Source organism: Sarcophilus harrisii, chromosome 5 (assembly GCF_902635505.1).
Source record: "Sarcophilus harrisii chromosome 5, mSarHar1.11, whole genome shotgun sequence".
Lineage (NCBI taxonomy): Eukaryota > Metazoa > Chordata > Mammalia > Dasyuromorphia > Dasyuridae > Sarcophilus > Sarcophilus harrisii.
The window spans coordinates 30,237,479-30,381,657 of record NC_045430.1 but is presented as its reverse complement, the minus strand read 5'-3'; the positions used below and the strand labels follow the sequence as shown (position 1 = coordinate 30,381,657).

The following is a 144,179-nucleotide window of genomic DNA, read 5'->3' as shown; positions in this document are numbered from 1 at the left end:
TTCACATTATCTTTTTCTCTATATTTTTCTTTTGGTCTGTTTTTTCTCTCTCACAACATGACAAATATGGAAATATGTTTGCATGATTGTATCTATGTAACCTATATCAAGTTACTCAGTTTTAGGAAAGGGACAGGGGAGGGAGGAAATTTGGAACACAATTTTTTTTTATTAAAGCTTTTTATTTTCAAAACATATTCATGGACAATTTTCCAACAATGACCGTTGCAGGGGCAGCTAGGTGGTGCAATAGATAGAGCACCAACCCTGAAGTCAGGAGGACCTGAGTTCAAATCTGGTCTCAGACACTTAACACTTCCTGGCTGTGTGACCCTGGGCAAGTCACTTTACCCAGTTGCCTCAGGAAAAAAAAAACAATGACCCCTGCAAAACAGTGTGTTCTAATTTTGGCCCCTTTTTCCCCACCCTTCACCCAAATGGCAAGCAATCCAATATATATTAAACATGGTAAAAATATGTTCATTCCAATAAATGCATATATATTTATACAATTATCTTGCTGCACAAGGGAAATCAGATCAAAAAGGAAAAAAATGAGAAAAATAAAATGCAATCAAACAACAAAAAGAGTGAAAGTGCTATGCTGTGATCCGCACTCAGTTCCAGAACCACAGTCTTTCTCTGGGTGTATGCGGCTCTCTTCATCACAAAGTAATTGGAACTGGCCCGAATCATCTCATTGTGGAAAAGAGTCACATCTATGAGAACTGATCATCATATAATCTTCTTGTTGCCATGTACAATAATCTCCTGGTTCTGCTCATTTCACTTAGCAACAGTTCATGTAAGTCTCTCCAGGCCTCTCTAAAGTCATCCTCCTGATGATTTCTTATAGAACAATAATATTCCATAACATTCATATGCCATAACTTACTCAACCATTCTCCACCTGATGGGCATCTGCTCAGTTTCCAGTTTCTTGCCACTACAAAAAGGGCTGCCACAAACATTCTTGCACATGTGGGTCCCTTTCCCTCCTTTAAAATCTTTTGGGGATATAAGCCCAGTAGAAACACTGCTGGATCAAAGGGTATGCAGAGTTTGATAACCCTTTGCATATAGTAAAACTCAATTTTTTAGTGAATGTTCAAAATTGTCTTTACATGTAAATGGAAAAAATGAAATACTATTTGATTTTTAAAGTGTCATATAGAACTATGATTTTTAGAGAGAGGGAACCCAGATTCAAATACTGGATCTATAAGTTTCCACCTGTGTGAATGTGGGCAAGTCACTTAACTTATCTTTACCTTAGTATCTTCATCTGACAAATGAAGGAAATGAACTCTCAGGTCCCTTCAATCTTAAAAACCCATTATTCTTATTTGTCAAATGGAATGGCTTTCTACAAGGAGGAAAACTTATGGTATAAAAAGGCATCAATTAAAACTAATTTTTAAGAACATTTATTATTCCAAGAAGATAGAAAGGAAGATAGCTGCTAGGTGATATAACAGATGAAGGGCTAGACCTGGAGTCAGGAAAACCTCAGTTCAAATCCTGCTTTGGATGCCTATTAGCTATATGATCCTAGCCAAGTCACTTAAATACTGTCTGCCTCAGTTTCCCCCATCTGAAAAATGAGAATAATCCTGACATCTAGCTCCCAAAGTTATTATGAGGATGAAATAATATAAAATGCTTTGAAAACCTTAAAGAGTTATATAAATGCTAGCTATAAATAGATTTAAGCTTTTATTATCAGATTTCCAAAGAGGAGAGCAGGGTTCTAAGTTAAGAACTTCTGCTCCAGAACTACAAATTGCAGAAATATTACTGTTCTGCTTTGGTGGGAGCAGTTTCCTCACTGGGAGCTCCAATGAAACAACAGATGGGAACTCCCTCCTTTCCTCTTCCCTTTCTCCCAAAAGAAATCATAAACATTACCATACTAAATTCAAGTATCTGATTACTTTATCATTAGGCATAAAAATCATCCATATTATTTGATCTTTGGTTATAAAGACACAATATATCATAGGGAGGGAAAGAACTGGTCTCTCTAAAATTCATGTGAACACCTGGATCAATGTTAAAATTAAGATGAATGGTAACATTCTCACTTTTTTTGTTGTTGTTCATTTGCATTTTGTTTTCTTTCTCAGTTTTTTTCCTTCTTTTTCTGATTTTTCTTGTGCAACAAGATAATTGTACAAATATGTTTACATATATTGGATTTAACATATATTGGACTGTTTGTCATCTAGGAGAGGGGGTGGGGGGAAAGAGGGGAAAATTTGGTACACAAGGCTAACCTCACCTTACTGTCTCCAATCAGAAAGCCAAGTTATGTCAATTTCCCCCTATAAATTTAAATTTCCCCTATAAATGAGTCCCCGGCTCATGCCATCTTAGGTGAATCCCGTTGGGTTAGCCTGCCATGGCATTCTGCCTTGTCATGTCTCCTCCCATCCCTTTCCCCATGCCTCCCATTGTCTTTCTCCTTGTTACAGTTAACTAATTCTTTTAGGGTGTTAAATCCCTTTTAGGTTTTAGCTTGCTAGTCAATAAAGTATTCCTATTGGAGTACTCATGGAGTATTTATTCCCTATCTCCTGGTTAGTTGTGAGTTCCACTGGGGAACTTATCATTCCTATTATTAATTGTATAAATGCTTTCCTTGCTAACTCTATGTTCTCCCAAGATTATTTCTATATTTACTACTCCTGGTATCTATTTTACCCCTTTGTTTTGTCTATAACTTTTTCTCATAAATAAGCCTATGTTTTGCCAAAGAGAAAGGCCATTATGAATTCATCAAGTGATCGAACCCCAACATTTGGTGCCTACATCAGTCTCATCATTCAGTGCTGGATGTCAGAGGAATTCTGAAAAGGAAATTAAATATGTTTCCAAAGCTTTTAAGGAGAAAAAATGTCAAAATTACAAGTTTCCTTTTCGGGGGTAAAGAGAGGAAGTAGAATTTTGAATTCATCAAGGGAGGAAGTTCCCTTCACCTACATCATCAGCAACCATTCTGAAATTTATAGTTTTGGAGAATTGCATCTAGCCAGTGACATGTCCAAAATCATTCAACCAATGAGTGTCCCAACCAAGACTTTCCACTAACTAACAAGCTACTTCCCATGTTAGAACCTGAAATATTTCCTACTTTTACTAACTGTACCCCAAATCAATAAGTCAAAACTCCAGAGATCCTGGAAATTCCAAAGCGAGATCTCCTCCTGAAGAAACATGGTGGATCAGTATTCAGGTTAGCACTGAAAGTCAGGGTCAGTAAAAGAACACCTAATTATTGTTTAAGGAAAGTTTCCTTTAATAAGAATAACCTTCACATGGTAATTAAAAGCAAAGCATTTTACATGTAATATCATAACTAAACCTTAAAATAATCATATGAGACTAATTACAGAGTGTATTACCATCCCCTGTTTACTGAGGAGAAAACTGAGATGCAGAGGGAGTCACAGGATCATAATCAGTGAATCAATAAGCATTTATTAAGTACCAACTATATGCTAGGTACTGTGCTGAGAACTAGGGATACATGGAAAAGCAAAAACAATTCTTGTCCTCGTGAATCTTAAAGTTTAATGAGGGAAACAACATGCAGACAAATCAAAGAAGGAATGTTACTTTTATTTAGTTGTTTTTCAGTCATGTCCAACTCTGCATAACCCTATCTGGGATTTTCTTGGCAAAGATACCAAAGTGGTTTGCCATATCCTTCTCCAGATCATTTTATAATGAGAAAACTGAGGCAAGCAAGATGAGTGACTTGTCCAGAATCAATCACCCAGCTATTAAACGGCTGAGGCTGGATTTCAATCCAGGTTTTCCCTGATTGTAAGCACAACAAAGCTTTGCTAACAGTCTTAAATATTCTAAAAAAGAAGGTTTTAGCTATTTGAAAAGGGGGGGAAAAGTCCCCCTAAAGTCCTTGGAAAGCAATTGTTACCTTTGTGTGCAGTGGCCAAAGCCTAAAGGAAGGCAGTCCAATGCCAATTTCCAGATTTTGAAGTAGGTGATAAGTATCTCAAAGGATTCTTAAGTCCAAAATTGATTATTTATATAATGGGGACTTTTAGCAGTTGAACAGAGGTTTCCAGGGAGTTTGTAAATGCCAGAAAAATTTTCAGAACCATGTGGTTACAGTGAATTGAACCCAAGTAGGAGAGCTGGCCACAAAAGGCCTCCAAGCGTCTTCCTGAAACAAAATCCCAAGATAATTGCAAATTATAGAACTGGGAAGTATAGAACATCAAAATCTCCAGAATTAAAGGGGCAAATTACCCAAAGGAAGAAGTTGACCTTGCCCCAACCCAACAAGAATATGCATCAAGGACACAGTAGCAGTTATCTTCCTTCAAACTAGGACCAACTATTTATTATATGCTCAGACAAAGAGTTTAATATTGCCACCTCCCAAACAAGGGGAATGAGCCAGGTTGCCCATCTTTGTGGGCAACTGTGACACATTCACATGTGCCCACCAGAACATCAAGGATGATTCTCAAAATATATAACAATAAATTTCCATTTCAAAAAAGCATATATAATAATAGAAGAGATTTTTTTAATGACTATCTTTTCTTTGCTAACTTGTAGGTTATCCTGGAAAGGAACCCACCTTTGTGCCTTAAAAACTCAGTGTCCTGTCCCTGCATTGGTCGATGACTTGAAAGGCTACTGAGTTTCCATGTAAGGATAACAGCCTCCTAATCTTGACCCCCTGGCTCTCCCTCTTCTCCCATTCCCATCCCCTACTCTCAACAGAGTCTTCTAACAGCTGGTGAAGAGGCCATCAGGACACACTAGCTTTCTCTATTCTCCCACTAATAGACTTTGTGTTAAAAAAGCTCAGACTAAAACAGGCACCCTCGTGAATTTCTAAAGTGGAATAAATTCACACCTGCTGAGAAAGCTACTTCCCATGCTGATGACAGAGAAGTTGGGGGAAGATTCTAAAAAAGAAAAACAAAACACAGAAGAGCTCATATTCGCCAACATTTTGAGGAGTTTGGTCAGCTCTCTGGGGATAAATATATCCAAAGACCATCACCTTTTTCTCCAGGTGCCCTGAGAAGGGTGCTGGCTCTGAAAAATAAATCCTATCAGACAAGTGACTGTTTTTTGGCCCTGAGTTTCCCATCTGCAAAATGAAAGGGTTGACTAGTTCCTTTCAGCTTTAAGTCCCAATCTTTCTTAGTTAACTGTTCGTCGAAACAGTCCTAAATCTGTCCTCTAGTCTCTATGGGCCACAGTTTCCTCATCTGTAAAAGTAATTATTTGGAATTATGAACTCTTAGGTTCCTTTATGCTCTTACTTGAGCTCTGGACTTGAAAGAAATTGGTCTGGGTAGAAAATAAAAAAAGTTACAAGGAAGAATTTTGGAACTATTGATGATCTGTATTCTAATAGGGTGGAGAGACTAGACTGCTGATGCACTTCTCTGCTGGTGCTCTTTAGAAAGTAGAGGGGGTGGAGAATGAAGGGGAAAAAAAGAATAAAATAAAATGCACCAAAGAGAGAAAAAAGATTAACCTATCAAATAAAAAAAGATGGACAGTCAAATATAATCTCTTTAATGACTACATATGCTTTATTAAAATGGAAATTTATTGTAATATATTTTGAATTCTCCCTGATATTCTGCTGGGCAAAGGACAATGTTTTGTTTTGTTTTGTCTTTCTGTTTTTCTTTGTCTATTTGTTTTATTATTTTGTATTTAGTTTAATAAAAAAGAAAGGAAGGAAGGAAGGAGTGAAGGAAGAGGGGGGGAGGGAGGAAAGAAGGAAGGAAAGAAAGAAGAAAGGAAGGAAGGGAAGGAGGGAGGGAGGGAGGGAGAGAAGGAGGAAGGAAGGAAGGAGGGAGGGAGGGAGGGAGGGAGAGAGGGAGGAAGGAAGGAAGGAAGGAAGAAAGGAAGGAAGAAGAGCTGCTAGTATCTTCTATGGGCTGTTGGATTTCTCTGGATCCTTGTGAAAAGTCAAGTGAAGCTCTGTAAAGTTTCATAACACAACTGCCATCTCCGAAGTCTCACCCACATAAAGCCAATGTGCATAAATGAACACAAATGTTTCTTTCCCTTGAGCTGGGCCCACCACCAAATGTAATAGAAAAATGAGTCAGTATATATAGGAATCCTCATGATTAGAAATAAGAAAGAAAAAAAAGGAGGTGGAGAAAAAACAGTTCCTGGCGCTCTGTAGTTCTTATGTGTGGCTCTTGTGAAATCACAGGCACCAAAATAAGTTTTTGATGTCCTTGGCCCATTTGTCCTGTGATTTCTTGGCAGGAGGCAGAACAAGCTGCCTGGAAACCCAATCCTGGGGGTGTGATTACCACTTCAGGGGTCTAGTTGGTTCTTTTTGTACTGGGTGTTCTTCTTGGTGTATCCCTGTTATAGGAACTTAAATCCTATTAAGTTATTCTACCAATTGAATTTAAAGTTCCATAACCAAATTGACAATTGCTGTTTATTCTTAGATCCATTCCTATAGGAATGCTAATCCTGTAACAGATTTAATGAAGTATGTATACATCCTTTTCCTAAGGATAGAATTCTAAACTTTGGTATGAAAAACTGGGTTTAATTCCTGCCTTCAGACACTCTAGGAGCTGTGTGATCATAGAAAGAGTCGATTAACTTGTCTGTAAAATGGACATCCCTTTTTCACAGCATTGTGAGAGTGGAATGAAATGATAAATGGGAAGTGCTTCTCACACCTTAAACTATTAGTAGTTACTATTAGAAGTGGTTATTAGGGAGAAGTATGATTATTTAAAAAGCACTAGCCCTAGAGACTTTTTTTTTGTCTTGTTGTGGCTGACTCTTTCTGATCCCCTTTGGGATTTTCTTGGCAAAGATACTGACATGGTTTGCCAGTTTCTTGTCCAGCTCATTTTACAGATGAGTAAACTGAGGCAAACAAGGTGAAGTGACTCGCCTAGGGTCCCACAGCTAGGAAGCATCTACTCAGGTAGGTGATTCTTCCTAGCTTCAGACCAGCATTCTATAGCCTGAGCCACCTGTCTGTCCTAGAGCCAGAGAACAAATCATCAAAGCTTGCTTTTGACTCCATCGACAGTTACTCACTTATCTAAGCTATTCTCTGAGACTATAATTTGCAGATGAGTTTCCAATCTACATTAGTGAGACATATTTCCATATTAGGAGTTTCAGATGCTGATAAAATCAGAGATCTAATCTTCTCTGCAATTTTTAAAATTACCTTAATATCTCAGTTCATTTAGCTACTCCCCAATTATGAGACACAGAGGTTATTTTCAGGTTTTTGCTACTACTAATAAATAAGACTGTAAAGATTTTATTATAGCTAGCTCTTTTTTCCTTTGAAAAAACATCCTTATGATGTACTTCTAATAATGAAGTTATAGGATATGATCAGTTTTATCTCTTTTATTAAATTTTGCCAAATTTCTACCCCCACACACCAAAAAACTACAAGTTACAGTTTTACTATGGCCTTGAAAACATTTTTCATTTTAAAGTATTTCTGCTAATTTGATGTTGGATGGTGTAGAGGAAAGAGCACTGGTTTGGGGGGCAAAGGTTCTGAGTTCAAATTTATGTTCTTCTATATATATGACCTTTTCAATTTCCTCATATGTAGAATGAGAGATTTCTGTTAGAACATCTCTGAGGTCCTTTTTAGCCCTGGAGCCTGTGATTCTTATTTGAAGTTATTTGAATGATCATTTTTTTGAGTCATTAGATGTAACAGATCTATTGTGGCTTCTTGACCAAGGTTGATATTTGGACGTAACTGAGCAGTAGAATCTGTCGGATATCTTGTCATTGAGCCTTGGCAAGTAGGTTGGGATGTCCCTCTGATTGCAAGACTAGGAGAAATTTCATGATGGAAAAACAGGATAAAAAATACTTCTAAATTGGGCAAAAAAATTTCAAACGTAATGGGGAATGGATAGAAATAGAGAAATGTTGTTACTACTTTGTCAAATTGTATGTATATATGTAGTTATATATCTACATCTATACTATATATCACAGAACTTCACATTATACATTTTTTTACTTTGAAAATTGAAATGTTTATTCATTAATTATTAAATCCATAAAAAAATTTTAAACAGGAGGAAAAAAAAGAGTAGGAGAAATTTTCAAGTGATAGTAATAATACGTATTTTCTCTTTTCTGAAATCATCTGTTCCTATCTGTGGGCATAGGTCACTGCTGAAATATGTTAAAGCCTACCTGCCCTTCAAAAAGTCCTATCTCTTTTCTCACTTCTCCTTGAGCACTTCCAGTCCTTAGTGACCTCTCTAAAAATAAATTAAAATTAAAATTATTTTTTAAAATGTATTTAAAATGGGGCAGTCAAATGGTGCAGTGGTTAGAGCACTGGTCCTAGAGTCAGGAGGACCTGAGTTCAAATATGACCACAGACACTAAACACTCACTAGCTGTCAGTCTGAAGCAATATACCCAGTCCATGATTAAGGTTATATGACCCTGGGCAAGTGATATAACTCATATTTTCTTTAAAAAAAAATCAGACCACTACACACTTGTCAGACTGGCTAGAATGACAGGGAAAGATAATGTGGAATGTTGGAGGGGATGCGGGAAAAGAGAGACACTAATACATTGTTGGTGGAACTCTGAATACATCCAACCATTCTGGAGAGCGATTTGGAACTATGCTCAAAAAGTTATCAAACTGTGCATACCCTTTGATCCAGCAGTGTTTCTACTGGGCTTATATCCCAAAGAGATACTAAAGAAGGGAAAGGGACCTGTATGTGCATGAATGTTTGTGGCAGGTCTCTTTATAGTGGCCAGAAACTGGAAACTGAATGGATGCCCATCAATTGGATAATGGCTCAATAAATTGTGGTATATGAATATTATGGAATATTACTGTTCTGTAAGAAATGACCAACAGGATGATTCAGAAAGGCCTGGAGAGACTTACACGAACTGATGCTGAGTGAAACAAGCAGAAGTAGGAGATCATTATGTACTTCAACAACGATACTGTATGATGAACAATTCTGATGGACCTGGCCATCCTCAGCAATGAGATCAACCAAATCATTTCCAATGGAGCAGTAATGAACTGAACCAGTTACGCCCAGTGAAAGAACTCTGGGAGATGACTAAAAACCATTACATTGAATTCCCAATCCCTATATTTTTGCCCATCTGCATTTTTGATTTCCTTCACAGGCTAATTGTACAATATTTCAGAGTGCAATTCTTTTTATACAGCAAAATAACGGTTTGGTCATGTATACTTATTGTGTATCTAATTTATATTTTAATATATTTAACATCTACTGGTCATCCTGCCTTCTGGGGGAAGGGGTGGGAGGAAAGAGGGGAAAAATTGGAACAAGAGGTTTGGCAATTGTCAGTGCTGTAAAGTTACCCATACATATAACCTGCAAATAAAAGGCTATTAAATTAAAAAATAATATAAATAAATAAATTTTTTTTTAAAAAATCAGGCTCTTTTCAGACACAAAAGAACATAGAAAGAAAAGGGAGGGATGAGAAAAGGGATGAGCAAGAAGCCAAAATTTATGCAATGAAGCTCAAAAAGGAAGGTGGATGGACTACAGCCAGAGTGTAGAGGGCCTTCAATATAGTCTTAAGAGTTTGTATTTAAAGCCAACATGGTGTCACCAAGAACAGATAAGATAGGCTAATTAGTTTTTTGCTAAATGCAACTTGCCATCGTCACCTGTCTCTGTGCAACTGTCCAGGCTATTTATTCTCAAATGTTTAGAATGCATTTGGTCTCATATCTACCTTTCATAATTTTCTTCCTTCATTGTCTAGGGGGTAACATCATTCTCAAATCCTTCCATGATTTTCTCCCAGTGAGTGAATCGAGTTATCATATACACTATATTCCATTGTCATCCCTCTTCAAGTTTTCTTAGAACACTATGTCCATATTTGCTACCATTATTCCTTACCTTGAATTATATTAATATGGGCATATATTAACAATATATTAATTATATTGATATAAAACATATCAATTGATATATTAATATATATTATATGATTTATGTATATAAAACTATTATGTAATAATAGTTAACATTTATATAGTGTTTACTGAATGTGGTGCTAAATGCTTTTCAATTATCTTATTCAAATACTAAAAAAAAAAAAAACCCAAAAAAAAAACCACACACCTGAAAAGTAGGTGCTATTATTATCCCCATTTTACAAATGAGGATATTTTGGCAAAGATAAGATAAATGACTTATCCAGGATCACACAACTAGTAAGCAACTGGGGCTGAATTTGAACTCATGTTTTCCTAATTCAGGGCCTCGAGGCAGTGTGATGTAATAGATAAAAAGCTAGCCTAATAAATATGGAAATATGCTTAAAGTGAATGTACATGAATAACCCTATATCAGATTGTTTGCTGTCTTGGGGAGGATACCTACAGGGAAAGGAGGAAAAGAGAAAAAACTTGGAAATCAAAATCTTACAAAAATCAATGTTGAAAATTAGCTTTACACAACAGTGGAAAAATAAAATACTATTTAGAAAAATAAATAAATAGGAGAAGGTTTTTAAAAAAAAATGATTTGATGATTTGATTCCATCTGTGATCAACATTTAACTTCTCAGTGCTCTAAGCCAAAGCTGCTGCTTCTTTTTTAAATAATAGCTTTTTATTTATTTTTTCCCCCCTGAGGTAATTGGAGTTAAGTGACTTGCCCAGGGTCACACAGTTAAGAAGTCTTAAGTGTCTGAGACCAGATTTGAACTCAGGTTCTCCTGATTATAGGGCTGGTGCTCTATCCACTGCACCACCTAGCTTCCCCAACAGCTTTTTATTTTCAAAATACATACAAAGATCGTTTTCAATATTCACCTTTGTAAAACCAGTGTTCCAAATTTTTCTTCCTCCATTCTCCTCACCCCCTACCCTAGAGAGCAAATAATCCAATATATGTTAAACACATGCAATTTTTCTATACATATTTCCACATTTTTCATGCTGCACAAGAGAAATCAGATCAAAAAGGGAAAAAATGAAGGAAAAAAAGCAAGCAAACAACAACAAAAATGAAAATACTATGTTGTGTTCCATATTCAGTCCCCAGTCTTCTTTCTGGATGCAGATGGCTCTTTCCATCACAAATTTATTAGAATTGTAGGCCAAAGTTTCTTAAAGTGTAAATTGGAGGCTTGTGTGTTATGACTGAATGTGGAAGCTGCAAAATTATGATATATTATCCACAAATGTTTGATTAATATATCTATTTTATATAAATACCTATATATCTGATGTTGCATAAAAATTTCTTGGTGGGGAAAAGGGATCACAAGTGCAAAAAATTTAAGTAGCCCTGATCTAGGTCAAAAGTTGTCAAACACTACTGAACCAGATTAAAATATAATTGGGAAAAATTCGACAAAATAAATACAAATACAATAGAACATCTATCATGTTAATATTAGTTTGCCATCTGCAAGGATCCTTATGTAGGTTTAGTGACCTATTTCTGCTTGAGTTTGGCATCAGAGTTCTAGGCTATTATTTAAAAATATCATTTACACAGAAGATGGCAAACTTTAACAGTGGAAGTAATTCCTTTATTTGAGAGTTATTTATACTAATGAATATTAGACCAGATCTAGTCACTATCCATAAGTGTGTGTGTTGCACCCACCATTGTAGAGTGTAAGCTTCTTGAGGCAAGAGATGGAATCACTTTTAGAGTCTTTTTTATCCCCAGTTTAGCACAGAACCTGCAACATGTAAGTGTTTAATAAGTGTTTGAGAAGTTGAATGGCATTGAACCAGTGAGTTTATATTCCTCTAAAGGGCCCATCTGCAAGTCTTCCATTTTTAGGGAAAAGGGAACAATTTTGGAAAACCTTATTGCCTTTCCAAGTAGAAGATAGATTGGGCTATTTTTTTTTCCTATTCAGGGAAAATCTTTTAAAATGATACCTCTTCCCTTTGTTCTCTGGGGTTTTCTATTTGTTGTAAGAGTAATGTGCCCCTAAAGTCAATGCACATGTCTCCTTATGTTACTTCCCATTACTTACCCACCAGCCTTATCACATTCTTCTAGGACTATAAGACTGGAAATACAGAACAGTGATTTAACTATCATTTCAGAAGGATTTCTAATCCTATCCTATATTTGTATGTAGGGCCATAGTGGATAGAGCTCTGGGCTTGGAATCAGGAAGATTAATCTTCCTGAGTTCAAATTTGGCTTTTTATTTTTCAAAACATATGTATGCATGGATAATTCTGTGACATTAACCCTTGAAAAACCTTGTGTTCCAATTTTCCCCCCTTTCTCCCACCCCTTCCTCTAGATGGCAAATACTCCAATATTTGTTAAACACAGTAGAAATATGTGTTAAATCCAATATATGCATACATATTTGTACAATTATTTTGCTGCACAATAAAAATCAAATCAGACTGGAAAAAATAAGAAAGAAAATAAAATGTAAGCAAACAGCATCAAAAAGAATGAAAATGCTATGTTGCGATATACACTCAGTTCCCACAGTCCTCTCTCTGGATGTAAATGGCTCTCTTCATCACAAGATCATTGGAACTGGTCTAAATCAAAATCAATTCTTTTTTTTTTTTTTTTTTTTTTTTGCTGAGGGAATTAGGGTTAAGTGACTTGCCCAACATCACACAGCTAGGAAGTATTAAGGGTCTGAGGTCCAATTTGAACTCAGGTCCTCCTGACTCCAGGGCCAGTGCTCTATTCACTTCTGTTCACTCCTCTATTCGCTATCTAGCTGCCCCTCAGATACTTATTAACTCTGTGACTCTGGACAAATTACTTGACCTTGTTTGTCTCAGTTTCCTCATCTGTAAAATGAACTGGAAAAGTAAATGGCAAACTACTCCAGGATCTTTGCTAGGAATATTTTTCAAATGGGATTATGGAGAATCAGACATTATAGTGTCTGAAAATGACTATACAGGTTTGTGTTCAGCTAGATTCTCCCCCTTCTGGTTCCAGAGGCTATTTTAATATAGTCTCAGGATATTATAAAAATCAGGTCTCTGTAGCTACAAAGGAAAGAAAGCTCTAAGTCATAATAGATTTAAAGTTGGAGAAAACCTTAGAGATTATCGCATCCAATCCAATCATTATTATAGATGAAAACAGTAAGAACATATGACTAAAGCAGGTCCTGGCTGTATCAAGTTACAACAGCATATCTGGTCAGTGCTCAAGGAAACACCTATGACAAATATTAAGTAACTTGCCCAAAGAAATACTGTAAATAGAAGAACTGGATTTGAACCCAGGTGTTTTGACTTCCTTGAGAAGAAGAAAGGAATGAATTTTCTTAGCCATTATTCCTTGGTGGAGTTCTGTATTTGATAGACTGAAAAATCAAGAAAAACCAGATAAAAAATGTATCCCTCATAAGTAACTGACAAAAATTATGACTCTTCCAGGTTGGTCTGACATTGGGATTTATTGAGCTGAGATAGGCTTTTTTTCTGATTTGCCTTGGATTACACACAGTTTCTTTTGGAAACATTTTCAAAGTAAAAAGCACAGCAGTATATTTAGTTTGATATATTGCAATAGAGAAAGTAGCCATACTTCTTACTCACATGAGATTAACAGACCAGCCATAAAATATCATCCCTCAATTTATCTTGGCTTTTCTTCAGAGTACTAGAGAGTGGCAAAACCAGCATCTCTTGTTCTGGACCACTAAGCTTTGCCACAAAAATTAACTCACCATATTTTTAATTTATTATTCATTTATATTATTCATTCAAATATATTTCATATATTCATTATTCATGATGCCATTACCATCAACCATTTGCTCTTAATTGGAAAGATTCAAATAGAGAGAGCAAAGAAATTTGGTAAAAAAAATTATTTTCAAATTCTGTATTCTTTGACTTACTGAAGCAGGTATCTAATTGTCTTACTTCTGCACATAGAATATCTGTGTTTCCAAATGTTATTTACATTCTTGAATCCATAATATATGAATAGAAAAAATGTCAAATATTCTATAAAATCAATGTTATTCTATATCTTGATTTTTGATTGGGCTAATTTGGAATGGTATTGAAATCATGACAATTAGGAGAGCAGTTGTTTCTGCTATCCACTTTTCAAGGACTTATGAATATTTAGTTGAGAAAATAAAGGTCTAAATATAGTAGATAAAGAAGATAGAACTCAGGTCTCCTCAAATCCTGTCTCTGAAACAAATTAGTTGTGTAATGTTGGACAAGTGATTTAAACTTCTTGGGCCTCAGTTTCCTCATCTGCAAAATGGAGATAATAATAACCCCTACTTCCAGAAGTTGTGAGGAACACAAGTTACTTTGTGTAAAGAATTATATAAATGTTTTTATTATTAATATTCTTATGTGTATGTGCATGAGCCCATATCTGGTATCTTGATTCTAAGAGCAGAATCAGAGTATTAGAACTGGAAGAGACTTTAGAAATAATTTCGTTCAACACCTTCATTTTATATGAACAACTAGATCATGTTTGGTTTTTATTCTTCAGTCATATGAACAGCTGGGTCAAAGAGTACATAAAGAGAAGTGAAGTGTAAGAAGATTGGAAAAATGGGAACGGCTCTGAATAACAATCTAAAGATTTTATTTTTGATCCTGGTGGCAATAGGGAGCTGCTGGAAATTCATTGATAAGAGGAGAGTTATAAAATAATCAGGCCTGCACTTTAAGGAGATCAATTTGATAGTTAATTGGAGAATAGACTGCAGTGGGGAGAGACTTGAGACATAAAGATCCACAAGCAAGTTATTACAATAGTCCAGTTCTGAAATTATCCCATCCAAGGTGGTGGTAGAGAGACTGTACAAAAACAAAACATATGCATGGATAATTTTTCAACATTGACCCTTGCAAAACCTTCTGTTCCAAATTTTCCTTCCTTCCCCCTCCAACCCCTTCCCTAGATGGGAGGTAGTCCAACTGGACAATTGGGGTGTTTTGTAAATAAAAAGCTTTAATTTAAAAAAAAAAGAATCCTTGGCATAGAGGGAGAAGAGAAGAAGACTCAAGACAAACCCCTGGGGGACAATCATGGTTATTGGAAATGACCTGGTGGAGGGAGTTGTCACACTGGGAGTTCTCCACATGGATGAAATCACAGATCCACACTAAAGAAATATCATATTTGCGACAAATATATAAATAGAATCATAGCCTAAGGCAAAAAAATTTAGCTCGACTTTGAGAAATACACTACCAATTAAACACATTTGATCTTTTAAAATTGTCACCTCATAAGTTGGAAAGGAAGGGTTATTTTTCAAAATATTAGTAGAGTGAGTATTTCAATCCAGAATACAGTTGGGTCTTGGACCTCCAAAGATACCAATTGTAGCTTTACAAAAACCTCATTAAACAGAGTTTTACTGGGTATTGATCTGTTCTGTGATGTTATCCTTATGAGGGAAAATACTTTGAAATGATCATTATAAATTATTGCTTCAATTCAATATTTATAAGAGAAATAGATTTGAGAAGAAGGTTATTGAAAAGAGATTCACAGAACTGGGGTTGGAAGGGACCTAAAAGACCATTTATTCTAACCACATCCTTTTTTTTTTTTTTAACAGATTGGGAAACTGAGGCCAAAAGAGGTTAATTAGCTTTTCCAAGATCATGCTGTAATTTTCAGAAGCAGGATTTAAACTCAGATCTTCTGAACCAAGAAGCAAGGATCTTTTCATTGACTACAGAAAATTCCAAGTGTGCATGAGATAAAACAGGTCCAGAAATAATGGCAATAAAATCTCTTGTCACCCAATTGTTATTCCGCTCTATGATGATCATTGGAGGGCAGGTGGGAAGAGCATAATAAGAACTCATATGACCTAAGTCACTTTATAGATATTTATCTCATCTGAGCCTCACAACAACCTTGTGAGGTAGGCATTTTGTGTATGATTATTCCCATTTTACAGATGAGCTAACTGAGCAAATATTAAGTGACCCTAGGGTCACATAGATAAGAAGTAGAAGCTTCATTCAGACCCAAATCTCACTTGATTTTTTCCTGCTTCTAGATTTTCTTGACTAAGTGGGATGAACGTGAGGCTTTCTCAGAGAATTGACTCCTGCCATAGTTTGGAGCTACAGTTCCAGGAAAACTCCCCTTGCTTGGACCCTTACTAAATCTCACACAAACCGTTTTGTAATATATATAGTTCCCCTATTCTTGTACCCTGAGGTTCGAGTGGATTCCTGTGATAGAACTTGAACCTTGTAACTAAGTCAGGTTCAGCTGGAGCCCAAGATGATGTAAAAATTGTTTTAGGATATAAAAACCCTGTTCTGTTGCCTGTACTTTGCCTCACTTCACTAGAATACCCTGATGAAGGCGATCCCAATTCCTGCAGGAATTGAATAAATTGCTTTCTGCTCTGGCTCTGAGAAAAGCATATTTGAATTATTTTGGGGTTAGTGGTACTGTCCCACACATTGACCCAACTGTTTCCTGGTTCTCTTCCTGCCCACTTTATTTTACAGATAAGGAACTGAGACCTAGAGAGGCTATGATATATCCAATTTCACAAAGGTAATTAATAGTAAAGTTTAGATTTGAATCCAGGTCCTCTTACTAGAGACACAAGATCTTTCTACTTTACCACACTGCTTCCTTACCACAGCTAGTACTATGTATGAAAGGTAAATCTTGAATCCATTTTTTCTTGACTCCAGGATCAGTCCTGTATCTATCAGTCTACCCAGTCCACCTCTCTCTCTGTGACTTTTTATAAATCAATTCATTTACTAGGAGCTATTCTTTTTTCTTTAAAGTTTTTTTAAAGTTGCCTTTTAAAAATTTTATTTTTTATTCTGAATTTAAGCATCCCCCCTTCTACAAGAAGTCTTCCCCAACCCCTCTTAATTCTAGTGCCTTCCCTCTGTAAAATTTTTTGTTTTATTCGTATATAACTATCTTATTTTACAAATATATGTGTATATTTGTGTATGTACATGCACACGTGCACACATACACACAGATATATACATATATATTTCTTTGTTTGATTGTCTCCCCTATTAGATTGTAATTTTCTTGAGGACAGAAACCATTTTTTTGTCTGTGTGTGTGTGTGTGTCTCCAGTTCTTAGCACAATGGCTAGCACACTGTCTTCATTTAATGATGTTTATTGATTAATTGATCTTAAAAAGGAGTATTTTAACAAAAAAACCCACAAAAAATGATTCTGTATGAAATTGTGAATCTGCATTTCTCTGTCCTTGGGTGTTTTTTAAAGTATGTAATAAATTCTACACATTGATTTCAAGACCATCCTATTTATCTGCACAGAAATCACTTCCAAAGTCTTCCAGACTATGACTAAATATCTCTGGTGTACATTCAAAGATATCAAAGTTATCTTTTATTTGAATAATAACTGTTCTCCGGATGTGGTTGTTTTATTTTCTCTGCCTAGGACGCCTTCTCTGAGCTCATCAGAGTGCCTTTCCTGGCAACTCATCACCCCAATCTAAAAGGATTCAATCAGTGCACAGTCTTGTCCCTGAACTCTGAAGGAAAGCAAGACTTTGGCTGGCGCCAGTCTGCCCACATCATGGCTTGCCCCCAAGCCACTCCCTGGGGCAGGGCAACTGCTGAGCATTTACATACAACAGTAGGATGTCTAAGCAGCTGGTGAAGGGAAGAAGAGTAATGACTGGCCAGGTGCCCACTGAAGGCATCCCTTCAAAGGATCTGGCAATATTATTCAGGGCCTAGAATCCACAAGGACAGAGAGGTGGGCCTGCTCTTTCTATAAGAGATGAAAAAGACAAAGGCCTGCAATAAAACACCAAAAGGATTCACTAAATAAGTCCTCCATCCTGTGTTCCAGACACTGTAAGATTGAGACTCAAAGGTAGACAAGAATGCCCAGAGGTATAGACGAGGAAGGACAGTTCCAGGGATGGAGGATAACTGGTGAGGGAACGGCAGGTAATCTCATCAGCTCCCACAGATTTAATTATCATCTCTATGCTGATGATTCTCAAATCTGCCCATCCTGTCCCAAACTCTCTGTTGACTTCCACTCTCACATCTCCAACACCTTTCAGTTATTCACCTTAATCTGAATGGCCAATAATCCTCTTAAACTCTACATATCCCAAATAGAACTCATTGTCTTTTCCCCTGAGCTCTCTCTCACTCCTATCTTCCTGACTATAATGGAGGGCTCAAAATCCAGGGGTTCTCCTTGACTCATTATTGTATCTCATCTCCCATATCCAATCTGCCATGAAGGTCCGCCAATTTTATTTGTGCAACATCTTTTGAATTTATCCCTTTCTCTCTTCTGATGCTATTGCCATTTTGGAGGAGACCTTCATCAGCTAATGCAGGGATCAATGCAATACTAGATGTTATTCTACCTGCCGCAAGTCTTTTCTATTTCCAACCCATCCTTCATTAACACTATAGTGATTTTTTTAAAGCACAGGTCCAATCATATCACCAATGTATAAACATGGCACAAGCAACATGCATAATTCACATGTACACACACAAAAAAAACTACAGGGCTACCAATCATATACTTCAGGCTTAAATGCAAAAGTCTCTGGTTTGCCTTCAAATCCCTTCAGTAGTCCCTCTTACTTTTCCATTTTTCTTATATCTTATTTCCTATCATATACTCTTCAATACAATACTATTGGACTTCTGGCTGCTCTAAGAACAAGACACTCCATCTTTCAGCTCCAGACATTTTCTCTGGCTGAATCTTAACTTTGAAATTTTCTCCCTTCCCATCTCTACATCCTGCCTTCCTTGGCTTCTGAGTCCCAAAAAAAATCCCACCTTCTACAGGAAGCCTTTTTCACTCTCTCAATTATTCTAGCGCTTTCCGATTTTTAATTATCTTCTAGTTATCCTGTATGAAGCTTCTTTGCCTGTTGTCTCCCCCATTTAGATTGTGAGGTCAGGAACAAACTTTTGCCTAGCACTCAGCACAGAAAATGAGTCAACCATAAAATGCTTTTGGAACAATCATTTCAAAATATTTAATAGAGATAAAAGACTGGACGTCAGGAAAGTGGTGAGAGCTGGACAGATGGGAATATCATAGAGATGAAAACAATCCATGGGAGATGAGTAGAAGGGAAAGAAGTTTCAATACCAGTTCCCCAAATGTGTAAAACAAAACAAAACTCTGTAATATGAGGCCTCAGTGAGAAAATGTCTGTAAAGTACTTTGCAAACTTTAAAGTATTATATAATGCTCCTTCTCTTCCCCTAAATAAATAAAAAAATAAAATAAGAAAACTCTTATTAAAACAATGACCAATCAGGATTCCAAAGACTGATGAGAGATGATGGACTTGGGGTACAGTGTTTTCTCTCTTTCTTTGTGTGTGTATTATATATATATATATATGTATATGTATATAAAATAGGAATATATGTAATATATACATATATGCACAGATATACATATATAATACATGTGTTGTAGTATATGTATCATATTATAGATACAATATCATGTATAATATATGTTATGTTATATATATTATGTGATATACATTATATATTATGTATATAATATATATTCTATATGTTTTATTATATATAATTTATATGTAATATTGTAAATGTTCTATATTATATAGAATGTGTGTGTTATATAACATTTTATATATAGAGTATGTGTGTTTATATATATATATATACACACACACAGATGGATAGATGGATAGATAAATATAGAAATATATATAGAGAGAGATCTCTATCTCTATATTTGAAAGTAAAGTAAGTAAAACTGTTTTGCTTGATTGTATATTTTTGTTAAATGAATAAATGAAATTTAATTGAAATTTTTTTTTGTTGTTATTTTTTATTTTTAGCTCAGGCAATTGGAGTTAAGTGACTTGCCCAGGGTCATACAGTTAAGAAGTATTCAGTGTCTGAGGTCACATTTGAACTCAGGTCCTCCTGACTTCAGGGCTGGTGCTCTATCTACTGCATCACCTATCTTCCCCCTTAACTGAAAAATTTTAAGAGCAATTTGTAAAGGCCAGTTATTAATTGAATCCCCCTAACCCCATGCGTAGTCTTCAAAGTAGAACAACATAAAAGAGTTCTTGGGTTTGCTGGCATTTGATACTAGACATATCTGTAGTTTTCTGTAAGCTAAAAGGATTGGTTTATTCCAGTTTTCCCCACTGCTGTTTCCATTTACAAAAGTTTACAGCTATTGGGTGACTTTTCAGTTTAAATATCTTCAGGTTAGCTCTTTGGCTTTTTCTCTCTGTAAAGTGACTACTAAAAGGCCATAAACACACTAGTGACCTCACCTTTGATGGAACTACCTCCAGTGACCAGGAGCCCATGGTCTCTGCTAGTCCACTTTCCCCTGCTGAGTTCAAGAAGGCCCAGAAGAGAAAAGATTTTCTAAATTGCCTCTTTTCCCAAAGGAGCTCCCTGACATAGCAGCCCCACAGTGACTCAAACTGCCTGAACTTGCCCAGCAGGCTCTTGGATTTTTTTATGTGTACTTCTCTGTACTCACTGTCAGCATCATGATAAATGCTCATTACTAATTATGGGCTTCTGGGTCATTATTTTTAAGTAGATATTTATTGACATCTTTTGTTTTTACATCATCTAGATTTTCTCTTGTATGCTTCCTATTTCTTCCTTTCAAAGAGTCATTCCTATTATATATATATATATATATGCATATATATATATATATATATATATATATATATATATATATATAAGATTTTTTAAAAGAAAAAGCAAGAAGGGGTGATTGAGCAAATCTATTGATAAATTTTTAAAATGTGAAAAGATATGTGTTGTTTTATACTGGGTTATTACTTAATATACTTTCAAGAAGCAAAAAAAAAGTGCTTGTGATTAGGAAAAGTTTTATAGGACGGAGATGGTGAATAATCTGAAATAGTGTGCTAGTGTTCTGCTTCATAGAAAAATATTGGATGGACAGGCAGGTGATAGAGAGATAAGTAGGTATTTAGATAGATAAATATAGATGATAGCTAGCTAACTAAATATCTAACTAGGTAGCTAACTAGATAGATAAATAATGAATGAATAAACACATTTTAGAGATAACTAGATATTTAGATAAATATAAATAGATAAATACATAGGCAAATGATAGAAATCTATTTGAAAAGCTACATAATTAGCTGATGCATGAAAAATCAATTTGCCCAAAGGGAGTTGATCTTTAGTGAATTAAGATGAAGCTTAATTTCCAAGTTGTTCATGGAAATACTTGGTTATACACAGAGCAGAAGCTATTTTTATTTTAAAGATCATACCTAATTTGGTGATTAGAAGAGGACACTGGTAGATTCCAGTTCAAATTATTCCTCCCTTTTGTTACAAATGTTTTACAATTTTATAAAATACTGTGGTCACAACTTCTTTCTAGGAAACTAGTTAGAATATTACTTTCTTATTTTTTTGCCTTTTAATGTGTGCAAATTCAATCATTATCTTGATATTTAAATATAATGAAAACTATGCAATTTATTTCCATCTTCTGTTCTATTCACTATGGATCCTCTATTTATACTGAAGATTTGTATGGTAATAAACAAATGTATCTGTAAAAAAAAAAAAAAAAAAAAAAAAAAAGAAATCTATTTGAATAGAGATTGAAAATGCTATTTTCCCTCCTTTCCTCTCTTCTTTCCTTCCCTCCTTCCCTTCTTCCTTTTTCCTTCTTTCCTTCCTTCCTTCCTTGCTTCCTTTTATTTGAAACTTGTACTAAATGACTAATATGGAAATGTTTTACAGAATTACATATGTCTAACATATCTGATTACTTACCATCTCAGAGAGGTGGAGAAGAAGAAAAGAAGGAGGGATAAAATTTGGAACTCGACATTTAAAAGAAAAGTTTAAAAATTGTTTTAACATGTAATGGGGAAAATAAATGCAAAAAAGGCAGGTGGTTGATGTGGGCTTGAAATTCAGGGAAATTCTGGGGCTGAATATATAATTATAGGTACCATCTATAAAGAGATAATAATTAAAAGTAAGGAAGTTGATAAGAATAAAAAGATAGAGTGTATGAAGTGAGAAGAGAAGAAGACCCAAGATAGAACTTTGGAAAATACCTACAGTAAAACAAAAAAACAAAAACAAAAACAAAAAAATAACCAATAGTCCATGTAGTAAAGTAAATAAAAGAGCTGATCTTAGTCAAAAAAAACCTGGATTCAAGGACTCATTCTGAATACATAGTTGCTAGGGCACTCTGAGCAAGTTATTTAATATTTCAAGATGCTTTGTAAAACCATACTTTCAAAGCAGATAAATATATATATATATATATATATATACCTACATATGCATAAATATACACACATATATATCTGTGGGTATATGTGTACATATACATATAAACTATATATAAACATACAATATAAATAATAATTTATAAAATATATAAATATACATACATATAAATAAAATTAGCAATGAAATCATAGATTGTGTTCCTTTCTACTTCATTCTCCCCAAAAAAGAAGGAAAAAAAAGGAAATATCTCAGCCAAAAATAACCTGCCAAAAATTATTCTGAATTCAAGAGCTAAAAGAAATAAACAACTTATATTTTAATTTTACAAAGTAATTGCATTCACTTTCCAGTTTATATTCCCTGCTAAAATATAAATTCCTTGAGGTTAGGGATTGTTTTTGAGAACAGCAGGGGGCCTTGTACATAAATAGCTTTTGATAAATTCTTGTCGATTGATAGACTCGGCTTGCAAATGAAAGATTTTTTTAAACTGCAAAATTCAGCTTGAGGCTTTAGCAAATGAATCTCTTTCTGAACCCCATCTCAGTTTCTGCCAAAGTTAAAAAGCTATTTCTAGTCTTAGACCAGGTTCCCCATCTTGCAGTATTTCAAATAAGAGTATTTTAGCATCTGACATTTCTTGAGGCTCAGGGCTTGAAGGAGTGGCCCAACCTTTACATTCTTAAATGATTTTCTTCTCCTTAAACTCACTCTTATTCAGAATCTTCTGTATCTTCCCTACACAGTCATGCAAAAAATTTCAAAGCTGCTGCTGTTATTCATCTCTAGCTTTTAAAACTATTAGATCAGAATGGGGTTGCTAGCCAGGAGGAGAAATTAGACTCTCCAGAGAGAAGAACCAGGATATCTTTGCATTGAAAGATATTGTTAAGTTATTCAGCCGTCATTTCACCAGACCCCACTTGGGATTTTCTTGGCAGAGATACTGAAGTGTTTTGACATTTCGTTTTGCAGTTTATTTTACAGACGAGGAAACTGAGGCAAACAGGGGTAAGTGACTAGCTCAGTATCACACAGCTAAGTGTGGTCTGAAGCTGGAAACAGTCATAAAATCAGTGCTGTTATTCCTAGCAAAGAAATCTCAATAAAGTTCCTTAATTACTTTCAATCGCCATTTTCTCTGATTTCTCCAAGCCGTCCTCCATGGGTAACACTAACTTATATGTGTTATCTTGTTAATTGGCATGTAAATTCCATGAAATCAAAGATTTTTTTACTTGTTGCATTTATATCTCTAGCATTTATCACAAAGCCTGACAATAAAATCGTGCTTAATTAGTGAGTATACATTCATTCTTTTCAAATAATTCTCCTTTTCAGAATTATTAACCACTCTTTGCATATATAGCTTTTAACCACACATAGAACTTAATGATATGCTGGGGTATCAGAACCCATGACTCACCTTATGGGATTTGAAATCTAGGAAGGAAGACAGGATACTGACATAGAAAAAGAAATCATTAATTAGGGAAGGATATGCATATTGATCCCACAATTAACAAGTGAAACAAAAGTTCAGAGAATGGAGTAATTACTGAGAATTAGGGTGGTCCAGGTAGCCCCTCACCAAGGAAGACAGAGCTGTTTTTATGGAAGGATTTATGTAAAAGTAGCTCTTCTCATAACAATCAATGACAGGTACATTGTATAAGCATAATTATTCCCATCAACTGGGGAGCTGAAAGGTTAAGGTTAATGTCCCCACCATGACGAGAATAAATGCTAGAAGTAGGATTCAAGATCATTCCAGATGCAGCAATAGATCTACAAAGCCACATGTCCCTCTTGAAACAAAAGCTTCTTTCTCCCCTTTTCTATACATTGTCCTGCTATCTTCTCTCTTATCAGCCCAGGAAGAATTCTTACCATGGGGGAAGGACAAGATAAAGAAAAGAAGTCTTTTATCCATCCTAAAGGAATAATCTAACCTAACAGAACGAAGAAGTTTCTTTTATTGTTGTTTGGTAATGATTCTTTGTGACCTCATTTGGGGTTTTCTTGGGAAAGGTACTGGAACGGTTTGCCATTTTCTTCTCATGAGATGACTGAGGCAAACAGGATTAAGTAACTTGCTCAGGGTCACTCAGCTAGCAAGTGTCTGAAATTAACTCAGGAATTTGAGGATTTTTTTGACTCCAGTCCCCATATTCTACTTTCCACCCTACCCAGATGCCCTTGATTGATCTACCCAAGAGCTGTAACCTTTTTCTGGGTGCCCTGAAGGGTTTAGGGTAAGAATCTACCTAAAAGAAGTTTTTTCTTTCTTTTTTAACTTTAGGCAATATGACCACCTGATATGATATGATCACCTGATAATAAATGAACAGATTAAGGGAGGACCTTTTGGGGAAGGGATCCCAGAGAGATTGAATAGTTTTAGGAAAATGATTTTCTAAGGGTTTTCTTGAAAGATTAACTATTTCTCAGCAATGAAGCAAAATGTTAATTTTTTCCTTACCTTGAACTTTACATATATTATCATATTGTGAAATCTTCTTGCTCAAGAATCCTTTAAAATTTGAACGACAAAATGATTTGTGGGGGAAAATGTTCAAGGGCATGAAAGAAACCCTGTCAGTTTGAAATTTCTCTAAGCTAGGAAAATTCTTGAATTTGGAAGAATGATAAATTAATAAAACTAAGTACAGTATTGATATTTTGTCTTCAACACTCTACATTTTATAAAGGAGAAAACTGAGTCAAAAAATATTAAGTGATGCCCCCTGTCATATAAAGTGTCAATAAACAATAACAATGTCCCTGTTTTAAGTCTAGTAATCTATCCACTATGCTATAATGCTTCTAACCTATTTTTCGGGGGCAAAGTAAATGGAGGTAAGTGACCTTCCTAGCATCATGCTTTAAGTGTTTGAGGCTGGATTTGAACTGAGGTGCTCTCTGCACTTGATCATCTAGCTGCTCCTCCTCCAGTGTTTCTTTACAATTAAATCTATACCTGCATACACACACACACACACACACACACACACACACACACACAAGCTCTTTTTTGCCAGTTCCCAGCCTTTTCTTTTCTAACTTGGCTTTCTTGAGGGTAGTTATAATCACTACTTCAATACCCAACCCAGATACCATTGAGAAAATTCTCTGTTCCCAAGCACACCTACTTCTTCAGATGACATTAGTACTTTAGCAGGTGCTCCTGGAGGGCAGGCTCTGTGTTCCCAGAAAACTTAATCACTGACTAAAAGCTTCAGCTTGGCAGTTTTCATTTTGGGGTGGGACAAAATGACACACACAGGATGAGCAAGAATGCTGGATGGGTTGTGACCTGCATTGCAGGATCTCATTATCTTTCTCTCCAACTCCTCTCCCCACTCTTTCTGATCTTTACTATTGCTATGCTAATAGCAATCTGGGTTTCCAATCCAATCCATCCATCTTTCTCTGAACCTCAATATTCAGTTACTACACCTTGTCCCTTCTTCTACATCTCTTGAAAATGTCTCCTTTTCTCAATTTTTTTCACCACCCAATCTCAGGTCCTCCTCACCTTTAGGACTAATGGAACAACTGTAATACTATCATGGGTGTCTCAGCTTCAAATGGCTCTCCACTCAGTCCAGCCTCTAATTAACTGCCAAAGTGATACTCTTAGAGTTCAGATCTGACCACATTACTTCTCCCACCCTATCTCCCTGTGTGGAGTAGAGATAAAGTGAAGAACTTCCAAGAATGTTTACATTCCTCTTCTGTATTTTAGTTTCTCTAGGTCTCTGTGACCTGCATAAGTATGTTGAACATTAGCCAATATGTACTTAGATTTTAGATATATGTATTTAACCTAAAATGATGACATTTATTGCTGTTCAAGTTATCAATGTTTAGACAACTAGTTGCCTGATATATGGTTCCTTCAGGAACCAGGGAATCTGCTGTTTTTGGCATGAATAACATCCAATTAAAGGGGGAGGGGGCACCTGTCTCTCAATGTTCCCCAACCTATGATGTAATCCTTTGTAACCAAAACCTATAAAAACTGTGTATCTTCTCCTAGTTCTTTAGCCCTTCTACCGTGAGCTTTCTCTCTTTCCCTCCTCATGGTGGAATTGCTCATTCTCATGAGAATTTATTAAATAAACAACTTTTGTGCTTTTTACTTCGAGAAGTCTCTGAGTAGTCATTTTTGGATAGGATTTTCCATCTCTCACGTCCCCTACAATCTTCTTATTAAAATTCAGTGCTTCCCAATTTATTTTAGGATCAACTGCCATTTCATTTTTTCTTCTTCTTTTAAAATGTCAATTTCTTGTGTTTTATGCTGCAAATAATGATTAGTGTACATAATGTATGCATATAAGTAAATAGATTAGGGGTTGTTGTTGTTTAGTTAATCCTGACTCATCATAACCCCATTAAGGGTTTTCTTGGCAAAAATACTGGAGTGGTTTGCTATGTTCTTCTCCAGATCATTTTACAAATGAAGAAATTGAGGTAAATAGGGTTGTGACTTGCCCAGGATCACATAGTCACGAAGCTTCTTAGTCTGTATTTGAACTCAGGACGAATGTTCCTGACTTCAGGTCTTCTATTTACTACACAACCAAGCTGTTCCAAATTGCAGGTGGGGAAGATGCACAAACATGTTTTATTAATGGGGGTGCAATCAAAAAATTTGGATATTCCAGTGTCAAACTCAGTTGGGAGGATGGTCACTAATTCATATGTACAGATCCCTACTGGTAACATATTGACTTAGTTTTAAAATGTAATGCTATCTATATTTTGTTGAAGTTTTACTTATTTTGCTAAATATTTACCAATTATATTTCATTTTTAAATAGTATTTTATTTTTTCCAAATGCATGCAAATATAGTTTTCAACATTCACCCTTGCAAAATCTTGTGTTCCAAAGTTTTCTTTCTCTCTCTCCTCTCCTCTTCTAGATAGCAAACAACCTAAAATCAGATCCAAAGGGGGAAAAACCATGAGAAAGAAAAATACACAAGCAAACAAAAACAATGAAAAGGTGAAAATACTATGCCAATTATATTTTAATCAAGTTCCACCATACTCTGAAATGTGAGAACCCACTAGAGTTCCTCATTTCTAGTCTAGATAACTTCATTGGGATGTGTGGAGTGCTCAGGGAGTACTAGCACTCTGGTGGGAGGGATACTGATTCCTTTTCAGGGATGCTCATCCACCTTTGGGATCTACTTGGCACTTATCTCTCACCTGTGGCTCCTAGAAGTTATAATATGCACAATGGCTACAACCTGGCAAATCTTTAGACAGATGAGTTAAACCTTGTTAAGGGTAACCAACAGGCCTCAAACCCATTGGTGAGTCAGAAATGTCTACCTTAAACATAGGAACACGTTCTTTCTTGCTTTATTTTTCCTTAAAAAACAAACAAATGAAATAGCCTTGTCTGGGCTCATTGACCCAATTCAAACTGCCAATGGCAGTTTGGGTTCCCAGAGAAGTGGCTGTTATTACTCCCAGGGTTCTGGGGTTAACCCTGTGGCTGGCCATTCACCTAAACATTAGTTCACAAGCCTCCACTTCTGACTTCTCCTTAACAATGAACCCGGGCATCTAGTTAATTCTTTACCAAAGGCATTTATTTTCTCAAATAACGTGGCAGGGAATATAATTACAAAGCCTTTTCCCAAATAGCATCTGTGTAATCTTCCAGAAATATAGAAGATGAGTCTGTATGACATGATAGTAGTAAGGAACATATGTAAGGAATACAGATAGATAAGTTAATTCAAAATCTTGAAACTGCAGATTTATCTCTCTGGAAGGTCTGCACTGGTATCGGTTTCTGATAGTCTCTCTGGGGGACTGGTGGCTCAGCTGGGCTTGCTCTTCTAAGGTGACAGTATTTCAACTGCATGAGACGTACACTATCATAACTGATCATTTAGGGACTGTGTTGGTTCCTTTTTTAATATAGTATTTTATTTTTCTAAATACATTGTAAAGATAGTTTTTAATATCCATTTTTGGAGAACTTTATATTCCAAGTTTTTCTCCCTTCCTCTCTTACCCAAGACAGCAAGCAATATGATTTAGGTTAAATGTGCAATTCTTTTAAACATATTTCAATATTTGTCATGTTGTGCAAGAAAAATCAAATCAAAGTGTGTGGGGGGAAGCCACAAGAAAGAAAAAATAAAAACAAGCAAACAAGAAAAAGAAAAAGGTAAAAATACTAAGCTTCAATCCACATTCAGTCTCCATAGTTCTCTTTAGATGTAAATGGCTCTCTCTCCATTCCAAGTCAATTGGAATTGCCTTGAATCACCACATCGTTGAAAAGAGCTAAATCCATCACAGCCAATTATCCCATCATTTTGTTGTTGCTGTGTACAATGTTCTCTCAGTTCTGGCACATCACTTAGCATCAGTTCATCCAAGTCTTTCCAGCCTTTTCTGAAATCGACCTGCTCATTATTTCTCACAGAACAATGATATTCCATTATAGTCACTTACCATAACTTATTCAATCATTGCCCAACTGATGGGCATCCACTCAGTTTCCCATTCCTTTCTACTACAAAAAGAACTGCTGGAAACATTTTTTGAACATGTGAGTCCTTTTCCTCTTTTATGATATCTTTGAGATACAGGCAGTAAAGGCTGGATCAAAGAGTATGCTGTGCTAGCTCCTTATCAGGGATTTTGCTGTTGTATTGGGACAGGTTACTCTGCTGCTAGGCTCTCCTCAGGTCATAGATGGTATCTCCCACTGGATGAGCCTATCCACTGGTCTTCTGAAATTGCTCTGTTTATAGAATGATCTTTCAGATCTCTTGGTTTAGTAAGGGTAGAAGCTTCTTTTCTTTGATTCCCTCAAAAACTCCACTCTTGAGATGGTTTGTCCCCTCCCGACAAGAGAACATTTGACAAATATTTGACAAGTTTTTTCTGACTCAAAACTCCTTTTTTCCGTTCTGCAACTCCATGTTGCCTTAGAGTGATTGGTTTAAATTGTCATTTTTATCTCCCATATTCTTCTGGGAATCTTATATAGATGAATGGCTAGGGACAAAGATATATTTATATTCTAGCAATCTATGCTCTGGAGACAAGTTTGCTATTTTGTTGGCTTCTTTATATGTAGTTAGGGTATTTAAGCCTCACATCCTTTCTAATAAGTAATAAAAAATAATTGTAAGCATATAGTAACTATTATATAGTACCACTTATTATTTAACCAATCAATAAACATTTACTAAACACCTACTATATTCTAGGGACTATACTAAGCTCTATGGGGAAGAAAAGAGGCAAAAGTCAGTCTTTGCTCTCAACGAGTTTATCTTGTAATGGGGGAAACAGCATACAAATAAATATCTACAAAGGCAGGCAGACCACCAGCAGGCTATTGTAATAATCTAGGCATGAGATGATAAGGGTTTATACCAGCATTCTGGAAGTGTCAGAGGGAAGAAGGGGGAGTTTTTAAGAAATGCAAAGGTAAAATCAACAGAACTTTGCAACATTTTGTATCTGTATATTTGTATGTGTGTACACACATACATATGTGTATTATATATGTGTATGTATTATGCATGTGTATGTGTATATATGCACTCCAACATACAGTCCCATAGAGGATTAGGGAGATGGGACTGAGAGATAGTGAGGAGGAATCCAGGATAACTGCTAGGGTGTAAGTCTTAAGACTTGAGAGAATAGTGTTGCCTCTACAGTAATACAGAAGATAGAAGGGGGCAGAATACCATCTATTCAGACCAGTTACCATCTATTATATAGTATCTACTATTGGCTAGGCACAATACTAACCACTGTGAAAATATTTTCTCATGATTCTCACCTGGGAATCAGGTAATTTCATTTTCTCTATTTTGCACTTGAATGCCCAAGGTTATAGAGCTAGTAATAAATGTCTGGAGCTGGACTTGAACTCAGTTTCTCCAGTATACAGGCCCAGAACTCTCTCCACTGCATAGTCTTTCTACAGTAGGGAAAATATCTATTTTGCATCTAAGGGCTTTCCCTTGAAGTTTCATTATCTCTGTGGTTCAGCCTCTTGATCTTCCAGCTTGGGTGGGGTATATGAAATGCCCCTTCTTAAAGGAACAAAAAAGGAAATGCTCCCCTCTGTTATCAGGGGAAAATATAATTGTGGTTGGTTCCATGTTTTTTTTTTTTTTTTAATATTGATAGCACTCTAACATGCAAAATAAAAGAGTTTTGAAATTGGTCCTCTTCCCTTGCTGTACTAATGGTAGTAATAAATAAATAGCCACAGAGAAGATAATGGTACAATTAAGATAATGTAACAATGAGGATGAAGGAGAAAAACTATCATTGTCCATGATGTTCTCATACACTGAAGGCCCAAGTATTCTGACTGCAGCTGCAGCTGCTGCTCATATCTGCCACAAGTGTTGTTCTTTTGTGAAGAGCACCAGGGGATGTAAAGGGACTGGAAGACCCCATCTCATTCTCAATCAATCATTTAACAAGGGAAGGGATGCTCCTTAAGAGTCAATAAATCATTCTAACCCATCTTAGAGCAACTAAGGAGCTACTGATCCCCGAGACCTTTGCCAAGGGAGAATAGAGATGGATTGACTCCATCAATCATACTTCATATGAAGTAGGTGAGCACAAGGTCTAGATCTCTCCATTAAATCAGTCATTTAATCAATCAGTCAATCAGGATGCAATGGAAATCTGTAGACATTGGTTGGGAGATTTGGTCATGTCCTTGGGCGGCTTATATAAAACTAGCAGGTTAGTTGGAATCAGGGATTTATTTGAGTGTCTGACAGTGAAGAGGAATAAGACAACTCAGCTAAGCCCCTGAGAGGAAATTGCTTCAGGGGGAGGAGGGGAATAGGGGTAGCTGGAGGATTTGGGCTTTTTCATCTGTGTCCTGGCAACATTCTTGCAACTGTCACAATTAATGATAGTTCCTGCTTTGAGAGCCAAGGACAGACCTTGTGGAAATGCAGCTTCCAAGGAATTCAGCAGAAAAGTTACATTGTCACAAAGAAACTCCATGAATACTCAATGAAAAGGACTTCCTGCAATGCAGTTATATATACTACTTAGTCTTTTGCCACATTTGAGCTGGTGATGTAAACCTGAAGGAGGCAGCTAGATTGTGGAGAGTTTATAGAGAGCACTGCTCAGTGAGGAAGATCAAATTCAAATTTGGCTTCAGAAACTTCCTAGCTGTGTGATCCTGAGTAAGTCACTTCACTTAGACACCTCAGTTTCTTCAGTTAAATGGGGATAATAATAGCCTACTTCCCAGCGTTATTGTGAGGATCAAATGAGATTTGTAAAGCCTCATGCCAACTGTCAAACACACTAGTTGGGCAACATGTCAAATGTTGCAAAATGGAGAAAGATGGAAAGTTAAGAACTAGATGATTATCTCCAGAATCAGTAAGCTTTCTCTCAGGAAGAGCTGGGGTTCTTGTTTGTTTTTGTTTTTTCATTTGTGTGTGTGTGTACCCTAACACAATTCCTTATAGAAGCAGATGATTTTAAAAATGTTTTCAATTAAATTACAGAAAGTGAGGCAACATGTTAAAAAAAAAAAACCCACTATTCGTCTGCAGAGAGAGAGAACTGATGAAATTTGAAGGCAGATTGAAGTGCTAATTTTATTTTCTTGTCTTTCCCCCTCAACATGGAAAAATGTTTTGAATGGCTTCATGTGTATATCATATTGCTTACCTTCCAGAGAGATGGAGGAAGGGTTTGAGGGAGGGAAGGAATTTGGAATAAAAATTTTTTAAAATGAATGTTAAAAAAAATTTAAGAAAACTGAGGCAAAAAAAGGAAAAAGGGAACATACATCGTACAAAGTAGTCATTTAAAATGCTTATTGAATTGAAACTGCTATATGTGTTCAGATTAAAACGGTACAATAGTTATAGCTGCAATAATAACTCATTACTATAGGCTTTAATGTTTCCACTCTATCAGGTGGATAGTGAAAATACTATTGGACATAAATTTTTTTTTCAGGTTTTCTCTGAATTTCACTAGAACAAGCCCTTGAAATGGGATATAGAGAAGGAAAGCATGTACATAAGAGATTTTTAGCCTTCATCTCCACTCAGGAGGAAGAGAGGTAGAATGGGGGTCAACAGAAAAGCAGGAGTATATGGACCAAGCCATGGCCTCCTACTCCAGGGAGGAGTAGGTAATGGAATGACTTTGTGAGGCTGTTTCTTGGGATCCCTATCGTGTTTGGATATAATTGTGGGGAAGGACATTGGACATAATTTTAGGAAGGAAAGAAACGAGCATTTATCAACGCTCCTACTATGCCAAGTTCTTTACAAATATTTCATTTCATCCTCACAACCACTCCGGGAAGGTAGGTGATATTTTGGTCCTCAATTTTAACAGTTGAGAAAACTGAGGTAAGACAGATGTGAAGTGACTTTCAGGGAGTCACTCAAGGCATCTTGGAATCGAGGTTCGTTACCCGCTTGGAGAGGGAGCAGCTTCCTCTTCTGGGAGTTCTCTGCGATCCCTCTGCAGGCAGCCCTCCCGGCTCGGGAGACTCTCTCTCTCTCCCAAGCCGGGAGGAACCTCTTCTGGGCGGACGTTCCCTCCAGCCCTTGCGTTCTCCCACTGAAGTACTCCCTGCCCTTGGTATTCTTCTCCTCTTGCAGTCGCTCCCTTTTAAGAAGGACTTGAGAGCGAGCGATGTTTTAAATCCCTTCCAGGGGACTCGGTACGGGACATAAGGATGACCCCCTTTCCTCCTTTACAATGTCAGTTTTGAGGACAGGAATGGTCTTTCCTCCTGGCTGTGCAGGGCACACAGCAACCATTTAATAAAAGTTTCCCAATTTGACTTCCCTATTGCAAAGATGATCTTCATTAATGACTATTATTTTATTTATTTATTTATTTATCGCAATTAAGTAGTTACAGATTCTGTATCAAGGCAGTAACAGACCACATTCGGCAGATGCAGCCCGCAGCGGTCCTGGACTTTCTTCTTCTTCTTTTCTTTTTTTTGCACCAGAAAAGCCTTCGTGCCTGATTGGGGGACTTCATCGGGCCGAACGGAATTTAGCGTCGGGGTGTCCGCGCTGAGAGCCGACTCGTTGCCGTGTGGCTTACTTGCCCCATCGAGAGAAAACGCAACTGGGGGAGTTTTCCGAAAAACGGGAATCGTTTGCGCGAGACGCAAACTTTTTGTGCAAGCGCGGCAAATTCTAAAGGAAAAGTTAGTTTTCCATAAAACAAAATCTTTTCCCTTCTGCTCCTCCCCACCCCCCCCCGCTGCACAATCAGTCCCTACAGGCCCAACTTTTTCAGGGGGCGCCGTGATTACCTCATTGCCAATTAAAAAAATGAATATTAATGGTTTTTTTTTCTCTCATCCCTTCGGGCAAAATAAAAGCGAGATGTATGGTCCCCCTTAGCGAGATAAACACCGCGGGGCAGGAGGGACTTTTAAGCCGAATTAGAATTTCAGGGCAAGGATGCACTTTGCTTCCCGACGGCTCCACAGCCCTAGCAGCAAAGGCGCCGGGGGCCTCCGGCCCGGGAAGGGGAGGCGGTTGCCCTGGGGAGCGTGCGTGCTTGTGCACGTGGGAGGGGGGTTCTTCCTCCTCCGGGCGCACGTGGGACGTGCGGAAGCCCGAGCCAAGCAAACTTTTCTTTTCCTGCCTGGGACGGAAAGGAGGCCCCGGCGCGCGGCAGGCTCGGGGCGCGGCCGGGGAGGGTGATGTCACGCGAGCCCCCGGCCCCGCCTCTGCCTCGGCGGCTCCCCCTCCCCCGCCCGCCACGAGGCCGGCTGCTCCGGGCCGGCCCCGCCCCTCCAGCGGGGGCGGGCGGACCGCGGCCGGGTCCTCCAACCGTCCCGGCATGCCCCTCGCTTCGTGGCACCATCGAGAGCGGCTGGGCCGGGCGCCGGGGGCGAACGCGGGCGGCTGCTCGGGGAGCGGGCCCCTCTAGCTCGCCCTCTCGTTCTCTCTTTAGCAACATGGCGGGCGTGGAGGCGGCGCAGGCGGCGGCCTCTGAGAGGCACCTGAACGGCGAGCTGGAGCCGGACGACAAGGACGACGGCGCGGCCGCCACGGCCGAGGAGACGGCCAAGAAGAAGCGCCGCAAGAAGAAGAAGGGCAAGGCCGGGGCTGCAGGTAAGGGGGCGGGCGAGAGGTGGGAGGCCTCTCGGACCCGGTCCAGGCCGCCGCCGGCTCAGCCCTGAGGAAGCCCCTTGGCCGGGGGGGGGGATCCGTCCTCCGAGCGCCTCGGAGCCGGAGGGCTCGGGACCGCCGTGTCCCCTTGTCCTTGGCCGCTTCTCCCTGAACTCTCATCGGCTGCCGCCGGATTCCGGGACCCCCGGCGCCCTCTGGGACCGGCTGCCGAGACGCCCCCCTCCCCCAAGCTGCTGGGGAGTGGGAGGTTCGCCGCTGCCGGCGGTCTCCGGGTCCTTCGGGAAGTGCTTGGCTGAGCTCAGCATCGCCCCGAAGCCGGCCCGGCTCCGCTTGTGGGAGAAGGGGGCTTTGAGGGAGCCAGCCTCGGAGCAGCGCCCTGGGCCGTCCTGGCCGCGGTCCGCTCCGCGCCGCCCTCCCTGTGCCCCATGCGCGGGCTGCAGCCGTGCCCGGCTCTTGGCGAGCGCGGGGTGTCCGAGACCGCCCTGTCCTCTGCGCCTTCCCGGCCGCGCTTGCTAAGCGACTCGGTGCGAGTACTCTGCGCAGCCAGGGAAAGTCTGTGGGACCGACTGAAAGAGGATGATCTCATTGTTCTTTATCTCTGTCAGGCAGCGGGCGCTTATTAGATCCCGACTGGATGTAGGCTGAGAGCCGCAAAAGTCAGATGAAAGTTTACAAAAATTGAGGATTTTCTTCCCTTTAATCTTTTATCAGATCAGTTTGTTAGAACTCCTACTAAGGACGGCAAACAAAGTTGAGAGACAACTCAAAAATTGACAAGAATGACCGGCATAAATGGCATTTTTTCTTTCTTACTCTTTTATCGGTTCACGAGGATTTTATTACTGGGTTTATTATAAACCAGGTACTGTGCTTGAAGTTGGAAAGATAGTCACAATTTAAAAATTACAAAAATCATCTCAGGTTTTTTTTCTTTTTTCATTCAACAATCATTTCTTCGGGATCTACGTATGTGCAGCTCAAGTCCCAACTTCTATGGGAAGCCTTTGCAAGGTGTATCGTCTTCCCTTCCAAGCTTTTCTCTAGCCATTTATATCCCATCGTGTCTTGTTTTTATTCATCTTGTCTATACCTCATTACTCGCCTATCTCCTTATGGAATGTGAGCTGAGGGCAGAAGCTGCTTTTGGTTTCCTTCCTACCTCCGGTGCTTTTTGGAATGCGCCCCTTCTGCCTTCCATCTCCTAATAGATTTAGTCTCCTTATGTGAAAGGGATTATTTCATTTTTGTTTTGAAGGGTTCTAGCACTTAGCATAGTGCCTGGCAAACTGTAGGCTCTTACTGAATGCTTGTTGACTGTTGGACTGTCAGATTCTCTGAAGGATGATGCTACAGTCTTTCAGGATTAGGCAGAAGTGGGTGATGTATTTGGAAATGAGTATTTATGAGAGGGATAGCTAGAAAAGTTATCTAGGGTAGTCCTTGACTATAGGTGAGCAACCTGGCCCAGAGAAGGAATAGTGACCCATTTGGTATCCAAGCCTAGCTTTGCTCTGTACTTTTTTTTTTTTTTTTTTTAAACATGAAAAGCCTGAGAGCAGTTGTGGAGTAATAAGAGATGTATGTAAAAATACTTAAAAACTACCAGCTCGCGGGGCAGTTAGGTGGCACAGTGGATAGAGTACCAGCCCTGAAGTCGGGAGGACCTGAATTCAAATGTGGTCTCATTCACTTAACAGTTCCTGGCTGTGTGACCCTGGGCAAGTCACTTAACCCCAATTGCCTCAGCAAAAAAAAACTACTAGCTCATCCCATTCTCTTATTTACTATGGAAGACCAGGACATTCAGTGACATGTCCAGTGTTACACCATGGAATTCAAGGAGAGATGGCCACCAAAATCTTGAAGGTGGCACAGTCTAGAATAAGGCACCACTGCATGGTAGCCTTAATCTTTTTGGATTTAGTGTGCTCTGCCATGGGTTAGTCACTTCATCTCCTCAGGCCTGGGTTTGCTTGTCTGTGAAATGGATAGAATACCACCAGCCTCACTGATTTTGTGGAAAACTCTTGAGGTTGTGCTTTAATACATAATTAAAGCACTAAAGGTAAATGTTGGTCCTTATTTTAGTAATTTATAAAAGTTATTTCAGTGATTAACAAGATAGGATTAAGAGGTTGTTTGCTTCATGCTGTTTCGGGCAGAGATAAACAGTTGTTCCACCAAAAATAGCTTCCTTGCCTGACTTCCTTTTTTTCTCAGTCTAAACTGGTCTTCTTTTACCTGAAAACTTTGGAATAAACTTGAATTCCTGTTCGTTCCTTACTTCCAATAACTGCAAATTAGTTATCAAGTTTTATTTGGAAATGTCTCCTTTAGTCTCTATTCCCATTGTGACACTCTGTTTAATCTAAACTGGCATTACCTTGTGTGGGATTATTATGAGACTGACTCTTGGTCAGCATTTTTCTCTCACTTTCCATTTATCCACACACTACCCTTTTATCTCTCTTCTGAAGTCCTTCTTGACCCTCTCCATTAATTGTTCATTTTTTTTCCTAAATAAGGTCATGTATCCAAAGAAAAACCACTTTATTTAGGTATGGGTTTTTTTTTTTTTATATAAAAGAAAAATAGAAAATATTTAATCTGATTTTAAATTAAGAATATAAGTTCCACAAATACTCTTGTCAGTTCCAGCCATGTTAAGTAATTCAATTGAATGGTTTGTTGAATAAAAGGAAAAAAGGGGTCTGGTGAGAGAAACGGATGGGGAAGGAAGAAAAGCTTGGAATGGAAGTTCCTTAAAGCCAAGAATAGTTATCTTCCTTCTCAGGACTGTGCTTGTCCCTGATGTTTAGGCACTAGATGCTTGTTGATTGATTGGCTGATTTTTTTTGTGAGAAAGGAAAAAAAAGGATATTCAAGTGCTTTCCAAGTGAGATAGCATTCCTGTGGGTAGAAAGGTAGTATATCAGTTAGAGGCCATTTTGTACAGTGTCCTTCTTTTGGATAGCCTTCTGGGTCTTTAAAATTGAGTAGCCAATTAAGCAGTGGCGGCTCCTCTTTAGAAGGCACCTGCCCAACCAGAGAGAAAAATACCTAGGGCAGTTAAAGCACAGCCAAACTAGAGATGGGAATCTGGTCTTTTGGTTTAAAGGTAAAATCCATAAGCTTCAGTCTAAATTTAAGTCCTCTATAATATAACTCCAAACTTTTTTCCCCAGCTTATGGCTTGGCATGCCTGGTTAGGAATATACCTTCCTTATTTGCTTCTTCTTCTCTCTCTGAACAATTAAAATGTATGTATGTTAATGTATTTTGTCCTGAATCTACAGATAAATTTACAGTCTGTCAAACTATATTGCATGCTTCTTTATATTAGTTTCTTCAACTATAAAATGAGGAAATTGGATTAAGGATTTCTGAGGTTCCTTCCAGCTCTAATTGATTGCAGACACTGCATGTACTCACTGAGTGTTATAATTTCCTAGAACGGGGTAGTTCTCCCCTTTGCCCTTAACATTTTAATACATATTAGCTGTTATTGTTACTGTAATTAGTTGGGAGTGTATAGTGTCTCCCTGAGTAGGCAATAAGCCCTTTAAGGGCAAGGAAGTTAAAAAAAAAAAAAATTTGCATCTGGAGTGTCTTGTCTGTAGTAGGTCCTTAGTAAATTTCTGATGAATGAATTGATGATATACTATCCTCTCATTTCTACTGTGTGGTTAATGGGAAGTGCGTTGGATTTGGAGTTCTGGCTCTATCACTTTTTAAATCCAGTTACTTAACAGTTTATTATTATTATTTATTTGTAAAGCTTTTTATTTTCAAAATATATGCGCAGATAATTTTTCAACATTGCTCTTGCATAGCTTAGTGTTTCATATTTTCCCCTTCTTCCCCCCACCCCCTTCCCTAGATGGCAAATAATCCAATATATATTAAACATGTTAAAATCTATTAAAACACTCTTAAGAGAGACTTAATTTCCTCATCAGTTTTACATATGTTTATATATATATATATATATATACTCATCAGTCTCACAAAATTGTAAGGTAAGCATTCATAGGAAAATTTATGAAAGGCGCTGTATTTTTGTGGCCCTTCCTCCTGAAATCCTTTTTGATCTCTTCCTATTTTCCAGGTTAGTAATGACTTATCTTCCTTCACATTGTATAGCACTTTGCATTGATAATAACATACTCTGACTTTCTCTTATAGTTATTTGGTTCTTTCTCCAAATTACTATACCATTACCCCTCAAGACATAAAAGATGACCTGGCAAATTCCATCATCCTGTTTTGAGTATGATTTGGTATTGCATTGAATATTATCTCAGGAACAGTTTAGTTAAGAAAATCTCAGAGGTACCTCACTAGATAGTTTAGGTGTTTTTTCTGTTTTTATTTTTATTTCTATATATATATGTCTGAAATGTTAAGGCCCAATGGGTTTGTAGTCTGGGTTATTGGGAGGATATGAAATCACAGATCCTCGAAGTGTTAAAGGCCAGCTCTTTGTTCTCTAGCTTTTCTTTTGCACAGATTTTCTTTCTTTGGAAGGGACCTTAGGTCATCAGTCTCAAAACAGTATTCTTCTTGAATTGAATCCTGGCATTACAAATAAATCCATCAACAAACATTTCTGTGTACTAGCTCCTGTGCTTGGTTCTGGAGATACAGACAAAGTATGAAGTAATGCCTGCTTTCAAGGAATTCATAAAGATATGGAGAAACATGTGTGTTCATACTTTTATGTATATATGACTCAAACAAGTATACAATAGGGAGTTTAATTGGGGAGGGGGCAGGGATTGGAAAAGGCTTTGGGTTGAAGATGGGAAATGTCACTCTTATTTTACAATGACATCATCTTGGAATGAGGTCTTAGAGTGGAGTGCCTCACAAAAAGTGCTTGAGCTAGGCTTGAAGTAGGACATTTATTTGATGAGTTGGTAATGAAGAAGGAAAGAAAGCTAATTTGACTAGATTGTAGAGTGCTGGAAGGGGAGTAATTAATGTGTATAACAAGGCTGGAGTCGGTTGGGAAGGTGTTTACTAAAAACTGGGGCAAGAGGTAGCACCTGGAGAAGGAAGTATCAATGTTAAATTGGCTGCTCTGTGGAGGAGGATCTGAAATGGGGAGAAGTGAGGAAGGAAAAAAATTAAGTTGTGTAGTCCAGGGGAGAGGCAGTAAGGGTCTGCACTAGAATGTTGGCTAAATGATTGGACAGACGGGGACATATACAGAAGATGTTGTGAAGGGAGAGACCAAAAGATTGGACAGCTAATTGAATATGTGAGATAAGGGGAAAATGAGGACTTGAGGATAGAAATGGCAGAAGTGGTAAATCTGGAGACTGGAAGTTCAATGATGTCTTTAATTAACAGGCATAATTAAATCAGGTAGTGGAGAGAGTTTGGGGGAGGGAAGCAGAACTAGTTTTGTTTTGGACATGTCATATTTGTGAAGTTTGTGGGACATCCAGTAAGCAGTTGGTGATGTGAGATGAGGAGAGAAGAGGGGTTCCCTTGAGTTTGTGTATAGAATTGAGAAGAGAGTGTAGAGAGAGAAAAGGGACCAGGACACTACCTTGGTGTTTCAGAGGCCATTTTATTCAATCCCTCCATTTTATGATGTGGGAACTTGAGTGACTTGCCTAGTGGCACAGAAATAATGTGACTGAGATGGGATTTGAATTCAGACCCTCTGGCTCCACTGTGCCAAGCACATCTACAACCTAATTCCCACCAGTCTGTTATTTATGCAGACTTGTAAGCTTAGTTTGAAGATCTTTTCTTTGGCGATGGGAACTTCTTAACATTGGAGACAACCTATTCTATTTTTGCATAGCTATAATTATGGAGAAATTTTCTTTTAGTTGAAATCTGACTGTTTGCAACTTTTACTCACTATTCCTAGTTGTTATTTCTGAAGTTAAAATTTCTCTCCTACTTAATAGCACTTCAACATACTTGAAAATACTGTATTCTTCTCTACTTTTCAGCTAACTGTTCTTATTTACTTCAGCTGTAAGTATTGTATGACTTAAATTTAAGATTATCTGACCATCCAAAGGATATGAACAGACAATTCTCAGATGAAGAAATTGAAACTATTTCTAGTCATATGAAAAGATGCTCCAAGTCATTATTAATCAGAGAAATACAAATTAAGACAACTCTAAGATACCACTACACACCTGTCAGATTGGCTAAGATGACAGGAAAAAATAATGATGATTGTTGGAGGGGATGCGGGAAAACTGGGACATTGATGCATTGTCGGTGGAGTTGTGAACGAATCCAACCTTTTTGGAGAGTAGTTTGGAACTATGCTCAAAAAGTTATCAAACTGTGCATACCCTTTGATCCAGCAGTGTTACTACTGGGATTATATCCCAAAGAGATTATAAAGAAGGGAAAGGGACCTGTATGTCACGAATGTTTGTGGCAGCCCTTTTCAGTAGTGGCTAAAAACTGGAAACTGAATGGATGTCCATCAGTTGGAGAATGGCTGAATAAATTGTGGTATATGAATATTATGGAATATTACTGTTCTGTAAGAAATGACCAACAGGATAATTTCAGAAAGGCCTGGAGAGACTTACAGAACTGATGCTGAGTGAAATAGAGCAGGACCAGGAGATCATTATATACTTCAACAACAATATTATATGATGACCAGTTCTGATGGACCAGGCCATCCTCAGCAACGAGATCAACCAAATCATTTCTAATGGAGCAGTAATGAACTGAACTAGCTATGCCCAGAAAAAGAACTCTGGGAGATGACTAAAAACCATTACATTGAATTCCCAATCCCTATATTTATGCCCACCTGCATTTTGATTTCCTTCACAAGCTAATTGTACAATATTTCAGAGTCTGATTCTTTTTGTACAGCAAAATAACGTTTTGGTCATGTATACTTATTGTGTATCTAATTTATATTTTAATATATTTAACATCTACTGGTCATCCTGCCATCTAGGGAGGGGTGGGGGTAAGAGGTGAAAAATTGGAACAAGAGGTTTGGCAATTGTTAATGCTGTAAAGTTACCCATGTATATATCCTGTAAATAAAAGGCTATTAAATTTAAAAAAAAAAAAAGATTATCTGACCATCCTCCAATATCGATGTTCCAGTTTGCTATTTATCCTTAAAACAGGATGCTCAAAATAGACCATAATACGCCTGATGCAGTTTGATTAAGGTAGAGGATAGCAGGGGTGTCATCCCATTTACTGGGATTCATGCTGCCTAACATCGCATTTGTTCTTTTGGTTGCCCCTGTCACACTGTTCATTCTTATCAAGCTTTGGGCATTCCTATATGTGATATAGCCATACCTTGACTTGATTCCTCATTCCTTCTTAAGGCTGGGCACCTTAAGGATGGTTTTTGTTATCCCAAATTTTGTCTAAGCCTCTCAATTTTTTGTCACTTGCAGATTGGGTGGTCAGTTAGATGAGGAAAAAGATTACTAACCACCAGCCACTGCTGGGCAGAAGGAACCCAATATAAGCAAAATGTAAGACAGTCCTTGCCCTCAAGGAATTTATCTTCTGTGGGGGGAAAAATACTTAAGAGGAGTTCAAGAGGTGAAGAGTAATGAAAATACCTATAAGGAATAGTGGTAGAGAGATGGGGAATATGTAGTCTGGAATTGTGGGGAAAACTTTCCTCAGATGAAAGCTGGAGAGTTGGGAACCAAGCCAATTTAGAAATATGTAGCTAACATTAGTATTTTCCCTAATGGAGGTTCCAGGAAGGAATTCAACAACAGGAGGAGACTTGCAGTGAAGAGAGATGGATAAATCATATCATTTATCTCCTAATTGAAATCATTAATAATAATGTTGAACAAAACAAGGCCAAAGGTTAACTTAATGTTAACATTGTTAACATTATTCCAATAATAGTGTCATTCCCTTTTTTCTATGTCAAATTTTGTGAGGGCAGGAAATCTGCCTCTGTGAACGTAGCATGATCTACATACAATTTAAAAAAATTTTTTTCAATTAGCAAAAATCTACTGTTCTGTCATCTCTCTGCCAGTTTAGAACAAAAGAAAAAGCAATTGCTTTACAAAATGCATACTCAAGCAAAACAAATTTTTACATTGATTTTGTTTAGGGGCCTCCCCCCATTTCTCCTGCCTCCTCCTCCCCACCTCCAGTATTTCTCTTTGGGTATATTGAGGGTATTTTTCTCATTGGCAATACAATCATTCTCTTTTAGGAGGTAAATAGCATATTTTATCATTAGTCTCTCAGGAATTATGGTTGGTCATTATATTGATAAGAATTCCTAATTCTTTCCAAGTTGTTAGTCTACCAAATTTTTGTCATTGTACACATTGTTCTCCTGGACCTCTTCACTTCACTGCATCAGTTTATACAAGTCATCCCATGTTTTTCTAAAACCATCTTTCATTTCTTTTAGCAAAGTAATACTGTATCATATTCATATTCTATAACTTAGAGGTATTCCTTCAAAGTCCTATTGTTTGCAGCCTCAAAAAGACGTACAAATATCTGCATATTTAGTTTGTTTTGCTTAGTATTAAGTCTACCCTGGACTCTATCCTCCTTTTCCCCACCTAATTTCTCTATTCTGTGTTCAAACACAGACAAGTATCCTTCCTTTGACCATTTCAGATGAGAGAAGTTGAAATACCATCTGTTTTCCTCTTCATATAAGTTTACTTGTGAGCTCATTATGTGAAATAATTTTTTTCCTAATCATCCTTTCTTTCTTCCCCTTCTCCTCAAGGTATACCTTTCCCCCTTTTTTCTGTTTTTTAAATCATCGACAAATACCAGATCCATTCCCAGACATTGTCTAATTAGACTCCTTCGGCTTCTGATCCTAATAAGGTTCATAGGGTGACCATATGTATTATCTCACGTTTAAATGCAGGCAGTTTGTTTCTCTATTATGTGTTCTTTGTTTAGTCATTTATCATACTTTTCATTCATGTTTATCTTTTCGTTTATCAACTCCTGTGTTTAAAAATCAAGATTTAACTATAGCTCTGGGCTTAATGTTCCAATTTCCCACCTTGTAACATTATATTCACTTTTGCTGATTAAATTATCTTTTGTTTTAAACTTATATTCTTTGCTTTCTGGAAGACTATTCCAATTAAACTCTATATTCCTTAATCATGGTGGTTGCCAAGTTTTTTGTGAATCGGACTGTAGCTCCTTGGTACTTTAATTCTTTCTTTCTGGTTGCTTACAGTGTTTTTTCTTTGACCAGGAAGCCCTGAATTTTGGCTATGATATTAGAGTTTTTATTTTCTTTCAGAAGATAACTGGTTGATTGTTTCCACTTTGCCTTCTGGTTCTAAGCTATCTGACCAGTGTTCTTTTAAAAGATTACTTGAAATCTGATGTTTAGGCCCTTTTGAGATCAATTCTTAAATGTTTTGTTTTGTTTTCCAGTTCAATTCTTTTTCCTCTGAAATAGCTCATAAATTACCCCCCCCCCCCCAGTCTTTTGACTTTATTTTAATATTCCTTGTTTCATGGAGTCATTCATTAGCTTTGGTTTGATCTGTTCTAATTTGCAGGGAATTTGTTGCTTGGACAAGGTTCCTATGCCTTTTGTGCCAAGCTGTCAAATCCCTTTCCAATATTTCCCAAAGCTTTCATTTCTTTTTCCAATATTTTCTTCAAGTGCTCATTTTGTTTATAAAAAAATTTTTTTTTAGCTCTTAACACCCTTTCACCCTCCCCTCCCCACCCCACCCCCAACACCATTTCTTGCTTCATCTCTTCTAGGAATTCCAGTTGAGCAGACACCTAAAGTGTTTTTCTCTGAGGTTTTGCTTGTAAATCTTTTGGAGTCATTCTTTTCTTCTGGGTTTGTGGACAGAGCTTCCCTTGCCACCATAATAGATCTTTATAGTAGAATTCTTTTTTGTTTGTTTAGTTGGTTTTTTGTTTTGTTTTTCCAGATTTGGGGCTTGGTGTTAAGTTTGGGCTCTGCCATGCCGGTTTCATTGCTTCTTTCTTGGGATATTGGGTGGTGGTGTTCTAGGAATTCTAGTATCTCAGGCACAGAAGAGACTCACAAGCTCCTTGTACTCTCAAAATAATCTGATCCTGGACAAAATCTGTTTGCTGTTTCCTTGACCTGAGTTTGGGTTTGACTAACAGTGAAGTGCTGCTGGATTTAGTCCCTGTTAGCTGGCTGGAAAACTTGTTGGGATTGTAAGCTCCCTTTTGGTTTGGAATTCCTGCCTTGGTTATTCTCAATAGGCTGAGCTAGATGCTTGGAACTGAGACCCTATTGTGTTTCTCCTTCTGAAGACCTCGAGCCTCTCTCCCTGGAACATTACTCCGGCATCTGTGACCTAGAAATGCATATGTAGCAGCTGACAAAGTTGCCAGATGGTACCTATCCCTGTCCCTCTTGTGGTGCTTTGGTATGGGTCTGACAGTGTCCAGGTACAGATCATCTTTCAACCACTCATTTGGGCTCTAACCATATACTACTTTATATGGTTATTTAAATAGTTTCTATTTATCCTTTTCTTCCTAACTAGATTGTAAATCTCTGGAGGGAAAAAGAATGTCCTTGTGCTCTGCATTTTGTTGAATTGATGAATAATATCTAATAATTTGTTAAATAGTCCCCCAGCTAGGCATTCAATCCAACAGGGATTCTCCCTTTCTATCCCACTCACTACAACAGCTTATGTAAATAAACATCCAACTCATTCCTACTGACTATGTCCTGGGAGACTGTCCTGGTCACTTTCCTTTCAAAACTTTTCTGGGTTCAGTTATCATCTTTATGCAGATGATTCCTGGATCTAACTATATTTTAGCCTATCTCCTGAGCTACAGTCCCCTATCATAACTGCTTTTTGGACATCTCACACCAGATGTATCTATGAGACAAACTCAATCTGGTGAAACAACACACTCATTCTTTTCTTCTCGGGCTCATTCTTTTGAACTTTCCTGTTACTGTTGAGAGTACCTTTTTTTTTTTTTTTTTTTTTTTTTTTTTTTGGTAAGTTTCTCAGGTTCACTAACCTTGGGATATCACTTTTGACTTCTTTCTTCCTCACCTATATAGCCAAATTTTCCAAATCTTAATGGTGTTTATTACAGAATTTCTGTCATAGGTTTTCTTTTTCTATAAACGGCTGCCACCTTTGTTCACCTGGATTTTTACAATAGTTTTCATTTCTTTGTCTTATGTCTGTCATATTCCAGTCTGTCCCCTCCTTACAGCTCCTAGAATAGTTTTCCTGAAGCATAAGTTCATACTATTTAATTTACTCAATACATTTTATTGACTCACTACTCTGGGGTAAAATACAAGCTCTTCTAGCTCATAGACTTCTTCATAATCCACCTTCCTTCCCCCTTTGTCTCTCCAGCTCTGGGATCATGTTGCTCTGTCTACTCTAAGGTACAGCCATGGTACTTAATGTGTAGTGTGGGGTGGTTTGTGATACTCTATTTTTCATTGCCATGTCTGTGCACTGTCATTGTCTTTTTTATCTCCACCTTTTGGAATTCTTACGTGGTCTATCCCCTCTTCCTATATTCCCAGCTGCTAGTGCCTTCCCTACAAAGAACTGGTTTATACTGAAATGTAAATGTATATATAGAAAGCAGGAATTGTTTTGACTTTTGTCTTTGTATCCCAGCCCTTAACTTAGTGCTTGGTGTGTAGTAACCACTCAGTAAATGCTTACTGATTTTATTTTATTTTATTTTTTATTTAATAGCCTTTTATTTACAGGTTATATGTATGGGTAACTTTATAGCATTGACAATTGCCAAACCTCTTGTTCCAATTTTTCCCCTCCTTCCCCCCACCCTCTCCCCCAGATGGCAGGATGACCAGTAGATGTTAAATATATTAAAATATAAATTAGATACGCAATAAGTATACATGACCAAACCGTTATTTTGCTGTACAAAAAGAATCGGACTCTGAAATATTGTACAATTAGCCTGTGAAGGAAATCCAAAATGCAGGTGGGCAAAAATATAGGGATTGGGAATTCAATGTAATAATTTTTAGTCATCTCCCAGAGTTCTTTCACTGGGTGTAGCTGGTTCAGTTCATTACTGCTCCATTGGAACTGATTTGGTTGATCTCATTGCTGAGGATAGCCAGTTACTGATTTTATTTTAAGTATAATGTTATTAATGTTCATTTCTGACACTACAGAAGTCCCACCAATTGCACCATATTTCTGATGTTTTGTTTTTCTGAACTTAAAAGTGGAATCCTTTTGTAAATTCATTTTCTAGAGGGCCTAGTATTTGCTTTTAAGTCATTGTCATTGAGCCTTGATTTAAACAAGCATTATTTAACCTGCAGGACAACAGGAAATGGAGGGAGAATCGGGGACTTCAGTGGATGAGGTAGCCAAACAGCTGGAAAAACAGGCCTTGGAGGACAAAGAAAAAGAGGATGATGATGAAGGTAGGTGTGTGTGAGGCATGGGGGAGGTGAGTGGGTATCTAAGATTTATTTTATCCAGTGTTTAAGTTCAGTGACAAGAAGAGGAAAGTGACAAGAGGCTGATTCATAGTGAGCTGGTGTGAGTGTTTTGCAAATTTGAGAACTCTATAAATATCAGATAATAATCTAATTTAAAGTAAATCTTTCCATCATACAACCTTTCATGGTCCCAGCAAAAAAACCCTTTGTAGAATCTTGTTAACCTGTGCAAGAAATCTCAGTGCTATCAGGGCTTTATAACAGTGAAAAGAACCTTCAGCCCAGGATCAATAGGGTTTGAATCCCAATTCTTCCTATTTACTATCCATGTGACAGTGGACCTTCTGACCTTTGGGCCTTGGTTTTATCAGTAATTTGTACAATTCACCAAATAAATGGTGATATTTGCCACTTAGAATCATAGATTTAGAATTGAATGGGATCCAAGAGGTCACCCTAGTTCAATCAACTCTTTCATTCTGTAGATAAGGAAAGTGGGAATCGGGAAAGCAAAGTGATTTGGCCAGAGGTGGGCACAAGGAGTGAGTAGCAGAGATAAGGTTTAAACTGGGGTCCTTGTGATTATGGCTCCAGAACTTGGAAGTGTGGTGTAATGGGTAAAGAAACCAAGCAGGAAGACCTGGGTTCAGGTCCTGCCTCTGACTCTCTGGACCTGCACCATGGATTTAACCTTTCAGTGATCTAAGCAATTTTCTGAGATTCTTGTGTTGAAAGGAAGTCTCCATGTCTACCGTTCACCCAATGCCAGAGAAATCACTGATCCAACTCCTGTTCCTTATGTGTGTAAAGCTATATTTATATCTTACACAACAATAAAATTAACTAAAAAAATCAGCCTGTGACTGGAATGTTTTAGGATTTGGAGAGTCTAGTATTCATGTTATCTTGGAAAAAAGAATTGGGCAGCTCTCTGCAACCTCCACTTGGGGGGTGGGGGGAGGCAGAGATTATCACCAGTCCTTTCTCATCTTTTCAAACCTTATACCGTGTTGGATTGATGCTGCCTGCCTGACCCCTATCCTTTGTTACTGCAGGACTTTATGGCCTATTGTTCAGGAAACATGAGGGCACCTGTTTTGTTTGAGGGGCTGTGGGGGAATGCACAGAATGGCCAGGAACCCATTCTTGACTGAAAGAGAAAACCAGGCTGATTAGATTTAAAGGTCATTTAATCACTCTTTGCCTACTTTAGACTTCATTGGGGATGTTTTGAGAACAATGTATAAAACCATTTTAAGTTATTTGAAAGACAAATTCCTTATTAATTGAAGGAAATTGATTGCTTCTGTGTATACAGTAGTTCCTTGTTCTGCAAAATGATGTGATAAAACCAGTCTGCCAGGCATCCCTTCTCAAAATATACACAGACAAACATATTAAGTTCTGCCTATCCTTGTTGAATTAGCTATATATTTTTTGTATTAGAACTGTGTAAAGATTTTACTAGCAAGTCACTGACTTAGATGTACCTTTTTATCTCAGGGTGTCAGGCAGAGTTAGGCACACCCGTAACTAAGGCTTATTTTGCCTATCTCATTGGCTTATCTTGAAGAAAGGACTTTTTAAAGTACTATGTAAAATATGATATTAGTTCATATTACTACATTTGAATTCTTGTAACATCAGTTGTATGACTCTGGAGGGATTACTTAATTTTTATGATCAACCTCTCTAACCAGTGGGGACAATAATAATTGTATCTCCTACCTTTTGGGATTGTTGTGATGGAAGTGCTTTATTATAAGCTTTAAAATTCTATATAAATAAGAGCTCTTTTACCATGATTAAATGAGGGATTTAAACTAATTAACTCTTAAGATTCCTTCTAGCTTAATCTGTCAATTTACAAACCCTTTTTGATCATTAATATTCAGAGCTGTAGCCACTTGGTTGAGAGGCCATAATCAACCAACAAATCTTAAGAGTGCCTATCATTGGCTGAGAGTTACACACTATGGAGACTGGTGACTTGGAGTCAGTCAGGAAGTTTGGGTATAAATTCCATCTTTGCCACTTGCTGTGTAATTTCATATATATCTTGGAGCCTGGGTTTCCTTTTCTGAAAAATGACCCCATTTTACGTAGTCTCTTATTTAATTATTCAATAATTATTCTGTTATTTATCTCACAGGATGTTGTGAGAATCAAATGAGATAATGAATGTGAAAGGGTTAGAAATGAGCAAACTCTTACAACTATTATCATTCATTTTCTGCCGTCAGTTTATAGTCTCTTTATTTATCAGGGAACCTGTTATACATGAAAAGGATATATGCAATATTCCACAACCATATTATAATCATTTTTTTAAAAAAATATCTATCTTTTTTAACAAAAAAAAAAAAATCACTGGCTTTTCTTAATAAGTCTAGTCTCTCCCATCCTAATTCACTTTTTTTCCAGTGTAATCCTGTGAATTACCATTGGAAAATCAATCATTAAGCATAGGCATTGTGCTAAGCGCTAGGAATACAAAGAAAGTAAATGAAACCCTTTGTCCTCAGAGAGCTTGCTTGTTCCTAATAGGACTTAATCATATACTTAAATGAGCATTTGCAGGATACATCAAAACAGATAAAGTGACTTTCAGTGAGAGGTACCAGCATCCCGAGGAGTAGCAAAGCCCTCCTGTAGAAACTGACACCTAATTTTGATTCTAAGCCTTGGAAGTAGGGGAACTGCAGCCAGAACTAAGGAAATGTGTGGGAGGGGAGAAGAAAAAGAGCTCACAATAGCAAGAAGGATTCGATGGCTAAACCATACAGAGAGATAAAAGGGTACCCTGTGTAAACATCTCAAGTGCCAAACCAAGGAGTTTATATTTGATCTTAGAAGTAAAAGCCAATCAAGTAAAATTCCCATATCTGATCAAAATGAAAGGGCAGTAACATTTATCATCTCCAGGATGAAATGGGAAATCCTGTTTGGTTTTTAAGGGCCATTTTCATCTTCCCACCCCTTTTTTCCTTTTCCTTTCTTCTTAGGCCTTAAACTCCCATATGGACTCTGCAGGCCAATGACACTGGCTTTCTTACTGTTCTTTAGACCAGAGTCTCCATCTCCTGATTTCTTGCATTTTCTCTGGCTGTCTTCCATGCCTGGAACTCTTTCCTTCATTTCTACATTCTGGCTTCCTTGAAAATTTTCACCTTCTGCAAGGTCTTTGATTTGTCTTCATGCTAGTGCTTTCTTCTCTCTGTTGACTACTTCCAATTTATCCTGTCTTTTTACACTGTGAGCTCTTTGAGAACAGGATTGTTTCTTGCCTTTTGTATTTCTAGTACTTAGCACAGTGCTTAGAACATAGTAGGTACTTAATAAATGTTTGTTGATTAACTAGAGTTGAGGTGATTGGAATTGTGCTTTTGGAAAATTGATGTCTCTGTGGAGAGTAGTTGAATAGGGAGAAATTAGAGGCAGGGAGAACAACTGAATAATTTCAGTAGTTCAGGTGATAAAGACCTGGATTGGGGTGGTGGCTGTTTTGGAGAGAAGGGGGAAGGATGTGGGCATATAGAAGAGATGTTGTTGAGATATGGGAGATTTGGTAGCTGATTGGATGTGAAATAAATGTGTGAATAGATGTGAAAGGCTAGCATTTATAGAGAACTTACTATGTGGTAGGCATTGTGCTTTACAATTATTGATTCGTTTATCCTTATTACAATCCTATGACGTACTACTATTATCCTCATTTTATAGATAAAGATACTGAGATAGACAGTAAAGTAACTTGCCCAGAAAGTCCAACAGTTAGTGTCTGATGTCTTCCTGACTTCAGGTCTGGAGCTCTATCCATTTTCCCACCTATGTTCCCAAAAATGTGAACCTAGGTTTCTAGAATGGGTGGTGGTGTCTTTGATAGTAATAGGGAAGTTTGGGAAAGGAGTGGGTTTTTAAATATCTAATAAGGCACTTGGTGGTGTGGTGTTAGAGCTTTGGAAAGTAAGTCATAGATATGTAAATCTGATGGTCTTTGAATCTCTGACAGCTAATGAGCTCATCAAGTGTAAATAGAGAAGACCCAGGAGAGATCTTGTGAGATATCTCAGATATCACAGATAAAATTCAACAGGACCTGGAAGGAGATCTAGGAAAGAGGACTGGAAAGGGGCGTTAAAATAAATAGGACAGGAACTGAGAATTCAGTGTCACAAAAAATCCTGATTGGTTTAAGAGAATGTGTCCATGAGTAGGTGATTGCCAGTATCAGATGGTACAGTGAAGTCAAGGAAGATGAGGATTGAAAATAAAATTGAGCATTTAAGAGATCATTGGTAATTTTGGAGAGGGAAATTTCAATTGATCTATCATTTCAGAAGCCAGATTGTAAAAAAGAGGAACAGAAGTGGTGACATCTAATAGATAGAGGATAAAGAAAGGAATGGAGACTTGCACCCATATAATATCAAAAGAATGTTGGAGTTAAAAATATAGGCCTTCGGGGGAGTGGCCCCCACATGCCTTAAAAATAGTATTCTGTTAAAATATGGGAGTAAAGACAGCTTTGTGATTTTATCAGCGTATGGCTCCTTAGTAAATAAGTCCTAGAGAGTTGCCAGTAAATATCCTGATGGTGATCAAACCCAGGCCACTCCAAATACTTTTTTCTATACTACTACTTTGTTAAGAAAACATAACATTTGAAAGAATCTTATTGTTTATAATAAGATTTTAATGAATCCAGATTCAAACACTGGTATAATTTGCATTTTTTCTTGTGAATCTTGAATGCTGTTGAGAATCTTCATGGCCTTTAAGTTGAAAAGAGCTAAATTCCAGTCGTGCCTCAGACACACCTTAGGAGCTCTTTGCTTTGGAAGGAGAGTGTTCATACATTGGGAGTTCCTTGAAACATAGGTCTTAGAGATTCCTTAAAAACAAAATAAATTGTTCTTAATCACTTTTCTCTCTTTCCTGATCTTTCCCTTAAGTAGAAAGTCTTAGAACTTATTCTTATCATTATAAGCTTTTTCTGAAGCTTGGGTGCTTCAAGGCAAGATATAAAACAAAACCAAGCCTTGTGGCTGAGTCTGTTCATATTTTTCCTACTAAAGTAGGAAAAATATTTTGTCTGTTCCATATCTTAAGAAAGAAGTGATTGGATTTGTTTTACCAAATTCCTGGCAATTCACATTTACTTCTGTGCTCTTCTCTCCCTCTCCCCCCAAAAAATGTCATCTTTTTGAAACATTCCTCATTGCCTGAAGCATCTTTGCCTTGATCATCCCTGCTGTCTGCCTTTAATGGAAGGTGCCTGCTTCAAGGTCCCTTCCTCCCACTCAGCTCTCCCTGCACTGTCAGATAGCTGGCAAGTTAGTTTACAGTGGATTTATTTTTACCAAACTATTTGGTTCCTAGTTGTTTTTAGAGGCTGGACTTTGACACAGACTACTTTTTATTTATTTATTTAATAGCCTTTTATTTACAGGTTATATGTATGGGTAACTTTACAGCATTAACAATTGCCAAACCTCTTGTTCCAGTTTTTCACCTCTTACCTCCCACCCCCTCCCCCAGATGGCAGGATGACCAGTAGATGTTAAATATATTAAAATATAAATTAGATACACAATAAGTATACATGACCAAACCGTTATTTTGCTGTACAAAAAGAATCAGACTCTGAAATATTGTACAATTAGCCTGTGAAGGAAATCAAAAATGCAGGTGGGCATAAATATAGGGATTAGGAATTCAATGTAATGGTTTTTAGTCATCACCCAGAGTTCTTTCTCTGGGCGTAGCTGATTCAGTTCGTTACTGCTCCATTGGAAATGATTTGGTTGATCTCATTGCTGAGGATGGCCAGGTCCATCAGAACTGGTCATCATATAGTATTGTTGTTGAAGTATATAATGAACACAGACTACTTTTTAAAAGGAAATACATTAATGTTTTATCGCTTGGTGTAGTTTGATATAAGGGAGGGCAGCATGTGGAAGACCTTAGATAAACGCATATCTGACGTGTATTAATTGCTTGACTTTTTTGTACAGAAGTTAAGCTGTACTGGGGGTTCCTTTTGAGGACATTCCTTCTACCTGTTTTATGAAGTCCTTATGAGAAGGGAAAGTACTTGAATGTTAGCTTTTATTATTAAATAGATTTTTTTCAACATAGGTTGGAAAACATTTTTAGATCAATGGGTGATGCACTGTGACTGTTTCTACAAACTGTAGCCTTTTGCAGTTGAGTGCATAGTGGATTTGGAATTAGGAGAGAATTTGGTTGAAATTCTATCTTTGGTCATGGGATGGCAAATCACTTAGCTCTTCTGAACTTCCTTACCTGTAAAAGAGAAATGTAATTATCCTGGCTGAGTCTACTCCATTAGATGTTATATGAGACATTTATGAGTGTAGAATCTTTAGCATGAGCCAACCAGAGCTACTTCTTCCTTCCATTACTTAATCTGCTTTTCTGAGTTACTAGGCCTTGCAGCATTGTGGAGGCTACCCAATCACAGACACAGACATAAATCACCTTTACTTTAACGAACATTAAATTGATTTCATTCTAACCCTCAACCTTGGATCCCTCCTACCATTTCATCACCCTTGAACCCTCATGTGTGCTGCATCCATATAACTCTTATCACCAAGTCCACTACAATTCTATGTAGCACAATTTCAACTGAGTTCTCACTGCTCCTTGGAAGTCTTATTTTTGCCTTATCAACCCATTCTCTTACTCTCTTCAAGGGCTCTTCTAAATCTCCTCTTTTTCCAACCCTCCTGTGGCTACTTCTCCCACTTTTTCAGATGAGAACCGTTCAGTTGAGGCCGTTCCCCATGAGCTCCCTCTTCTCCCTTCTTCCCTCATCTTTCAGTCAGATGCCTACTGATGTTATCATTGTCATAAGATGAAGTGGCCTTATTCCTTCCTAAGGCTTAACTGTTCAGGTGATTCCATTCCTTCCCATCTCCTCCAGCAGAGTTTCCCCTTCTGGCTTAATCCATACTTACCTATCCTGAAAACAATCAAGCAAAGCAAACCATTCATTTAATACTACTTCTACTATTATTACTATCTTCCCTTTCCCCCCCACTGCCATTACCACTGCTTCTACTGAATTCTATTATCCTGTATCTCTTCTGCCCTTTTTTAACTAAGCTCTTTTAAAAGGACATCTGTAATAGGTGTCTCTACTTTCTTTTCCTCTCATTCTTAGCCTCTTCTAATCTGACTTTTGACCCTATCACTTCACTCAAACTGCTGTCTCCAAAGTTACTAATGACCTTCTAGTTGCCATATCCAATGTCCTTTTCTCCATTCTTGATCTCTTTGCAATTTTTAACACTGTTGATCACTTTCCCCTTTTGATAATCTCTTAAGGTTTTATGGATACCCACCTTCCAAGCTTTTATCTACATACTACTGCTTCTTTGCTGGATCTTCATGTACCTCTAACTGTAGTGGTCTTCTCTCTCTATTCTTCAAATGGTTATGTTATCTGCTCCCATGAATTTAATTACCATCTCTGCTGATGGTTCTCAAAATTACCTGTCTTGCCCCAAATTCTCTACTGATCTCCAATCTTGAATCTCTATTTGCTTTTTAGACATCTTAAAATCACTATGTCCAAAGTAGAACTCATCATCTCTACCCCTAAACTTTCTCTGTTACTGTAAAGAACACCACATTTTCCCAGTTCCTTAAGACCCACAACTGAGGGATGATCTTTACTTTTCTCAGTCCACCTCACCCTATCCCCTATTGCAAAGATCTATTAATTTCATTCTTGCAACATCTCTCAAATATCCCCTTTTCCTCTGACACTGCACTGTTTGCCTCCAGTCTCTCCCCACTCAAATCCATTCTCTGTTCAGTCACTAAAGTGATCTTCCTTAAGTACAGGTCTGATCACTTGTCCCTTCTCTTCTGGATAAACTCAAATAGCTGCCTGTCCCCCTAGAATCAACTGTAGAATACCTTGCATAATGTAGTGCTTCCCCTGCTTCTTGCCACCAACATTTCCAGTCTTGTTACACCTTTCTACCGTTCCCTCTCTGATCCAGTGACATCAGCCTCCTGGCTGTTCTATAAACAAGATACCCCACATCTCTTGACTCCAGGCATTCTCTCCAAGTGTCTCCCATCTACTTCCACTACTGAACTCCCTTGCTTCCTTCACACCCAACTAAAATCCCACTGTCTACAAGAAATCCTTCCCAACCCATCTTAATTCCAAAGCCTTCTCTCTGATAAATATTTCCCATTTATTTTATTTTCTAGCTTACATGCTGTCATCTCCATTCAGTTGTGAAGTCCTTGAAGACAGGGGTTTTTCCCTTTCTTTCCCCAGTACTTAGCACAGTGCCTAGCACAGAGCAGGCAATCAGTAAATATTTATTGATTGCTTGATCCTAACCTGATAAGGTTTTGGGTTTGGGCTTTTTGTTGGGGTTGGGTTTTTTTTGTTGTTGTTATTATTTTGCCTTTCCCCAGTTACATGTAAAAATAATTTTTAACATTTGTTTTTTAAAACTTTGAAATCCACATTTTCTTTATTCCCCTCTTTCCAACACTCCTCCCCCCCAGTGAGAAGGTTAGCGATTTGATATAGGTTATACATGTTTAATACATGCAGAACATTTCCATATTAGTCTTGTTATGAAAAAAAACAGATTAGGGGGGAAAAACTTTAAGAAAAATAAAGTTTAGAAAGGGTGCTTCAATCATTACTTCTTGGGGGAGGGGGTACATTTACTTCAGACTTCTTGGGCCATTCTGTTGATGAATAGCTGATCATCTTACAATATTAGTTACTTTGTACATAGTACATTTCACTTTGCATCAACTCATGGAAGTCTTACCAGGTTTTTCTTGTTTTCCTTTTTTTTAAAAAAATATATTATTTTCAATAGTATTTTGTTTTCCCAAACACATGCAAAGATGAGTTTTCAACATTCAATTCTGCAAGACTTTGTGTTCTAAATTTTCCCACCTTACCTCCCCTCCCTCTTCCTCAACACAAATTAGCAATCTGATATGGGTTAAACATGTATACTTGCTCTAAACATATTTCCATATTTGTCATGATGTGTAAGAAAAAATCAAGACTAAGAGACAACAAACAAAACAAAAAAGTGAAAACACTATGCTTTGATTCACATTCACTTCCAATCACAAGTCTATTGGAATTTCCTTGAATCACTGCATTGCTGAGAAAAGCCAGGTCCATCACAGTTGATCATTCCATAATCTTGTTTCTGTGTACTTGTATCTTGTATCTGTGTACGGTATCAGTTCATGTAAGTCTCTCCAGGTCTTTCTGAAATCAGCCTGCTTATCATTTCTTATAAAACACAAATAGTATTCCATTACATTTATATATCATAACTTATTCAGCCATTCCTCAGCTGATGAACATCCCACTACAAAATAATATCATAGCATAAAGGTAACTTGGAATTTTTAAAGGTTCTGGCAATGGAATCCAAAATCATTCAGATATAAGGTTTTTGAATCCAGGCTGATGGACCAGCAAAAAGCCACGTGTTTTGTTAACTCAAATTTAATTTAGTGATGTAAGTAATATAGAACTGGCTATTAAAAAGAGTAAATTTCCAGACATCTAATAGATCTAAAATCAGCAGATTTGATTGTTTGGCATTAGTTTGAATTGTAAATCCATTAAATTAATTTTCACAGATTTATGGAATTTTTCTGATTATTACCCACTAAATCTAGTTATTAATCTTGGTTCTTGACTTTCCAAATCATATGATTTAGCTTTATTATTGATAATTAAGTATGACAAACAACAAATTTTTTTCTCAGTTTTCATGCAACTACTATGTTATTCTCAGCAGATGCCCCAAAGAAAGGTTTGGGGGCTTGGAACCCTCCTTAGCTGTAAATGAATTTTCACAGAATTTTTTTGTTGAATTTTATTCTGTAGACATCTCTCTCTTTAAATTAAAGCTTTTTATTAACAAAACATATGCATGGGTAATTTTTCAACATTGACCCTTGCAAAACCTTCTGTTCCAAAATTTCCCTTCCTTCCCCCTCCCCTAGATGGCAGGTAGTCCAATATATGTTAAATATGTTAAAATGTAAGACATCTCTTAACTGAGTTATCACATTAATGCAAATTGAAGTCTAATAATTGTTGTATGAACCAAATTTGGATGCTTGAATCTCCATAGATACTTTAGAACACTAGGTCATATTTACCTTATCATTTAATTGTTATTTCCTTTAATTTGCGATGTAAATCCATGAATTTTTTTTTTTTTTTTAAGATGGAGATGGTGATGGAGATGGAGCAGCAGGAAAGAAGAAGAAAAAGAAGAAGAAAAAGAAAGGACGTGAGTTTCTAAACTTGGTTTTATTTGATAAAACTTAAGCAATTGACTGACAGTGTTGGATTTGGGGCTGGTCTAGAACTTCTTCCCTTAGTGCATCTTATAGACTGTAAGATCACATAACTTCTCATGTTGTATATGATTCTCATCTCTAGCCTCCCAGAAATCCTTCATTGAAGACCTTCCCATAGCATTGGAGGCCTTCTTTCTCTGAATATTCTCTGGAAACACCCCCCAGAGCAACATTTGAGCTATTTATCTGGCTTGGTCTATGTTAAGGAAGTAAGTAATGCAGAGTTTTTCCTGAGGTAAAATTTAGTAAAAATAATAACATTACAAAACATCCCTTTTTTGTTGTTGTTGTTGGTGGTGTTGGTGTGACTTTTTTGGGGAGAATATTAGTCTTTTTCCTATGAGAAAAATTTTAGGGAAGCAAGGTTGTACAGGGAAAATAGTGTCAGGTTTTTTTTTTTTTTTTTTAATTGTATCTTCTCCATCTATTAAAAATATTTGAGCACATATTCATTTTTATATATATATATATATATATATATATATATATATATATGAATTTGTAAATCACATACAGCTACTGTTATATTGATAACATCTTCACTAATATAATTTTTCTTGCAAAGTAATAAAAAAGTAATGCCCTTGGGCATCTAGGTGGTGCAGTAGATAGAGCACCAGCCCTGAAGTTGTGAGGACCTGAGTTCAAATCTGGTTTCAGACACTTAACACTTCCTAGCTGTGTGACCCTGGGCAAGTCACTTAACCCCATTTGCCTCAAAAAAAAAGTAATGTCCTTTTTAAATGGCTTCTAAAATCTTTGGAGAGATTTTAAAAGACTAGAAAATTCCATTTCCAAATCTTTTAAATGTTTAGGAGATATGAAAGTTTTTTGTAGATGACATTCATTATTTTTGGCAACAGATGCTTAGTTTTTAAAATATCTTGCTATTGCTAATTGTGATAGCTTCATACTATCATGGGCTAATTCCCCAAAGCACAGTTTAGACTTGGGGTGAGGTTCATTGTTAATGGTGGATGTAAAGACAATCTTTTTGATTGTTTTGAAATTTTGGGAGGGTACTTCTTGTCAAATTTGATTAGCTCCAGGTCATACAACTTGTTGGTGACATTGGTCATTAGTTTCATCTTGTAATGTGGCTGACAGAACAGCTTATAGGAGGAATATGTTACCTCTGCATGTTTTTGCTCTCTTTTGCTTATGTAATTAGTGATTTATCTGCAATCCAGAATCTTTACAGGGTTCTTTTTAAGGTACTTTTTCTTGTTGTGAAGCCTAGTTTAGGTAAAACTACATAATAAAATCTCTTCTCTACTCAAAAACACATGCACATATATTTTATATACTGAAGTGCTGTGAGATGTGCTGAAAGTGACCCCTGTGGGTAATGGAACCCCCACTCTTTCCTCAGGCTCCCTTATCAGTTATAGGTGATGAAGTAAGAGTGTTGATTTTCAACCTGTGTGCTAAATATTAAAAAGTACATATAGGATTTCTAATAGATTTTTTTCCTATACCACAATAGAGTGTTTTGTATCTTATGGTACATGTACCCCACTTTAAAGACCATTAGCATAATGTAAAAAAATACCTCTCTGTTGTACTTGTCATGCTGTACATTTGTCAGAGCATTCTTGAGAAAACATTATGCTCGCCTACAGGCACCAAAGCCAGATTCTACAGGACCACAGGAAGAAAAAGGGTAAGAATGTAATAGGGCAAAAGGAAGCAAAGAGTCCATTTTTAGATCATTTGTAAGTTTTGACTTGAGGACTTGAACCACTGACTAAGAAATGGTAGACTTATGGAACTATTGAACCATTTCAGTATTGATGTAGTCAATTAAAGAAAACCAGAAGATAAAAGTATTTTGCAACCAAATGGAAGGAGAGCTTTAGAGTTTCTTCTTGGAGAAATTTTTTTTAAAAGTTGCTATTATGGAAGCTATTGAGCTAAGAAAGAAGTTTGAGAACTTGTGTAGAAAACTGGATTGACACTTTGTATAAACTAAGCCATTTAAGCTGTTATACTTAATGACTTCACTGTGAAAGTGGGCCTGGAGAAGATAGCAAAAAATGCAGAAATACTTGGTAACTGGCCAGGTTTGAGAGGAAGAAGCCAAAAGCTTGTAGATGATTCAGAAGCCTTATCCCTATAAATCATCAATACGTATTTTCAGAAGACAGGTGAAAGATTTTAGACACTGTAGCATTGAATATCACAGAATATGAAGTTGTCTCATGAAGCAAGTGTTACTGATGTCAGTTAGCAATAAGTGTCAGATTGTTAGTCACTTAGACCAAATTGTCCCAGTCAGCGTTGAATTAGAAGAAAGACTGAAGAGAAGTCACTGTACACAATTGCAACAGTCTCATCAAACTAATTCACATCAGTTGTTGGGAAATGACAGAAGCTATTGGCCTCAGTTATCATTTCTGACAAAACTCTAATTAATCTAAAAGTCTCAAGAGGAGGCCAAAAGATTCTCAGATCATTAATGACAAGCGAGACATAAAATGAGGAAGAAAATATCCTTGCTAAAGGTGTTAGCAGCTGTTATGGACAATATCTTATACAAGTTCCACATGAAAGGATTTCCTGTAGATGTTGAGAAGATAGTGTTTATGAATGATTTTGAGCTAATTTTTATCTAGCAGTAAAGCCTGGGAACATGATCAAGCCCTTCTTAATACTTATTCAAGAGACTGATTTTACAAGTTATACAGGAAAACCAAATGTATGGAAATTGACTTTTAAACATATTGTGATGTGGAATAGATTGTTGTTCTTTGAATTAGGACTTCAATAATTGTTTGTTACAGGGACTGCTTGGTGGACAGCTGGGTCTAGAATTGAATGAGGGAGACAGTGTAAAGATTGTATTTATAGATTTAAAAAAAAATTTTTAAAGAACACAGTTCTACCCATTAACTTTCAAAATTGCCCTGCCTGTGATTCCTTCTGCTGTTCACTGTACTTTTTTAAATGGTGTTAAAGTGGCCCTCCTTTTCTTTTTTTGGAGGGAGGAAGTCCTATTTTTTTCTCCCAGTGAAAAACCAAGAAAAAGAAAGAAAATATCTTTTCTAATAAACAAACCTAGCAAACAAAACTCATCTACATAGTGACATTGTCAAAAATTCCATCTGTCTTTCTGTGTCTTATGTCCATAGTTTTGTCAGGAGGTAGGTGACACGCATCATACCTTCCAGAGTCAGGTTAGGGTCCAGAGTGAGTGCCCCCGCCCCCTCTATCTTTGAAGTTCATTTCAGCATGCCAAATCTTTAGTGCCTATTTCCAGTCTGGAGTGTCCCTTCTGAGTGCTATGACTTTTGGTGTCTTGTCTCTTTTTGACACTTCTAAGCTCCAAACCCTGATATAATCTCACGAAAGCCTGTAGCTGGTTGCCTCCAGACACAGTCTTGCAGGCTGCAAATGTCCTTTTTCTGATGCTGCCCTGGGAAATAATGGCATTGACTTTGCTGATAGAAGACAGATCCTGTTGACTCTGAGCTCCTAGACTTCTTGGCAATCTCTTGTGCAGTTGCAAAGTAGAAGTTACTTTAGTTTCTCATATTTATTGATCATTATTTGATTGTGTGAACTAAAGGGTTTGGTTGGACTATGTACATTTCACTGGGTGATCTGATTCTCTTCAGGTAGCCTTCTTATCTGGAAAACTTGGATTGGATTTGTTTGAAAAATTACATATTTCAAACAAGTCCAAAGACCCATCTTTTCAATATAGATATTTCCCCACACTCTCTGAGGAACTGTAGTTGCAAACTATCAAAAGGGCATTGGAGAATTTGCATGGTGGGCACAAATAAGCTATTGCATATTTATATCTTAACCAAGAGAAGTAGTCTAAAGGATACTGTTGAAATTAATTGGGAAAGAAGTTGGGCCAGTCATGCTGCTGTCCTCCACTGAGAATACCAGAGGAGAGCTCGAGGGCTTTGTGGGTACTTCAGGCTACAATAACTTGGAGAGGAGCACTTCTTTTCTGGTTCTTTGGATGGATCCACTGTAGGATCAATGGAAATATCTGAAGAAGATGGCTTGTAATATGGACTAATGAAAATAATGCCCAGACGAATTCACTAAAGTATTAAAGACTAAACTTTTAAAGTGTCTGCTTGATTTTGTTTTATTAACATCAAAGTGTTTATATCTTTATTTTGCTCCTTTTGGATTGTTTTGTGGTGTTTTTTTTTCGTTTGTTTTAATTTTGTTTTCACGGTTATCAGATCATTTTTGTAACTCATGAAATAATCAGAATTCTCTTTTTACTGCCCACTAGGGAAAACTAAGAAAACCCTGTTACTGTAGTGCCCTAGTAAATTACAAAATGCAGAATATGGTTTTGTTTGATGTTCCGAAATAACTCGTTTGATTCACAACTGTTATTTCCATTTTTAGAGACGAGGAAACAGACACTTCAATAAGCATCAGAGGCTGTGATCAAACAGTGTTAGAGAGCTAGAAAATTAACTCAATGCAATATATATGAATCCTTGACAAAGTCTATGGGCTTTTTTGGTTGTTGTTTTTCTTGGGGGGAAAAAAGTAATGTAAATCAAATTAGATTTTAAACAAATAGATAGAATCTTTTTGTAAAACAAATCCACATTACATTTCATTTTCTGTGAATATGGGTTTTAGCATACTTGTTGTTTAGGACAAAGTTGGACATTTATGGTCAGTAAAAATGAAATTTATATAAAATTTTTGGGTGAAATGTGCCTTTTCTCCAAAGGCAAATTAACATTGAATGTGTCATTCTGTGCTTAAGAGATCTGTTGGTCGTATTTCCAGGTAGGCTTTATCTTTTTGTTGTTTATCTGATATAGGATAAGCATGACCCCCGTGGCCAACCATCTCTTTCTTTCTAGCTCAGCTGCTGTGTAGTGAGAGCCAAAGGATACAAAATAGACATCGGTAGAGGCCTGGCTGAGGTAGCAGTCTTGTCTTGATAATAAACTGTAATAGTTTTATTTGTCTTCCACAGCGAAGGTACAGACAGATCCACCCTCAGTTCCTATATGTGACCTGTATCCCAGTGGTGTATTTCCAAAGGGCCAAGAATGCGAGTACCCCTCAACACAAGATGGGTGAGTAGTATGTTTTATTTCAGATAGCCCCTATGACCTCATTGGCATAGGGTACTCCAGGGGGGGAAAGTCCTATTCCATGGGTTCAGATTAGTACCTTCTCTGCAAGCTGGAACCTTAGTTGAAATTCTGACAGTTTCCTACATTTGGACTCTCCTTAATTGATTTTCTCTTTACATTGGCCTGTAGTGGGGGTGGGGGTGCTATGTGAGTCCTAAATCAGTCCATTTTTATATACTTTAATACTCAGGATAATTTTTCTTTTCTATGTAATGGTATTCTTGAAATCTAGCACTTTACTCATTTGTTAAATATTTATTGCAGTCTGCAAGTGTAGCTTCACTGTATTCAAACTTATATTAGTCCTTGTCTTTCAAAAAGTTTATGGTCTATTACAGAATTGTCTTTTATGAGAGGATTAATTTGTGTTTTGAAATAGATGCCATAAGCTGAGAGTGGTAGTCTGCCTTCTGCTAGTAGTTCTATAAAAGTGGCAGATGATCACAAGGTCAGCGTGACCATAAAGTAGAAGACTGGACACCCATTTCTGACTAGCCAAAGCTGTTAATCTGTTATTTGATGTCTTTCAACTTTGTGGTGTCAAAGGAGGTATTTGGAACCTGAAGAGTGAGATTGATGAACTGCTGAGGGCAAGGGAAGTAGTTGTGATGATTACCTTCTACCTTGTAACAAAGTGTTGGACCTTTGAGAGGGAACTAGACCAGTGAGGAGAAAAGATGATAAACTCTCTTGTGTCTTCCTTGAGCAAGTGTACAGGTCGATACTCCCTCAGGCATTTTTTTTGCTGCTACTGGACGTGGAGAACCTACTTTTCCTCCTTGACCCACTGGCCAAAGAATTCATGTTATTGTGCCTTAGCTCTTAGATAATTTGCATTAGAATTCTCTTTGCCAGGTACTGTGCTGCATGTAGGGCTTACAAAGACAAAAAAGCAAGGTGTTCTAGTTACACTTTCAATGGAGTTTATGTAGGTACATACACATATATGCAAAGTAAAAATGCAAGAATTTGTTGGGGGAGGCATTACCAGATTAGGGTGCTCAAAAGAGGTTGGTGAGATTTTAAAGGAAATTAGAGATCCTATTCCAGCCTGGAGAGCAGCCTTGCCAAATTGTTGCTTTACTGTGAATTCTTTTAAACTTAATCCTTTCTCGATGTATTTGCAATTAAAAAAGAAAGCGAACAAAAGGGACACGAGATCTTTGGGATACCCTTAGAAATAGCCTACTATTTCACTCTGTCATGCCAAATTTACCACAGTAGGTCAAATAAATGCAAAGAGTGATGGAATATTTCTACAATGTGTTCCCCATTTTCTCAAGTTGCTCCCTAGCTAGGATTCATATATTTTATATCATTATAGTATATAATATATTTTCTTTCAATTTTCATGAATCCTACTCTGGTGCCTCATCACAGCATAGACATGACCAGTGCTAGCAAAGCTGTGATAGTAGAGCATAAACTGTTATATCCTCAAAGAGGATTGACATGTTTATCCACACAGGAAAGACCAAGTGATTCAGCAATATGTGTTCAGATTTCAGTATTCATCAAGTCTATTCATCAGGGGTTTATATATTTGGGACAGGCAAAATTGCTGGTCAGTGAGCAGAGTCCAGAATTGTAGAGATTGGACTTGGGTTGGATTACTTAAAGAAAATTGCCAGCCTTTTACTAACTCCAACCTTTGTAGTCAAGAAAAGAGCCATTTTTTCTAATCTAACATGATGGTTCTATGAGATAGCAATGAGACTCTTCTGCCTTAGGACAAACTTATATCTATATATATATATATCATAATAAATAAGGAAATGGGAACTGGCTGAAATATATAGCCATTGAGGAATTCCAAAGAATATCGGGAACAAAGAATACCCTCAAGGGATTGTATGATTAGGATTGAAAATGGTCTAGTCATGTCATCGTCAACATGGCTAATGGAAGAGAATTTCCAGTGTGTTGAGTCCCTTGTCTACTCTTTGGAAGGTGTATGGGAGGGATGGGCTTGGAATGGTTTTGAATTGCACCATTTGAGGGAATTGTTAATCAGTAAGATCATAGATCCATTTATGAGAGAGTTTATTGTGAATCTGGTCACAATATTGGAAACACAAAATATTTACTTTATAAAGAATAGAAAGTAGAATTTTTTTTTAAGACATTAAATGTAAAAGGTAGTGACAATTTTCTTGTGTGCTTTTTTATTTTTAAAACATGCATGGTTAATTTTTCAACATTAACCCCTACAAAATCTTGTGTTCCAATTTTTCTTTCCATCCCCTCTCCTAGATGGCAAGTAATCCAATATATGTTAAACGTGGTAAAAATATGTTAAATTCAATATATATACATATTTATGCAATTTATCTTGTTGCACAAGAAAAATCAAATCAAAAAAGAAGATAAAATGCAAGCAAACAATAAAAAGAGTGAAAATTGTTGTGATCCACACTCAGTCCCCACAGTTCTCTCTTTGAGTGCAGATGGTTTTCTTCCATCACATTGGAACTGGCCTGAATCACCTCATTGTTGAAGAGAGCCATGTCCACCAGAATTGATCTTGTTGTTGCCATGTACAATGATCTGGTTCTGCTCATTTCACTCAGCATCAGTTCCCTTAAGCCTCTCCAGACCTCTCTGAAATTATTAGTCATTCCATTACATTCATATACTATAACTTATTCAGCCATTCTCCAATTGATGTGCATCCACTCAAGTTTCCAGTTTCTAGCCACTACAAAAAGGGCTGCTACAAACATTTTTGCACATATGGGTCCCTTTCCCTCCTTTAAGATCTCTTTGGGATAAGCCCAGTCTTCTGTGCTTTTTTTTTGTTGTTGTTGTTGTTGTCGTTGTCTGTTTTTGCTGAGGCAATTGGGGTTAAGTGACTTGCCCAGGGTCACACAGTTAGGAAGTGTTTTCCTCCCATGTGTCACTTCTTAATAAACTTTCTTCTTTATTAAGTAGAAGTCTGTCAAGTTAAACAATTCAGCCCATTGGCCACACCAGCAAAACAGGCCTCAGCTGTCATTCCTCTCTCTCAGATTCTTAAACCATGGTTGGTTGATGCTTTGGCCAGAGTTCTGAAGTCACTTCCCTCACAGGATAATGGTGGTCATGGAGATAAATTGTTCTCCCTGTTCAGTTCATTTGACTCTATATCACTTTAAAGTCCTCAGGCTTTTCTCTGAATCCATGCATGATGTGAATCATTTCATCGGCAATAGAAGGACCTGTATTCACACAGTATACTTTGCCCAGCCATATCCCAGTTGAGTCATCTCTTGTTTGCTTTTTGGCCCTGACAACAAGAGATGCTATAGAAATGTTCTGGTAGATGTGTATTCTTCCCTTCTGTCTTCAATCCCCTTAGATTATATATCACTTGAGGTAATGAATAGGAAGCTTCCAGATGCATGATCTGATGTACAACTTCCACCCTGCCATTCCTTTACCTTCTTATGATTCCTTGGGGAAATTTTACACAAATTGAGTTTTTTAAATAACTTTCTATATAGGATTGGTAGGACTTGTAACTTTGTTGGTACTTTCTGAATTTTGATCTTCTCCTGCCTTGTTCAGGTTCTAGAATGGTTTTCTTTTCATGCCTTGATATCTGTTGAAATTTTCCTGTAGTTAATATGTTGGTCCAGGCAACTGGATTTCTGTACCAGATGAGAAACAGAACAATAATACTGCTAACGATTTGCAGTTTCGAGACATTGTTTCTCATACTTATGGCTATGGCCCAGTGGTAAATAGTATCTGGTTTGTTTTGACACATATGATGTTTATAAAATAGATCATTTCAGTGCTAGAAATTTACCAGGATTACCAGGGTGGTAACTTTGTTATGATGACTCTGAGGCAGCCAGATCAGGAATAGAAAAGATATCACAAAACCAAAACCCCCGTTTCTTTTTGGTGTCTTTTTGTGCCATTCTAGAGAGAAGTCTTTACATTGATTCTGGCCCTTTATTAGCTTGCATGTTGTGCCAGAAGTCTGTGGAAAGGAGAGGACTTCAGGAGAATTAAGGTTACTTAAAAAAAAAAAAAAAAAGTTTAGCTTTATAAAAGCTTCATTTATGTGGATAACTCACTTAAGTGGAACCAGATTTCTGGCTTTCTCACAGACTCACTGACATTTATTTGTTGAGTTTGTTTCTGGATTTTCTGTACAGCCCCACATGGCATCTGAGTTGTGTAAAGTACATTCAAAAAAAGAGAAATCCTAATGATCTTGTTTTGTTTTTTTACTCTTGAGTAATGGGGTACAATGGAAAGAAGGTTGACTGGAGAGTACCAGCCTTGATTCCCATCCTGTTTCTGTCATTCACTCCCAAAACAATTGGTTCATCTTTCTAGGGCACAGTTTCCTCATCTGTAAAGCAAGAAGTTTGTGCCAAGTGACATTTAGGATTGGTTAGAAAGTTCTGAATCCGGTATTCTGTTCCCTTGAAGTTTAGCTGGATGCTGAAGGTGTGTCCTAGTAGCCTCCCTCTCTCATAAGCTGTGCCCACAGTTCAGTGACGCCAAAAAACACATCGCTATTTGTCCCAGTGGAAATCTGCCCATGGAAGAAATAAATACAAGTGTGTGAGCCCTTGGCAGATTTTTTTTTTTTTTTTAAGTATTCTTTCAGGCACAGGATGTCTCTTGCAAAATCAAAAAGGGTCAATAGACTCGTCATTCAGTAGTTTCAGTCATGTTTGACTTTTTTATGACCCAATTTGGGGTTTTCTTGGCAAATATACTGGAATGGTTTGTTGTTTCCTACTCTAGCTCATTTTAGCAGATGAAGAAAGTGTGGCAACAGGTTAAAGCGACTTGCCCTGAGGGCAGATTTGAATTTGCATATTCCTGATTCCAGGTTTAGCACTCTATCCACTATACCACTCAACTGCTGTCTCATTTCACTAGTCCTGCATATTAGAGCTGAAAGAAACCAATCCTTTTATTGTTCACTGAGGCTTAATTCAAAGAAGAATTGATCTGTCATGAGTCACTCTGCTAGTAAGTTTCTGGGACCAGATTCAAACTCAGGAGAAGTCTTCCTAAATCTGAACCTTGCACTCTATCTACGTTGCTCGATTGATAAATGATCAAAAGAAATGAAAATATAGTTTTCAAAAGAATTTGCACTTAAGTAATAATGATTTAAACTTTTTTCATGACAAAAAGCTATTTGTAGTCATATGAAAAAAGTTTAAATCACTGTTACAGAAGTGCAAATTAAATCAGCTCAGAGGTACTAACTCACACCTATCAGATTGGTTGATAGAGAATGGTGAATGTTTGAAGGGATATGGGAGAATAGGAAAACTAATGCACTGTTGGTGGTGTGAACTGGAGAGCAATTTAGAACTATGCCCAAAGGGCTGTACAACTGTGTATACATACTTTAATCCAGCAATACTATCACTAGGTCTGTACCCCTAGAACATCAAAGAAAAAGGAAAAACACCATATGCACAAATATTTGTAGCAGCCCTTTTTTTTTCTGGTGGCAAATAATTGGAAATTGAGATATCCATCAATTGAGCAATGGCTGAACAAGTTTGTATTATGTGATTTTGACTACTGTGCTGTAAAACTAATATTATAGTTTCAGAAAAAACTTGAGAAGACTTTTACATAAACAGAAGTGGAGTAGAATGAGGAAAACGTACATAGTAGTAGCAATATTGTAATGATGATCAACTGGTTGATGCGACAATTCTGAAGGACTCATGATGAAAAATGCTCTCTACCTCTAAAGAAAAAATAGATTTGAGTCTGAATGCCGGAAATTTTCTTTATTTTTACTGTTTTTCTTTATATTTGTTTTTTTGTTTTGTTTTGGTCTGTTTTCTTCTGCAACATAGCTAATAAGGAATTATATTTTGCATAATTGCACATGTATAATCTGTATCAAATTGCTTACCTTTTCAGTGGGGGGAAGTAGTAAAGACAGGAAAAGAATTTGGAACTCAGAATTTTAAAAAATATTAATTGTTTTTACTTGAAATTGGGAGATGTTTGTGTATTTGTTAAGGCTTTTTATTTTCAAAGCATGCATTGATAATTTTCAACATTCACCCTGGCAAAATCTTGTGTTCCAAATTTTTTTCTTGCTTTCCCCCCCACTTCTTCCCCTAGCTAACATAGTTCCACAGTAATCATGCTGCACAAAAAAAAGTCATATCAAAAGGGGAATAAAATGAGAAAGAAAACAAAATGCAAATTAATTATGTTGTGATCTATATTCAGTTTCCATGGTCCTCTCTCTGGGTGCAGATGGCTCTTGGAATTAGTCTGAATCAAGTCATTGTTGTAAAGAGTCATATACCTCAGAATTGATGATTGTATAATCTTATTGTTGCGTGCACATTCTTCTCTTGGTTTTACTATTTCACTTAGCATCTGTTCATAAGTGTCTCCAGACCTCTCTGAAATCATTCTGCTGATTGTTTCTTATAGAGTTAATATTCCGTAACTTGTATGCCATAATTTATTCAGCCATCCCCCAACTGATGGGTGTCTACTCAGTTCTTTGCCACTGCAAAAAGAGTTGCCACAAACATTTTTGCACACCCCTCTTTTATAATCTCTTTAGCATATAAGTCTAGTAAAAACCTTTCTGGTATAAAAGGGAATGCTGTTTGATTGCTCTCCAGAATAGTTGGATCAGATAGTAACAATGTATCAATATCCCAGTTTATTCACATTCCCTCCAACATTTATCATTATCTTTAAGGAAAAAAAATATATTATCTATTTTGAAGGATATTCTCAACATTTGTGTGAATTTTTTTTTTTTTTGTCTTAAAAATTATCTTTTATAAACAACAAATAAGTAGTTGGGGAAGCAGCTCAGCAGAACCAACCAACACATTTAACCCAGTCTGATAATAAATGCAATCTGCAAAAAAGGGGGTCAGGTCTGTTTGTCCTTTCTACACCACTCTTGCCGATTATGGTAACAGTGTTTATTTTGTTGTTTCAATTGATATTACAAACTGGTTACTTTACAGATCTGCCTTTTGCTTCTTACTGCCATTTACTTTTCAACTTCTGACAGAATAGCTTTCACACTCTCACCCCCACTACTTAACCATGTCGAGACTGACACTAGTTATAGTCAGCCCTTTTTGAGGCTCCTGCTCCTCCTCCATAACCTTTCCCTGGTTTGTGGGTTGTCTTCAAATGGTGGCCCATTTTGATTCTACTTCTTCCTTTAACCTGCTAAAGGGTGTTTTATCTCTCATTCTTACACATGGCCACTGTTAACTAGAAGTTCTTAGAACACTTCCCAGGTTCCTGCTTCTATGGCTTTATGCTGATACCAATCTAAGAGCAAGACTTGTTGCTGTGTGATTAATCTTTCTTTACTCATTGGAATAGTAATTTTCCCAAAAGCTAACACCTAAAGAATTTGTAATATTTGACAAAAGATATCTTAAAAAAAAATAATCCAGAAAATCCATTTTTAGTGCATTATTGTTCCTAGTTTAGGATTTCTAAGACCAAATTTTGTAAACTGGATGCAGATGGCCTTTGAGGTCCCTTCATGTTTAGAGTGTTAGTCCTGTGATTTTAAATTGAATTAGGAAAGATCTGAAAGAATCTTATTTGCATGAGATTTTTAAAAAATTTAAAGTGTGGCTAATCTTATTATAGTGGTTCTAAATTAAAACAATAGTATTAACTTTTAAAGGCGAACAGCAGCTTGGAGAACCACCAGTGAAGAAAAGAAAGCCTTAGACCAGGCCAGTGAAGAGATCTGGAATGATTTTCGGGAAGCTGCAGAGGCACATAGACAAGTGAGAAAGTATGTGATGAGCTGGATCAAGCCCGGGATGACAATGATAGAAATCTGGTAAGTCTAGAGGCCTTTGTTGTAGCATCTCAAGGACCCCAGAGGACTGACTGCTGAACAAATGGCCCAAATATGATCTGTAAAGATGAGGACAAGAACAGATGTTTGACTAAACTTCCCTGTTACAAGGGATTGCCATGATAGTGCAGGTGAGGTTAATGGGGAGTTAAAGGGGTGATAAAAAAGAAATCATAAAAGTATTTTAGAAGAAAAAACTTAGGAAAATCCTCACAATTAAATTTCTATCTAGGTGAGCTATATTAGAAATCCTTCAAGTGTGATTAGGGTGAACGTGAAAAAAGATAAAAAGAATATCCGTCTTCCAAGAGTTTTGAGACTAACCTACCAAGTTTCCTTTGGAATAGTTCTCCTCTGGATTTCCTAGTGTTGTACAGGATAGAGTGAAATAAGGAAAAAGCACTTATAAATCATTTCAATGCAATTGTATTTTAAAGTTAGAAACCTGAACAGAGACTAGTTGGTCCAGTCCATTGCCCATGTAGTTCATAAAGCCAGAGGAAGAAAAAAGAAACAAAAATCATTGTTGCTCCGAGTTTCCTGACCTCAAGAAAAATTAATAGGAGTAGTATCTATCAATTATTCATCAAAGCAATGAATGCATAAAATTAGTAGAGCAGCTTATGTGTGTGTGCATGCTTCTTAGAGTTAATGGTTTTGTAAGTCAGTCTCTACCTCACATGTAAACGAATTTTCAGAACTGCAGGTAATTCTTCCCATTTTTATCTCCAACGAAGGCAGTGTTTATAAGTGATGAAGTTTCTGTGGGGTAATTTTCTAAGGGTGTATTTATCTTTTTTAGCTATATGTTTAGTTTTTTATGGCATGAGTGGAATAATTTCATATAAATGTACTGCCCATTCTTTGTTTTAGTGAAAAACTGGAAGATTGCTCCCGTAAGCTAATAAAAGAGAATGGCCTGAATGCTGGCCTTGCCTTCCCCACAGGCTGCTCCCTCAATAACTGTGCAGCCCACTATACTCCCAATGCTGGAGATCCCACAGTCTTGCAGTATGACGACATATGCAAGATAGATTTTGGAACACACATCAGCGGTGAGTGGTAAACAGTTATTTATTTGTGTGACAGTGCTAAAGGACCTTCCTAAAGACAGGGGCAAGCAATGGACCTGTGATTTCATTGGTGCAAGGAAGGAAGAGGTGAAAACATAATCTCTTCATTTTGCCCTTAGACAGTCTGACTTTTAATTCTGGTAATGCTACTGACAGGAGGAATTGATTCTGGTTTCTCTGCTGTAAGTAATAATGGGAAATAAGGAATTCTCTATAACACTGAAAGCCTTTTGAAATATAAGAACTTTACCAGTTTTCCCCCCATGTGTTTTATTTTTTGAAGCTGGCTCTCCCCCCACCTTCCTTAAAGCCAAAGTGATCTCTTGTTGATGGACCTGAGGGCTTTCACTTGATCTATTTCTAATCTGAGACAGCTCACCTTTGATGTCATGAGACATCATGGGGACCCTTCTAAGCAAAGTGCTAATCTTAAACTGTGGGTTGGAACATCTGCAGTTGGATTGAATGGAAAAAGGCTAAGACCACCTTGCAATGGGTTGCCATTTAGTGCAGGATCCTGATTTAGTCCCCCACCACACAACTGCCAAATTCAAAGTGAAGTGTTTTATTTTAAAGATCAAAATCTTTTGGGTTAAATTTAAATGTATATTACCTTTTAAATAATTATTAGCCTATTCTTTTAGACAATTCAGATTTGTGGGATAACATTTGGTTCACATTTGATTATTGCTGCCTTCAACAAATCACGCTTAAACGTCATATAATTTCATATTATGTCATAATAGAATATGTATTTGTATTTTTCCCCTGCAATGAGTGGACCTAGATTTGTTGTGTTAATTTATTTTTTTCTCCCATTGGTTGCTTTTTGTCTGCTGTGTTTTATTCACAGTTGCTACTTAAGACAGTTGTATTTCCACTTGCTTCTGAGGTTTGGTTTACACACTAGATGGCTGGTTAAGGTTGCTGGGGCATTTATCAGTTCTCACTATAAATGAGCAGAAGACATAAGAGCAGAAGGATGCCAAATTATCAGATAATCGGCTTCTATACAGCCTCAGCAATTATAGAGAAATTTGGAATTTTGTAAAACAAAAAACCTAAATGAGAAAATTCTTTTTCAGGTAGGATTATCGATTGTGCTTTTACTGTCACTTTCAACCCCAAATATGACACATTGTTAAAGGCTGTAAAAGATGCTACTAACACTGGAATAAAGGTATGCAAATTCAATGTCCTACTTAACAAAATGAATTAGGAGTGAGTTTTGTAGTTTTTTAACAGTTTAATGTGTTTGTATTCAGTGTGCTGGAATTGATGTTCGTCTTTGTGATGTTGGTGAAGCTATCCAAGAAGTTATGGAATCTTATGAAGTTGAAATTGATGGAAAAACATATCAAGGTATGTTCTTTTAGAATGCAATCACAATGGCCTATTATTACACACAAGGCAATTTAAAATAAAACACCTCAAAACACTTGCTATATTCATCTGCCTGAGAACTCTTCCTGAGCAGAATGAGACTAGACAGGTCTATCTGTCTACCAACACTGAAGAAGAAAACTGGGTCTTGGGATGTCAAGGTTTCTTGGGAATTTCCAACAAATCACTGCTCTCTCTCCTAGTCAGGTTCTTTTTGGAGATAAAGCTCGTTTTTTGTTGTTAGGCTTCATTGGCCACTTTTCATGGGAATAGAGGCGACATGTTTTGAAAGGCTTTAAGGTACTTAAGGTACTCATGCACCAAAAGAAATTGGTGTCTACATGTGGCATGGAATAAGATGGTTGTTATAGCTACTAGCCCTAGTGTTTTTCCTACAACAGTAAAGGGACAATTCAATTGCTTGTCAATATTGTCAGCATTCTTGAGCACAATAGAAAGCTCCTTTCCTGCTATGATTATAATGGGCTGATCATATTTTAATCTTTGGTTATGATATAGTGAAGCCCATTCGAAACCTCAATGGACATTCAATTGGGCCATATAGAATCCATGCTGGGAAAACAGTGCCCATTGTGAAAGGAGGAGAAGCAACCAGAATGGAGGTAAGTCATTTTACAATCTGCTCTGTGCCCATATCAATTAGTCAGCACTTTTTGTACTGGGCCTCACTGGTAATCTTGGCCAAAAATATAACTCATCTTTTTGTCTTTCAAACAGATAATTTCCTTAACCATTTCCCCAGCTGATTGGATACTACTACTTTCCCTTTCCTAGTAGTGGTGTTATTTATGAGATACTGAGGTGGCTAAATAGTTGAGTTTCAGCTAAGCATTAATATGCCTCTTCATCCTGAGCCATCCAGCATATATCATTTTCTTTTGTTGTCAATCTCATTTGCCCATAATTTATCTGCATTTTCTTTTGTTTGTTCCCTAAAGGAAGGTGAAGTATATGCCATAGAAACTTTTGGTAGTACAGGAAAAGGTGTGGTGCATGATGATATGGAATGTTCACATTATATGAAAAATTTTGATGTTGGACATGTCCCAATAAGGTGAGAAGCTTCTTTGGCCCCCCCTTCTCTCCCCCCCCCCCTTGTCTTTTCAATTCAGTGCATAGTAATAATCATGTATATATGTGTTTTACCTCTGGGAAATTGTTTTTATTATTCTACATCATCTTCAATACTTCCACATACAGTGAGGCATGCCCATAGCACCATTTCAGATTATTGTCTTTTTGGCCTTTTAACGAGGTGACCCAGTAGTCATTATTGCCAATTTGTGGGTTGAATGGAGGGGTATCACAACTGAGTTATGGGATGAGTTGCTTATGTGTTGGACCACTGTAGAGTTTGAAATGACTTGACTTTGAAGGTTTTATGTACAGAAGAAAATTCTGATTTTGATAATTCAGGAAGAGCTCATGAAAAACCAAATTGGAGGGTTATTTGGGAATTGGATTCTCTGCAGTCTCTTTCCAAGAAGGATCAAGAGAGACAATTTAAGATGATGACTTTGTAGAAGGTTTAAAAGAAATTAAGATTTTCTCTTCTTTCCATATTTAAAATTTTTGCAACGTCTTTAGACTAGGTTAGATAGTATAATCCTTGTTCCTTGGCTTTCATGTTAAAAAAATTTTTTTTTGGTTTGGGTTTTATTTTATTTTATTTTTTTCATTTTTATTTTTATTTTTTTTGCCTTTCAGACTTCCAAGAGCAAAACACTTGTTAAATGTCATCAATGAAAACTTTGGCACTCTGGCCTTCTGCCGCAGGTGGCTAGATCGCCTAGGAGAAAGTAAATACCTAATGGCTCTCAAGAATCTGTGTGACTTGGGGATTGTGGATCCCTATCCCCCTTTATGTGACATCAAAGGTTCCTATACAGCACAATTTGAGCACACCATCCTCTTACGCCCGACATGTAAAGAAGTTGTCAGCAGAGGAGATGACTATTAAATATAACCTGAGGCCACCTCAAGCAGCTTTATCTAGGCTTTGTTGGAATACATTATACCAGAAATAATTTGCAACAAACATATTGTCTGTTTTTAACAAGTGGACCTCTGTAATACTTTTCCCATGTGTGAAAAGGAAGGAATTCAAAGGCAAGTCTCCTAATGTAACTAACGAAGGAAAAAGCTTTCAGGGCTTTAGAGAGATTTCACAAATGTTAAACTTCAATATTTTCTGTTCAGGAAAACATGCTATGGAAGCTTCAATTTTTAGTTTGGAATGAGTTATACGTTTTGTTTTGAACATTTATTATAAAAGATGCTTTTCAGATATTTATATTACCATATTCCTTGAATGCTTTGAATGAACACCCAATTCTACTACACTTAATTAAGCCCTCTGGTATATTGCCTTTTAAAACTTCCTGGATTCCATTTTGTAAAAAATAAAGACAACTTTTCAGATCTAAGAGATACATTTTAATGTTTGTGGTTCTAATTCTGGGCAAGAGATGGCTGTATCTAATATAAAAGAGAACCTATGTCTTTTATTATAATCTGGAACGTAGATTTCTCCTGCTCAGGCAGTGGATTACGCCACCTCAGCAGTGCACCAAGCAGTTGGCTCCTGTTTTCGTCCAAATTAGCAGACTTTGGTCTTCGAGACTTCTTCATTTTCTTTCTATGACCCTGTTAATTTTCTCCAATCAATGGAAAAAAGATACATTAACTTTCAAGCATTCTGCCAACCTCTAATCCTGACTCACTAAAATGGAACCTTTTTCTTGATTGTCAAATCCACACTGAGGGGGAAAAAAAACCACCTCTTCAGCTTTCCTAGCAGAAGATGTACCTGGAAAAGAAGCCTTTTGAGGTTGAAGCATCATAAAGGAAAGCAGGGAAGTTTCTAGGTTGAATTTTTGTTCTGAATAGAACAATTAAAATTGTAGTCACTAGGCTCTGATAGAATGAGTCTATTTGATGGGGTGAGGTTAGTGGCGTCTCGAATCAAATCAAAATCAGGGACTTAGGGGGATGAGTCTGCAGTGCTGTTACATAAAAATGTAATGTCTAAGTATGCAAGTCCCCCCAAAATTTCAGTGTGAAGGGTCATATTTTACTTGGGTTTGATCTGAGACTGCCGTTTTTAAAAGGAAAATCCCAATTTTTCTTACTTGTAAATACTCAGTTGGGGCTGTCCCAAAACTGTAATGACTTTTTTTGGCTTGCTATTTTGTACCAGGGTAAAAAGCCTTAAAACAACGGGCATGCTTTAAGTATGCTCCCATCCTGTTGTTACGTACCATCAATTCACAATGTCATTGCCTGTTGGTTTAGTTTTGTTATTCTTGTTCATCAATCACCATCCTGTTCTCTCATACAAAGAAACCTATGACTTCCTCAGTGGGAGAGGTTTGTCATCTCTCAAGCTTAATATATAAGCAGCCTCTCTAAAAGATATTCCTGCTATCTCAGAACTAGACCTTTCCCCTTGGATGATGAATAAAAAGTTAGTTCCTCCTTTTGGGCTAAAAAGTGTCTTGGGGGGGGGGGGAGAAGAGAACTGGGGCAACAAAAAGCATGCTTTACAAATGGAAACAGTAAGTCACCACCTTTAAAGTATGTTTAATTGCAAATATAGCACAGCAATTTTGTTACTGATACTAGCTTACTTTATAATGCTGGAGCTTGATGTGATCCTAGTAATACAGATTTCCTGGACCAATTATGTGCACAAGCTCCCCTTCCCAGGTGACTGGGTGATACAGCATCATTGTATTAAATCTTAAAATCAGCTGAACTTTTAGGGGATGTGATCTAGGCTAAGTAGGGAGGCTGTGGATTTCAGAAGTGTTTAACTACCATCCATGTATCTCTTGGAATCATTTTTGTCATGTTAAAATAATGATGATGTACCTTATTGGATAACAAATGATTAGTTTGATGTTTTAACAATAGTGCCTTTAGTAAATTACTTTACAATCAAAAAAAAAAAATGTTGCTTTTTTGTTAGATGCATGTAGTTAATGTCGGACTTACCTTATTTGCCCATTGTAATTGGTCAAACAGACGTACTTAGCTTGCAGAGGAATGTTTTCGTCACTTTAGCACTAGTCACTGAAACAAATCCTAAGAGATTACTCCCAGCAAAAAGAAAAAACAATAATTACCTTCTTAAAGACTAGTACAATTTCTTAACTTTTTTTTTTCTCCTGAAGTTCAAAAGATGAAAAACAAACAAACTTCCCCAGCCATTTCTGATTGCAAAACAGAAAAGTAACTCCAACAAGCTGACAGGTGGGTGGCACTGAAGACAGATCCCTTTACCAGGAAACCCTGAAAAGATGACACCTGGAAGTATTTAATCATTTGGGACAGCTGTTGGCTTCTAGCTTCTCCTCATGATACTCTTTTTACACAAAGATAACATTTGGCACCATAACCTCCCTTAACGAGTGACAAAAACACAACACTCAATATTGCCCACATTAAGTTTTATTGAGGTATAATTATCTAACAGTTGAGGTAACAACTTGCATAGGTTTTTAATGAAACAAACAATTTCAAACCCTAGCGTTTAGCTAATACTCAAGTTGTATTTTGGCACAAATCCTTTTCCTTAGTTCAGTGGTAAATTCTCATCACAACAGAACTGGGTGAAGTGTTGCCACTTTCCCCAAATCTGTTTCTGAATGTGAGTTTTTCAAAGTTGTTTCTCCCCATTTGTGTTTAATTTTGGAGAAATGCTGGAGGCATATAACATCTTAACAGTGTAATGGTAGGAGTGGGGAGGGAATCTTCATCTTCCTCCTGTGCTTAAGGCGAGCACTCCCAAAAGAGAGCAACTGTATATAAGGTTTAATACTAGGCTAGGTCACATTTTCCCATTCCTCAAGAGGCAGCAAAATTAGAAGAACTTTTGAAAGAAAAAACCATGGGGTCTACGAATTTCAAGGTGGAAGGGAAGTAGGTTGGCCTAACGGGATTAAGTTCAGCCTTACCTGCTCATGATAAGAGCCAACCCTTGAAGTACAAGGAAAGGTAAGTAGAGACTTAACCAATTTAGGTCCCTAGAAACATTACCTTTTAAAAAGGAAGATACTAGAAAAGATAAGGAACTTGTGTCATATTTGGGCTTATGCTATTGTGGGGTAGCATCTACAACCCCCACTTGAGATACTGAGAGCAAGAGAACAAACAATCCACTCGGTCATTAAGAAAGATACAAAGTGCAGCATGGTAATACACTGATTCTCACAAGTACGTTTTTGAACGAATGGTTTTCTTTTATGCCCTCCGTAATTCCTTAAAAACTTCCCATTCTGATTCACCCAAACCACTAAGTTTCCTTAGGAGATCTATCCTTTCCAAGCAAGAAATTGCTAGGACCTTCTGAGACTTAAGACTATTGTATTTAGGCTTTGTCTTGTGATCTCTGTACATTGGTCACTAAATTCACATTTTCTGGTTGCAGCGATAGTGTGCCTTATTAGAACAGATTTCATTTTGTACAAAGAAGATACAAAATCCTTCCCATCGTGGCTGTCATCCTCCTCAATTCTTCCCAATACCCACAATACTAAGCTCACTCACATATACAAAGGTTATATAAGCTGCCTGCTGTTCGTTTGGACACGTGAATATGCCCAGTCAAGAACAGTTTTCCTTTGCTCTAGTATTTCAAAACAAAACATTCCTACGTAGCCAGGTCTATCGGAACTAGGCCCTGCAGTCACTTATTTGACTGTCTAGAATATAACCAAAAGTCACCTGCTAATTTATGAAAAAGATTTAATTGTTCAAGTGACTAAGGCCTTCAAGAACAGCTTGTTTTTGCATCTTCTAGAGTCCTGCACATGTCGGTGCTCAGAATTGTAGAGCTGGCCTAAAAGAAACCCTTTTTTGGTGAAGTGGTCTATCTTCATACCTAAAAGATTTAGCCCTGTAGGAATAGCCTTTAAAAAGGCATGCAATAACAAATGTACATAAAATGGTGTAACCAGAATTTTAGTGACAGTCTCATAAAAATCCATGATTTAAAAAAAAAAAAAAAAAAGATAAAAAAGAATGAACACCAGTCTGAGGTAAACATTAAAAATTTAAAGACTTTTTTAAAAAACAAAACAAAATAGAACAGCTGTATAAGAAAACTCCAGGTACTTTAAAAAATGTTTAAAAGTTACCTACTGTCAATATACAAGTGTTAATTTATATCAACTTTGTTTCTGTAAAAAGAATGCTTTGTTTTTGCTAGATACAAAATATATAAACATAGTGTACACTGATTCACAAGAGAAAGTACAAAACAAACACCCCCTACCTCAGCCGGATTCAAAGCATAAGGCCCCAAGCCACCACAGTAAGTCACTGTCTTTGGATCAGCTCCTTCTGGCACTCAGAGGTGGGTTGGCTTCTTCCCTGGCCGGCTGTGGCCTGGGAGACAATAATTCAGGAGCTGAGAGTCTCGAATATTCGCCCTCCTGAGGAGCTCGCTGGGTATAAAATAAGATGTAAGCTTGGGCCTTACACACTTCTTCCAGAGTGCACATGTTAAGCTTGGAATCATTGCAGTGTACCCAGAATCCTAAAAAGTTAGGTACATAATTAAAACAGCTATAGAGAAAAATTCAAAATAGCAACTGTATTTTATTAGAAAGTAGCATTTTTTCTAGGTGAAGGTTTTTTTTTTTTTTAGCATGACTAAACATTTGTTTTGCTGACAGTAAAATTATAATACTGCTAAAAAATATTCTCAAACAGTACTGAATAAACTTAATGCTTAAATGTATTTTACAAAAAAAGTGCATCACATTAGTAATAAAACCCTGATTATAAGTTATCTTCTCTCACTGCTTTATTACACAAGATTTAAATCCGCTAATCAAGGTCTATTCTTTGTTATTGGTTTAACCAAGTTCATAAAGAGCAACTGGCCAACTTTTGATAAATTGGGGCACTTTTACCCAATGCCACTTGCTTTCTGGCAGCAACAGGAGACTGGGCAAGTTCTAATTGCAAGAAAAAGTTACAATTCCAAACTGATTTCTGCTAGTAACTGAAAAAAGTTTGGGGATTAATTTTGCTGACCAGGGAAGTGGATTTTACTCTATCCCCATACCCCAACCAGCATTAAATACCCAGATCTATTTGCTCCTTTACCCTTTGAAATCTAGCATTCCCACTTCTAGCTTTTAATTAGCTAGATTATTCCTATTATCTTTTGTTACAATCTGGGGAAAATCTAAAATGCTAATAAACCATGTGAATGACCACTAAACTGCCTTATATAAAAGGAAAGCTTTTTGTTTTTTTAATAATGGGCTACTTTAAATCTGATCATTCAGTTCTAATATTTATTCTGATTACAAAGTCCTGATGCTATTATTTTACCTACCAAAGTTAATAGCACCAGAGAAGAAAGCCAAATTCAGGGCTTTTAGATGTGGACTTTATCCCAAATCTAATTTTATCCAATATTTTCATTTGTTGACCAAAGCTGTAATAAGAAAAATATTTTCAGTCCCTACCTCCTTCAGAGTTGTAGCAGTATGCAGTATAGTGTCCTGAGCCAAACCCTTTCCCATGATGCATGACGACAGCAGACAAGTCATAGATGAAACATTCTGGTCTGAGGGACTTTAAAGACTCTCTGTAGCAATATGGCTCCATGTTTAGAATTTCATCAAAACCAACGTGTACTCCTATTTTCTCTCGATGATTACGCCCTGACCACCTGGGGGGGGAAAAGTTAAAGACAAAACATGCTAAACTTCTTGTCATTTACTACCCAGGCCAGCCAATCAGTTCTTTGGAAAGGCTGGGTCAATATACAATGACCATCTAAAGTTATAGACAGATTATCAACTTTTATTTGAGATCACTGATAACAAGGCTATCCTCATTCCATAATTTCTGTTAAGCTCCTTGTTCATGCAAACATTTTTAAATTATGTAAAATAAAAAGCCTTTTCTGCTCTCTTCCATACCTTATCTAGTTCCAAATTCTCCCCTTAACCAGAGAATCTGCAATACAGATCTGATATACAGTACAAAAAATTGACAAAATATACAAGGGCCAAAAGCTTTCTGCAATAAATAAGTTGAGGACAGACAATTTTCAAAAGGAACTGAATACTATATCAAACCACTCTAGGGGGAAAAACCCCCATTACAAATCAGTACTAAGAAAATACAAAAAAGATAACAGATTTTTACCAGGCACCAAGACAGATATGCTGTAAGGAGGAGACTGAGAACATACACACTAATGCACTATTGGTCCTGGGAAACAATTATGCAAGAAAAATGACTAAAAACTATACGCTTTGATTTGCTAATCCTACACCACTATATATATATGTGTGTGTGCCTCAAAGAGACAACACAAAACAGGTTCAATGTGTACTAAATTGGGCATAGCAACATAAAATGGGTGCAACAAACAACAGTATGTAATTGTAATTTAATATTATTGCACCAAAATGGGGAACATAAAGAAATAAGAACCAGAAGTCTTAGTGTGACCTGATGCAGAGAATGAACCAAGAAATGATAACAGAATTACTATCACTTAAAAAGCCGATTGAAAAATACCAAAAAGCAGATGAACTCAGTTAAAAGGTAATAATTGAACCATTTCTTTCCCCTGTAGAGAAAGGGATAAAGTATGGAAAGTTGTCAATTACCCATCTCTGTTGGTTTGTTTTACTTTTATTGGGGATAATATCAGGAGATGTCAATGATGACAAAAATATCAACACATTTTTTCCCTAAAAAAAAAAGCTAGATGAGCAGACAAATTATCAGACAAACATTTGACCACAAAGAGGCAGCAAAGCCAAATGATTGATTCATCCCTTCTCTAACTCTGGGTGGAAAAAATGAGGCTCATCCCTTGTGGCGGGCCTATATTTGTTGTAGTGATTGGAGGCTTCTGAGCTTCTGTTTCAATTCTTCCAAGACTGTGATCACCTCCCCTATACCTGTGCTGTGCTTATACCAGAGGTCCCTAAGAGAAATAACAAGGTACACAGGGTATTGTCCTTCCTTCCCCAACGTACCCAATTCTTTCTGTGGGATACAAGGTCTCATGGTGGTTCTGAGAAGAATAAATTTAGGCTGTTATAAGATGCCACATACAGACAAAAATCTAATTCTGCTATTTAATTCTTATGTGACCTAAGGTGGTCAGTTTATGTCTCTCTCCTTAATTTCTTCATTTACAAACTGAGGTGGTAAAAGTAGGTGACATAAGGTCCCAGTGGGCCTCCCATTTTAATTAGTTAAGAATTTAAGAAGAATACGTATGTTAAACAAAATTATACCAGCACACAGATACTCCTTTCTAATTTGTATTTAAAACATTATCATAAAATGGGTTTTTACATTACTCTAAGCTTCCCTCTCCCCACCCCCCCACTCTTCCTTGGGAAAGATCCATCAGAGTTGAGGTAAAGACAATGGTCGTCTCCATGAGGACCAAAATGACATCAGTGCTAGAGTGGAGTTACAGTGTCTCCAACTATGGCTGATCACACCAATACCAGCTCAGAAGGCTCTGCCACAGTTCGAACACAAGCGTTCCTATGAACATTTGAGGCAGCTTCTCTAACTTCACACATCTTGAGTTTCTTCTGAACTAATTCAATTCTGCTTTGCTCATATCCTGTCTCCCATGTCATACAATTGATTCTAAAGTTTTTGAGAGCTTGAGAATATCCTTACATCACTTTTTCCGACCATCTTGTGGGTGCTTGCCATGTGTGAGTTCTCCAAAAAAAAAAAAAAAAAAAAAAAAAAAGGTGAAGACAATTTGGAAGAACATGGGACTTAAGTTTCTCTTATGATACAGAAAATTTCTGAAAGCTTAAGGGAACCCTGTAGTGACCAACTCTAGAAGGTCACAGAGTAGGGCTGATCATAGGGTCAAGATCATGGGGTCAATTTCCTAATGAGCAGGATCAATTCTTCAAGTTACATGAAGTCAGAACAATGACAAATTCTCAACGCAAGTTACTAACACATGGTTATAATGACGGACTTAGTGGATCTTACCTTGTGCTAATCAAATCATTTAACAATTCCTGTTGGGCAGATAAGGAGAGGATACAAGCTAAGTCTAAGAGGGAAAGGGAAAGAAAACATCTAGGAAGTGCTTACTATGTGCCTGGCACTATGCTAATTAATTATCCATTTGATCCTCCCTCCCAAGCCTGGAAGGTAAATGCAATGATTATCCTCCTTTTATAGTTTCCTCAACTTGCTCAGGGTCCTATTAGTTGAGACTAGATCTGCACCAAGGTTCTTTGTGCCTCACCTCACCTCCAAGCCCATCACTCTGTGCACTGTGGTGCCACTAGCTGCATTGACTTCCAAAAACACTTATAGTCTAGTTGGGAATGTTGCATACACATATGAAAATGAAAATAAGGCAGTATATGGTAAAATGTCAAATTGTGCAGCATAATAATGAAGTAAAATGAGAGAAAAAGAAGGGAAAGAGGGAGGGGATAAAAGAAGAGAAAAGGAGGGACAAAAAGAGACAAGGAGAGGGAGAGTGAGTGGGAGAGCAAAAGAGCAAGTAAGAGAGATCGCAGAGTGAGAGGGAGATGGAGATGGATCTATCAGCATATGTTGCAGTCACCAGAGGAAGTGATGCTCATACAGAATGAGATTTCTGGCTTGAAGGATGGAAATCTGGATGAGGAGGAAGGAGTCGGATGGGACAGCACAATCAAAGTTCAGAATGAGGAATGGGAATGTCACAGAGATGGGGAAACACAGAAGTCTAGCGTGACCAAGGTTGGAGAAGCACAGGTGGGCTGGATCATTAAGTGGGAAAAACATTTTTTGGTGGAAGCACTTGTTGGCCCTAATGTTAAACTGAGGGGCTAAGATTTGATCTGTTTAATAAAAACAAGCCACTATAAATTTGATCAGGGAAATCTATACATAAATGTGTCAAGAACAAATTCCCCAAGCAAAAATACAATTTATCACTGTATGCCAAGCATAATAAATATGTTAAATGTTCTTAAGGAGCACAACAGGACAGAGCAGTCATGTAAACATATATCAGCTGGATTAACCAAGGGTCTAATATTAACATCTGAGTGGTGATCTGAGAATAGCCACACTCTGGTTAACACAGATTACATAACAAGCACTTGATCTCAGCATGCCAGTGATACTTCAAATGATTTGTTTTCAGCTCTTTTTAAAAATGGTTTTGAATCTCTGTACCTTCTTATTAAGGTAAACCTCTTAAGGATCTACTATGCAGAAAGGACATGCATTAAGGAAAAAAGATTGAGAAAATGTTCTATTTTAAAGCATATTTGACTTTTTAAAAATCCACAAGCAGAAATTATGAAAGCACAACATTTTTTGTAATTTTCTTTTTTTAAACAAAAACAGTTGCAGAAAGAGATCTGTGCAAGACTAATCACAAAGGCTCTAAAACTTTTTAAAGAACAGTTCAGTAAAAACTATCATTAAATGGATTAATTCTTAAGAGATAAAGCCGATTACATTCGCATTCAGTAAATTAAAAATCAAAAAATATGCAGAGTTTATAAATAGCTATCTCTGATACAAACCTGAATCGTTTAAGGTGTAGTCTCAGAACTTGAGGCAGCCGACACACCATAAGCTGTTTCTGGGCCTCTGTGAGTATAACTGGTTTTGAAGAAAATTTCCTGCGCTTTGCTTTAATGGAAAAAGTATAACAAAACCCAATTTCAATTTCAGACTAAGGGGAAAAAAACTAAGAAAATTAAGTTAAAATTCTTATTCAATCTATTAATTTAGGAACTAGGCTAAGGTTTAAATTTTTTACATTGTTCAAAAAAAGGGGGGGGGTGCTCTGAGCAAATAAATGTTGCAGACACTGTAGGTCAGGAGGAGGAAGCATTTCTGCTATCTACAAGGAATCAGTTTTAACGAGAACTCTCTCCAAACTGAGAGCAACACGCTTCAAGGGTCTTGCCAATTTAAAACCATTCTGACCATTCAAGGCCATTGCTAAGGGCTGATAACTCTGGGCTTCTTCTTAAAATAAATCTTTCCTTCTCCAATTATGCTTTTTGGCCCCTCTTAAGAGCTACTGATTTGAAGTCTCTTACCCTGTCAGTAATAGGTTCTAATCTACTTGGGAGAGAAAAAAAAAATCACCCCCAAACACAAATTTGCCAAAAGCCCATAATTCTTAATGACTTTCTTGTTAGCTACTCAGTGGATCACATGGCATTAAAAACCTGGATTATTATTATTTTTTTTAAAACGGGACCCCCAAATCAAATGCTAAATTCTAGGAATGCCAAAAATTTGCATATTTTTGTAGGTAATAGTTGACATTGCATCTCCTATTCAGAAAGATAGGAAGGTCTAATAAAAAAGGAGCATGGTGGTAAGCACCTACATTTCCTTTGAAGCTAGTATCAAAATCCTTTTTTTTAAAAAATTTATCAAAATCCTTAAAATAATTTTTACAAGATAAAGAAATGAAATATTATTTTCTGTGGAGCACCAACCCCAGGCCTGTCACTAATATATGGAAGCAACCAAGTAAGATGCTCCTAATCAACTGTGATGCTGGTGAGTAAAGAATCCTGCTTGGTCCTCAATAGGAATTGATGATCTCATCCTGAGGTGGGTCCTCACCAGGCCCAGGCCCACTCACCACCAACAATCAGTAAGTAATCTATCTTGTCAGCACACGCACCGTATCAGCTCATTCTTCTGTCTCCCTCTCTCTCCCCCTCCCCAATCAGTTGTCCTCGGCCAACTTCTCATTCTCCCCAGCTCCCCTCACTTTCCTGCTTCCCAATCTAAGCACTTAAGTTATCAATCTGAGGTAGGGGAGAGAGGTGCACACAAGACATGGTCAAAGGCTAATAATAATAGGTAAGGTGGCCAGGTAGAATTGGGAATCACATCGAGAATTAGGAATCTGGGGAGTCATCCTAGAGACCCATTGATTCCGTGAGTTACTTAACCCAGAAGACCCTATTTCCTAAATCAATACAATCTTCCCCTTCTCCTTTGTGTTTCTTTGTAAGACTGTAACCCTTTCAAGACACAAAACACATCTAAAATTACATACTGTCTTTACTCACTGTTACACTGGTCACACACATATATTTTTCCTTCTAAAGCTTCAGTTTCTGTGAACTTGGCCAACATTTCTGTAACCAAGCATGGATACTGGGCAGCCATTTCTTTTCCATTACAGTGGTATCTTTCGGGAAATTCCAGTGACAGGTCCCAGAAAGGTTCGACTGTATTTGACTTATTATCACATGCAAGACATGTAACCTGTGAACACAAATATTAAGTTAATCTCTCCAAGTATTCCAATGCCCTCTCCTGTTAGTAAAGGCAGAATCTCCATTAAAAGATCTATTTGTCCTATGACATTCATAATGTGATCTACCAAAAAAAAAAAAAAAGTACTGGGCAAGTGTAACAGAGAAAAATTCTTAACACTTCTGTTCCCTTTAAAACACCTTCCCAACGAATCCAACCATTTTGGAGAGTAGTTTGGAACTATGCTCAAAAAGTTATCAAACTGTGCATACCCTTTGATCCAGCAGTGTTACTACTGGGATTATATCCCAAAGAGATTATAAAGAAGGGAAAGGGACCTGTATGTGCACGAATGTTTGTGGCAGCCCTTTTTGTAGTGGCTAGAAACTGGAAACTGAATGGATGTCCATCAGTTGGAGAATGGCTGAATAAATTGTGGTATATGAAAATTATGGAATATTACTGTTCTGTAAGAAAGGACCAACAGGATGATTTCAGAAAGGCCTGGAGAGACTTACACGAACTGATGCTGAGTGAAATGAGCCGGACCAGGAGATCATTATATACTTCAACAACAATACTAGATGATGACCAGTTCTGATGGATCAGGCCATCCTCAGCAACAAGATCAACCAAATCATTTCTAATGGAGCAGTAATGAACTGAACTAGCTATACCCAGAAAAAGAACTCTGGGAGATGACTAAAAACCATTACACTGAATTCCCAATCCCTATATTTATGCACACCTGCATTTTTTGATTTCCTTCACAAGCTAATTGTACAATAATTCAGAGTCTGATTCTTTTTGTACAGCAAAATAATGTTTTGGTCATGTATACTTATTATGTATCTAAGTTATATTTTAATATATTTAACATCTACTGGTCATCCTGCCATTTAGGGGAGGGGGTGGGGGGGAGTAAGAGGTGAAAAATTGGAACAAGAGGTTTGGCAATTGTTAATGCTGTAAAGTTACCCATGTATATATCCTGTAAATAAAAGGCTATTAAAAAAAAAAAAAAAAAACAAAAAAAAAAAAACACCTTCCCAAGCCTCAGAGAGTGGTGATAGTATAAGACAAAACAGACCATTTTTATTACAGAGATGTAAAAAGTTTTTGTATAAAAATAATGACTGCAGACAGAGTAAGAGAAATTTTTCTGGTAGGGAAAATATTTATGTCAAATTTCAAGAGATTCTGACATGCTAGCTACATGAGAAATTCAGTTACCAATCTTGCCATTTCTCCTTCAGCTCTCCCTACTCATATTGTGCCACAACAGCCTCAGGTCAGGCCTCAGTGAGTCTTACTAGGTCTGTGACCTCCCTGCCAACCACAGATGTGCCCAAACTCCTGTGTGTGTGTGTGTGTGTGTGTGTGTGTGTGTGTGTGTCCATCCCTTTCTATTTATCTCTTAAAGCCCTTCACAGCTTGGCCCTAATCTTTTTTCAACCTTCTAGATGTCATTCAGCAATACATCCCACCATCTTCCTCACCTCAGAACTGAGTTTCTTTCTATAAATTATATTCAGGCTTTCTTTACCTACTCAACTACTCTTTCCCTCAACTCCCCTGTATTCATATATTTTTTGTCCTTTTTATAATATTTCATACATTTATGGCAGAGTTAAAAAACACTCCTTGTATTTCTCTCCAGTGCCTCACACACAGTAGATGCTTACTGCTTTTTGACTGAATCAACATACCTGGAAAGCCTAGAAGTATTTCTCAATTGGCAAGCAGTCCTAAGATAGGAAAAGTTTTCAAGAGAACTGCAAATTAGCAACTTCCACACAAAAATAAGCTCTAAATTGCAAAGAAGTACAAATGAAAACAAATCTTGTTCTGTTCTGTGCTTCCCATTTTAGGGAGAACCTGAAATACATTCAGAAAAAGAATGCCTAGAATGATAGAAGATGGACTAGAAACCATTTCATTCAAGTAGTTTAATCAGAAAAATGTTCTTATATGAAAGACTTGATTAGACTCTTATTTTGCAGCTTGAGTACAGTAGAGGTTACAGAGAGTTCTCATTTGGGCCTATTAGAAGGAAAAACCTCCTTCAACATGACACATGCTGAGACACATTGGGAATGTAGGAGAGTTTTTTGGAAGCACAAGCTAAGGAATTTTATTTAGTAAGCAATAGAGCCCTTTGAAGGAGTCTTGAGTAGGAGCAACTTATAAATTAGATCATCCTCCGCATGAGGGTTTGGATGGACCCTTAGTACAGGAGTTTGGAGTTGGGAGACCAGCTCTTACACATTGGCAACAACAGTGGCTTCTATTTGGTCAATACAAGTAGGACAGGAGATCACATCAATGCAAAAACTGACAAAATTTGACAATTAATTGGGTTTGAAAAGCAAAAAGAGTCAAAGCTAGTACCAAGATCTCTTTATAAAGCTAACTAGGATGAACAATGATAGAGGCAATACTAAAAATAACTAAATCAAAAGGAAGATACCATTTGTTTTTGTTTTGAATGAGAGGCAATACTAAAAATAACTAAATCAAAAGGAAGATACAATTTGTTTTTGTTTTGAATGAGTTGAGTTAGCTAGAAAAGGTCAGATAAGAGCAAAAATGAAGATCTGGGATGCTGCAGCATCGCTCTGAAAGCCACATAAGAGAATGAAATTTTCAAGAGTGTCAAAGAAAGAAGGTTAAATTAACTTTGGCAAGCACCCCTTTACCTTATGGGGCCAAGAAAAGGAAGAATCAAGCAAAGGAGGGGCAGAAGCAGCAGTCCTTCTAACTTCTGAGATACTTTTCTATAGGGAATGAGCAGGATGGTGATAACATCTTAAAAAGCAATGAATAAATGGTCATCCGTGCCAGATTTTGCCAAAGAACTGAGAAGACTAACCCAACCATCTGAAGAGCAATTTGGAACTTTGACCAAAAGGCCATCCAACTTTTGATCCCTTTTGATCCAACAACACCAATATTAGCTCTCTATCCCAAGAGATCACAAAAAAGAGAAAAAGGACCAACACATACAAAATTATAGCAGTTTTTTTGTATGGTGGCAAAGAATAGATCAACAGGATGCCCATCAATTGGGAAATGGTTGAACAAGTTGTAGTATATGAATATAATAGAATGCTTTTATTCCAAGTAATGATGTTTAACAGAAAATGTTCAGAAAAACCTGGAAAGACACCGTACACAGTAATAGCAACACTGTGCAATGACTAAATTTTTGCACAAACAAAACCAATGAAATGACAATCAGAAAGGAAGCAGAAAGATGGGAATCATTTTTTACAGCCAGTGTTTCTGATTAAAAAAAAACATCTTGTGATAATCAACTGTGGCAGAAATTGAGCTCTTCTCAGCAATACAATCCAAGACAATTTCAAAAGATTCAAGATGGAAAATGATATCCACATCCAGAGAAAGAACTATGAAGTCAGTGCAGATTAAAACATACTATTTTCACTTTTTTTGGTGGTTTTTCCCTTTTTTTCTGCTTGTTCTTTCACAACATGAGTAATGTGGAAATATTTTTAACATGATTGCACAAGCCAATCTCTACATTCATATATAATTCAACAAAAAAGGAGACAAGTGACTCTCAGGACCATACACTGAAAGCCAGAAGAGCTCCAAGGGACCATCTAATTCATCATCCTCATGTTGTAGATGAGCGAACTGAGGACCAGAAAAAATTCTTCTACATACTTACAATGTGGCAGAACCAGGATTTGACACTCCCCTCTCCCCCCCAGTCCTTAATTCCAAATCAACATTCTTTTCTCCACACATTGTGCTTTTGTATGAATAAAGAAGGATGTATACAAAGGCAGCAGAAAGAAATGTGTGGTTCATACTTTAAAAATGTATAGCAAAAGCAAGAGTTAGCCAGTGGATAACAATCTACTACTTACTACCAAAGTAGTAAGTTGGACATATCCCTCATGAATTTTTGGCAAGATTTTGGCAAGAATCTCATAAAATGGGCAGATGTAAGTGAGTTTCAAAATCTGCTACAGAAAAATATCCATATCTACCTTGATCACAAATTAGAATATGTACTATCATTTCCTCATTTTCAGATTTACTTTGTTTATAAAAGCATAAATTTATTAAATGCCTTTAAACTGTAAATATCTTTTACCAATATTTAGGCCAAGTTTGCATTCATTTTTCTGTCTCTGAAGACACAGATTTACTTGTCATAAAAAAAGACTTGTATGTTAAACATTCCCATAAAATATATCTCATAAATCTTGTCCCAAATTTATTTTCCTTCCAACTTACTTAGATTAAAGTGGGTTTTATTTTCTATAAAGCCTATTAGACTTTTATACCACATTTCAGACAGGAGTATCCAATTTTCTTATCTTTAAAACAATACATTATATCCTTAAGCATTATTTATAGAGATCAAGATTTATAGTGATATCAAGTATTTTAAGGATCAGAAGAAACTTAAACCAAGATAAAAACCCATTCTGAATATACCTAAAGACCATCAAGATGATGCCAAACTTGGGACAGCTAGATAGTGCAGTGGATAGAGCACCAGTCCTGGAGACAGGAGAACCCCAGTTCAAATGTGGTCTCAGACACATAATACTTTCTGGATGACTTTGGGCAAGCTACTTAACCCCAATTGCCTTGCCAAAACAAAAAACAAAAAACAAAAACAAAAACAAAAACAAAAAAACAAACGTTGAAGATCCCCATTTAACACTACAATAAGATGCTACAAAGTATTTAAAATAATTCAACTTCATAAGATCCTTCAGGTTTAGGTTTTTAAGAGGAGACTAAAGCCTAAAATGGAATAGAATACTATGGGGACATTATCTGAAATTATCTAAGCAATGAAAGCACTAGGCAATGTGATTAATACTATCATTTTAACGCTCTTTGGCGATACCCATTTCTTAAGTCTCCATCCTTATTTTGCTTCCCCAAATAATTGGGATTAATCAACTAATCATTTGAAAGTATGCATCCCTGAAAAAGGAAATGATTTAAGGAAACTTCAATTATCCCCAAATCCACTAATAATATGGTCCTTTAAGCAGAAAGAGGTAAATATGCCATTCAAAAGAAGGGCAGAAAGTTCTTTTGTGCTCAAGGGATCAGAACAACAAAATGAGAAAAATTGTTCATGTTACTCATATTTATTTACAAGGCAAATATATACATACTGATAGATAGAAAATAATTTTAGTACATAGATTGTACAATTTATGCAGTTTTGTTTTATTTTAGAAAAGTCCCAAGGAAATAAACAAAAAAGAAAACATCTGACCTATAACAAGTTTGGGTTACTAAATTTGAGGTGGTTTTTCCTACCAAACTTAACTTAGTACAATGACTTTATATCTCCCTGGCATATCCAAGCTGTGAATGTTTTATTACTGGGTTGTTTTTTTGTTGTTGTTGTTTTGGTTTTAGTGACACTAGTATTTATTTCAACAGTAGGACAAAATAAATTTCTATTCCTTTCTTGAATTTGGGATACAACAGAATCTACCTTATAAAACTCACAACAAAGCTAATAAGTCTAAATGTAGAAACCCTACAATACAGAAGTCTTAAAAAGAAATAACGCTATCCTTGGGACCTGACTGGCTCCAGCTACCCTACCACTCAAGGACATAAAAAATCCTAGGCCTTAAGTCTGGCCTTAAGTCCCTCTAACTTGGTGGATTATTAAATCTTCCAAAGACTTTAGTCATCATATCTTATTCTAATGACCTAGGGCATTTCCATACAGGGGACCGGATTCAGGGAAGCTATTTGCTGCTGTATCCTTCTTGTACATCTTTGCTGAATTCAGGCAAAATAAAGATCCTTCTGTTACTTATTTGATAACTTTCAAGTGCCATTTTTCATCCTAACATCAAACTTGAACCCAGTGCTGACTTCGGAGCTACCTCAGACATCTGGCATAATTGTGGCAGGTGGAGATGAGATGACCTCATGTTTTAGTGCTACCAAATAAAGGGAGGGATGATTGAATGGTAGGACACCGCATGGCACCCAGTGGTAAGAATCCTCTTGATCCTCTATGGGGCACTTTCTCCATGGGATAGAAAACATACTCCCAACTCAGACCAAAGGTACTGGAGACTACTCAGGGGAGGGTGAACAAAGAAACCTATATGATTCTTGGATTATTAATGATTCTATAGAAGTTGGCCTGCCGGCATAATAAAACTCAAAGTAAACTGGGCCATAGCAGCAGCAGCTCTGGATTTTCGGGATCGGGCAATAGAAGATAAGAGGAGCTTGTATGATGGCTTCAAAAGTAAAGCCATCTTTCTGGATGGGGGTAATGGGCCCCAGTTAAGAATCCGGCTATGGATTCCAGAGCTTCCCCCTCTCCCCTCCAGAGATCTGGCAACTCCATACTCCAACTTTTCATTGCTCTTGGGAAAAGGTGGCTCCAGGTTTTTAGAGAACAAACTTTCCACCAAGAAGTGAGGATTGGTTGCAAGAAAATGTTAAGGAAAAACCTGATGAATTACCCTAAGAATGATTTATGGAGTCCAGGTTGAGCAGCTCCTGCAGCTGCCTTCCATGGGCTGAGGGGGGAGAGCTTTCTGAGGTTGTACTTTTTACATAGGCAGTTAAATGTATAAGATCCTCCAAATAAAGAATGTTCCCCGTCCTCCCCGCCTCCCTTCCCCTTTCTGACAGTGGGGCTGAGCAGTGAATGGAGCTCTGGGCCGAAAATCAGAAAGATTATATTGTTCCTTCTTCTCCTCTACCCCTCCCCTCCAGTTGTATGATCCTGGGCAAGTCATTTAACCTGTGTCTGCCTGAGAAGTGCTGGGAAAAACAATAGTACACCACCTCCCAGGTGAAAAATCATACTATATAATTACACCATTACACATGTAAATAATAATAATAATATAGTGTGCAAATGTCAATTATAAGTTATATAAATTCCATAAGTTATGTTAATATTATTGAGATGGGGAATTCATCATTCACACCTGGCCTCTCAGAGATGAATGCCAAGAGCAATCAATGGGAATCTGCAAAGGAGAGGGTGAAACTCTTGAAGGAAATGGGTTTGAGAGATTAGATTCCCCCTCTCCACTGCCCAGCTTGTCTTAGGGTTAAGGAGATCCTTTCTTCTAGGTACAGCTCCATCCAAATAGTGCCAAATAACCACATAGGCATAGGCTGATCAACTGCTAAAACAAGGTGGGACTGGTAGGACTTAGGAAAAGATTGCTGTCAGTGTAAATGGGCACTTTGTGAATGGGGGTGGGGGAGGAGCAAGGATCAGAGTTCTATGAAAGAATCTCCCTTCGAGATGAGGACCCCATCTCCTTGCAAGGGAGTTTGGAGTGTGCCTCCTGAAACATGGGGTTGAAAACATGGCTAGTAGTTCTTAGGGGTGCAGGTGAAGGTACATCAAAAAATGGAACACGAGGATACTGAGGGCCTTTAAGCATTACCCAAGCCCCTTCATAGGCTCTGCATATCTTTTAGTAGCAGTCTTCCTCAAATGAAAGGTTTCCTTTCTTCAGGGATGAAGTGAACAACTCTCCTCTCCAGGGTTTAGAGGACCAAAAGAGAGCACTGTTGGGAAGCATATCACTTCCTAACGGGGGAAGTGAAACTGCTGCCTATGATTATAGTGGGTGTACAGTTACACTTGAAGAAAGAGGATCTCACTGGGGGGGCGGGGGAAGGAGAGAAGAATGGAGAGCATGCCCTCCAGAGGACTGTGGGGAACCAAGATTTGGAATCATTTCCCTGACGTGGATCTCTAGAAGGGGAAGATTTTGACAGATGAGCAAGTGGCGATGAAGAGAGAGAACTGCTATCCAATTAAATCCAAGAACAGGTTACCTTCAAGAGGTTAATGATTTCTTAAAGCCTTTACTACAAATGACCTTGATTGACGATCAAGAACTGTTGATTGTTCAAGAGGGAGCCATGCTGGGGCCCTGATATCGCTGTAGCTACTGCCCTTCATATAGGGAGAAATCTGTAACTGTACTGGAGGTAAAAGCATACATGCTGCAGTTGGAATGTTCCTGGAACTGCTCCAGTTCATCTTCATCCTACATTAGAAGACCATCACCTACCACATGGACCAGAATGTTGAGACCTGCTCCTTTCAAAGTTTAGGAAGAAGAGGAAAAGCTTAGATCTTTAGCTTTTGTTCTCTATTTCACATTTTTTCCTCTGAGGGGAGAAGGAAAGTTCTGTAATGTTATTATTTTTCCTTTTTTCTTTAATATTTTCACTTATGTTAAGAGAACTGAAAGCTCAAACACATGGTCCCCATGCCTCCCATGTGCAGCTGGAACCAAACTGAAATACAACTGGGAAATATTTAATAAATAAAAATACAAAAAAACAAGTAATATCACATCTTAAAACTAAGTTGATATTGTAGTCTTAGGATCTTTTTGACTATATATTAGTGGGTCTTTCTATTTAGGTTTGACAGCGCTGGCCCAGAGCAGTGAAATCTGACATGATGGGCCCAGGGTCACATTGCCAGGATGTATCAGAAACAGAACTCAAACCTATGTCTTTTGACCTACTTTCAATCTACTAGGCCACCTGACCTCTCAGAGAACATCTTTGTAGATAGAAACAGTTTCCTCAAAATTCACTTATAAAATGAAATATTTAGGTGTAAAAATTAGCCATAACAAAGGGTACCAGCAAGGACAGGATGGCAGTATTAGTGTCAAAGAACATTTTAACTATGTAACTAAAATTTTATTCCACAAAAGTATTGATTATACCTCTATACAAGGCAGGAAGTGATTACTCAAATTTAGAAGTATACCATACTCTAAAATTTGTTACATATGAAATTTATAAAAGTAATTTCAAAGAAATATGCTAGAAAAACATTTAGTGACATAATCATCATAAAGACTGCACATTAACAAGGGGGAACCTGTGAGAAAAGAAAATACAACAAAAACAAAACTAACATCTTAGTATACCCTTAAAGCAGTTAAAAAATAAATTAGCTCATTTTAAGAAAATGGAGATCCTTTCTTATTTCTCCATCAAGTCCAAACACTATAGGAGATCTGTAGCTGTGATCAAGGCCTGTCTTTTTGCCCCTGTATCTGCCCTATTTCTCTAAAAACACAGAAGAATAAGTAGAGTAATAAGTTCTGGAGACATACGTGAAGGAAGTACTTATAACCGCTAGACATTATCAAGTCTACTGAGCACAAGTTTTCTATGTTCTCAAAACATTACAGAACAGAAGACAGCAAAAGATCTAAAGCCTATCCAATTCAGGCCTGAAATTGGGAATTTAACTAAATAGAAGTGAGGCAGTGGCCAAGATCACCAAACTTTCTTTTGCTTCAGTATTTACTTTGACCTAGCTGAATTCTGTCAAGTTAATAAGCATTTATTAAGAGCTTACTTACTATGTGCCAGGCATGGCCTTAAGTGCTGGAGATATGAAGAAAGGCAAAAATAGTCCCTTATCTTCAAAAGGAGCCCATTCAAATGGGCTTAATTTTGCAGCCTCAAATTTTACCATACCCACCACCCCAAATCAACATCATTTTCACAATAATTCCAAGTTCAAAATATTTCCCATTATTCTTTTTAAACTGTTAATATCCTGCTACTTTTCCTTCAGAATTACCTTTTCTGATTCTAATTTTTGGTCCAGTTCCCACTCATGATTTGTTTTGTTACTGAGCAACAATTCATTTTTTCCTTACTTGTGACAAAACTGGCTATTATGAACTCTAAAAATAGTAAGGAGGGGGGAGGAATCAACAACAACAACAACAACAACAAAATCAAATTAACAAGAATACTGAAATTCTAATGATAGAAATAAGTTTCATATTCAATTTTAGTTGATTCTTCTGAACACATTTTAAAGGAGTCTTTTTGACTTAAAATCTTCTTTGATTAATTATTTTTTGCAGAGTGAGAATTTAGAGCTCTCTACTTAGGCTGGCATCTTTAATAAAGCTTCCCAAAACATCACCCAAACTGAAAACTTAACAAAAACAACTCATACCTGACTAAGAAGCTGTCCATGAAAGATGGTATTCACCACATTCAAAACCTGTTTGATAAGTTTCTTTTGAGAACTGGGGATGAGAGCTGGATACCTGGTACCTGTCGTCTCTAGTTCATGCTGTACTTTATCCAAAAGTTCACAGAGGAATTCCTGAGCATCTTGCTGGGCATAACCACGGAATGCTGGTATTAGCCTCCATACTGAATGTAGCATGGCAAAAGGTGACACCAATGCCCATTTTCCAGACCACATAACTTGGAAAAGAGTATGCAGTTCATGACAAAGAGAAATGTATTTGGAACTTGGCTCCCTGGGCTGAATAAGTTCCATGCTCCTGCTTTTAGATGCACCACCACTTAAACCTGAAGACAGACTTGAGCGTCTTAACCCAGGAGAGCCTTTGTATTTTTCTTGATTTTCTTTTATGTGAAACATAGAATCTGTGACTGGTGGATGTTTACAAGAAGATCTAGTCTTCCCACTAGCAGCTGTAGCCAGCAATTCTTGAGTTTGGTTCAGATCCAATTTTAAAAAACACTGTCGAAAAATAAGTAAATGACTTAATACCTGCAAGATAGAATTCATATAGCAGGTATTACCCAAATTCCTCAATCCTGTTACCCCAGGAGTCACTGTTGGTCTTCGTTTGATGGGAGAATCACTCACTTTTTTTAATCTTATTTCATGTGAGGTAGACACTTTTTTACCAATCACTGGTGATGCTGGGCTCCGAACAAGTTTCTTTATAGGGAGCATTTCCGTAACACCAGATTTGGCAAGGCCTTGCAAACGTGAACTTTTTCTTGGAGGCATTCGCTCCATTTCTGCCTTAAACTGACGCTTCAGTTCCTGTCGTCGTCTTCTTGCTTCTTCTCTCTTGGCTTCTGCTTCTTCCTGAAGTTTTTCTTCTTCTAATTGCCTTTTTCCAATGGGAGTTTGTTCATACCAAGATCTAAATACTTTGCCCATTAACATCCGTCTCCTATGCCAAAGAGCAGTGAACATTTGATCTTCATTTCGAAGGAGAGCTTGGGCACCACCATGTGAAGGGTAAGAGTCATCACTGGTACCCATAGAGCGTAAAATCCTTCCACTCCGAGTAGTACAGTTATAATTCTGACTTTTGATTGCACTCAAGGTACTCCGTAATAATTTCAAGTCACCGGTTGCATTATCATTAAGAACATAGTCATCACAAAGATAACAGAAAACATACAACTCATTCACCTCCAATGCTACTGGGTGGTTACTGTCCTGAAAGTGCTTGAGTGCATGTTCTTCAATATATCTTCCACATGCCACGTGTGAACAGCTAAGGCAAGCCCACACTGAATCTGTCGTATTACAATCCACACAATGCCATTTTTGAGGATTGAGGATGGAATGATCTTGAGCAAGCCGAAGCCGCCCAACATGCTTGCATTTATCCATTGTTAATATTTAGGTAGTCTAGCTGAGAAATACATAGTCCAAATGAGTTTTTGTCCATAACTTGGATCTGAAAACTAAACACAAAAGAATATCAGTTTTTGGAACACGTAAAACAAAATTTGTTTAATACAATGTCAATTTCTTCATTTTAAAAGTACTATTGAGCAATGCTTTTTTTTTTTTCCTATTTCTGATCTGCTTGTCAAAGTAACAAGTGCTCCCCTTACTTTCTGTAGCCTTTATTTAACTGATCATACCCTAAATAACCACTCTTCTATGCTCTCTCAAAGCATAAAAAACAACAACCCACCCTTCATTTGGCCCTATTACTAAGGATTAACACTTATATGGGGAAAAGCTTTATCTATACCTCATTTGATCACCTTTATTAACTCTCCCTTAAGGTGTCCATCTACCTATACCTCTCTTTCTCAGCCAAACTTCTAGGGAAAGCTATCTTCAGTTCCTCTCCTCTCACTACTCAGTCCTCTGAAATTTGGACTTCTGTCTCACCTAGCTGAAATTACTCTCTAAGGCTAATAGTAATCTCTAGATTGTCAAATCCACTGGCTTTTTTTAAAAACTCATCCTTTCTTGACTTTCCTCTAGCAACAGACGCTGTTCATGGTGTCTTCTTCTATTACTCCCTCCTCCTTGGCTTTTGATGACACTTGCCCTCTACTAGTCCTCTTATCTCCCCTTCATTCCTCATTCTCTTTGCTGGATTAACATCTAAATCCTGACCCCTCTGGTCCATCAGTAATTCTATCCCAAGGCTCTAGATTAGCTCCCTCTTCTCTACCCTCTCTTTTTGGTGATCTCACCAACTCCCATCAGTTCAACTGTCACCTTTCTGCAGATGACTCCCTGATCTAAACATCTCCCAAGTTCCAGTTCCACATCACCAACTGTCTATTGAACATTTCCAACCGCAAGTACCACAGGAATCTCAAACAGAATTTATTACTTACCCTACACTACCACCACCATAACCACCACCACTACCACACACTGTTGCTTCTTCCCAAATTCCCAAATTCTATTAAAAGCACCAAGATCCTTCTTGACAGCTAGGTTTCCAGCCTCAGTTATCCTCAGCTCTTCATTCTATCTCACATCCCAATTCCAGTCAGTTGCCAAGTCTCATAAATTCTGCTTTCCCAACTCTAGCCATTATCCTCTTTTCTCTACTCATAAGCCACCAACCCTACTCTATATCACTTCTCACCTGAACCAAGGGTCAACTTCCCCTTTAAAAAAATATCATATATGTACCTATTCAGCAATACACTATCTCCCCAAAACAAATCCACAAATGCACTGTTGGCAGAGCTCTGATTTCACCTACTCATTCTGAAAAGAAATTTGTAACTATGTCCAAAAAATTACCATACTGATTATACCTTTAGACCTAGCTAACATATCATTACTAAATCTATAGAAATATTTATAGCAACTATTTTTATGTTAAGCAAAAATTGGAAACTAATGCTGTTCTACCAGAGAATGGATAAACCAAATGTGGTCTAAAAATCTAACTTAATATTACTATATCAAAGGAAATGATAAAATGGATAATTTCACAAAGTAAACTAGGAAGATCTTTATGAACTGATGGAAGAAACAATGCATACAATAGTAACAGCAGTAAGGAAGGCATCAATAAAGTGATAAATCACAAGTTCAAAGGAATGAAAATGAAATATGCCACTCACCTATTAAGAGAAGTGATTAGCTTGAAATGTGGAGACATACATTTTTTTTTGGATCACATCAATGAATAATTTGTTTTGCTTGACTAATATACATTAAGATGTTTTTCAGCATTTACTTGTTCAGAGAGGGGCTTGGGAGAAGAAAAATGCTAATTTTTAAAATACTCATTACTTGAGAAATAAAAAAAAAATTTTTTTAATAAAAAGGAAATCCCTTTTCAAAAACAAGCTGTCCCTCCCCCACCCATTATGAAAGTTTCTTGAGGGCAGGGATCATGTTAAGTGTTTTTGCCTTTCTTTGTATCTCAAAGAGCAGCACAGTTAATAAAAAAGTGTGATTTACTAGGTTTCTAATTGAAATCCTATCTTCATTTGTCTCCCCTCTTCATCCCATCCTTCAGAAAGGCTTTGTGTACAGCCTCGGCTTCCCAGACACACTAGCTGCTTAATTCTTCTACCTCACATGCTATAATTCACCAGTGTGCCTTTTACAAAGTGTTCCTGTGCTTGGAATCTCTTTCCTCCTAGACCATCATACACAGTCCCTCCTGAAGAAGGCTTGGTCAATCCCCCAATTATTAATACCCACTCTATCTGAAATTATTTTGGTTTTGCTGTGCATGGATTTTATATAAAAATTATTGTCGTATATGCTATTTCCTCAACCAGAGAGGTCCTTGAAAAATCAGATCTTTTTGTGCTGCCTTATACAATGCCTGGCAGATTAATAAATGCTCTCTCAATGATATCTAAAAAGTAGCTCAACTCCACTTCAACTTTTCTACATCGACACTTTTCTCATTTATCATGAAAAGCTCATTTGAAGAGCTTCCCAAGACGCTGTATAAATTCAATTAGCATTTGATTTTAACAAAAGCACACCCTCTAGTGGTCAAGGAGGCTAATAACAATGCATATTTTTCCATTTTGCTTTCAAGTCAATACAGCAGTAAGTGAGAACTTAAAATATTTTCCACTAGTATTTGCCTATGTTCCAAGTATTCAATTCTAGATGCTGTGGAACCTATTCATTTACAAGTAGCTTACATTATCTTTTGGGGATAGGGGAAGAATCTTAAATTAACATTCAGAATATCACTGTTCTTTTGTATTCATTCCCTTGCCTACCAATTTGCTTTCAATAAACCTGAACTGCCTTTGTTTATATGGATGCACAAATATGAACCTGTGTCAGCAAAAGATTCAACAAAGTACAGGTTTCATACTATTCTTGTGGAAAGGATGGGAGAAAATTAGATAGGTAATAGGTCAATTAGCCATATTCAAAAATGACTACATGGCAGACCCCAAAAGTAGTCATTAATGAAAAGATGTAGATTTAAAAGATCTCCAGTTAATCATCTAGGTCTTGGAACTTGTTCCGTGTAGTTTAACATTTTTGTCAATGACTTTAAGGTACAAATAGCATGCTTATAAAATCTGGAAATGAAGTATAGGCTGTTAAAGAAGGTAATCTGGATTCAACAAAGCAAACGAGATTAGTTGACTTGCCCTCATCACACAATTTAAGTATACGAGACTAGATTGGAAGTCAGGTCCTCCTGATTCCGGTGGAGTTGATGCTCTACCCACTGTACCACCTGCCTGCCAGTAGATCCAAAAGGATCTTAACAGATTAGAGCACTGGAATGAACATATACAATGAATTCAAAAGTCTTTCCTGGAGTTCAGAAAGTCCTAGTTTGTCTGAAAAAGAGTTTTTAATAGACTGTAAGCAAGCTCAATGTGAATGTACAATGGCTGTACTCACTGATAGCTACCAGAAACAAAGCAGTGATTGTCTTCATCCTTATCAGTTCACAACAGAAACCTGTATTGAGTTCTGGGCATCATCACTTATAATATCATAAGCCAGACAGGTAACCTGATTGGAAAGGGAGAACCTTGAATTCATGTCACGGAAGGGATATGTGAAGGAACTGGCAATATTTAGCATAAAGAAGAAAAAATTTCACAGACAACATTAATAGCTATGATTATTATATTTATTATTTTTTTTTTGCTGAGGCAATTGGGATTAAGTAACTTGCCCAGGGAATTGTAAGTGTCTGAGGTCACATTTGAACTCAGGTCCTCTTGACTTCAGGCCTGGTGCTCTAGCTACTACACCAACTAGCTGCCCTGTTTAATTATTTTAAAGCAGATAACTGCTCTGATAATGGCCTTAAATAAAAAAGGAATGAAGCCAAATTTATAAAAATAAGAATTATTCCCCTAATGACAAATGTCAAAGGATATGAATACAATGAATACAAGAAATCAAAGCTGAATCAAGTCAATTGAAAAAAAATACTCTAAATCACTATTAATGAAAGAAATGAAAATTAAAATTATTATAAGGCACTATTTTATATTCACCAGATTGGCTAACATGAGAGAAAAGGAAAATTACAAATCTTAGGTTGTAGAAAAATAGGGAAACAAATGCACTGTTGGGGGAGTTGCAATAATATTTACTAGGTCTGTATCTCAAAGTACAAATCAAGGAAAAGGGAAAAAAGACTCATGTATAAAAATATTTATACTCTTTGAGATGGAAAACAATTGGACATTGAGATGATGTCCAATCAACTGGGGAATGGCAGAACAAGTTGTGATATGAGATGGAATGATATTGTGCTATAAAATGTAATGAAATGAATGTTCCAGAGAAATCTGGAAAGTCATGAGACGATGTGCAAAGTGAAGTGAGCAGAACTAGGAGAACATTATTCACAATAGTAATATCATATGATCAAGTTTGAAAAACTTAGCCTTACTTAGCTAGACTGCTGAAAACAGTGGTCCAGGACTGCTGGAATCTTTACAAAGTGTTAAGCCATTGGAGTTGATTTGATCTTAGAAAAGATATTTTGGGCCAGAACTTGAAACAAGGTACTAGGTGGAACTGATAGAAACAATGCTTGTGTTCACACCTCTAGAGAGCTCATAAGTATCTAAGTACTCAATGGAGTTCACGTTTGGGAGCATGCAGGGCTTAGTAGGGCTTAGTCCGAATTCACACCTCCCTTAGGGCCAGAGAGCACTCTGAGAGATAATCCAGAATCCCTCTCCCTCCAGAAGGCGGAGTTAACCTTTGGGAGATCACATATATAGGGAGTTTTTGAAGCTTGAGCCTAGGAGAGTAGTTTGGAACTATGCTCAAAAAGATATCAAACTGTGCATACCCTTTGATCCAGCAGTGTTACTACTGGGATTATATCCCAAAGAGATTATAAAGAAGGGAAAGGGACCTGTATGTGCACGAATGTTTGTGGCAGCCCTTTTTGTAGTGGCTAAAAACTGGAAACTGAATGGATGTCCATCAGTTGGAGAATGGCTGAATAAATTGTGGTATATGAATATTATGGAATATTACTGTTCTGTAAGAAATGACCAACAGGATAATTTCAGAAAGGCCTGGAGAGACTTACACGAACTGATGCTGAGTGAAATGAGCAGGACCAGGAGATCATTATATACTTCAACAACAATACTATATGATGACCAGTTCTGATGGACCTGGCCATCCTCAGCAACGAGATCAACCAAATCATTTCTAATGGAGCAGTAATGAACTGAACTAGCTATGCCCAGAAAAAGAACTCTGGGAGATGACTAAAAACCATTACATTGAATTCCCAATCCCTATATTTATGCCCACCTGCATTTTTGATTTCCTTCACAAGCTAATTGTACAATATTTCAGAGTCTGATTCTTTTTGTACAGCAAAATAACGTTTTGGTCATGTATACTTATTGTGTATCTAATTTATATTTTAATATATTTAACATCTACTGGTCATTCTTGCCTCTTAGGGGAGGGGGTGGGGGGGGGGTAAGAGGTGAAAAATTGGAACAAGAGGTTTGGCAATTGTTAATGCTGTAAAGTTACCCATGTATATATCCTGTAAATAAAAGGCTATTAAATTAAAAAAAAAAAAAAAGAAGCTTGAGCCTAGTTCTTCTTGTGGGACTGACCGGAGTTAGTTACTTGAGGAGTTACTAGAAACTCTGGGAGCTCGAGAGAGATTTACTTGGAGTCGGAGAGAACTCTTGGAACCCACAAGCCCTATCTTAGAGGCAAGAGATTCATTGCATCTTCTACCTTGGTGCTAGCTGGAGGCTGAAGAAAAGCAGAGGCAGAAGCCAAGGGCAAAGCTGCAAGATCTCTTAGAACCAAGCAGAGAGATAGGCCTCAACTAACCGGGCTAATCTGGAAAAACTTTTACCAGCTGGCTGCGATTTTGGAGTAATTATTTATTTCAACTGAGACTAAGGCTGCTCCAGAAAACCACCACACAGGACAATCATGAAAAAAAAAATCTCCTCCAGAGAGAGAAAAATAGTTGTAATTTATTTCACTTTTCTGCAATATGGCTAATATGGAAATTTCTATATGATTTCACATGTACATTGCTTTCTCAATGAGGGGGTTAGAGGGAAAGAGAATTTGGAACTCAATTTTTTAAATGAATGCTAAAAAAAAAGAAACATTAAATTTTTAAAAATTTAAGTAAAATTTAAAAAGCAAGTATTTTAAGAACTGTATTGCTCCTGTTTTGTTTAGCTTCACAGGGCAGAACCAGAAGCAATGGAAAGAAGTTACAAAGAAGTAAAGTAACAAAGAAGGAAGGTTTGATGTCAGAGGAAAAAAAAAATCCTAACAATTAGAGCTGCCCCAATGTGAAACAGACTGCCTTGAACTTCCCTCAAATCAAAAACTAACAAGTCTGTACTTAGCTTTAACTCTTCTATATTTGTGTTAAAGTTGGGCCGATTTCAAAATCTCAATTGTTAATTTTGGAATAGGAGAATAATTTCAGAATTCTTACAGAGACCTATTTTTACTTAACCCTTTCTCTCTTGGAAGTTGCCTTGTGATCAAGTCTTACAAGTCAAAGAATGATCCTGGTTGCAATCTAGTGAAAAGAGTATAAGTCCAGGTCCTGCTAGTCTTGACATCTTTAGATTCTTCTATCTGGAAAGCATTTCTCACTTCATCAGCTGATTCAGTGTATTCCTCGCCCCTTCCCCTTTTTGAATGATGTCCAAGAATTTATTTGGATAACACAGAGTACTGCTTGGCACAGTACTGAGCACAATGGAATAGAATTTGTTATTCAGTCATTGTGAACCATAGCATACCAATATTGTCCACTGGCTTTCTTGGCAAAGATATCGGAGTGATTTGCCATTTCCTTCTCCAGTGGATTAAGGTAAATTGGTTAACTGACTTGCCCAAGGTCATGCAGCTAGTGTCAAAGACCCTATTTGAACTCAGGGCTTCCTGACTATATGCCTAGTGCTTTCTCCACTGGGTCCCAACACAACTAGGTGTCCTAAAACAGAATGAGTTATCATTTTATTAATGCAAGAAGTAATTTCTGTATTATTGACCTCACCATCTAAATTTCTCAGTCTTTTTCATGAAATAAGTGGGTGACTTTGCAGAAAAGCTTATAGGCAAAGCTATCAAAAGTATAGTTAAGTATGAGAAAACTGACTCTGGATTCATTTAGTCCAGTACCAGCAACAGCCTCAATCCAAGTACTTGTGGAGAGTTCCAGAAAGAGTGATAAAGCACATTCTTCTATACCACATCGAAACAGTGACAAATGTATGCTGGATTCCATCCTATCCTTAAGAGGAGGGGAAAGGGCAGAAACCCTCAAAGGAAAAATTAAGCAGAAAAAAATAAAAAAAATTTCTTTCCCAAAGGCCTTGAAATAATGAATCAATATTATACAAGTCAAAGAAAATAAGGATAAATCTCTAGAAAAATAAGATTACAAGGTACTATACTTCTACACAAAATAAAGTTAATTGGAATTATGAAATTTCCATTCTACAGGAAACTGGACTTTTATGAACTGATACTAAGTAAAATAAGCAGAACAAACAATCTCTTCAGTGATAACATAAAAGAGAAAAGTAACTTTCAAAAGACTTTAGGATTCTGAAGAATGATAAACAAAACATGCCACTTACCACTTGAAAGTGATCTATTTCAAATGCCCAAAGAAACAGATATATATTTTAAACATTGCTAATGTGGGAATAAGTCTTGCCAAACTAAATGAGGGGATTTTTAAAAAATTTACTCAATAAGGGAAGATTGGTTACTGGGTAGGGTAAATTAATTTTTTAAAACTTACTTTAAATTAATTTGTAAAGTTAAAATAAAGGTGGACAAAGTTAAAATAAAGGAGGAAAAAAAGAGTAAAAGTGCCCACCTGTATAAAAATATTTACAGTGGCTCTTCAAAATGACAAAAACATAACCTCTATCAAACTGCTTGCCCTTTCTATAAGGAAGAAAGGGAGAGAATCTTTTCATGTGTAACTAAGGAAATGCCCATCTCCCTGGGAAAGACTAAATCAATTATAACAAATAAATTTACCACACTATAAATTATAATGAATGGCCACTTTCAGAAAAAAAAAATGAGACTAGTTCAAACTTTGGCAAAATGGAACAGGACCAAACAATTTATATAATGACATTATTTTTAAAAATGAGTTTGAAAGAGTTCAGTACTCTGTTCAATGCAGTGACAAACCTTAATTTCAACAATGTGGCAAATTACTCAGTTTGATGATGGACTCAAAATGCAGAATTGAAAGGCATGTTTGTTATAAGGGCTTTCATTTTCTTTCTTTTTTTTTTTGGAAAAGAGGTTTCCATTGGGGGAGAAAGTTGAGACAGAGAAAAAATTAATGCCTGCAATTTGAAAAAAATTGTTTAAAAAAAAGAAAAGAAAAAATAAAGCATAAAAGGTACATTTCTGAAAATATTTAGCAAGAAAATACGATTAAGTATAAAACTTAAAAGACTGACAAAAGTTTCTATCATTGAGCCAATTTAAGTAGAAAAACTATCTAAAAATGAAAACAATTCACTGCAAATGGAAATAAAATTATCAAAAATTACTATACCAAATTATATTGCAAAATGAGCATATCTGCAAGAAATAGAAAATGAAAAGATTAACAAATAATAATACATATCACTTAGCTACAGAAAGTGATTGATCAAACAGAAACTCTATAGATGTGTGTATTTACAAAATAATTCTAAAAATTTGTTTAAACTGTGCATACCCTTTGACTCAGCAGTGTTACTATTGGGCTTATATCCCAAAGAGATCTTAAAGGAGGGAAAGAGACCTACATGTGCAAAAATGTTTGTGGCAATCCTTTTTATAGTGGCTAGAAACTGAATGGATGCCCACCAAATGGAGAATGGATGAATAAGTTATGGAGTATGAATGCTATGGAATATTATCGTTCTGTAAGAAATGATCAACAGAATGATTTCAGAGACACCTGGAGAGACTTACATGAATCGATGCTAAGTGAAATGAGCAGAACCAAGAGATTATACAAGACAACAGTAAGACTATACAATGATCAATTCTAATGGACATAGTTCTCTTCAACAATGAGATGATTCAAACCAGTTTCAATTGTTCAGTAATGAAGAGAGTCATCTACACCCAGAGAGAGGACTATGGGAACTGAGTGTGAACCACAACATAGCATTTTCACTCTTTCTATTACTGTTTGCTTGCATTTTTGTTTTCCTTCTCAGGTTTTTTTTTCCCCTTTCTAGATCTGATTTTTCTTGTGCAGCAAGGTAACTGTAAAAATATGTAAACATATATCAGATTTAATATATATTTTAATATATTTAACATATATTGGACTACCTGTTACCTAGGGAGAGGGTGGGGGAGGGAGGGGAAAATGTGGAGGTTTTGCAAGGATCAATGTTGAAAAATTACCTAGGCATATGTTTTGTAAATTAAAAAAAAATTTTAAAAAAGTTGTTTAAAGAGCAATCTCTTTTATTACACAAACTACTTTCCAAGAAAAGAACAAAAAGAAGACATTCTATCAAATTCTAAGATATCTTGATTTTTATACCAAACACAAAGTAGAGAAAGAATAAGAACAGTATCACTGATTTAACACCAATGAAAAAAATACTTAATGAAATATCAGTAAGGAGGTAACAATAATATCAAAAAATAATTCATGTGAACAAGATAGATTTATACAAAGAATTGTAACCTTAGGAAAACAGCATATGAAGTAAAAAAATTAATATATGTAAAAAAATCAATAAAACATTTAAAAACACATAAATACATTTAGAAATGGATAAATTAAAAGACCTTTACTTAACATGATCAAAAGCATTATCAAATAAAAGAGTTAGCATTATTTGTAACAAACAGTGAATAGGTTTTCCAGTTAGGCATAAAAATGAAGCCAACGGCCCCATTATGATTTGGCTTACATAGCACAAGATATGGTGGTGCTGATAAAGACAAGGTTAAAAAAAAAAAAAGACTAAGAACTGAATCAAAATCATCTCTATACAAGGGCATTAAGTTTTTGCTTAGAAAAGACTGGAGAATCAACCACAAAATAAAGAGCATTGCTTCAGCAAAGTGGTAGCTTCCACCACCATTCCCACTGCTGTTCAAGATACCATAATCCACCTGGTTATGTGGGCTCACAAGCCCTACTAGAATAACTTTCCCTCACTCCCCACATCCAATCAGATGTCAAAAAATCTTCACTTCTAGGACCATCAGCTGCAGCTGGTGACAGCCTCCTCACTTGGCTCCCCTACCTTCAATCTGTCCCCCTCTCTAACACATTTGTCCACAAAAATGGCCAATTCCTAAACCACTAATCTAGCCATTTTATTTCTCTGCTCAAAGGAGCTGCACTGCCTTTTTATTGCCTCCTAGGATAAAATACAAAATCTTCTAATTGTCATTTAACATCCTCCATAACTGCTGTGAAGGATGTTAAATGACAATTAGAAGATTTTGTAGGTTCCAGGCTAGTAGTAACAGACTTACTTCCCCACTGCAGGGATATACTAGGGATGCACATCTTCCTCATCACCTCTGCCTTTGAAAAATCTACCCCTTCCTCAGCAGCTCAATTCAGTCCCTTCATTCCCTGAAGTCTACCTAATGCGCCACATACTCTGTATTAATTTTGTGTTCCTTTTCTATTTGCTTATCCTGGTATTCGTTATCACCCCCTATCCACTTCCAAGGAAGTTTCTGGAGGACGGAACCAGGGTTTTTTTTTGTTTTTTGCATCCCCAGAAGCCAGTAAAGGGCCCTGGTCCAAAATAGGTAATTTAATAAATGTCTTCTGAACTGAAGTCCACCAAAATAACAAGATCTGTGTATTTCACTAACAAAAGAAAGAGATGGCAAAAATCCATTCAACAGTTGTGAGCTAAACTATACACACATGATTTCTAGAAATATATTGTTATTTTCACAGAAATTAAGTAGAATGTCTAAAAAAGTTGCAAGTCAATGTCTACAGAGAAAACACATCAATACCATAAAAATAACATTACTAAGCAAATTAAATCAGATTTAACACTTTACCAGACCACTAAAATAATTAAAATACTAATAAAATTCACATGGAATAATAAATGCTCAAAAAGAATGGCAGGGGGGAAGGATAGGAATAGAAAGAACTTGGGCAATTTAAATCACATTATAAAACAGTAATTATCAACAAACTATCTGGTATTGGATTAAAAGTAGAAAAATTATCTAGCGGAACAGGTTATTAGAGGTGCATTTTCCATAAATCACAGAACAAAAATCACAAGAGAAAAGATCTCTTTATTCATTAAAAATTGCTGGGAAAAGTAACTAGGCATTTGGGATAAAAGAGGTTTTAAAGCAGAACCTTACACTATATACTACAATATATTTCAAAAGGATGATGATCTAAATATAAAAAGTCATACTTTTCAAAAGTTACAAAACTGTATAGAATACATGAATTTATAAAAGTCCATCACAGAAATTATGAAACTACTAACAACTGCTTTAGAATGTAAAAATGAGTGCTACTATAACAAAAAAAAATTGGACTGGAAAAAAAAGCATTAAGAACTATCTGATTAAAAAAACTTCAAAATCTGCAGGGAAAATGACAATGTCAGAGTCATTCTTCAATCAGTAATCTAAGGATATATAAAAGAAACTGTTCTTATACTACCATCATCAAGAGGAAAAGATGCTTACAATCAGAAAAGACTTATTTGTAAGAAAATATTAATGGCACTATTCATAGTAGTAAAACTTTGGAAAACCTGATAATTTTATCTTATTATTTATTTTTATTACCTTTGATAAATAAAGATAATATTATCTTTACTTGATGTTTATCAAATATTAAGTGAACAAATTAAACTGTGATATATGAATATCATGAAGTGTGACATCATTAAGAATGACAAACATAAAATGATGCAGAGTGAATAAATTACAAACAAAATGCACAACTGACAATAAACTACTAAGGTTAAGAAAGAAGTTGTAACCACTTGATATTATTAATGGTTTTATGAGGATTTTTTTGAGAGAGGAGCTTAACTGTGGGTGTGTTTGTATGTACTGAAATAAAATTTAATTTAAGTGCTTTGGGAGAAAATGAATAGAAGAGATCCCAATTTCCCTTAGAAACTTGATTCTTTGTTTAATTAATTACTAAACTTGTCAAAACCTTTTCTATTCATCTACATTTCCTATTAGCATTTCCCATGTCAAGATATGGTCAATAAATAATTTTTATAATATACAGATAAATAAATTAATGACCTCATAACTGTCCATGTTAAAAACTAATCAGCTACTTTTCTGCCAACTTGCAAAGCCTAGAATTTACTCACCTGCATTTTGTCAAGATGACATCCCATCAGAAACAGATTCTCTACCCCAAAGCATTGTTACTATCTCTGCCTATAGATATCCTTATTAATGTTAAAGAACTTAGCCTTCAGTGGGCAATTTAGGTTATAATTTGGGCTTTAGGATAATTTTTCTATCCATCAAAGATAAAACAAAACATTGTAGACTATTCTCACTTCCTTTTCCCCTTCCTGCATTTGTACCAAAAGTTCCTTTCTTCTGAAAAAGCTCAAAGTGCCTTCACCTTAAATCTCATGATGTACCTAAAAAACAGGGAGTTGGAATGGTCAAGGCATCTGAGACATTAAATGATTTGAGAGGCTACACAGCCAAATCCAAGAGGTACCTTAGCTAGAATCAGTCTTCTGAATCTTGGTTCTTCTCATAATCTTTTCCATAGCCTTTTTGGACAAAAGCCCCCTTTCTCTCCTCCTGGTTGATCTGCTAAAACACGTTGACTCTCTCTGCTTCAGTCTCCTCCCTCTCCAACACATCCTTTCCTGGACTTTCTCAAGCATACGCTAATCATACTCGTATAATAAAAACAGTCATTAGTTCCACCTCCTTGCAAAAAACAAAACATCCCCCTCTACCAAAAAACAAAAAAACCCACAATTTTTTAGCAAGACATTCAAGGCCTCTACCATTTGACTCTATCCTACCTTGCAACTTTATTCTATGCTTTAGTCAAAAACTGACTTCTGTTTTCTTTTTCCAATTCTCTGCCACCCAGTTCCCAGCCCCAATTCTTCATCCATATCTACAATTGAAAGAAATCCTTAAAAAAAACCCAGTTCAGAAGTCACTTTTTTCTCAATCTCTCTCATTTGAAAGAGTTCCTTTCATGAATTTCCAAGATCATTGTCTGCCCTTTCCAATATACTTTACCATTGACTAAACTGTACACTTACTTACACAGGTAAAGGCTTCTCGCTTCCGATTAAATTATAAATTCTTTTTAAGTGGGGGAAGCTTCATTATGTCTCAAGAGAGCTGAATGACACAAATTAAAGGAATGAATAGCTACAAATTCCAGGGGTATAACAGAATGGCTACAGTGGATCTTTAAAGGCCAACTGGTTAACTACCCCCCACCCCCACCCCCACCCCATTATTTTACAGATGTTTTAAAGGAACAAAGTTATAGGATTTGAACCTAGATCAAATCCAATGTTTTTTTCTTGTAGCCTAGAGGGCAGTATAGGGAGGAGTACAAGGGTTCTTTAATAGGCCAGCATACACCAAACACTTTGTGTTTTAAATTGTACATAATTTTCAATATTATACTTCCAAGTCCTTAGCTCTTTAAAGAGAATTTGTAGAAAATATATTTTAAAAACTTGAAAATATTTACATCTTCTATATAATCCTAAGTGTTATCTTTTTTTTTCTTTTGCAGTAAAAGTCTCTTTTGGGAATAAGAAGCAACTGCATCCTCTACGGTTACTGAATATTTCACAAAAATTAATGTAACAATCCTCAGCACTGGAAAGTTGTCAGCAGGGGTAGAGATCTACATCTTGCCCACAATGATGAAACCACAGCTTTTCAAAGCAAAATATAACTACCACCTGCAGAGAATGTTTGAAAAACAACTAACCTGATGAGTTTCATCATGAGTTTTGCTATCATCCTTTATAGCAGTGTTCTTAACCTGCATGAAGGAACATATGAAAACGCTAGGTATTTTTCTGAACCACATTTGGACAAGTCAAATATAGGAAAGCAAAAACTTAAGCCATTACCACAATTGAAAATTCTCATATAATTAGTATAAGCAGGATAATAATTGATATGAGAATTTAGTGTTAACCTAAACCATTTTAAAACTTGGGCTTATTTGCAGAGCATTATTTTTTTTAACCACATAATACAGATCAAATGAATTAACAAGTCTTTTCACAACTCAAAAACAGCAACCATCCTTTACCTACAGAATTAAATTATTTGCGATAGGTAGAGTCAGAATTGAAAAGAAATTTAACTTTATATGAAAGGCCTGAAATATATTCCGGGAACTATCCAGCCTTTGAACATCTAATTACTGTGAAACTTTTGAGTCCTCGCTCACAAAGACTATTTCACTTTAGAATGAGAAAGAAATCAAATTAACACCACTGAATATGATGACTAGAACAAAATGTTTTTAAATAATAATAATAACAGATATCACAGGAATCATTCTAACTTCATTAAAGTCTATACTCTCACTTATTGTGTATCTAAGTTATATTTTAATATATTTAACATCTACTGGTCATCCTGCCATCTAGGGGAGGGGGTGGGGGGGGGGTTAAGAGGTGAAAAATTGGAACAAGAAGTTTGGCAATTGTTAATGCTGTAAAGTTACCCATGTATATATCCTGTAAATAAAAGGCTATTAAATAAAAAATAAAAAAAAAGAAAAATAAGTTTTAAAAATAATAATAAAAAAGAAAATTTGAACCTAAAAAAAAATAAATAAAGTCTATACTCTCTTTGGAGGCATATTTGAAATCTTTAATCTGGCTATTTTCTGAATACTCAGGGCTGACTGCTTGGCAAAATCAGTTTTTCAAACTAAGCAACACTTTAGAAACATCTCAAATAGATTCTTTAGATGTTTAATTACAGCCATTATTAGGTACTTTGTATAAGAAGATACAGGAGAATTTCTTCATTAAAGACTTTAAAACAATTTTCTCCCCTCCAGACTAGCAAAACAACCTCACTCTCAATCAATGTGGCTAAGAATAGATTTATTTATCAGAGCTGGGAGATTAGAGGTAGTTTCCCCTAACTTCCATCACAGTCAATTCAAGAAAATTGTTCTTTATTTCATATTTATTTCATAATAAAACTGAAATATTTTTCCTTTTAGGTACAATGCTTTCCCATTAATTGTTTAGAGACCTATCCCCAGTATGGCCTGAATTCTAGAATAGCTGAAAGAGCACTGGTCAAAAAACTTGGGAGTCTGCTAGTTCTTAAATAACTTATGGGCAAACCACTACCTCTCCAAACTTCACTTTTCTCATCTTTCAAAAAAAAACAACCAAACAGGGGTTGATATTTACACTTCAGAGTTGAGAGAAAACTTTGAAAACTGCAAAACCTTATAAAAATGTGAGTTATTTTTCCCAATTCCCTGCTCTTTCTGTTCCATTCCTGAATTAAACTATGATGATCCTAAAATTCTCCTTATCTAAGACTCCTCATTCCCAGTCCTCAACTCCCTTTCTTACCGTCTCTCCAGTAGCACAAAACCTTTAAGAGTTTAATAAATACTAATGGAGTGAGTGATGGGAGGAATAACACCTATGAAAAAGAAGGAATGGTGATCTATCCAGGATGCATGTAATACTTTCAAAGCATTACATTACAAGTGCAAATTTTTGAAAGGCAAGGATAAATTTAAACTTGATTTATCATGGCCCCTCCCACTCCATCACCATGTACATACTTAGGACAACTAAACATTCATTATTGATGATTAATTTCCTCACAACCTCAGCTTTCACAGAAGACTTTACCCAAGAATCAATTACTATTTACCAATATTCACCTCCAGCTGCCAATACCAACCCTGGAGAGACGTTGTAATATCACTCTTCAAATACCAGGTGAAAGAATTTGACAAATTCTCCTTCTAAACAAGATGTTTTTAACCTAAAGGTTCAGAGATATGTTTCAACCTCTCCAGGAACTTGGATGGGGAAAAAAATAATATCTTAATTTCATGAATCCTTAACTGAAATTTTGCAATTCCTTCCATTACTTAGAAACATTATTGCCCCAGAGAAAGGATTCCACAAGGCTTCATGATTGCCCACCAACTCCATGTCAAAAATTTAATAAATAAATAAAATTTAAAAGACTCAGTAGTTTCAGGACTTATATCCTGTCTTTTAAGATTAATAAGAAGGTAATCACTATCCTAGGTGAATATAGATTTCTTGATCGGAATTAAAAAGACCTGACAAAGTTCTTTCAGCCTAGGTTTCCTTTTCAGTAAAATGAAGACTTCACTAAGCTGGGTAAAATGTCCAAGGGGATGGGGGACAAGTCCTGTGTTTTTGGGAGAGTCCCTTGTGACTTGGACTGAACATGACAAGTTCTATTTAAATTCAGAAACAGATCCACAATTGCCTTCCTAGTTCTGTTCAAATAGATCTTCAAACTAAAATACAAATTTACAGGTGCCTTTTCTGGTCCCTAATTCAAACTCACTGCTATGGTTATGATGACGATCAATTTAATTTACTAGTAGTTGAGAAGCTTCAAAAAACTTTTGTTCTGCCATCCAAAACCCCATTAATTCAGACCACTCTTATCTCTCACTTCAGAAGTTATCTCCGGAGAGCATTCGTCCTAAATCTCAAATCAACTACAAACACCACAATGGTCTGGGTTTTTGGTATTTGGGCTTTCAAACAAAAGATTTGGGGGTAAACTGTGAATATAGACAAGTTAGAAAATTCTGAACTATGGACAAAAAAAATCCCTAGCCTTGCTTTTATTTTAATAAAATGCTTCAGCATGATTTCAAGACAACCTAACTTTTACTTCTATCCCAATAATGTTACTTCCCATAACAGAAAAAAGGGACCAGGTTGAAGAGGACCTTAACACACTATCCTGGAGACATCTGGAGTATTCAAATCAAATCAGATGAAGAATTGTCATTTGAAAGATCCTTCCCTCTCAAAGTTTATCCCCCTAATTGTCTAAGATACATAAGTAAAATTACGAAATCTTTAAGGCTTGCGGTTTTGTCACATTTCATCAAAATAAAGGATCTTGATAATCTACTTTCTGGAAGAATTCTTGGAGTCTAGTAAAAGTCTAGCGTTTTCTCCATGTTGACTCAATCAAAAGCTGACACATTTCTGAAGTAGCCACTATGTGTAGGCATTAGGGATAACATCCATTAATTCCAAAACTATATTTATCAGGCTGAAAAAGAAGTTGACATGGGGTGAACAGAGTGGGGACATAAAAAGGGGATGGGGAGGCGAAAAGAGAGAAGGTAAACGGCTACATTGTCCCCACGTTTACCAAATCTCGCCCACTCCACTCGTGGAGATGAGAACACAAAAGAACTTTTGAGCCCAGCACAAATGAGGAGCTCATTTCAACCACCTCCACAAAACACTGGACTCTACTGACAGCCTAGGAGCAGTTTGTGGGAAGTTGGCGTCCAAACGTGCCAGGACGCCCAGGTGTCCCCTTTCCAAGATCGTCTCCGCCGTACCCTCTCTCTGCCTCCTTCCCCCCAGCCTCATCTCCCCGCGTCTCTCCCTCCCTCTCCCCCATCTCTTTCGGTCTCTCTCTTCTTTGTCCCTCTTCTCTCCCTGCTCGATCTCCCCATTCTCTCGGCGTCTCTGCCTCCCTTTGTCTCCGGGCGCGCCGCCCCGCACACAGTAGGCGCTTCCTCCGCCGCGGCCCCAGCTCCGCAGCGGCCGAAGTTGGGCAGCGCGCGTCTCCCTTGGCGGCCGCGCGGTGCCCCGGGCCCGTAACAAAGAGTGCCGAGAGCCAGGAGCGCCAGGCCCGCCGGCTGCCCGACGGGGGGCCCCGGGTCCGGGGGAGTGGGGGGCGGGGCCAGGTGGGCCGGGGCGCGCGGCGGCCGCACTTTCCGCAGGCAGCTCGGGCCGTGGCGGCAGGTGCAGGCAGCGCCGCGGGCGGCCGGGGCGGACAGACTGACAGACTGACAGCCCGAGGGACCGCCGTCCTCCCGCTTGCGCCCGGCCCGCCCCCCTGTCTGCCCCCCCACCGGGACGCGCGCCGCCCCCCCGGCCCCGCCCCCGCCGCTCCGCGTCGTCCCCCCCGGGCCCGGGACGCCGAGGACGCAGAGAAACTTCCCAGAGGCGCCAAATCCAAACTCCCAGGAAACCTCCTGGTCCGGTTCCCGCCGCCGCCCCGAGGCAGGCCCGGCCTCCGTAACCCGCGGCTGGCCCGGCTCTGGGGCCCGGCTCAGGCCCCAGCCCCGGGGGGCCACCGTGCGGGGCCTCCCGCCCCGCCTCGCGCCGCGCCCCCGGGACCCTCCCCCTGCCTGGACCCGGGAAACTCCTCCGTCCCGCGCCCGCCGCCGCTGCCGCCAGGACCGCCCTCCGCGCCCGCACCGCCCTCGCCCGCGCTCCCGCCCCCGCGCCGCCCGGCCGCTCACTCACCGGTCGCAGCCAGAGCCGCCATCTTGCGAGCTCGCCACCCGATACGGCGACGGCGGCGGTGGCGGGAGCAACAGCAGCAGCAGCGGCGGCGGCGGCAGCGGCGGCGGTCGAGAACCGGCCTCCTGCGTCACGCCGTGACGTCAAGCCTCAGTCACGCCCCCCTCGCGCCTCAGCCTGGATCCCGCCTCCCTTCCCTCAGAGCTTCCAATTGGGAGGCTCTGGTTGGGGGCGGGTCAGGGGGCGGGGCATGTGGCCTATGTCAGGGAAACCTCCCCGGGCGCTTCACTCTGTGAATGAACTTTGGGAAACGGAGCCCGCCCGGCGCGCGGCTTGCACCCGAAGCCCTGCGGCCAGAGCATCCTTCTTCTCTGGCTCTCGGGACGCTAGACTGTTAGGTTTTCCTGATGCACCTTCCCCCCCCCCCAACAGTGACAGACATGCATCATTTGAAGCGGGGGGGCGGGGGGAAGAGTGTTGTACCAGAGTTGTTACTCATGCCTAATGCGTGACTCAGCCGGTGCCCCGGGGCTTGGCCGGAGAGCGTGCGCTTCTCTAAGTTATCTGGACCGTCAGCCAGATTGCACAAGTGTAGGGGTGGGAGGAGGAAAGGAGATAACAACAACAAAGTGGGATTAAAACAACCACTGCGGCTCCTAAACGAGAAAAGCTTCCCCTGCTACCTCAGTTAGGTCGGTTAGGTATTGAGGGGCCTGCTCCAGAGGGAGTGCCCAGACTGTGGGGATCTTGGCTGCTCTGGCCACCTGTTGCTCCATCTCCAGACTCCGAGCCTTTTTCCTGGCAGCGGCCTCCCACCGTGCTTAGGAACACTCTCTCTCCTTCATCACTTCTGCCTCGTGGTTTCAAGTCTCAAACTTTTCCTTCCTACCCGCTGGACTTAACGTCCCCCTTTGTCCAGTCTATACAGCCTTCTTCCGTAGCTGCTGACATGCAGTCGTTCCCCACCTCCGCCAGAGATATAGAACTCGAGAGCCTTTTACAAAACTTTGCTATCCCCGGGGCTTAGGCAATGACTCACCCGGACGTTGGAGCGCTTCGGTGACCACAGTCCACCATTCAGTACTTTAAAGAACAACTTCAGAATCGTTTGAGCTTTGTCTCCCTCCAAAAGGTCCCCGTTCCTGGCAGAAGTAAAATGAACAAAGATAAATTAGGGTAAGAGGTGGCAAGCCTTTCGAGCTTCCCCCAGTTGGCAGTATTTCTCTCCTGAAATGACTCTTGTGTGTTTATTGGGGTGCCACGTTGTATCTAAACTCCTAAGGAGCAGAAACTTTTTTTTAATCCACTTATGCTATTAACAAGCACCAACACAGCAAATATCCCTTAAAATGCCTGTGAATGCAATCACAGGCTCCTGCTTCACCCCACAAAAAGGTCATCCCCTTCCCGGCACAGTATAGAACAAAACATTGGTTGACTTGAACTGAATTAATTCACATAATAATCTGTCCCTTACCCGGAGAGCTAAAGCCCAAGGAAATGGTGAAAATTAAGTAGCAGAGACGACAAGAAAGGAAAAAAAATCTGAATTTTTAGGATGTGCAGACCTTCCAGGGGTATCACTGGCCTCCTGGCTGTCCCAAGAGCAAGACATTCCATTTCTCCGTTGGAGTCATTTTCTGGTTGATTCCCATGCCTAGAAGGCTCTCCCTCCTCCTCCAGACAACTGACCTCTCTCTAGATTTCTTTAAATACCAACTAAAATTCCCATCTTCTTTTCAGTGCCTTTCCTCCCCAATTTCCTATTTATCCTGAATATAACTAGCTTTGTGTATATGTTTGCATGTTGTCTCCCCCATTAGAATGGAAGTCCCTTAAGGGCAGGAACTTTCCTTTCCCTCTTTGTGTACACTCAGTTCTTATCCAGTTGGCTGGCACTTAGTAAGCACTTAAATGTTTATTGACTGATTAATGATTCTCGGCGTTTGCAGGGGGAGGGGAAGGAAGTGCCGGAATGGGAGACTAAGCAGTTGAGACTGAAGACTTCTACTCCTCAGGCTTCAGCCCTCCTTGAAGGAGAGCTGTATGGCAAGGTGGTAGCAAAGCCTTTAAGGTGAAAAACACGAATGTAGCTTACCTTGAGAGGAAGAGGCAACTCTTGCCTCCTGGGCTTCATTTTGGAATGCTGGATTCAGTAAGGATCCAGGTAGTTTTCTTGTTCATCCCCATCGATGATTTTCTGTGGTTAATAAAGCTCACTTGTTAATTCTACAGATGTCTCCCTCTTTTTCTACTGGCCATGAGAGACAATGAGAATGGAAGGTGACACTGAACTGGGTGTTTCTGCCTATTTACATGAGATGCCCAACTATCAAAGAACAATTTCAAGTTTCAAGAACTTTTGGGACACCCTCCCCTGTTATGTTTGAATCATGGAGTATATTGCTTCATTCAGCTCAACTTGATTGTAGAGGAGGAGGAAAAGGAGATGCGGGGAGTACAAAAACAGAAATGCATAGATTTCACTTCTTTCATAGTCCTGCCCTGGCCTGATTTTCTGGATGCTTACCTCTCATCCAGGGTAAATGATCCTAAGAAAGTCATTTTCTCTAAAGTTAGAAGTTGCAGTTTTGCTACTTGAGGGTTTCCTTCTCCGAGCATTATATGTACCAGTGAAATCACAGCTGGAGTCCTCATCACTGTCCCATCTCTCTTACATTTCCTGGTGGGATCTCTCTGGATCCACAAGTAGTTTCACACTCTCTATATGTTGTGCTGGAGCTGCCTGGGAAATATTTTGGGATTTTTCTTTGTGCTTTTCAGTTTGAGGTGGCTAATATCTAAGCAGAAAAGAGACTCTCAAAAGATAATTTTGTTATTAGGAGGCACTGAATAAGGTCTTATTGAATGAATGAATGACCTGAAAGAAAGAAAATGAGTTTAATTTCCTAGTTTTTGTATCCCAAATGCCAAGCATGTATAGGTGTTTGATAAATGCTTGTTGAATGTGTAGAAGATGTAGAAGGAATAGGGAAATCTAGATAAGCAATCTTGGGTGTAATTATGGATGTTTGGTGAAGGAGTTGAATGAATGCAATCACCTAGCCTACTCTATCTAGCAAGCTCTAGAGCAAAATCATGCTTTCCACCCACCACAGCTGGCTGCTGTTCACCCAGATCATCTACAATGCTCTTGTTTCCTATCTCGACCTCATCCCTGTGACTCCACAGATTCAAACTCCCTTTAACTGCCTTTCTCTCCCAACTCTTCCCCAATCCCTATATCACAAGAGGACAGAATTAGCCATTGAGGACTTTTGTATTTGAAATTCTGGGATTTAGCATAGCATACACTGAAGAGGTGAAGAATGAGTGGAAAGAGCACTTTTGGAGAACAGGGACTGTGATGTAAGAAACCAAATCAAGTATGAATAAGAGATGTCTGGATGACAATAAATGGACCATCTTGAATAAAACAATAGTTTGTATCTTGGAGTAACTTTAGGGGACTCTCAGGTTACAGACCCCAAAACACTTTATGGCCCTCCCAGTCTAGACTTGGAGGACTCAAGTAGGGTATATCATCTGGTACCATCACTGTGACTTCAGGGATGGATTCAACCTCCTGTCTTCCTCAGAAGAATAAGAAAGGGGAATGTCATAGAAGCAGATTTAGAGCTGGCTCCAAAGCCAGGACTTTTCCTCCAACTTCAACCTGTGCCTCCAGGCTGTCTGCTTACTAGAACACTTCTGTCTCTTGGAACACTAAAATACCCAGGGAGGTCACTGAATTGAGAGGTCAGAATAAAGAAAAAGAAATCCATGTCTGGTTTAAAAAAAAAAAAAAAAAAGAACCTTTGATCTGGGAGTAGCCTTAGAAAGATCTGACAAGCTCCAAAGTCCTGAAAATTCTAGCCAATGAGGCTTGATTGGTGAGTTCACCATTGAAGAATAAAGGAAAAGTTTCTAAGGCTTTAAAAAGACAGCTTTTTTTTCCCCTGAGAAAGCAAACCAGAGACAAAGATGGAGAAAACAGGAAGAGAAGGAGAGTGAAAAGATGAGCCCTGATATCTGCTGGGGCAGTCATGATTACAGGTGACCATGGAGATCAGGGACAGCAAGAGCCATTTCAAAAAAACAGTCCTGAGGAGGTGGGGTGACAGGGTTAGGGGTTAATTGCAGACAAGAGCAGATGACAAAGGTGGAAGATAAAACTTCTCTGCAGGTTGGGGAGGCAAAGTAGCCTAGGTGTTATTATTATCCTGTTATTAGGAGCAGTATTCCTGCTGATATATATATATATTTTTAAATCCTTTCAGTTCTGGGACTTAGAAATTAGTCCAGGGATCCTCAAACTTTTTAAATAGGGGGCCAGTTCACTGTCCCTCAGACTGTGGGAGGGCCGGACTATAGTAAAAACAAAAACTTTTGTTTTGTGGGGCTTTAAATAAAGAAACTTCATAGCCCTGGGTGAGGGGGATAATTGTCCTCAGTTGCCACATCTGGCCCGTGGGCCGTAGTTTGAGGACCCCTGGAACTATCAGATTTCCAGGGAATTGAAAGTTTATGTGTGATCTCTTATGAAGGCTTCCCTGGCACCTTCCACCACTGAGGATGCCAGGGAAGCTCAAATCCCACTTTCTCCCCCAATTGCTAAAGCCTTTCTCTCTCAGATTAATTCTCCCTTATACTATGTATCACTTACATGGACCTAGTTGTTTATAAATTATCTCCTCCAGTAGAATGTGAGCTCCTTGAGGTCAGGGACTACACTTGATGCTGTTTTGGTAACAGACGTTCTGCCCCAGTAATATGTTACACATAGATAGCTACTAAGTAAAATTTGTGGATTGGTGGGTGAAAAAAAAATAGGTCTGCAGAAGGTAAGTGTTCCCCATGGTAACAAAGGCAGAAAAACATTCAATCTTCGGGCATAATTGTTATAGAAGCAAATTCCAAATGGCTTTAGTCAGACATGGAGACAATAACCACTGGAGCTAAGGACATATTAGCCAAAGTGTTTATCTCAATGATTTCCTTCCAATTAATAATACCTTTTTTTCCCAAATACATGCAAAGATAATTTTCAACATTTTTCTCCCTCTCCTCTCCTCCCCCAGATGGCAAGCAATTGGATATAGGTTAAACATATGCAATTCTTCTAAACATATTTCTATAGTTATCATGCTTCACAAGAAAGATCAAAATGTGGGAAAAAAACATGAGAAAGAAAAACAACAATAACCATCAGAAAAAAAGTGAAAATGCTATGTTTTGATCCACATTCAGTCTCCATAGTTCCTCTCTGAATATTCTTTCAAATCGAGATACCATTTCTTAGCTTTTTTTTTTTTAAATCACGACTCCTTTGACTGTATGATGAAGCCTGTGGATATCTGCCAGAATAATTTTTAATTAAAAATACATGGTTTAAAGAAATGCTATCTTTCAATTAGAGGCTGATGAAAATAAGCATGTTGTTTTTTCCCATTTAGGTTCATGGAATCCCTAATGTGTGGACCTCTCTGAGGTACAAAGACCTGATCAGGTTAAGAATCTTGGTCGAAGAAGAGAGGGCAGAGACCTAACAATGTTTAGAAGATGAAAATGTGTCATCTTGACCTCTTGAGGAAATGAAGTCTAAAAAATGACATACACTTCTCTGTCTTCTCAAACATCTGTCACCTGACCACAATTTAACCTTTTCTTAATGACTCTGGGCACTCATCATGAACAATTATAGTTCTATGCTATAATCCTGTGGTGCCCTCAGGTCCGGGAGAGGTGGTTAGGGCAGTTTGCCTTATTTAACATTAGATGACTCTATACAGCTGCTGTTTAAAAATTGTTTTGTCGAGTGAGAAATGTGAAGCTGCTCTTGGTCTTTAACCCAGAGTTTCCATTGCTAGGAAATGATTCTAAAAATATGATGAAAAGAGCCCATCTGTGAAAAAAATTCATAACTGTTTAATTTTCTAATCATAATAACATCAGCTAACATTTATAATTTTTTAAAACTTATATTAACATTGAATTATTTGTCATCTAGGGGAGGGAAAAAATTTGGAACACAAGGTTTTGCAGGGATGATTGTTGAAAATGATCTATGCATATGTTTTGAAAAAAAAAGTTTAATAAAAAATTTATAATATGATTTATAGTATTAATTCAATATTACTTAATGCCAATTAATTGATTTAATATTTAAATTAACACATTTGGCATTAATTATATTATAATTAATTAATTATAATATATTAATAACTATATGATATAAATATATCTTATAGACATACATTTTGTTTATTAATAGTCATTATGAACAAACATGTATATTCTAAATATATTTATATTATATTATTTAATTTAAAAATATTTCAAGTTTGCAAAATTCTTTGCATATATTATCTCCTTTGATTCTCAAAGAACCCTGTAAGGTAGGTTCTATTATTACCCCTATTTTACAGCTTAGAAAACTGAGGGTAGGAGAAGTTAAATGACTTAACCAACTTCACACAGCTAGTAAATGTCTACACTGGGATTTGGATTTGAATTCAAGTCTAACCAGCACCTACTTGCCTCTAGTGAACAAAATTTTGCCTAAGTAAAAAAAAAAAAAAAAAACAAAAAACTATGGTAACAGAAAGTTTTATGGTTTGTTGGGGAAAGAGGGAGAAAAGGCCTGATATAATCTGGCTAGATTGGGCCCCTTCCCCTAAAGAGAAGAAAGAGCAATTAAAGAGGGTTCATGAATCTATAGCACATTTCCTATGATACCAAAAGGAATTTTACCACTGAGCATACCTGTGTAAAACACTCATGATATCGACATTCAAAGGTTGGTTTACCCTACATTGGTACATTTAAGAAGGCCTCTGATTATCTCCCTTCTTGTGAATTGGGTGATCACACCTCTAATCATTTTTTATTCTTTTGGTGTTTCATCCATCTCTTATCTCAGAGCCTTTCCAGATCCTTTCCCTGAATCAGATCTGGTCTATGATTATAGAAAGAAAAGGCTATCCATTCATCTAAGGTAGGCTGAAAATTCCCTTAGGAAAGCAACATTTAAAAAATAATGATTTTTGTACCTACAAGCACTCTGTATTACCTGAGACAACATGATGGGGTTGAAAGAGGGTCTTTGAATCAGTTTGAGATTTAGCTCTGCACAAACTTATAGATTGAGAGCCCTTGAGCAAGGATTCTTGCTCCTAGCACTATTGGAATTTGCAGAATTGTAAAGAACTTCCCAAAAGTTCAGTGGATAGAGTGCTGTGCCTGCAGTCAGCAAGACCTGTTTGCTGCAACAAAGAATTAGAAATTGAGGGGATGCCCATCAATTGGGGAATGGCTGAATAAAGTCTGGTATGTTATTGTCATGGAATATTGTTGTTCTATGGGAAGTGATGAATAGGATGCTCTAGGGGAAAAACCTGGAAAGTCTTCCATGGACTCAAGCAAAATGAAATGTACTATATACAAAGTAATAGCAATATTCTGGGATGACCAGCTGTAAATGACTTGGCTGTTCTCTATAGTACAATGATCTATAATTATTCGGAAGGATGTACGATGAAAAATCCTATCCATACCCAGAGAAGAAACCAATTATGTCTGATAAAATTATATTCTCTCTCTTTCTCTCTCTCTGTCTCTGTCTCTGTGTCTCTCTGTCTCTCTCTCACACACACATACTCTCTCTATTCACTTTATTATTTTAGAGTTTTTTGAGGGGGCAGGAGATCTATGTTTTCCTTTACAACATGACTTTTATGGAAAAGTTTTGCATAACTTCACATGTGGCTTCTTAATGGGACATGGAGGTGGGGATAAAAAAGAGAATCTGGGAGTCTGACTTTTTCTTTTGAAAAAAAAATTTGTTTTAAATGTAACTGGAAAAAATATTAAATAAATAAAAATAATATGGGGGAAAAGGGGGAAAAAAAGCTAGTTGCAGACATTTACCACTGTGTGACCCTTTGCAAGTTACTTCATCTCTGTTCACCTTAATCTACTGGAGAAGGAAATGGAAAACCACCCCAGTGTTTTTGTCAAGAAAATCCCAAGGACAAGCATTGGAGGGTCACAAATGGAGGGACAAGCATCCATAGGGTCACAAATAACTGAACAATTACAACAAAGACCTTCAGAAATCATCCCTAGCAGGCATAAATCCTATTTACAACTTCCCTGATAAGAGGTCTTCCTTTCAAGACCTCCAGGAACAAAGAAGTCATCAGAAAGGCAGAAAAAATGTAATAGAAATTCTAGCACTGGTCTTAGAGTCAGGAGATCTGAGTTAGTTATTAGTCAAATGATCCTGGGAGATCATGGAATGTCTGGAAGAGCAATGAGGATGATATAACTTCATTATCTACTTTGTAGGATTGTGAAGAAAAAATGTTTTTTAAACCTGGAAATATATATGCACATGAAGCCCTTCCCCATAATGTACACCACTGCTCCTCATTCTGCCTTCTTGGGACATGCAGAATAAATATAACCCATCTGCCACAAGCCAACTCTGCAAATCCATAAAGACAGCTATTGTGTCCTCCAATTTTTCATCTCTGGACTAAACATTCTCGCTTTCTTCAACTACCTTTATGAAGCTTAGTCTCCTATTTCTTTAATATCTTCTAGGCCCCAGCTTCTTAAATTGTGTGTCTTATAGGGTCTCATAACTGAATGAGAGAGTCATTAAATTATGATTTATTATCAGCAAATGTTTGATTTATATACCTATTTTCTATACCTTTATGCCCAGGATTACGTAAAAATTTCCCAAGTGAAAAGGGGTCACATGTGGAAAAAGTTTAAAAAGTTCTGATCTATGCAGTATGGTACAGTAGGAAAAATTGGGACTCTGGATTAAGAAGTCCTGTGTTCAAATTCCATCCCTGAGACTTTCTATTTGCATGATCTTTGGCAAATTGTTTAATTTCCCTTGTGAAATGAAGTTGAATTAGATGGTCCCTTTTTATGATCTGTATTCATTTCAGCTGATGCCATTTGAACTTTAAAGCCTAATTTCTACTCTTAACCCCAGTCCCCTCCATGGATAGATCAAGATCTCAAAGTAAAGCAGAGTTATTCAGAACTGAGCAAAAATAATCTAGAGGTGGTTTAACCATAAAATGAGTTACTATATCCAAAGGGCTTTATCAAGTCTATGAGTCAGCAATGTGCCAGGCACCATACTAAGCACCGGGATACAAAGTATAGCAAAACAGTCTTTGCCCTCAACAAATTTTTAGTCCAATGTAGAAGGTACTAAAAAGCATCTTCTCCATTTCTTTGCTGAGTGTGGAACATTGCAAATAAGTACCATATCAGAACTTTTTACAATATGCTAGTTGGAACAAATTTTGTTGAATTGGCTCTCCTTTTTTTTGATGTTTTGTTATAGTGAATGGCACTCTGGGACCCAGAAAGATATACTAAGAAATGTGGGATGATGATAAAACAAAAGAAATCAATAAATTTTGTTTTAAAAGAAATCTCTTGGGCACAGCAGAAAGAATGCTTTTTACCATCTGTGTCCAAAGAGCACCCATGGGTGGAGGCATTTTATGAAGAACAGTAGGTTACACACATGGAAATCTTTCGTGTGTTTTTCACTTAAAGTCTTTCACTTTTTAGAAGCTGTCCTGAGACTCGTAATCCTGAGAAAGATCCTTAACTCTGGATGGAAAAGCAATAGTTGTAGGCACATAAATGTTGGGGGAAACTGATGGTTATCAGTGTTGGCTCAGCTCACTTGGCAAGGGCAGGATCAGGTCTTGGTGATGTGACCACATCCTTCTTTCATCTTTCTTTGTAATGTCAAGGGAGGGCAGAATAAAGGGCAATCTGGAGATCAGGAACCAAAAGGAAGAAGTGGGGGAAAACCCAGCATTAAGGTTCTTGACTCCACAGTGAGATGAGTTGATACCTGAAAGGGGGAAGAGGAAATGAAGCTGAATTCAAGGTCTTTTTTTTTTTTTTTTTTTAAAGAAAAGAGAACACTTGCACATCCTTTAGGACATCCTTTAGGTTGCCTTAGAATGTAAGCTCCCAGATTGCAAATACAGTTTCCCCTTAGGTTTTTTTTTATCCATAGTGCTAGTAATTAGGGGTATTTATGTCTAGGGTAATTTTGGGTGGATGAGGAAAGAGGGCAATTGAGTCAAGAGAATGGGCCCCAAGAAAGCATCCGGTATTATCTCTTGTAATTGAGGTGGAGAAAAATACAGAGCCCTGGTATAGGGATTCCAGAGTGATGGGACTTTGGCCAATAATGCCATACAGGCAGAAAGGACCCAGAAGTCAGGGCTCATTGCCAGGAAAAAGCCCACTCCATTGTGTTGTCTCCTCAGGGCAAAACTACGCTAACTGTACTTTCTGGAATGAGGAAGAGGCAGCAATGGATTTTGAAAAGTAGCCTGGTACTTTGGCGGTACAGGAAAGTAGCTCAATTGGGGTAATAGGTGGATATAATTGGATGGTAGGCTTCCATCTGGAGATGTAGCAACTGGAAACTCACTGTTCTCAGCGTCTTTCTCTCCTTCTCCTAATGGTCTTAGTTTTATTACCTGGAGTCAATCATGAGCATAATTCTCAGGCCTTGCATGGACTGATTCTGATCCTAAAGTTCCTTCTTTTTGTTCATTAACATCCTGCATGCTCCCCTTCCTCTTCTGAGCTCCGCTCTCCCTTTTTGACATTAGCAACCTTTTTTTCTTCCTGTGTGTATTGCTCTCATGATACCCCCTGCCTGCTCAGGGCCTTCCACTGGGGCACCCCACCTAGGCTGATCCAGACCCCTTTCTCTCCACTTCTTCTGATCAGAATTTATCCTACTGATTCTGAACCCCATTGCTGGCATCATTTAAAATGACCAATTAGGAGCAATTCGTTTATATAGATCCTATGCTAAACATAATGAGTTATTTTTTTTAATTGTCCCTTATAAGGGACATTTGAATTTTGACTGAGGATTTCTAGTGAGAGAATGGATTAATTCAAAAGCAATAGAGTTTTCAAGGATTATGGCAAGAAAAAACCTGGCTTAATGGACAAAGAGCTCGCCTCAGTGTCAGGAAAACGGAGGTAATACTCCCTCCTCTGAAATATACTTACCGTGTAACCCTGAGCAACTTAACTTCTCTGTCCCCTAGGCAACTCTTTGAGGCAGTAAAATTGAAGAATTTTCTCATTGGAAGTCCCGTTACTAGGGAATTATCAGCAAGGCCCTTTAGGAGAAATGGCAAGATCTATTTGGGGGCCAAGGGTTTCTCTCAGGACTACACACCCTAAAGACACAGACTTTTTCCAGCTGAAAGGAAAAGGAAGCGCAATGGATCTAAAATCAAGTCTTATTAACACCTGATATTTACTGGCTTTATGATTATGGACAAGACATTTAGCTTAAGTCTTGGGTTTCTCATTTGTAAAACTGGGGATAAGTCTTATGCTGTCCATCTTACAGGAATATTGTGCGAATGGGGTTGTGTAACCCACAAAGAAGTATCTAAACATTAGCTATTATATAAAGCGGCTTAGGGCAGAGGATAAAGGATGGCCTTGGAACCAGGAGCACCTGGCTGGATAAGCCCAGAGAAATCGCAACCTCTCAATGCCCTTGGCAACACTTTAAGACAATAAGATCTTTATTGGGGGAAGGAATCTCCATTACCAGCCATTTAGTCAATAAGCATTTATTAAGAGCCTGCTGTGTGCCAAGCTCCAGGAGTCGAAAGGAGGATGCAAAGAAAATTCAAAAAACAGCTCTCGACCTCTAGGAACTCACATTCCAATGGGAGGGAGATTGCATGAAAATAACTCTAGAAGTACTCGCTATATGCAGAGTATATGAAAGGTAACATCTGGGGGAAGAAGAATATGGGAGGGGGACAAGAAAGGCATTTCCCCACTCCCACCCCCACTCCTGCCCACTATGAGATCACAGGTCTAAACCAGAAAAAATTAAACTGTAAGATTTGCACCAGGTGAAAATCATTCCAAAAATTCACAGATATATATTTTTAAATTTTATCTTCATAGAGGAGGAGGTGGAGCACCTATTCTTTATCCCCATTTGCCAGATTAGGAAATTCAGGTGCAGAAAAGCCTAACTTGACTGTAGTCACCCAGTTAGCAACTCTGAATCACCTGTACCTACCTGTACCAATGTAAGCCCTACTGGGGGGGGGAGGGGAGGAGGGAAGGTGATGTAGCCTGTAGGTGATGTAGTAGGCTAGTAGAGCACAAGTAAAATAGGATCAACAAAAGATCTGGGAAGAGCTTTAGAGAAAACGGAAGCTGGGGACCTTGTTCCCATTGTTCCATCCGATGTCCAGGGCTCTATGCTATACCCACGCCATCTGCTTTGGGTATCCTGCTATCACTAGACCCTGTTCCCTGATCAAAAGTCTTTTTCTTCTACTTCTCTCTATCAGAATTTCTTCTATCCAAGTCATCTTGTGCCCTCTCCTGTAAGGGAGGAGGGAAAGGGGGAAGAAAAGCACATTTCTTCTCACTCAGACCAACTTGGAATTAGGTCTCTAGAATTCGGATACTTGTCCCTGAGAGTGAAGTCACTCACCTTTGGAACTATCCCCTTGAGGATGAGTCTTCTAGATTTGTGACCTAACCCATTCACTCGATATAGCAGACCATGCTTGGCATGGCATTCATCAGCCAGCTGTCCTGATCTCTGGCTCTTCTACTCTTTACTCTAGATACAATAATAAATCAATGTTATCATCGCTTCTGGAAAGGTCCTATCATTTGACTCCCCCAAGGATCCACCCATCATCCTGTCATTTCACACCAAAAGACCCTTCTCCTCTAAGGCCTACAGCAGCTTTCAAAGGCACTAATATAGATCCATTTAATAAACTTACCCTGAGCTAAAGAGTTAATGGATGATAAAGAGCTAATACAAAGTTGTTCCTTCCTGGGTAATTTGCCTTTTAACAGGACTTATAGGGAATACCTAGTCTTAACCCAAAGGCATGAATGTCTAATTTTAAGCATCAGAAAAAATGCTGATGCTTTGGGGTACTTGGTTTAGGGAAGACTGGGTTGGCCCCAAATTGTCAGTTGGGAATAATTATTGTAAATACTTAAAAGCCTCAGTTCCCTCATCTGTAAAATGGAAATATATCTAGCTAAATTGTGTTGTGAAGATCAAATGAGATAAACCATTGCACACCTTAAAGTGATATACATGTCCTATTTTATATAAAACTTTTTTTATTATATCATGTAAATTTGGTGTGTTATCTAAACATATTTTAGGCATCATGTATTATATATTGTAATATCTCATGTAAAAGGACATATATTCTATAAATATATTGTATTTTCATAATTTAAACATTATATGAAATAATATATTTGGGTAAATATGTTTTATGCATCATGTGTAACATTTTATTAATATATCATAAAAAGACATGTTTTCTATAAATATACTGTATTTTCATATAAACATCATATGAAATAATATATTTCTATAAATATGTTGCATCATACTTTTTTATATCATATATTCTATATATCTTATATAAGTATTACTAAATGTAATGAATCCGACATAAGGCTTTGGGAGCCTAGCACAACATGTGGCACATGGTAGGTACTTGATAAGGCACTCTGCATATATTATTTCACTTGACACTAAGACCTCCTACTGCCCCTTTCACAGATGAGAAAACAGGCTCATCGATCCGTAGGACCTTGCTCCTGTTCACACAACGGATACTGTCTGGTGCTAGCTACACACTCTTACTATTACACCGAGATAAACGGTTGACCACACGTTACAAGGTCACGCACGGAGTCCCTTGTCACCGCCTAGCAGAGAAGATTCAGAACAATCTCAGATTATGGATTTTGAGCTGGAAGAGTTTTTTTTTTTTTTTTTTTTTTTGAGCCTGGTCTTCTAGTTCAAGCCTCTTATTTGACGGATGGGGAAACTGAGGCACGGGGAGTTTAAGTAACTTCCGTAAGGTTAGTGAAGGAGCTGGTATTTGAATCCAGCTACTGTGCCTTTCTTTTTTTTCTTTTTTTTTTTTTTTTATTACTCAGAAAGCAATAAAGGTGGAAGGTTTAAATGTTTACACTGTTTACTACAAGGTTTTAACATCAGTAACAATGTAGCCGGTGAAGGTAACGAGCATAGTTAATGGTCTCTCTCCAGTTTGAGCGCTCCAGGCTCCAGCAAAGGGAGGGGGAGGGGGGGGGGGGGTTGTCTGCTGCTGTTTAAAGGGCTTTCTGAAGTCCTGCAGCGTTGCCACATCAGAGCGGGAGCGCGCTGCTGAAGCCGCTCGGTGAGCAGAAATGCAACAGGCTCCTGCGTCACCGAGAAAACCCACATCCTGCATGTCACGGGCAAACGTGCATGCACACACACCGCCGGGCTAAACAATTCCCGATGTGGGCAGGCGCGCCGGCTCCCTCCCCCACGCCCTCGGCCCGGCGCTGGCCAGCAGCAGCTGCTCCCCCGCGTGCGTGCGCCAGACCCGCCGTCCTTAGCGCCCTGTCCGCTCCCGACAGCGGCTCAGCTAAGGGAGCGTCCGAGGAAAGATGGAGCTCCCCCCTCCCCCCCATCCTGCTTTCAGTTAGCTCCTGAGGGATAAAGGCGGTCTTAGAAAAGAGCATTTCCCGGGAAGTCTCAGGGGAAGGCTGCCCCGTTCTTTGGCTCTGAATCTGTGCTAGCCACAGCAAGTAGGGCAGGGGTAAGATACAGATAAATAAACCCACCACGAAACTTTTTTGTTTTTTCCTTCACTCACTTTCTAGGGAACCTTCCCTTATGACAAAGAATTAAAAAACAATTATCTTCCATCCTCCATCTGGAAGAGAGAAGGTGGCTTCCTAGATCTATTTTAAGAGGCTAGGCTTGGTCATTATCATTTTCCGTGTTCAGTTTGGATTGTTTCGAGGCGCTTGTTTTTCCCCATTTATATTTCTGCAGCCATTGCAAACACTGCAGAACACAGTGAAAAGAGCATTTTTCTGGTCCTGCTGGCTTTGCTTTGAATCAGTTCCTCTAAGTCTTTCCGTGCTTATCTAGACTCTAGACATGAATCCTTGGAGCCAGATTTGGGGAAGATTGGTTGGCCACAAGTCACTCACATAATTGTCAGTCTGGGACAATTATTGTAAATACTTAAAAGCCTCCCGTTCTCTCATCTGTAAAGCGGATGGAAATACACCCAATTGGGTTGTTGTGAAGATCAAATGGAATAAAATATTACAAATCTTAAAGTAATATACAAAGTCATATTTTATATAAAAATATTTTCTATTAAATCCTGGCCATGGGACTCTGGAGTAGTTTTTACCATCTGTAAAAGGAGGGGATTAGTTTAGATCAGGGGAGTCTAAGTAAGACAGGTTTTTGGCTAATTTCAGACACTAGCAATGTGACCTTGGCAACAACCCTTCAGATGGAATGTACCAAATTAAAATGGGATTGGGAAATGTTGAGCAATTTAAATAAAAATTCAATGGGACATAATGTTAGTACCAGGTTTTCTAAGTCAACGTGCTCACCTTGGGTTTTTTATGTACAGTCTAGTGGCCCCATTTCTATTTGAGCTTCACATCATGGGATATGGTCAATCTATAAAGTTACTTCCAGGTTTAAATCTACATTATAATATGAGGGCCCTGAGGTATGGGGAAGAAAAAGGGCTCATTAAATCATGTCTGGAGCTAACTCCCCTTCCCCCCTCTTCCCCCCCCTTCCCCCCACCCCATTTTACAGTTTAGCCTGGAGCAAGCTATGGCTGGTGGTAGCAAAGACCCCACTCTTCTTTTAGTTTCTGGTATAACAAAGGCTCATGTCCAGTACTTAGGCTCAAATGAATGGAACTAATCATTTATGGAACCATAGTCATTGTCAGATTTTAAATTCAGATCCAGGGTCTCTTCTTTTGGTAGGTTTCTACTTCACTGAGAGGCAGTGAAGATTGCAGAATCCTTGCTGAATTAGGAGTTGTCAGACTTAGTTGTGAAACCCCTCCTCAGATATGAAGAGTCTCTTTCCTCATTTGTAAAATAGAGATACTCATACTTGCCTACCTTATATGATGTTTGGGAAGAAAAGACTTTTTAATTACTGAATAAGTGGGAGTGATTCTTTTACAGGGGATTCTTACACTGATGAAGGGTCCAGAAGGGCAGTGAACAAGTCTTTCCTGGGATGAACTCCTAAGAGTTCATGTTCTGTGCACTCTTGGGGCCACAGATGCTGGCCAACAGCCACTGTTCCCAATCAACAATCCTATAGCACAGGTGCTGTTAATATTCCCATATTATAGATGAGGAAAAGGTTAAATGATTTGCTTAGAAAAACAAGATCATTCTGTCTACCTGTTCAGTTCAGTGTCACCTATAAAAATGAGGGGATTAAAAAATGGGGGATCATCTACTTCTGTGTTCCCATCAGTCCTTCTCAAACAAGCCTTGAAGGCTTTTCCCACACATTTGTGTTTGACAATATTGCCCCATTTATAGTTCACTAACTTATTTTTTGAAGGGAGGTGGGGGGGTATAGGTACAGAATGCTACAGACAACTGTTGGAGGTAAACTTTGTCATGGTGCTGCTTAACTGATCTTTGTCACAAGAGGAAGTTCTTTGGGGGCAGGGTGGCTCAGGAAATGACTATAGTTTCAAAAAGTACCACCAATAAGACGAATTATTGGATGTAGAACTAGAAGCACCAATCCTCTCACTTTACAGATGAGGAAGCAGATGCAATGAGATGAAAGGACTTGCTAGTTTGGCACTCCCATGGTCAAAGGAAATAAATAGCAGAGCCAGAATCTGAACCCAGGTTCTTTGACTGCCATTCTGCCTCTACTATCTCCCATTAAATTGTAAACTTCTTGAGACAGTCTTTTGCTTCTTTTTGTATCCCCAGTGCTTTAGCATAGTGCCTAGCACATAGGAAGTGCTGAAGAAATGTTTATTGATTGATTGGATAAATCTTGACATCATCTCATGTCTGGAAATAATTTTGAACTCACTGGGGTTCATATCACCCCTTAGTATATGATTTCAAATATAGACTCTACTGCTCCACCCCAAATAGTGACATGTGAACCGATGAACTCCAATGGAAACATATACTTTGTAATGAAGCCTAAGCTAAACCTCAAACCCCCAAAACCCTAAAGGATTCCGGTAGAAACAGACACATGTGCATTGAAACCTTAACCAGCACCCACCTGATCCCACCGTCCATTCCTCCTCATCCAGCTCCAGAAGGTGCCCAGGGCTGACCCAGGCAAAGCCTGAGAGCTTTGCTTCTCCAGAAAATAAAAATAAAAACTGTCTCTATGACAGGACTGATAAGTTTAATCGAGAAAATAGTAAACCAAGCCCTATTTTTTGAAGTCTATTTCCAAGGTGTAAGTGATTTGACAATCCCTTTTCCGGACCTGGCTCTAACATTTCCTACTCATGATTTCTGATCTCTTTGTTCTTTCTTTCCAGGGCAAATTCAATTCATTTCGACAAAAACATGTTAAGAAACTATTCCGTTCAAAGTGCCTACAGCATTAGGAACTATTGAGATACTGGGAAGTGAGCAAAGGGGAGAGTCTTATATATCATGAAGAATTGGAAGAGGACTTTTTAGGTGAGGGAAGCAAGGAATACTTCAAGGAGGAGGCAGCATCTGAGCTGGGCTCCTCAGGAAGGGACTCTACCAGACAGATATTAGCATATGTCTACTGGTTCAGTGTATAGTTACTGAAACTGGTTACTCTGTGCCTGGAACTGTGCTAAGTGTTAGGGATACAAGCAAAAACACAATTCTTGTCTTCAAGGAGCTTATATTTTAAAGAGAGCTGAAAAGCAAGGGGTTTAGGGGAAGGAGGCAGCAGGCAGTGAAGTCTAGTTCTGACTAGACAAGGGAGGTAGGCATAGAAAAAGAATGGGGGAGAGTGCAACAGAGGAGTGTGGTAAGGTTATTCTGCCCAGTAGGAAATAGCTAGAGTGTCTAGCCTTAGCCAAAAGAATAAGTTTATCTCTTTTATTGAACTGGAAGGGAAGAAAAGAAAATGGATAAGGAATCTGAGAGGGGGAAAAGAGTATCAGGGGGAAATGGAGGAGATTTCCCTTGCAAAGACTTCAACATCAGGGAAGGGAAACCTTCTATCAAAGTGCATTTTCGATCAAATCCCAGCTGGCAAGTGAGCAACTGTGTTCTGGGAAGGAAGCTTGGGAAGCCAGCTAAAGCCTTAGGGCTGTTTGATAGTACAAGACAAAACACACAGTTGTTGGATGCATCCTCCCAGTATTTCTGAACACTTGAGCTCAGTGATCTTGTTTGATCAGACACTGGATGCCAACCAAGAGCCTTGGGAGTTTCATTTGGCATGAAACCAGGGATGGTGAGAAGCCTGTCAAACTCAGATAGCAGGCTTTCCAATACAGCCCAGGTGGGGGTGGGGGCTGCAGATACAGTAGTTTATTTAGATCCAGAAAACAGTGTTGAACCATGTTTTGACTAATATTAATTATTTTCACTTTTTAAAGCAAATCTTTCACTTGTTTTCCTCTTTTTCTTTTGAAGGAAGTGTTTGGAAAAGGTTTAAATTCTTTTTAACACGGCAGGATTTTCCTATAGAAGATTATATTTAGAGCTAGAAAATCATATCCAGTTAAATTTTTCCTTCTTCCATATATGTGATCCCTGAGACTTTAACTATTTAACTATCAAGCCTCTAGGCAATTGTCCAAGACTATAAAAGAAGGTGACAACTTGTCCGGTAGACAAGTACCAGTGCATGGAATTCCCTCATCTGAGAGTTCCCTAGACTAATGAAATCACAGATTTGTCCCTATTCCTATATTATGGATGGAAAAATTGAGTTTCCTACAGGTTAAAATATGAATGGAGCTCCTTTTAGTCCATAATTGAGTTGCCATAATTGAGTAAAAGTTGTAAATCAATTAGGTTTTTATTGTAATTAATAATAGCTAACAATTTTATATGGAGTTAAGGTTTGCAGAATACTTTACAAGTATGAATTCATTTGTCCTCACCAACTTATGATGTCGGTGCTAATATTATCCCCATTTTACAGATGAGGAAACAAGACTCAGCCAGTAAGTGTCTGGGGCTGGTTTCAAAACTAGATCTTCCAGATTTCCAGCTTAGTGCTCTAATCATAGAACATGATTTCAAGGAGCTAAAGGGATAAATGTGCAGTATCACTTACTATCCCTGTGTGAGAAGTAGCATGGCATAAAAATGGAGACTTGGACTGGGTTCAAGACGTGGATTCAAATCTCACCTCTGCTATTTCCTAGCTGAGGTGAGATTTGAATCCACGTTTTGAACCCCTGCTAGTTCCTAGCTGAGTCACCCTGGACAAGTCACTATTTGCTTTTCATCATCTGCAAAAGGAGGGGGTTGGACCAGATGTTTAATAAGGTACCATCTGGCTCTAGATCCATTATCCTGTGATCCAACTTCAGGAACTTCAGGTGTGGAACCTCCCTCCAGCACCTGGAATTTAGAGTCTTCCAGGGTTGCCAGTAGGCCCTGAGAACTCGGTTTATAGTCACAGCTCTGATGCATATAAGAAACAGGATTTGAAATAGAAAGCTGATTCTTTTATCTCTCAGGTATATTTTTCTTTTGCCCATTTTATTTTATAATGGATAAGCATTTTTCTATCCCTCCCATTTTTTCTCCAAATTTAAAACAAACAAAACAAAAACTACTGTGTAAACAAGCATAGTCAAGCAAAACAAACTCTAAAAATGATTGTCTCCTTCTATACCCCGAGTCCATCACCTCTCATTCAGGAGGCAAGCAATAAGTTTCATTATCCCTAGTCTTCTGGGATCATGGGCCATCAGAGTGTTCAAATCTTTCAAAGTTTAGTTTTATAATATTGTTGTTATACAAATCATCTCCCTGCTTCTTCTGGCTGCCATCTGAATCAGTGCCTACAACGAGTCCCCCAGGTTTCTAAGAACCCTTACATTATTTCTTATGGCACAGTTCTATTTGATCACTTTCCTGTACCATAACCTGTCCAGCCATTCACCAATAGCCCTCTTTCTTAGTTTCCAGTTCCCTGCCAGGACAAAAACTACTGCTTGGACCATTATTATCATACCTATGGGTCCTTTCCTCTTCCTTTGATCCCTTTGGGGATATAGACCCAGTGTATTAAAGAGCTAAATTAAGTCTACTGCATTTTATAAACAATAAATCCCAGAATTAGTCTGCAACATTATATTGTTCCCATTTCTTATTTACAAGTGAGAATTCTTAATTCTAGAAAAGTGAAATGACTTGTCCAAGATCATGTCCAAGATCAAGAGATCCATAGCAGGGCCGGGATTGGGATTTGAATACAGACCCCTTCTCTCCCCAACCTTTCCTATTTTCTTCCAATTCTCTTGAAAGTCCATGAATGTGAGTATTTGCTTTTAGGGCTCTGCATCTGTCTCTCCCTTCTTCAGTGTGGACACAGTAGGTGGGAGGACCAAGAGCAGGGCCAGAACTGTTCATTCTTATGTAATTCTGGCACCAAACCACCCTGCCAGCTGGAGCCCTCCCGCCTCTACCCCAGGCCCTCCATGGCAGCAGAGAGGCAGCAGGTGTGAGCAGCAGGGATGGTAACTGGAGAAGGGAGATAGGAGACTCAGCTGCTCTGGCATTCAGGGCTCCTGTCCTGGGTTAACTGCACTTGGTTCAGCCTCCAGTATTGTTCCCTGCTCCTGGCAGAAGAGCAGCTGCTGGTGAAGGCTGGTCAGGCGGGAGAAGGGATCATGGAAACAGGTGGCAAGAATCTGTGTCTCCTTTGATCCAGAGTTCTACAGTCTGGACAGAACTTGGGAAATCTGGCTCTCAGGCCTGCTACAATCAAAGCTTTTGGAAGGGGGAAGTCCTTCCAAATGGGGATTTTTTTGCATGACTAGAAAGTTGGGAATTTGTGGTTCTGATTTTAGTCTTTAGAAAAAAGTGGGATCAAATATTATATTTAGATTTTAGTCATAAAATGAAATCACAGAGGCCACAATCCCTCTATCTTGATGGCTACTTTATAGGCAGGAGATATGGTATATTATTAGACATATAGTAAGTGCTTAATAAATACTTGACTGCTGACCAATTGGCAGTTTTGAGCATGGAGTCATGAATGCTTCAGGTCAAATCAATCTCGGCACTGGCTGTGGGAGCAGGAGAAAAGTCATTAAGTTTCTCATTTGATCCAATTCAGTTCAATAAGTATTTACTGATCTGCAGAGTAGCTAAAATAATGCAGGAGCTTCCTCCCCACCCTTTGAACCTTCACAGACATTTTCTGCCTGCCATACTGAAGTCGGGGGGCCCTGTCTGGGGCATGAGTCATGGGCCTTGGGGTTGACAAGCTTCCTAAATTTCTCCAACCAGGCTGGCACTGAAAAGACTTTTTTGATGCTTTAGAATCTTGCTATCCCCTGAGTAGTCCACCGGTCACCCGCCTCTCCCTTCCCTGCATTGTCATAATGAGGGGCAGGATATAACATCTGATGAAAAGGAGAAATAGGCTGGAACCAATAGCAGAGTTAATATCTGGACAAGCTCTTCGCCTGGATAACGCCAACAGAGGTGAAATGTAACATGAGGAATTATCAGTATTGTAAAAAGCCCTTTTCATGTCCCTACAGGTCTTGAATTCCAGCTGACAGGACTAGTAGAAATCAGTCAAGATACTAAATCCTTTTTAAATCATTCTGTTAATTCATGCTGTGGTTCCCTTATATTTATCATTGTTTTCTATATAGGAATAAATTATTGTCTTATTGTATTGTGTATGGGTTAACTTTTTATTTTCCCTCATTTGGGGGGGGGGATTTTAGATTAGAGCCAAAAATGGAATTATTCCTGGAAGTCAGAGGGATGAGTCAATGAATGTCAGAATGAGTAGCTTCCTTCCTGTGTGAGAAGTGAGACTTCCCCAGAGATAAACTCAGACAAATCTCAATGAGTAATTACACGCCAGGGAGTATGGCACAGCTCATTTTTGCCTCTAAACTTGCTCTTACACCAGCAAATCTGAGAGTGCTATGTGGGTTGTCCCAAGTTATAAGATATTATGGATTAAAATAGCACTTAACCTAAAATAGGACTTTTAAAAGGACCTCTGGGACATCCTGAATAAATGTCAGTTATTTTTATAATCGAGAAACAGTATAGCAGATGCATAGGGGACTGGACTTGAACAGAAAGACCTGAGTTCAAGTTCTCCCTTTGCCATATGTTGGTTGTATGATCCTGGGCAACTCTTCAAAACTATAAGTTACAAGTGAGATTTCTCAATTTTCAAAATCACAATTATGAACTAAAAAATTTCAATATGATTATTTTATAATTGTATATAATTTAACCTCCTTATAATTTTATACCTAATTTCCTATTTTATATTTATGTTTAAGAATGATATGTTGATGGAAACTGAGTGGATGCCCGTGAGTTGGAGAATGGCTGAATGAATTATGATATATGAATGTTATAGATTATTATTGTTCTTTAAGAAATGACCAGCAGGATGATTTCAGAGAGGCCTGGAGAGACTTACAGGAACTGATACTGAGTAAAATAAGCAGAACCAGGAGATCATTGTATATGGCAACAAGATTATATGATGAACAATCCTCTTCAACATTGAGGTGATTCAGACCAGTTGCAATGATCTTGTGATCAAGAGAGCCCTCTACATCCTGTGAGAGAACTGTGGGACCTGAGTGTGGTTCACAATATAGCATTTTCACTCTTTTTGTTGTTGTTTCCTTGCATTTTGTTTTCTTTCTCATTTTTTCTTTTTGACTTGATTTTTCTTGTACAGCAAGATAATTATATAAATATGCATACAGATATTGGATTTAACATAAACTTTTAACATGTTCAACATATATTTGCCATCTAAGGTCGGTGCTGGAAGAAGGAGGGGGGAAATTTGGAACACAAGGTTTTGCAAGGGTCAGTTTTGAAAATAAAAAAAACTTTAATAAAAAAAGAATGATATGTTGCTATTTTATTTCATAAACATTACCCAAATGAATAAAATTTTTAAGAAAAATTTCATTTAGGAATCACATTTCTGATACATATAGAAAGTCAAACCCTCTATAAAGATTAATCATTACATCTAAGAGACATTATGGGTTAGTAGGAAGACTGCTATATTTGCAATCAGAAAAGGTCAAAGTTCATATCCTGACTGATTTGCTAGCTATCACTTAAGCCCTCACCCTCAGTTTTGTTATCTTTATAGTGGGGATAATGATGTGTATAAGTGGGTGGTTGTTGCAAGGATCAGATGGATATAAAGGCTTTGGTAAGTCGGGAGAGCTCTACAGTGTTATCTAACATATACATTATTCTTATATCTGCTTCTCAGTGGAAGCTCTATGCAGGGGTCCTCAAACTACAAGGGCCAGATGCAGCAGCTGAGGACGTTTATCCCCCTCACCCAGGGCTAGGAAGTTTCTTTATTTAAAGGCCCACAAAACAAAGTTTTTGTTTTTACTATAGTCCGGTCCTCCCACAGTCTGAGGGACAGTGAACTGGCCCCCTATTTAAAAAGTTTGAGGATCCCTGCTCTATAGCAAACACATTAGAGTCAGCTTACATTGGCAAGTTTGGGGAGGATAACTGAGACCTTCCCAGTTTCTGTTATAATATTCTTTTCCTTAATGAACCCAGAAGACCAGAAAACATTCTTTTCTCCTCCTTTTAAATTTGATGCTAAAATTATTTCTTCTATGATCTTTGAGATCCCTTCTCCCTTAATGCTGGGATTATGTGATTCTTACTCTCTTCCCCTTAACCGTGAAACAGGGTTCTACACTTACTTTCCTTTCACTCTATTGGTAAAAGTTAAGATTCACTCACAGGAAGCCAAGACATGCAAACTTACTTAAATCACCATGCTTTTGAGGGGTGGATGAGAGATAGGGTCTTGTAGTTTATGCACATGAGTCAGAGAGACCTTGACAAGATTGCTGGGCAGGTGGCTCAAATATTAGACCAATGAATAAAGTGACGCAGGCTAATTGTACAATATTTCAGAGTCCAATTCTTTTTGTACAGCAAAATAACAGTTTGGTCATGTATACTTATTGTGTATCTAATTTATACTTGAATATATTTAACATCTACTGGTCATCCTGCCATCTGGCGGAAGGAGTGGGGGGAAGGAGGGGAAAAATTGGAACAAAAGATTTGGCAATTGTCAATGCTGTAAAATTACCTATACATATAACCTGTAAATAAAAAGCTATTAAAAAATTTTTTTAAATGAATAAAGTGATGGCTATCTTTCTATGATCTCCAGCTGGAATTCCCTTGTACTTCTGTAGTCCACTATTATTACATGGGATTATAGGTACACATACAGTCTACACCAAGGGCACATTGGCTTATTTATCTTAGTTAGAAGGAAGGCTTTCATACAAGAAGTGACATGTAAATAATAACAAACCAATTCTTTTGTTCAGAGGCATTATGTTATGGTGGGAAGACCATTTCCTGACTGATTTGCTAGCTGTCACTTAAACCCTCGCTCTCAGTTTTGTTATCTTTATAATGGGAATAAGAATACCTATAAAAATGCCTTTAGAGAACAAATTCTATCTGAGCAACAGCCTTTCCACAGTAGGTTCAGTTCCTGTTCTTAGGTAGAAATTTGAATTGCAAATATTTATGGTCACACTGGTAACTTCAGAGAAGTTAGAGGTCTCTGCTGTTTTTGCCAAAAAAGCTTCACAAAGTCACATTGATTCTCTGGGTGCCAGCAGGAGGATTTTCTGAATAGAACTTGTCTCTGTTGGAAGAACTTTGGTTCTTACTTAAAAGTTTCGTTTACACATCTGGAAAGCTACTTAACCTGCTCTGTGACTTGACAGCTATGTTAAACAATTAATTGATCAGGCACCCTTCCCATCTGCTGTTGTTTCAAGGAAATGCAATTCAGGGTTTAATTTATAGGCAAATCAGAGAAGACTTTCAAGACCTAGTGTAAGTTTATCATTACTCACGGCATCATCCAGTCTGTTGACATAGAAAGCTGACGCCAATTTATTTTGGACTTCTAGAATTAACACACTCCCTTCCAAGTCACCCATCTCATATTTAAAAAAAATAATAATAAGTTTACCTGAGATTCTATGTATAGCATGGTCTGCAATGTGTTTCCTGGGAGGCTGCCATAAGAAAGACAATCGAAAGCAGAAATGCTCAAGTGAGAGCCGGGAACAGAGATAGATAGAGCTTCATGAAGTGAGGAAGCAGGGAGAGATTTTGCAAATGGGCATACAACTTAGCCCTGACTTCTGCTTTGTCATGGGTTTCACCACCCATTGGGAGAGAATCCCAGCCTGCTGTTACACTGTGTAAAGCCTTTTGCTTGTCCAATTTGTCTCCTTGGGGCCCATCAGCTATGGAAGTTTGGAAGCACACAAGAGACTGTTGGAAGGGAGTCTTGAGAGCTGTACCATTTGGGTTTAGCTGAGATTTTTTCATTCAAGGTACTTGAGGAGGAAATCAAGAAAAAACTATGTTTGGAACTCCCCCATTAGTTTCCTAGAAACTCTCCAGAAATCTGGGATTGGACCTCTGTGCCCCCAAACAGCCCTGGTTTAAATTACAAGGACAACAAATATTTAACTGGGAAGAGAATGTCAGAGAGGTTGATGAGGGCATTCCTTGATAGATCAATCTGATGACTTTTCCAGTGATAACTACTTAGCTTAGTTGACTCTCCCTTTTCTCCTCTCTCCTTTCCCATTTCTTTCTTTCTTTTTTTAAATAGCCTTTTATTTACAAGTTAGATGTATGGGTATCTCCTTTCCCATTTCCCCTTCTTCCTCGTTCCCTTCTCTTTTCCTCTCCCTCTTTTTTCTCCATCCTTCTCAGTCTCTCCCTTTCCGTTTTTCTCTCTTTTCCTTCCTTTCTCTCTCTCTTCTGTCTCTCTGTTTTCCTTCCTCCTTTCCCTCCTTCCTATTCTCTTTTCCCTCTTTTTTCTTTCCCCTCTCTTAATCTCTCTCTTTCTCCCCCCCCTTTCCTTCCTGTTTTAGTTTTTCTCTCTCTTTTTCTTTCTTTCCCCACTTCCTCCTCTCTCTTTCTCTCTCCTCCTGTCTCTTTTTTTCCTTTCCTCCCTCTTTTCCCCTCTTCCCTCTCCTTCCTTTTCATTCTCTCCCCTCTCTTTGAGGGAGCCAGGGACAGTTAATGTGACCCTGGACACAGAAATGGTTGCTGTAAGAGAATCCCCTGGCTACTTGCATGTGCTTGCTAGTGTGTTCTTGGACTATAAAAGTTCTTGAGATATCTATCGGGTACAGGGCAGGGTTCAGAATTTGGAGTCAGGATAACTTGAATGACTCAAGCTCAAATGCTGCCTCAGATTCTTACTAGATGTGTCACCCTGGACAAGTTACTGCTCTTCACTGCCTCTGATTTCCTAATCTGTAAAATGAAAATAATAGTCACAGGGTTGTTGTGAACATCAAATAAAATAACAAGCATAAAAGGATTTATAAACCTTAAAGCATTAAAGAAGAAGAATAATGATGATTAGCTAGGATTTTAAGCATTTTACAAATCTGATCCTATTTTGTCCTTAGGAGGTAAGTACTCTTATTATCCTGATTTTGCAGCTGACAGAACAGAGGCAGAGGTTAAGTGACTTAGTGCCCAGGATCATATAGCTAGTATGTGTCTGAGGCTGGATTTAAGCTCTCTCCACTGTGGTACCCAGCTGCCATAGATAAATGCTAGTTACAGGTGTTGTTGCTGTTGCTGCCACCTAAGGTGTTGCTGAACACAGATTCAAGACTAGAGTTCCTGAGAATGGACATTCTATGCCCAAAAGAACAGGGCATTGAGTACACATGGTTTGAGAAAAGGAATCTTGAAAATGGATTTCTTTAGCATTAGGAATTATCTTATAAGTAATCTTAAGTTTGAGAGTTTTTGAGTTAAAGTCTTTGGGCACTGGGCTCTCTAGAGACAGAAAATTCCCTAGGGTAACACATTCTAGAGAGAATAATCCAGATGGTCCCTAAATAGCACCATATTGGGAGAACAAACCCAGTGAGGTCCTCAGTACAGGTCTGAAGGAAAGGAATGATTGCTGAGCAACCTCCATGTCTCTTTGCCTTCTTTTGGTGGTAGAGGTGGAATCTAACCACAAGTGTGGCGCTGAATCTGAGGGTACCATGAATGTGATATTCTGTGGGAAAATAAAGATTTGTTATTATCATTCAGTCCAACTCTTTGTGACCCCATTTCGGGTTTTCTTGGCTAAGATACTACAGTGCTTTGCCATTTCCTTCCCTACTCATTTTACAGATGAGGAACTGAGGTCAAAAGGGTTGAGTGACTTGCCCAATATCATACAGTTGATAAGACTTGAATTTAAAAAGATGAACCTTTCTGATTTCAGATACAGTACTTTACCCATAAGGTGGCAAATTTCTACACTAGTGAAACCAGAAACCCAGAATTATATATATATATATATATATATATATATATATATATATACATATACATATATGTGTGTATATATATATGTTAGTAGCTAGCTAGACAGATGCATGGATGGAAAGATGGACAGATGGGTGAATGGAGAGATAAAGTGATAAGTACGTAGATAGATATGTAAGTTGGTAGAAAGATGCATGTATGGATAGATATACATAGTAGGTAGATAAATACATGGTAAATAGATAAATGCACGAATGGATAAATACAGATAGATGATTGATAGACAGACAGATAGATAGATAAATCAATAGATAGGCAGAAGCATTTATTATTAAATTCCTAGATGCCAGGCCCTGTGCTAAGCACTAGAGATACAAACACAAGCAAGAAAGCCCCTGCCCTCAAGGAGCTTACATACTAATGGGTATGATACTGTAAAAGGGGGCACTGTGAATTGTTTTGAAAACATTGAGTTCTAGATTTTTTCCCTTCCTTCCCATCTTAACTGTCCCCGCAATTAAGAAGGCATATTTGAAGTTATACAAAACATTTTTATTATGAAAGAAAACATAGATTTCCCCTTGCCCCCCAAAAAACCCTTA

General features: G+C 37.8%; 2 protein-coding genes and 1 long non-coding RNA gene across 8 annotated transcripts; 1 reads left to right on the top strand and 2 right to left on the bottom strand.

Moving 5' to 3' along the window:
• Window positions 1-33,196: 33,196 nt before the first annotated feature.
• On the bottom strand, window positions 33,197-46,924 carry LOC116419322. The gene is made up of 3 exons (XR_004229593.1): window positions 46,814-46,924; window positions 33,666-34,470; window positions 33,197-33,546 (listed from the first exon to the last, which is right to left on the bottom strand). It is a non-coding gene; the product is annotated as an uncharacterized LOC116419322 (long non-coding RNA).
• Window positions 34,255-75,715, top strand: METAP2 (methionyl aminopeptidase 2). The gene is made up of 11 exons (XM_031938608.1): window positions 34,255-34,476; window positions 46,820-46,924; window positions 57,217-57,282; window positions 62,322-62,424; window positions 70,145-70,306; window positions 71,198-71,379; window positions 72,483-72,577; window positions 72,663-72,759; window positions 73,300-73,403; window positions 73,740-73,855; window positions 74,509-75,715. Exons 1-11 carry the CDS (start codon window positions 34,320-34,322, stop codon window positions 74,759-74,761), a joined length of 1,440 nt encoding a protein of 479 aa, XP_031794468.1. The 5' UTR covers window positions 34,255-34,319; the 3' UTR covers window positions 74,762-75,715.
• Window positions 75,716-76,422: 707 nt separating this feature from the next.
• Window positions 76,423-141,347, bottom strand: USP44 (ubiquitin specific peptidase 44). 6 transcript variants are annotated; one of them, XM_031938607.1, is made up of 8 exons: window positions 141,248-141,347; window positions 118,214-118,315; window positions 117,155-117,257; window positions 96,074-97,581; window positions 85,875-86,073; window positions 84,357-84,465; window positions 80,286-80,491; window positions 79,021-79,342 (listed from the first exon to the last, which is right to left on the bottom strand). In XM_031938607.1, the coding sequence occupies exons 4-8, from the start codon at window positions 97,505-97,507 to the stop codon at window positions 79,137-79,139; spliced, it is 2,154 nt and encodes a 717-aa protein (XP_031794467.1). In that variant the 5' UTR covers window positions 97,508-97,581; window positions 117,155-117,257; window positions 118,214-118,315; window positions 141,248-141,347; the 3' UTR covers window positions 79,021-79,136. The 6 variants fall into 6 exon arrangements, 4 of the variants coding, with proteins under 4 accessions (XP_031794467.1, XP_031794466.1, XP_031794465.1 ...); XR_004229591.1 differs by lacking the exons at window positions 117,155-117,257; window positions 118,214-118,315; window positions 141,248-141,347 and adding exons at window positions 76,423-76,898; window positions 116,119-116,280 and having other exon boundaries at window positions 79,079-79,342; XR_004229592.1 differs by lacking the exons at window positions 117,155-117,257; window positions 118,214-118,315; window positions 141,248-141,347 and adding exons at window positions 76,423-76,887; window positions 116,119-116,280 and having other exon boundaries at window positions 79,079-79,342.
• Window positions 141,348-144,179: the final 2,832 nt, after the last annotated feature.

Coding starts and splice junctions, on each gene's coding strand:
- METAP2 (XM_031938608.1), top strand. CDS start 34,320: ATGGCGGGCGTGGAGGCGGCGCAGGCGGCGGCCTCTGAGAGGCACCTG. Junction 57,283..62,321: donor GAAGAAGAAAAAGAAAGGAC/GTGAGTTTCTAA, acceptor TGTCTTCCACAG/CGAAGGTACAGACAGATCCA. Junction 73,856..74,508: donor GTTGGACATGTCCCAATAAG/GTGAGAAGCTTC, acceptor TTTGCCTTTCAG/ACTTCCAAGAGCAAAACACT.
- USP44 (XM_031938607.1), bottom strand. CDS start 97,507: ATGGATAAATGCAAGCATGTTGGGCGGCTTCGGCTTGCTCAAGATCAT. Junction 80,492..84,356: donor CTACACCTTAAACGATTCAG/GTTTGTATCAGA, acceptor TTCCCCCCCCAG/GTGGTCAGGGCGTAATCATC. Junction 79,343..80,285: donor CTGCTACAACTCTGAAGGAG/GTAGGGACTGAA, acceptor CTAACTTTTTAG/GATTCTGGGTACACTGCAAT.